The sequence below is a fragment of the Hyla sarda genome, chromosome 7, assembly GCF_029499605.1.
Source record: "Hyla sarda isolate aHylSar1 chromosome 7, aHylSar1.hap1, whole genome shotgun sequence".
Taxonomy (NCBI): Eukaryota; Metazoa; Chordata; class Amphibia; order Anura; family Hylidae; genus Hyla; species Hyla sarda.
Window position 1 is genome coordinate 107,337,185 of NC_079195.1, and position 144,179 is coordinate 107,481,363.

A 144,179-nucleotide genomic window follows, 5' to 3' on the forward strand; every position below is an offset into this window, starting at 1 on the left:
AGACCTGCGTCCTCAGAAGCAGTACAGGGGGAGGTGAGGAGCTGTGTACTATGGCTTCTCATGCAGACCTGTGTCCTCAGAAGCAGTACAGGGGGAGGGGAGGAGCTGTGTACTATGGCTTCTCATGCAGACCTGTGTCCTCAGAAGCAGTACAGGGGGAGGGGAGGAGCTGTGTACTATGGCTTCTCATGCAGACCTGTGTCCTCAGAAGCAGTACAGGGGGAGGGGAGGAGCTGTGTACTATGGCTTCTCATGCAGACCTGTGTCCTCAGAAGCAGTGCAGGGGGAGGTGAAGAGCTGTGTACTATGGCTTCTCATGCAGACCTGTGTCCTCAGAAGCAGTACAGGGGGAGGTGAGGAGCTGTGTACTATGGCTTCTCATGCAGACCTGTGTCCTCAGAAGCAGTACAGGGGGAGGGGAGGAGCAGTGTACTATGGCTTCTCATGCAGACCTGTGTCCTCAGAAGCAGTACAGGGGGAGGTGAGGAGCTGTGTACTATGGCTTCTCATGCAGACCTGTGTCCTCAGAAGCAGTACAGGGGGAGGTGAAGAGCTGTGTACTATGGCTTCTCATGCAGACCTGTGTCCTCAGAAGCAGTACAGGGGGAGGTGAGGAGCTGTGTACTATGGCTTCTCATGCAGACCTGTGTCCTCAGAAGCAGTACAGGGGGAGGGGAGGAGCAGTGTACTATGGCTTCTCATGCAGACCTGCGTCCTCAGAAGCAGTGCAGGGGGAGGTGAGGAGCTGTGTACTATGGCTTCTCATGCAGACCTGCGTCATCAGAAGCAGTACAGGGGGAGGGGAGGAGCTGTGTACTATGGCTTCTCATGCAGACCTGTGTCCTCAGAAGCAGTACAGGGGGAGGTGAGGAGCTGTGTACTATGGCTTCTCATGCAGACCTGCGTCCTCAGAAGCAGTGCAGGGGGAGGTGAGGAGCTGTGTACTATGGCTTCTCATGCAGACCTGTGTCCTCAGAAGCAGTACAGGGGGAGGGGAGGAGCTGTGTACTATGGCTTCTCATGCAGACCTGTGTCCTCAGAAGAAGTACAGGGGGAGGGGAGGAGCTGTGTACTATGGCTTCTCATGCAGACCTCCGGGAGGGGTGAGATGAGGGGGCGTGGCTTATTTATCTTATGCAGACAGAGAGAGAGAAAAAAAGCCCTGACGTGTTGTCCACAGCAGACTCAGAACTGTGGACAACAGTAAAAGAAAACACTCTGAACTACATAACTTCCTGCCCAACAAACAGGTAAGAAAAACACACACATGCTGCCAAAACATATTACATCTATATTGCGAAAGAAACAAAACTTACAAAGAAGATGCAACATAGTAAAAAAAAATTAACCACCGGAGTACCCCTTTAAATATGGACCAATGACTAGTATTATCAAATCTGTTATTCAGAAGCATTTGTTCTTAATACAGAATGACCCCATTCTAGCGCAACATAAATCTATGATAGCTTTTAGACGAGTGAAGAATTTAGGTGGTACATTAACCTGTAGTAAATTTCCCTCAACCAATGAAAAAGAAAAAAAAGTCTAAGGCTCCTTTCACACTACGAGCATTCATCCGTTATTAAACTTCTGTTTTCTGTGTAAAAACGGATGTATAATAACGGATGAAATAACGGTTGCTAACGGATAAATAAATATTCATCCGTTAAGACCCATTATAACATCCTTCATGTATGGCCCACCTCTCCCTACAGATTTCCACAGCCGGGACTACTACTACTCCCATCATGGAACAGACTTGTTTCCATGATGGTAGTAGTAATTCCCTGGCTGCGGGTGGCTGGGGAGGCTACATTAGTGTTTGTACTACTACCCCCCCATCATGGAGTCACCCCCCTTTTCTAACAAAATAAAAAAAAAACTGTGTAAATAAAAATAAAAACATTTGTAGTATCGCCACCTGCGGAAATGTCCAACTATAAAAACATATTGTTAATTAAACCACATGGTTAATGGCATATGCGAAAATTTTTGGTCATTTTTTATATAATGAAAAATTAATAAAAAGTTATCAAAAGGTCCGATCAATATAAAAATGGTACCAATAAAAACTTCAGATCACAGCGCAAAAAATGATCCCTCATACTGACCCGTACACGGAAAATTAAAAAAGTTATAGGAATCAATCAAACCTATATAAGTAGGGTATCATTTTAACCGTATGGACCTACAGAATAAAGATAAGATGTAATTTTTACTGAAATATGCACTGCGTATAAACGGAAGTCCCCAAAATTTACAAAATGGCGTTTTTTCTTCAATTTTGTCGAACAATGAATTTTGTTTCTGCTTCGCTGTGGATATTTTGGTGAAATGACTAATGTCAATGCAAAGTAGAATTGGTGGCGCAAAAACTAAGCCATCATATGGAATTTTAGATGCAAAATTTAAAGCATTATAGTTTTTAGAAGGTGATGAGGAAAACATTTTAATGCAAAAACAGAAAAACCCTAAGGAGTAAAAAGGGCTAACCGAGAAAACATATGTGGAAAATGCACAATGGGGATCCATCGGCCTTGCGCTTTTCCGGCATTGAAAGGGTGTTCAGCCAAGATGAAATTAACGACATAAGGCTCTTCTACAAACAGAGGCTCGCTGGATCATGCGCACTGAAGCACAAGGAAAGCTGGGTTGGAATGAGAAATTGCATCTAAGTATTTTCATTTGGTTTGTATGCATTACCAGTATTTATCCTCAGCGCTGTGTATTGTTTTTAATGCACACTGTTTTTGGTAATACACCTTTTGTAGTCCACGCAGATATTTTACCAGTGGCTATGCCTGGGGCATGTATGGTCTTAAGAAGTACGACACAGCTGTTACCTCCACGCTGAGGTCCTCGGCGTTCATGCCTAGATACCTGCCTGACACTGCACCTATGTCTGCACATTAAAGATTTCATGAAGCTACGATGCTGGCGAGTGCCGTCCAGAATTCTTTCTACATGGCATAATAATATACTGACACTTCTTGTTCTGTAGAGATAACTTTTCTACACGATCACCACAGGGTAGTCAGTTACAGTGACTGGTAACACAACTAGTCTGTACATGCCTAGAACACGCACTCATAGAAGTCAATAGGGTCAGCGTCAGTCCATGGGCCTTACTGCAAAGAATATTTAAAAATGCAGAAAGCTGCCCCTATAAAATGTGCAAAAAAGAAAAGAAACTTGTTCTTTCTGCTGCCACACCTGTCCATGTCAGGAACTGTCCGGAGCAGAAGAGGTTCATTATGGGCATTTGCTCCTGCTCCATATAGTTCCTGACACTGACAGAGTTGGGAGCAGAGAGCACTGTGGTCAGACTGGAAAGAACTACACAAGTTCCTCTGTAGAAAACAGCAGCTGATAAGTACTGGAAGAATTAAAGGGCTACTCCGGTAGAAAACAATTTTTTTTAATCAACTGGTGCCAGAACATTAAAACAGATTTGTAAATTACTTTTATTTAAAAAGCTTAATCCTTCTAGTACTATCAGCTGCTGTATGCTCCACAGGAATTTATTTTCTGTCTATCCACGGTGCTCTCTGCTGACACCTCTGTCCATGTCAAGAACTGTCTAGAGCAGGAGAAGTTTGCTATGGGGATTTGCTCCTACTCTGGACAGTTCCTGACATGGACAGAGTTGCCAGCAGAGAGCACTGTGGTCAGACAGAAAAGAAATTCAAAAAGAAAATAACTTCCTCTGTAGTATATAGCAGCTGATAAGTACTGGAAGGATTGACATTTTTTACATAGAAGTAATTTACTAATTTGTTTAACTTTCAGTCACCAGTTGATTTGAAAACATGTTTTCCTCCCAAGTAAGAAGGGGTTAAATAGTTACTGTGGCCAACCCCCAAAATGAGATTGCATTATCAATAAAAAGCAAGAGTGCCCTGGGTCCCACATCTTTTCACAGTTTCTTGATACACCACCCCCCTTTTTGAGATATGAGGATTTATAGTTTGTCTGACAAATCAGTGAATCAGTCAGATGGGCGTAAACTTAATAATGAGTGACTTTTTTTTTTTTTTTTAACACAGCTGTGTATATATTTATTTATTCACAGTGGTGTGGAAAATGATTGAGGCTTCAGGATACCAACATACAGTCAGTAATAAACTTTTAAATGGAGAAACAGTTATAGGAAAATCTGTTGCGCACATGAGGAGCAGTACATGGGGAGGAAAATTCCAGAGCATGGGAACATGTACACTGTATTAACCCCTTAACAACACAGGACGTAAATGTACGTCCTGCCGAGCTGGTACTTAACGCACCAGGACTTATATTTACGTCCTATTAATAACCTCTGATGCTCGCATCATGCGCAGCAGGTCCCGGCTGCTGATAGCAGCCAGGGACCCGCCCGTAATGGCGGATTGTCCACCATTAACCCCTCAGATGCCATGATCAACACAGATCACGGCATTTGCAGCATCGCGGTCACTAAAAATGGATGATCGGATCGCCTGCAGCGCTGCCGCGGCGATCCGACCATCCAGCATGGCAGCCAGAGGTCCCCTCACCTGCCTCCTCTGCCTTCCATGGGTCTTCTGCTCTAGTCTGCTAGTCTGCAATCGAGCAGACCAGAGCAGAAGATGACCGATAATACTGATCAGTGCTATGTCCTATGCACAGCACTGCACAGTATTAGCAATCAAATGATTGCTATAAATAGACCCCTAGTGGCCAGTTTTCAAATGTAAAATTCACCCTGAAAATGAAAAAATAATGAAAATATATTACAGATATGTTGTAGTACATAAGTACTACAACATATCAAAAAATAAAAGTTGGTGAAAGTGCCCATTTAAGGCCCAAATGGGCTGAGTCCTTAAGGGGTTAAATGGGAAAACACTAGGGACAACTGACATGGAAAAGGACATCAGAGTTAGTTAACAGTAAATTTAGCTGTAGTGATCAGTGTCGGGCAGCTGCTGCCAAAGCAAATAAAATCATGGGGTGCATCAATAGGGGCATAGATGCCCACGACAAGGAAATAATTCCTCTGTACAAATCACTAGTCAGACCACACACAGAATACTGTGTACAGTACTGGGCACCAGTGTACAAGAAACATAGTGGAGCTGGAGAGGGCTCAAAGACGGGCAACCAATGAAATGGGAGGATTACAGTACCCAGAATAAGGGTTATTAAGTTTAGAAAAAATGCCTCAGGGGCGACCTAATAATGTAAAACTATAATAGAAAGCAGTGCAGAGATCTCTCCCATGATCTTTTTATACCCAGGACTGTATCTATAACAAGGGATCAGTGAGACTATGGAACTCTCTCCCAGAGGAAATAGTCACGGTGAACTCAATAAAAGTTCAAAAGGGGCCTGGATGGATTTCTAGAGAGAAATAACATTACAGGTTATTAATACTAGATTCACAGGGATTTATTCCTTTTGCCAGATCTGGAGTTGGGAAGAATTTTTCTCCCTACTATGTGGCAAGTGGCATCAGCCTTATAGGGTTTTTTTGCCTTCCTCAGGATCAACTCAGTTGGGACAAAGTAAGGATATAGGTTGAACTTGATTGAATCTTGTCCTTTTTTCAACCTTATGAGGTATGTAACTATATCTAGCCGTTATATGGTGTTTTCTCCTCCAGTTTACTGCTGCTCTGAAGGCTTCATCTCTCTTCTTCAGTAGTCCCTGAGCACATCCTTACTAGCATGGAGGACATCAAGCAGTACTGAGCAGCATAGGCTGTGAATAGAGCACATGGTTGATAGTGACATTTTGCTCTGATCTTTTGGTGTAAAAAAAAAAATATATATACAAAAAAAAAAGGATCATCAAAGGTGCCTAGTGCATAATTGCTAAAACCCCTGAAAAATAAGAGTAAATCGGCATAAACTGCCCGTAAGAAGTGGCTGATCACTTGGAGCAAGTGTACAACTTGTGTATCAACGCACCAAACTGGGTTACTAAAATTAGGAAACAGCTGTTGAGCCCAGGGTCCAAGGAGAAGACAAACCAGTCCTGATGAGAACAACGATTTAGTGGAGCAAAATTACCCTTGTTATGTGGTGCTGCCAGTTTCCACTGGAAAGGAACAACCAGACCAGAAGTGTGTGTAAACAGAACACTGGACGTGTTTATTAGAAAACAATACATAGGAAGGATAACGCATTTCAGGGTCAGCACCCCCTTCTTCAGATCAATATCTGAATAGTGCGCTAAAGAAGGTGGCACTGACCCCCGCATTATTCTGCCTATTTATTGTTTACTGTTTTCTAATAATCCCGTCCAGTGTTTGATTTACACACATTTCTGGTCTGGTTGTTCTGGCAGAGTCACATACAAGGGTCATTTTTCTCCACTTCATCATTTTTGCTCTGATAGGATACATTACAAAGAGTCTTATATTCAAGGGTGGGGGAGTACTCTCTGGTATACACAGAGATTGCGGTATTAGGTCCTCTTTGCTATAAATGGCTTTAGTCAATGGGACTGGAAGAACTTTATTGTGGTGACAACAATATATCTGGTTTTAAGCTTTACTTTGGATAGTGTGTTTTGCGTTAATCTTGGTTCACCCACACAACATGTGCTATCTATAAAGTTTCAAAACAATTAAATTGTGGTAATAGTACTTACATCCACATAGGCTAAGCATAGCAAGGAGGATCAGCACCGGAAGGTCACCCATCTTCATATTCACTTGTAAAATCTCTACATGAATCTGAATTTTCATACAATTTTGTGTAAATATCTCCAGTAGACGCTCCCCAGACAACTTGAAAGTCAAGTCCTAAGAGTCTTGTTTTTTTTTAAATGTGCACATCACCTATTCTATCTTCTGGACACAAAAGAAATCACTGGAATGAGCGCACACCACCAATATAATGATGAAAATACAAAAATTCTTTATTACACATAACAATCCATGTAGAGGGAAACATTTAAAAACAATTAAAATAGCCCAAAAAAGAGCATAGCACAACCCTGGGGAAGGGCCATGAACCCCCTCCCACAGGTAAGTGACCCCGTCCATAATAACACACAATGCAATGATGACAGATAGTAACACTATGTCCCAGTAAGCTATCCTGCTCAAGCATGGAAAATGAGTCTACCGATAAATAAAATACTGAATAATACTTAGGCGAGAGACAGAGATGGACATCCAGTATCAAGAAGGACGGGGTCACGCGAGAGCCCCACGCGTTCTGTCGCAAAGCGACTTCCTCAGGGGTGTTCTTGATACTGGATGTCCATCTCTGCCTCTCGCCTAAGTATTATTCAGTATTTTATTTATCGGTAGACTCATTTTCCATGCTTGAGCAGGATAGCTTACTGGGGCATAGTGTTACTGTCATCATTGCATTGTGTGTTATAATGGATGGGGTCACTTACCTGTGGGAGGGGATTCATGGCCCTTCCCCAGGGTTGTGCTATGCTCTTTTTTAGGCTATTTTAATTGTTTTTAAATGTTTCCCTCTATATGGATTGTTGATATGTGTAATAAAGAATTTTTGTATTTTCATCATTATATTGGTGGTGTGCGCTCATTCCAGTGATTTCTTGTGTCCAGTTGTCATGCATGTTTTTTCACTGGAGCTGCACCCCCGTACATAAGATATATTCGGTGTATATATGAGTTGAGCCCCCCTTTATCTAATTGTTGCTATTCTATCTTCTAACATAACATGACTGGGTTGTAGTGGTGGGGTTCCCCAATTACATACCCTGTTACTGTTAGCTAGCATTTCTCTAATGCATCTTTTTTGTGGAATTACTGTTTAACAATCCCAATTCTTCATTACAAAGTTCCCAATAGCACTGCCCCAACCACCCATATATCATCACTGGATGCATTTCCCCAGAAAAGACGACAACACTCCATAGTTCTTGTCTTTACTGACAAACTGCAATAATCATTTATTGTTAAATACATTTTCATTTTATTTGGGAGAACATCATACATTATCGCCTGCAAATAGGTTGCATATTGTAGAGGAAGAAGTTTGGCAGTATAGAAGAAACATACATTTTATCATAGAGGGCTTATATACCTAGAGAAGGTTCTTGATGGAGAATTATACTCAGTTCAGTCATTTTCATTGAATCGTGATGTGGCAATTTTTAAGCCATGAGGAAAATTTAATTTTTTTTTTTATTTATTCTATATTCTTATATTAAAAAGCAAAAGGGCAGGAACATACAAAAATTGACACACTGTTCAGAGCAGCGGCCCATGCACAAAATGTATTGTGTGCTACAGTTTATAAAACTCTTAGATAATTCAGAACATGCATAAAATTCTGACCTGGATGAGGAATATGTACAATTTGTAAAGCATGATAATGAAAGGTAGGGGCAGGGAAGGTAACCTTAATGGATTCATGTTTCAAGTGATGTTGCAAAGATGAAAAGGTAAAATGTCAAAATATATACCAAAAATACAATGGAAATCAGTACATTTCATTTGTGGAACAAAGTAGTAAATTGTTGGAATTCAAACTTAGCAGTCCAGCAAATATCAAAAGAAATGAACATGCAGTCTTGGATTTACAGTCACTAATGTTGTAACGGTTGGACAGAGCAACTTCCTTATGTTCAGCAAAGGCTCCGCAAAGCCCGTGCAGAAATAAGTTGAGAAAAAACCCTGCAGTTACGCAGTCATGTGATCAGCCATAGAAGCAACTTTAATACTCACAATAAACTAAAAAGTATCAATAACATCTATGTAACCTATAGATGCAGTTCCTGTGCATCATAGGTTTATATATTAAATATTTGCAAAAAAAGAAAACATGCATACACAAAATACAATGCAAGCTTTACAGACTTGATATGAATCAAAATTTACTTTAACAGAATGTACATTGCTCAATTAAAAGTACCCTAGAATGAACAATCATGACTTTTTTTAAACTTTTTTCTTTTTGAAAATCTTTCTTTAACATTTTAAAGGGAAATTGAAATTAAATATCTGTTTGATCTGTGTTCAAGTAATAAATGTTCCTATGTAGAAATCCATCCGTAATCCTTAAAACTAAAAAATACAGTGAATATATAATACATAATAAATCAGCTACATCTAATGAATACACCTGAGGTCAGCATGCCGGAGAGCCAACGGGTTATTTTGTCCTTGCGCTTTGTAGGTTTGCAAAACGCATCTTGCAGCCTGGGTATATATAAGACAAGTCTTATCTTTAAAGACATTTAATAAACAAATGTCTTAAATAAATAGCGGAATTAAAAGGGATGTACTCAAATTTGGATTGAAAAAGAAAATCTAGCTAGTGAACAAAAACAGATTTCCATTTGTAAACTTAAGTGTCGACAATGATCAGCGTGAGATGCTACACTAGATGTGCTTTCATGAAAAACAGCCCAATGCTTTCCTATGTTTCAAAGACCATTCAACTGGCAAGTTCTGGACTTGTCCTTATAAGAGTTCAGATTATTATTTTTTTACTTGGATTTACAGTTTACACACAGGAATCTGCTGCGTTTTCCAGGACTTTGAGCGGTCAGTTATAGGTCTTCTAGTGCCCCATGGCTATTGAAGCTGTTCTATCACAAAGCATGAATCTAGGACTTCTCAGGCAAGGTGTGAGAGTAAACCTGGACAGGAGCAGTCACTGGGCATTGTTGTTACCAGTCCCATTATTTTCCTTGGCATTTGTGTTTACTGAATTAATACCATCTTGCTGCCTGGCATCTTTCCTGGGAGGCATCCTTTCGTTGATCCTGTCCAATCCCTTAGCTTCTTCAAAGCTGCAGATTTTGTGTTGTGGAGAGAATCCTCGTATTGCTTCAAATGCAAATAGGGAAAATTAGTTTAGAACTTCTAGCAAAATATTGCTAAACAAGCTGAATAGTCCATCACATTTTATTGTAATCCTTCTATACAGTTACAGCTCTATGCTTCACAAAAATCCTGTTACTATAATGTGCTGTGAATGTGTGAACTTTACTGCGGTCACATGTATAACGCTCATGTAATATAAGACCTTATATTCTGTGTACTGGATTCTTTACTACTATTTATTTTGCTTATATAGGATACTCAACAACAGTAAATAAAGATTCTATGATTTCTAGACTAAATTGGTATGTGCTAAAAACTTACTTGTGAAGCTCAATAATACCAGGTCAAGTTCACACACGGCATATTACTATAATGTAACTGCAGAGGAATACTCAATCCACATGCAGAGGGAAATCTGCTGTAGATTATAACATTCCCTATATTTCTCCTGTCAACTTTAACCACTTTGGTGCAGATTTTCAGGGTGTCTACACTTTAAATACTATATGTGAACTTGGCCTTTGACATCTGTATTCTAAAGTAAAGCATATAATAATGTATAAAGGGACAGTAAACATTATAAAAAGGAGCCGATTATAAGGAATGTGGTTAAAGGGGTATTCCAAGATTTTATTTCCTTCAGCCTAATGCCGTGTTATGCTTCTTTCACACTGCTGTTATGACATGGCAGTGCGACATTTGTTGGGAAATCTGGGGAAAATGGGAGAAAAATTACTGCAAGCGCCGTCTTTTTCTCCCACAAAAAATTAAAATAAATAAAAAAACAGTGCCCAACAGACCCCATTGACTATAATAGGATCCATCGGGGCCTGTTATGCTTCATCCAGATAACGGCCGTTAAAGGCAAAAAAAAGAGCTTAACGGCCAATCTCGACAGGGCACAACAGCAGGGTGAAAGTAGCCGTATGTGCTTCTATTACCTCCGTGCACCGCTTTGTCACATTTTCATGCACAGGACCCACACAAGTGCTGTAGTGAATTTTTTTTTTATATTGTTGTTTTTGACTTTTCCCAGCATTCCATGCAGCCAGAGAAAATCAGTCATAGGTCATGTGGTCTTTAGGGGGCGTGGCTATGCTGCAGTGGGTAGGTAAATATCATTACTTCAGTAAATACCTTTTACACCCTGCTATCCACCCATTCACTGCAGCATAGCCACGCCCCCTGGAGACCATGTGACTTATAACTGTCTCTGGCAGCAATAAAATAGTAAGACTGCATTAGCACTTCCAGGTGTATGGGTCCTGTGTATATAAGCGGCACAAAGCGGCACACAGATGCTTTTTACACTGTATTATGAAATGGAATCCTGGAATACCCCTTTTAATATAACTCATTTATATGAATGTAGATGTTCTGGTGGTCTTAGAAGTGGAAATATGAGAAAATAACTAAAAGTAGGGGCATGGATTCTGTCACTAATCTCATAGTGGAAACTTACAAATCTACCAGCATGGTAAGAGAAAAATATATAAGGTCTTATATTTCTATACTAGAATGAACTGAAAGGAACATTGAACATGTGTAATATTAGTTGTGTAGTAATTCAGTCCTCAGAAGAGGGCATATGGACTGCACCCTATATACATCATGCCAAATGACTAGGTCAGTAGAAGTAGTACAGCTAATTGAATGGAGCTTTTTACACAGTTCTAAATGTGGGCAACACACTGCAAAACTTATTTTTTCCTACCAGGACTTCTATAATACTAATATATTTCTGCATAACGCAAAAACAAACAAAAAACTGGCATGGCAATGACTGACTCCAAGCATTAAAGGTCATAGGGGGGAGATTCATCAAAATCTGTACAGAAGTAAAGTTGCTGAGTTGCCCATAGCAACCAAATTGCTTCTTTCATTTTTGAAAGGGACGGTGAAAAATGAAAGAAGCGATCCGATTGGTTGCTAAACAACTTTACCTCTGGACAGGTTTTGATAAATATTCCCCATAGTCTTTACATCTCAAACTATGTTTAAAGAGTTCACCACAGTAGTTGCTTCCACTAGGCTAAAATAGAAAGGTTGTTAAAGAAAAGCAAACAATAATTCCTTGCACCACCAGAACACCTGTACAACCACATAAAAGAGGAATGTACCACAATATTTACGATTTTGAATCATGCATAAATTAAACTTCAAGAAAAGAAACGGATCTAGAAATATCAGATCTTTCCTTCCACCACACGACACAGAACACAAAGTGCACAAAAAAGTTATAGTAAGGTGTAAATAAAGGACCAAGGAAAAGGAGACAGACCCAATTTATTCTACAAAACCATGCCACAAGGAGGAAATAAAACACAGGTAGCTGAGCTTGGGGTACAGAAAGGGGGGACAGATCAGAAGGGAGATCCATCTCTGGTTGTGCAAGTTGAAACTGAGTCAGAACAACACATAACAGTCGACTCCCCAACCCAAAGAAATCTCTGCTGGTAGCAAAGACACTAAGCATACCTTTATCAGCCTCAATTGCCTCAACTGTGGCTGTATAGAAGTGAGCAGATGCATGCAAAATGAATGAAAAAGATGAGAAGTGTAAAAATCGATAACAAAAAAGGCAATGACCAAATTCTATTGTTATAAACTGCCATCCCAAAGCATGTTTCATACATATATTCACTTTCTAATACATAGATGCATTTCAATAAGCAGGTTGGTTAGATTTGCCATATTCAGTTTCATAAGAAAAAATGAAGAAAATAAAAAAAGGAAAATGCACATTACATTAATATATTATGTGAAAGAATGAGTATTTAGTAATGTCTATGTTATGTTTAAACAAAAGATAACCTCAGGTAAAAAATAAAATAGATAAAAAACCTTACTTCAATTGTTACAGTATAAATACAGGAAAACATAGGTGGTCATTCTGCTTTCAAAAAATATATCCCCCAACCCTATAATGACCTACCGATCTTTGTTCATCATTTTCTGTGATATACTGGGATGATCTACCATTCATCTGCCACATATAGTAACTCAGGCAGGGACAAACTGCTAGTTCAATGTGCCATCAATCTTGTCTAGTGCTGCTCTACATCCACAGACGGTATATATAAAACAGGATGGCGTAGGTCAGCAACAATATGGCCACATTTTAAAAGAAACCTGTTGGCAACTTTTTTTTTTTTAACCCCGACAGGTTTTCTAATTTTTTGCTTTTTCCTCCTCAACTTCTAAAAATCATAGCACTTTAAATTTTCCACCAACAGACCCATTTGAGGGCTTGCTTTTTGCCACACAAATTTTACTTTGTAATTATATCAATCATTTTACCACAAAATCTATAGCGAAACCAGAAAAAAATATATATTGGTGAGGCAAAATTGAAAAACAAAACGCCATTTTGTATCTTTTTGGGGCTTCAGATTGTACGCAGTGCACTTTTCAGTAAAAATGGCACCTTATTTTTATTCTGTAGGTCCATATGGTTAGAAGCATAGCCAATTTATGTAGGATTTATTTTATTTTACTACTTCAAAATTACTAAATTTACAGGCACCAAAATTTGTATGTTTAAAATGGTCATTTTCTGACCCGTAACGCACAGGAACACTTAAAATCACCATAGGGTTCTTCCTCGTAGGTCTGATGCCTGTGGCTGTGGTTGCTGCCGTTTGAGAATGGCCTTGTATAAAATAGCACAGGACAACGGAAAGATGGCATTATGAGGCCAGTCAATGGCAAATTCTCTGAGAACATCACAGAAACTGCTAAGCAAGAGAAGGTATGCACTTCTCTCTGCAATATTTAAGTAACAAATTAAAACATTATGGCTGTATCAACATCAACAGGATACATACAGGTTTTCTTCTATTAACACGTAGACAGGCAACAGACATACATGTAATCCCGCAGCAAGAAACACAATAGAAGGTAGAGGATTGTAGAACATAAGAGACTAGAAAGTAAAATGTCACTGCCTGGATTGTCATACGTGCTTGTTAGCTAGCATGGACAGACCACTATTGTTCACTTTTTAAAGGCACATAGCTATTGAATGAATAAAGCAGAAAAACTTAAAATGTTCTTAGAGAAAAAAAAAAAAAAAAAAAAGGATAATTCTATGAAGGTAATGTATTGCTTATTAAGTAGTTGACAATTGGGTGGAAATTTTATATTGTACAGGACAATATGATGAAAATGTGACTAACACTACAGTCCTCACAATCACAAAGAACTGGTGTCCTAGTACATGCAGAGTTAATGTTGGTCCTTGACTGACTGACTGACTTTTGAAATGTACTTTTGATTCCTCAGCAACCACTATGAAACTAAAGTCATCAGTAAAAAAAAGGTAAACAGATGCCGATTTCCAATAAAAACATAAAAATTACAGATTGGTAATCAGTGTCTTCTAAACTAGTCTCAGTTAGGGGGTGTTTCAAGGTGACAAAGTCCCTTTAATGTTGACTAGGTCCGCTAAAGTAACTGTTCAGAATGATGAGCCCAATGGGGAGTCCCAGCGGTCAGACCTCCCGCGATCTGACACTTATCCCCTATCCTTAGGAAAAGGGATGTTTTTAGATCCTTGAGTACTCCTTTAAAACTGCCCTCACCTGAGAGGTGGTTACAATTGTACCTAGTTTAAGTAATGCTCAGTGTGCTATAAACAGCTGTATAATACTTAAGAACAATGTATCTGTCTGGAGTCTGGGCTGTTTAGCAGTTCATTTTTACTGAAGAAAAGACCTATAATATTCCTTTAAAGGAGTTCTGCAGCAATAGCACACCTATCTCCGCTGCATCTAGAGATATATGGAGGGTGCGCGTCTGCCACGGAGTCATGCTGCGGCCGACACGCCTTCTGCATGGGGAGGGCCGGTCGGGCCAACCCGCAATCAGACACTTATCCCCTATCCTGCAGATAGGGGATACGTGTTCCATGGCTGCAAGTACTCCTTTAACAAAGACATCAGTAACAACTCAATTAGAATAATCACACAATTAGACAGGAGATTATTTTGCTGGATCCAGTTTTGGCTTTGTCTCAAAAAACTTCATCAAGTACTGCATGTGTGTTCCTAGCCTTTAAGGGGTTGTCCAACCATAAACATTTACACCCTATACTTAGGATTGTATATACACTGTGCTTCCTGCCCTCTGCTAACTTTATCCCCTGAGAGACCATTCATAATTCCAGTTTGATTGATCAGTGTTATCGGTGCTCTGCTGCTCTAGCCTGCTGAGGCTTCCTGGAGCAGCAGAGGATCGATCGGACAGCAAGGAGGCAGGTAACGGCCCTCCTGCCATCCACTCAGCTTATCGGGGACATCGCAATTTCACTGCGATGGTCCCAATCAGCTGTGTTAAGCTGCCAGGATCGTTAACCCAGCATTTTAGACACCACAAAAAATGTTGATAGAGGTGTCTAAAGGGTTAATAACGGGCAACTGCCCGATCGGTGATGCCCGGCTGATAGCAACCAGGACCCACCGGGTATGAAGCATGCTCAGCTTATGAGCATGATTCAAACACCGGTAACAGGACCAGGGCATAGAACGCCTTTGGTCCTTAAGGTGTTAATCTGAGATTTATTGAACCTAATGCTAAATGACCAAATATTTAATCTTATTTGACAGCCATAATACATGAAACTTTAAGAAAGATTGCAAATAATATAAAATAACACCACAATATGTCCCTTATTTTTAATGGCTGTCCCTGCTTGATCTCCAGTCTCCGGGAGTGTAAGAATTTCTGGATTTCTGTATACTGGACGAAAGGTCCTCACTGTACTTGGATGGTATTCAATACAAAAGATGGCTGCTATTAAACTTTAGGCCTTTATTACAATGCAAAATTTATACCATTAAAGTTACTTTTACACCTATACCCTCCAGGACGTTATTTATAATGTTTGTAATGTGAAAAACATCTAATGGTTAGTCAGACTTTTCTACATATACAGCTGAAATATAAAGAATCAAACGATAAAAGAATCAACAGATCAAAATGATAGAAGATCCCACACCTTAAGAGGAGGAGAGAGAAAAAAAAAAGCAGGAAAAGGTGAGGATATTTAGAGACATTAATTAACAAAGAACACAATGTAACACTTTGACACAACACCAGGGTACAATACTTCTCTATCTACCACTATAGAGCTTTGGTAGCAGGCATTGGGATCTGTCTTGTTTTTAGCCTAATCTTAAATCAATTATCCTTTTTGCAATTTTTGTTGTTGTAATGGGATCAATACATTTATGGGATAAAGGGAATATTGCTAGAAAATTTGTACTCTGGTATGAATGTCTAGATCTTATTGCATAGTACAGCTATGCAATGCACTAGCATTAGCTGCTAAGAAAGTAGGTAAAAAGCATAAAAGTAGGTCAAAAGCATGCATTATGCGCATGGTTGGATAGAGAACAAGTTGTAAACCAATCCATGAGATACAGCAAGCTGTTTGCTATTACCACTTTGTAAAGTCTGCCGTCCTCCAGCAAGCACCCCGCTTGGCAGCATTCCAGTTGGGGTTAAACCCTTCAGTGTCAAAACACTTTCACTTTCCTCCCTAGGAGACAAAAGAAAGGACAACACTTGTCAATAGTGTATGAGCAATGGATCAGAATATGAATGAAGTATATATATAGTCAGATCTAGATAGCAGGCAAAGTGCAAAAAAAAGAGGGGAAACGCATCCTGCCTTTTGAAAACTGGCAGTCACCCCATGCTGTAACAGCTTCAGAATGAAATAAGGTCAACCAAAACACAAAGAAGAAAGATTTACTTGGTTTTGCAAGGCACATGTTACATGGGTAATGGGCAACCTGTTTAACTAATATAGAGGCTAGCAGATTGGAGCTGAAAACAGGTGTGCCCTTTTCAAAATAATATCACGATGTCACCAAAAATACAGACTTTCGTTGCCGCCTTCCCCCAGGGATTCCAAGAGTAGACAGCAATACATGTTAATTGGTTATACAACCTAAATACCCTGTTGTGGAAAGAAAAAATCTGGGGGGAATAATCAATACACCAAAATTGTCCACATGGATTCAATATTGGATAATTCCAAGATGACAAGCCTGATCTTCCTCACACATACACCTATCGGCTGGCTGCAGTCTAAAGCATTTTTTTAACCTGATCAATGCTACTTAAAAGCAGTAAAAGGTATGTCTAAATTCTAATTGTAAACACCTGTGTCACCCTGGGAATAGTTTATGGGGGAGAACAGTTTCATGACAGTTTGTTCTTTGTTATCTCTTTAGTTAGTTTTTATTAATAGTTATGGGTAATGGCTCTAATTTTTTATCAGCATATAGGATATTACATAAACATTACATAACTGTTAGAACCCATTGAATGTTATCAATGTAGTGTAGAAGATAGAAAGACGACCCTTGGAGTGGCGCTGCAAGTATACAGAAGATGAATTAAAAAATCGAACCAGAGTTGCAGGTAATGCAAAAACACTGGAGGATTTTATTGGAGATAAAACAATAAAACAGATGGTGCGTTTCGGGGGTGCCACACCCTTCTTCAGATCAGTATGAAAACAGTGTACAAGCAAGGTATATATAGGAACAAATGAACAAGCGCTCATTGAGGTGGGATGGACACCTGACAGTGACATCACATCCTGCCACCTGACAATGACATCACATCCTGTAAACAGTACACAATACTAAATAATCACAAAATGATATAAAAAATGTGTTAAAATATAAAGGGATGCAATAGCTTTCCATACACACTTATAATGCTTGTGTCTTTCAGATATGATTTTAAGTTAATGCCATGTTTTTGTAACAGTAAGTCAAGATAGTGGGACAGATTGGTTGAAAGTGAACTGATGCCCGAGATGATGGGGGCTACCAAGGGGATTGGTGGAATTTTTGTGAACTTTAGGGATAGTAGAAAGTTGGAAGCGCTGGTTCTGTAACTAGGATGTAATCTTTCTCTGCTTTAGAAATAATCCCCTGGGAAAAAGCATTATTAATGAGGTGAAGAAGTTCATCTTGGAACTGTTTAGTGGGATTAAATATGATGGGTTTGTAATAGGTGGTATCAGAGAAAAAGTCTTAGAGCTTCTGTGACATAATTGGTCTTATCTAGTACCACAATCCCTTCCCTTATCTGCAGAACTAATTATAATGAAATTATCAATAGATAGTGATTTAAGAGCCATCCTTTTCACAGAGGATAAATTGGATGAATATCTTTTTTGGTTGCCATTCTCAGTTAAAGGAGATCTGTAGTGCTCTGAACTTTATCCCCTATCTGAATGATAGGGGATAAGTTTTAGATCACGGGGGGGTCCGAGCGCTGGGGCCCCCCGCGATCTCCTGTACGGGGCCGCGGCAATGTCCAGGAAAGGGCGCCCCTCCATTAACCCCATAGATAGGTAGCGAGAAGAAAGTGGATTTGGGACTTAACCAGCAGAGATGGGGGGAAGGTTGCAGTGTAGAAGGTGCAGGGTCAGAGACATCATTATGACCACTGCTATCCTTAATGGAAAAAAATCTTAATGGTAAGCTTACGTATGAAATGGTTAAGATCCAAGAATAGGTCAACATTGTTGGTTTGACAATAAGAGAGGCCCTTTTTCAAAACCTGTATCTCTCGCAAGATCTAAACCAGTACAGTCATCCTCCACCCACTTTCTTTCTACTACAGGTAATTTCAAATGCGGTATGTGGTTCAAATGCTGCCCCTTAATCACTCATAAAAGTAAGGAGTTTACATTGGCAGCCACTGGAACGACAACCAATCAGATCCCGTCTAAATTGTGGTTCACAGTATGTTGTGCATTTATTACAGTGTCCATATGGACCACAGTAACACTGTTCATGGGTTTCTCCTGCACAGCGTTCAACAGCACCTAATGGAAGTTCATGCTGGGTGTTTTGATTGCATCCATGCTACACTTATTGAAGGTATAGGTAAAGATGTATCCCAGAGGTTCAATATCCTTAGAAGGCGGGAGAACTTCTGGATACACACTCTCCAAACTCTGTCACCTCGAGGTCTTAACCACATAATCGAGTGCAATCTGTAAAACCAGGCGCAATTTAGCTTCCACTGTGGGTCAACTGTTCTTTTTATTCCATATGGGGTACTTAGCTGTTGGTACGGTTTGCCCCAGTTTTAATACATGGGTGCCCACATGTATACTTTGTTGTACATATCGCATATACATACATTATATATAATATATATATATATATATATATATACACACACACATACATACACACACACACACACACACACAGTGGGGATCAAAAGTTTGAGCACCCCAGGTAAAAATTTGTATTAATGTGCATAAAGAAGCCAAGGAAAGATGGAAAAAATCTCCAAAAGGCATAAAATTACAGATTAGACATTCTTATAATATGTCAACAAAAGTTAGATTTTAATTCCATCATTTACACTTTCAAAATAACAGTAAACAAAAAAAAAAAAAAAAAAAGGTGTCTGCAAAAGTTTGGGCACCCTGCAGAATTTATAGCATGCACTGCCCCCTTTGCAAAGCTGAGACCTGCCAGTGTCATGGATTGTTCTCAATCATCATCTGGGAAGACCAGGTGATGTCAATCTCAAAGGTTTTAAATGCCCAGACTCATGAGTTCTTCTAAGCAGTTGTCTAGAAATCTGACACTGAAAATAGTTGACGCTCACAAAGCACGAGAAGGCTATAAGAAAATAGCAAAACGTTTTCAGATGTCAATATCCTCTGATCGGAATGTAATTAAGAAATGGCAGTCATCAGGAACAGTGGAAGTTAAAGCAAGATCTGGAAGACCAAGAAAAATATCAGACAGAACAGCTTGCAGGATTGTGAGAAAAACAATTCAGAACCCACATTTGACTGCACAATCCCTCAAGAAAGATCTGGCAGACACTGGAGTTGTGGTACACTATTCCACTATAAAGAGATACTTGTACAAACATGGTCTTCATGGAAGAGCCATCAGAAGAAAACCTCTTCTAAGTCCTCACCACAAAAATTAGCATTTGAACTTTGCAAATGAACATATAGAAAGGCCTGATGCATTTTGGAAACAAGTTCTGTGGACCGATGAGGTTAACATTGAACTTTTTGGCCGGAATGAGCAAAGGTACTTTTGGAGAAGAAGGGGAACAGAATTTAATGAAAAGAACCTCTGTCCAACTGTTAAGCATGGGGGTGGATCAATCATGCTTTGGGGTTGTATTGCAACCAGTGGCACAGGGAACATCTCACCAGTAGAAGGAAAAATGGATTCAATAACATTTCAGAAAATTTTGGATGCTAACTTTATGCCATCTGTGAAAAAGCTGAAGCTAAAGAGAGGCATGGCTTCTACAAATGGATAATGATCCCAAACACACCTCGAAATCCATGGGGGATTACATCAAGAGGCATAAACTGAAGGTTTTGCCATGGCCTTCACAATCTCCTGACCTCAACATAATTGAAAATCTATGGATAGACCTTAAAAGAGCAGTGCGTGAGACAGCCCAGAAATCTCAAAGAACTGGAAGACTTTTGTAAGAAAGAATGGGCAAAGATACCTCAAACAAGAATTGAAAGACTCTTGGCTGGCTACAAAAAAAAGTTTACAAGCTGTGATACTTGCCAAAGCGGGCAGAACAAGATATTAACTCAAACTTTGCCCAAACTTTTGCAGACGCCATTTGTTTGTTTTCTGTTACTTTGAAAGTGTAAATGATAATCTGTAATTTGATGCCTTTTGGAGATTTTTTCCATCTTTCCTTGGCTTCTTTATGCACATTAATACAAATATTTACCTGGGGTGCCCACATTTTTGATCCCCACTGTACTTCTTAGATATATAGAAAGCTATATGTTGGGAATATGTAAGATTTTTTTTTATTTTATTATATAGCTCTTATATACATCAATTAGATTGTACAAACAGCTCATATATGGCACCTCGTTTACATTACTACGTTCAACCTGTCACATGTACACTATTATATTTTAACCCTTCTTTGAGTTCTATCCACAGGCATTATAAGTGTGTATGGAAAGCTATTGCATCCCTTTATATTTCAACTACATTTTTATATGATTTTGTGATGTTTTGGTATTATGCACAGTTTACAGGATGCGACGTCACCGTCGGGCGCCCGGATGTGACCTCACCGTCGGGCGCCCGGATGTGACCTCACCGTCGGGCGCCCGGATGTGACCTCACCATTACCTTTTTATGTCCTTAAAAAAAATCTGACAGCTGTTCATCCCACTCATCTTGGGTATGTGAGTGAAACGGAAGTCACCTTCTCTATGCAAGTCTATAAAACTTTGAAAATAAAAAATAAAAAATTAAAAAAGAAGGCTAATTTCCTTTTTTTTGTTTTTTTTTGTGATGGAAATTCAGACGGGCAATACCCTTCTGTCTTATGTAGACAATGCGATGTGTCTCAATAGATGCCATTTATAGTGTATTAATAAAATAGTTGTAAAAGATGTTGTGCCAAATAGTCTGAAGAGAGAGGCACACAGCACAGTAAATGTAGGAAATAAAATATATAAAACAAAACAAGAGTGAGCATGCAGAGCAAAGTGTCAGGATGTGCTTCAATTCACAACCTGGAGGCAATCCTGAATGATGCGATGTACCCACCCATAAGCTGCATGGCTGTAAAATTATCCATTCAGAGCTTATTGTGCAGCTATTACAGGCAGTGGAATGTTGTCTATAGTATTCCCTCGACGGATGTCTGCAAAAGCTCCAATCCCAACACATTCCAAGGTAGGTAACCAAGGAAAAATATATCAATGCTGGGGGTTAGCAGTTCCCATAAAAAGTTTTTATGCTTTCTTATATATAAGCTTTAATTGTATTTACCTTTTCTTAGAACAATCTGAGTAAAGAATGTAACCCTTCTTAAAATATAATAGCAGAAACAACATTTGCAATATATCTTGGATTATATGTGACTGCGTTAAAGTCTATGTTTTGCCAGCCATTTTTGTGCCATAAGATCACCACACAAAGCAGATCTGCTGCAGATTTGATCTTGTGGATCCACAATTGCTGATTTTGCAGGGCAATCACTTGACATGGCATTCAAAAATACATAAGAATTGCCTTGTAAATTCTAAAAAATTAAAACTTTGAATCTTCAATCTGCAAGTAAAACTATGGAAACATCTGGATAGCCAACCCTTCACTTCAAAAAATCATCTGCTTTCTGGAGGTGCTGGGAGCTCGGAATATAACACTTTTAAATATAAACATTATATTTGATCCTAAAGCTGTTTCATTGAACCTCTATAAATCAGTTCTTGGTAAACCTTTGCTTGTGACAGCTGTCTGCTTAAAGGGGTACTCCGCCCCTAGACATCTTATCCCCTATCCAAAGGATAGGGGATAAGATGTCAGATCGCAGGGGTCCCCCTGCTGGGGACCCACGTGATCTCGACTGCAGCACCCACCTCAACGGCTTCCGGCAACGCTGGAGGCTTCGGATCCCGACCACGCGAGCGAAAGAGCTTGATGACTCCGCCCATGTGTGATGTCACACCCCCTCCCATAGACTTGCGTTGAGGGGCGGGGCGTGACGTCACGCTCTTTCGCTCGCATGGTCGGGATCCAAAGCCTCCAGCGTTGCCGGAAGCCGTTGAGGTGGGTGCTGCAGCCAAGATCCCGGGGGTCCCCAGCAGAGTGACCCCCGTGATCTGACATCTTATCCCCTCTCCTTTGGATAGGGGATAAGATGTCTAGGGGCGGAGTACCCCTTTAAGGTCAAAAGTAGCAACCAAGGTGTTGTGTCATTTTAAAAACTTACTTACGTAAGGGAACTGCTTGTTTCCATCTTTAGTTGTTGCATATCCTCAGCAACTCATGGTAACCTGATTACAAAGAGTTGCCAAGGATTTCTCCCAACAAAACATGACATATATAAAAATTGCAGATGCTGTTCAATGCTGCCACAAGCGATTCCCTCATGTGGCACTTGCATTGTGAAAGATCAATCACATTATGGTAATATTTGCACCACATTGAAAAGACATTACTACTTACCTGAGTACAGAGAAGACTCTTGCCATCTTTCCAATCGCCCGTATTTTGTTCCTGATGATTTCTTTACGAGCTGCAGCTGTACCTACTTTCAATGTAATAAGAAAAATCTCAAGCTCAGGAATAGACATTTCTAAGAATATTAAAACAAATCCTACACAAATTGCAACACACCACCACACGCTTTTTAAAGTTTGCTTTCACAAACTTACAATCATTTTGGTTAAGTACACTGATAAAAGCAAAATATAAAACAAACCAGAGCAAAAAAAAGACTGCTAAATTGTGGGGAAAGGGGGGATCCATTCTTGCTGTTAAAGAGCATCAGTTGTAGATTGTAAATGTGAACAAGTGACAAGGTTGGAGCGTTAAACATTGCATGATCCTTGAGAAGCACAGAAATGTATGTGAAGAGGACTACATGGAACATACAGCTATGAGCCACTGTGTTTTGGAAAAAAAAAATCATCTTTCTATTCTACTCACCCATTCTGAGGACTAAAAGCACCACATACTCTTATCAGATTTAGTATTAAGTAGAATAAAAATAATGCCCCAGAAAGCTTCAAAAGTTTGCTCACTTTCATTCATAGAGATGAATATTTGTGCACGCAAAAATCATAATAGGGGTCATGTACATGGCTGAATCACAGCTTTGTACAGAATACCTATATGGTACCCACACAAGCGTTTGGGTCCTTACTTTACCGAGGCTTGCCCCCAATGGCTCTCTAGGAACATTGCTTCCAAGGGTGAACAGCTCAGCAAATACAGATAGCCAAACCTACATCTACAAAAATGAAAAGGGCTTCAAATCCATCCATGCTACTATACAACATCTGTAATAATATAGACTCTCACAACATCCAAACAATGTTGCAGGTGCCAAATGTAACAGGGAGAATTGGGAAAACTAATGTATTAATTTAACAATTCAAGGAGGACTAACAGATAAACAATACTGCAATCTAAGAAAAGATGCTACAGTATTAATCCATGGGAACACAAGAATGTACTAAAACCGACATGTTAGGACAGCAGACAGCTTCTCTTACTAATATTAAGGTGACCTATATACCTTACACTAAAGTCGTCTGAACCCACCGCTAGTAGGTTCTGCTGACTGTTTCTCCATGGACAGACAATGGTATTGGAAAGAGGGGTTGGGAATATTGGATTTTCCCAAATCCTTTTCTTTGTAAAAGGCACCAGAGGAGTCTGGCTGCAACTTTTTCTCATTCCTCAGAGGAGAAACATGAATGTTTGCCAAGTGTATGGGAAGGTCAGGAAAGTTATTGAACATGTATGGCCCCATTACTCTGCTTTAATATTTTCTTAAAAGGTTTTAGGTTATGAACCTTACCAACAACCAAATAACCACAGCCTTGCAGAGCTATATCTCTGAATCATCATAAGGGCATGTTCACATGGCATCAGCATTTGGATGCTCCAGTTGTGCCTTTGCAGCAACCATGTTATGCTCGCCCACCTCTGGTCCCTTGCAGTGCAGACATTTCTGGTCCCCCTCTAGTCTCCACTTCTTTCGGGTTTTGTGCCGCCCCCACCCCACCAGACATGCCTGTTCAGCATTAGTGGCTGCAGTGGTATCCTGCCTCAGTCACTGATCAGCTGCCACAGGAACCCGTAAGAAGCAGAGAAGAAAGAAGACCAAATGCTTGACAGCTGTGAGGGGACCTAGGTAGATGAGTAGATCAAATTTTTATTTATTTTTTTACCCCCAGCCGGGAGCATATTTTTGCTTTTGCCAGACAACCCCTTACAGCTATAAGATTCACTTATATGGCTTTTAATACAGATCTGCAAGAATCAAATCAAAAGTACATCTAGAATTGGAAACCACATGAAAAAATGTGGATTTCTTAAAGCGTACCTCTCATCAAATAAACCTTTGATATATTTTAGATTAATGAATGCTGAATAACTTTCCAATAGCATGTTAATGAAAAATATGCTTCTTTCCATTGTATTTTCCCGATCAGTCCTGTCAGCAAGCATTTCTGACTTATGCTGGAGTCCTAAACACTCAGAGCTGCCAGCCTGCTTTGTTCACAGCCAAACAGGCTGTGAACAAAGCAGGCTGGCAGCTCTGAGTGTTCTCCTTTGTGAACAAAGCAGACTGGCAGCTCGTAGTGTTTAGGACTCCAGCATGAGTCTGAAATGCTTGCTGCCAGGACTGGGAGGGAGACCCCTAGTGGTCATTTCTTCAAAGTGGAAAATGAAATAGAAAGAAGCATATTTTTTAATAACATGCAATTGTGAAGTTATTCTGCATACATTAATCTATAATATATCAAAAGTTTTTTTGATGAGGTACCCTTTAAGTGGATTCTTTTTTTTGCCATGTGAATAAACACTTACTGATAACATTGGGAATACCTTTTTTATGACTACTTGCCAAGTGTTCCCAAAATGACAAGAAAAACTTTCATAAGAAGGAAAAACCCTACCAACAAGGAATTAATACAATATGCATGGCAAAACAGACCCATATTTTTTTCTAAACGTAGGTCATCCTTCTTTTGAAAAACAAAAACTAAGTGGGGAAAAAAATGTAAAGCATGAAAAGCCTAATACTGAAAAAAAAAATTGTAGGTCTTAATTTACTACTAGAATAGAAAAAAAAACCTTAACAAAATAAAGAAAATCTTGATAAATGCAAAGAAAAAAAATAAAAAATAAACAATGCATTTGGCTATAGGCACCTAAATTATATCTTCACATACTATACAAATGCAATTACATCACTCATTGTAGACTAACACAGAGGCAACACATCCAGTCTCCCTCCCCAGAAACTCTCACACACCAATCTGAAAGTGATAGTATTGTTTGAAATCACATCACATGCAGAAATGTAAAAAGGAAAATAGAACGGCAAGTACTACAACCATAAAAGCATAAACACACAAATGAAAATGTCCCCCGATCATGCAGGGCCCACAATACGAAATGTTAGATACTGACAAGGGGATGGACTCTACGAATGGAAGGAGTGGAAAGAAACAAAGAAAATGCCATGCACAGAAAGACAGATGTCTAGGAATATGACTTCTGACAATGCAATGCAAATTATACCCAATTGCTCGCAGTAAAAAGTGTGAGCGATAAAGTAAAAAAATGCTTTGAAAGGAAGAAAAGGAAACCAAAAACGCTACACTTAATAACTGACACGTGACACCATTTAAAATGTGTCGTGTAGCAACTTAAAAAAAAATAAAAAAATAAAAACTGGGAAGTCATATTTCAAAACAATGGTGCTCTGTCTGGTCTGTACCTTTTCTATTGCCATATATGAGTCGTTCTTCAGATGGAGAGTCCAGAAAAAAAGGAAGTGAACGATGGAGAAATAGGTGAGTGAGACAAATAAAAAAAATAAAAAAGATATTTTACTTGGCAGCTGCAAGAATGAGGGTGGACTGGCAAAAAAAGGAAGAAAAAAAAAGGAAAAAAAGAGGAAAGCTGCAACTCTGGGACTCTTGATAAAGATGGCAATAAACACAGATATTGAGTTTGATGCAGGGCACAAGTATTTTACAGGTTAACCCCTTTATGGCGGCAGAGTCATCAACGTGCTGTTATAAGTGTTGCTAGACTTCAGCAGTGGAGAAAATCTAATAAAGTACAGATATCTAGACAGTATAAGGTTAGGAATTTAACATGCCATCAGCAGCGCAAGATTTCGGATCACGGGATAATATTTCCAAAAACCGTACCCAATGCGTTTCTATAAAACATCTTGACAGCCTGCGTCACTTGCCTGCTATTGTAAATATGGAAAAGTAGAGGGCAGACTGCATAAAAAATATATACAAAGACAGGTCGAATGGAAATGGGGACACAGGAATGAAAAGGTCCTGGTTCAATTCTGTGCAGTGATGAAATGGTTACTATTCTAGCAATGCAAATACTTCTTGAATAGCATAACATGGTAAATAAGATAACAGTACAATGATCATGAAGCAGATCAGAAATGTGGTAGCACAAAGGAATAGAATAAGTATAATACTCCAGCACAGCAAGTCAAGCAGGCATTTGTGGATTACAATATCGCACCAAAAAAAAGTATGAAAGTATTACAGAGCGAGTGGTGCATTGTACAAGGAATGGCTGAACGGTCTATTTCATTTCTGCCACTGGTTCGTCAAACAAAACAAATTCCATCAGAAATAATACTAGATTTTTTTTTTTTTTTTACGCTTCACACAGCATTAAATTACTATGGGCACATTGATTTATACTGTGATCCGAAGGTTTAGACAGAGATGTTATGCTAGTAACAGTAGCTAGATAAACAGGAACATCCTAGTGATCACATTCTCCCATACTTTCTAAGAAAAAGTACTGATGGCAAAAAGAATACAATAAAAAAAAATTAAAATTAAAATAAACATTTCTTGGAACATAATATGGCTTTAACCCAGTGCTTCCCAACCAGGGTGCCTCCAGCTGTTGCAAAACTACAACTCCCAGCGTGCCCGGACAGCCAAAGGCTGTCCGGGCATGCTGGGAGTTGTAGTTTTGCAACAGCTGGAGGAACACTGATTTAACCAGTCACAGATCTGTACATTTTGTGGTGGCTGCGAATGGTAGTGCAGCTCTCTGCAGCTCAGTCCCATTTGAGTCAATGGGACTGAGCTGCCATACCAGAAAAAGCCCCTACAAAATGTACAGTGTTTACAGTGTAAACAAAGAAGCTGTAGTGTTGCGGCCCATTCAATCAGGTGCAGTAAAGTTTCCATCAATATGAAATTGAGGATAAACCAATCATAGGCAATCATATTACAGCACCTGAAAATCCCTTTAATTGATCAATTATACCATTCTGTAATCAGAAAAAAAAAAAAACATTTTTGGGAAAAATATCCAACAAATAAGAAAATGACGGTTAATTGTCTTCTACTAATAAAAATGTAACAAGTTGGTGACACTAGTGGGAAAACGTACATCTTCCTCTTTATTTTGGAGCAACTAAACATTATGTTCACAGTCTCTGTTGCAAATTCTGCCACATTGACCGGATAAATCGTGCTGCATACTGTACTATTCTTCCAGTCAGAACCATGGACAGCACAGTGGAACCGGTCGATACCATTTTAAGTTAAACGGGGTCCAACTGGGTGCTGTTCATGTCCGTCGCATGACTTCTCTGGTAAGCCACCATTTCATTTTTCCCCTACTACGACAGAAGAGAAAAATTGAAATGACAACACAAACGTGATCTTCTGGTCTTGCTGCTCTAAATTAGGTCTAGGGCAGGGGTCTCAAACTGGTGGCCCTCCAGATGTTGCAAACCTTCAAATCCCAGCATGCCTGGACATTCCCAGACAGCCATTTGCTGCAGCTAACGGCTGTCGGGAACGCTGGGATTTGAAGTTTTGCAACATCTGGAGGGCCACCAGTTTGAGACCCCTGATCTAGAGAAAGAAGAGTTTGGTAAAGCTATACAGTAGGGGATACGGACTTTATAAGGCAAATAAATCATTACAGAATGCCGGTTTTTTTTTATAATTCTTTCTACTGATGCCTTTTTTTTCTTTTGCATTTTTCTAGAAGGTCATTTCTAGTTTTATAGGTTACTGTGAGAGCAGCATGGGGAATTCTGTACAAAACTTCTTCATCTACAGCAGTCTTTCCCAACCAGGGCGCCTCCAGCTGTTGCAAAACCACAACTCCCAGCATGCCCGGACAGCCTTTGGCTGTCCGGGCATGCTGGGAGTTGTATTTTTGCAACAGCTGGAGGCACCCGGGTTGACAAACAGTGGTCTACAGAATTTCTGATAGTCCTATAGACTTGCACAGGATTCCAACAATTCTGTAGACTGCTCACTTTAGCAGTTGACTATAAAGCATGGCTGGAGCCAAAGCAGTGAAAAGACGCTCTTGCTCAGAAAACTTGCAGATCTTGTTAATGGATCTAAACAGAAATAAAAACTAAAGCAAAAAACTAAAGCATGCCTCTGATGTGACTACATTATAATAGAAAGCCAGTGAGGGCTAAACTGCAATAAAGAATTCTGATTTCACTAGAATTTTCTGAAAATATATTGCAGCTCTGCAATGTACTCACAAGAAGTTTCATCTTACATTACAAAGTAATTTCACAAGATTCCACAGAGGTAGTTCCATGAGCTGGAATGCTCAGTTACCATGGTCAGATATGCCATAGCTCACTGATCAGTAGTGATCAGACCAATGGAACACACAGATCATTAGAGTTAGTCCCTTTCCCTCCTGACCAGATGCTGAACAGAAATTTACAAAAACCACCCCATTTAAGTGAATGAGAATAAACCGAAGTACCTGAACAGTGTCAGTTTCTAGTCAGAAATTACACTTTCATGGTCTATTCACACGTACAGTATTCTGCGCGCAGATTTTCTGCTGCAGATTTCTATGTAAACTGAATGACTGAACACAGCTTAAAATCCTGCGCATCAAATCTGCACAGAATACTGTACGTGTGACTAGACCCTCAAGAGGAAAAACAACATTTAGAAGTGTTTGGCCAACACCAAACCTGGCAGCCCAACCCTTTTCCATAACAACCCCCAGCGTCAATTATCAGTAGATATGCCATCACATTATAAGATGGGAAACACCTTGGCTCTATCGCTGGGGTATGACATTCATTTATAATTAACTGGGGTCTGACCTCTGGGACCCTAACAGATTTAGAGAATGTAAAGGGACAAAGTGAAAGTGTAACACAGAATTTCCTTACAGGTTCTCTCTATACAGTGATGTTTCCAGACACACAGCCAAGAAAAAACTCCAGCCAGCACCATTAACTTCATCACTTGAATGGAGCCGTGCTGCACTTTCCCTGCACAGTGGGTGGCCAGGCAGCCAATGTGCAGCCTCTTTATACTTAGGACTGGTGTTTCCCACAGGTTGAAAAAGAGATGGCATATGCTAGCAATATGACATCACTTTAGAAGATGGGAATGATGGGAATAATGGGAAGAAGTCTGCTCATTTACAATGCGAAGAAAATGCAAAAAAAAAAAAAATACAAAAAAGGATTAAAGCTTTTCACATTCATAGATTATAAAAATGCAATGAAAATCATTGTCTGGGTATTTACATTTTAGATTTGAAGAAACAGGTTGCCATTTTCATATTAAAATGCTTACTGGTAATTTAAGAGCTTATGGGACATCCCTTTGTTTTACAGTTTTCTATTGTGAGAACTTGCAATACATGCAGAATGGCTCTATAAAAATGATAGACAACTAGGAATATTACAAAGTTCCTACCGTCAAACTGGTCTTCTCCTTCAGTCATTAACTCATCGTCTGAACAAATACTCAGAACATTCACCAGCATCTCTGTTACTGTTTTAAGGAGGGGGGGAAAAACAAAACAGTGAGATGGCAAAGCAGTAGTAATGCCTCTTACAAGTACTGTTAACTCATTACGATCATTACACAATGAAAACAGGGGCGTGACTGTTTGCTACACGAAACAACAAGAGACATGTTTGCATCAAACTAACGATGAAGTGTTATACTCCCTTTTACCAGTCTCTGGAAGCTGCTCCACTGATGCCCTCATGGTCTTTTCTTTTTGCGGTTTGTTGTTCTTACCCCATAGTAACTGTTCAGCTCAGCCTATCAGTGACTTAGGCAGGACACTGCTGTGGCCACTGATTGGCTGAGGTCCTATGGGGTCGGGCATCACAAGAACCCAGAAGAAACAGAAGTCCAGTGAAGGACTGGAAGCATCAGCAGAGCAGCTATTGGGGACTGTAATAGCGAGTATAGCATGTTTATTAATTTACACCACCTTAAGCTGTGCAGCTAATTTTAGTTTTCCCCTTTAAATGCAGAAATCAGGAGGTATACCTTTTTCACCAACAAATGGCAAGGACCAAGTAAAGACGTCCATAAAGTTTGGCAGCCAGTACGGGTGTGGTGAGCAATTGAACTGTCGGATATTCATCACATTATTTTCATATTTTAATACAGCAGCTGTAATGTGAGTTAGGGAAATCATTAGAGGCCGTAACTCCCTAAAAATGAACCATAAAAAAAAGCAATTTTTTTAGAGTTTTTATAGTTAACTGATCAGGAAGGAGCCAGCATTAGAAGAAAGTTGTATTTGGAGAAAATACCACTTGATATGTCTATGGTGATGGTTCTGGGTGAACAACTGGTTTTGAAGCCTATTACACCTAGAACAAATAGTTACTGGTATGCTGATAAGGTTGATGCTTTCTCTTTCTGTCATTTTGCACATTTAATAAATTCTACACATCACTGAAAATAACAGAAAAATATAGGCATACCTTTATTATTATAGACATCTAAGTAGTTAGGAGCTGAAAATATTGTTATTAAAGAAGGAAACCCCGTTGTTTGACTTTTTCTGTACATTCGATATCTAAAGTACCAAAAAAAAAAATATATATAAAAAATGATATCCCACAAAAGTGACAAACCTAGCAGTATAAGAAAAAACCAAACAATAAGACAGTCTTACCCAGCATCTTGTGCTTCATGCGCTCTGATGATGGACAGCAGGTTATTAGTCATCAAAAACTCACAAACAGCTGGGTAACTGGAAGCAATAAGAAATAATTCAATGTGAAAATCAGGCCAAGTTATGGTGGCATTAGTTATTTTAAAGGGCTCACCTACCTATAAAAGTAAGAGCATCCCCTGACCGTGTTATGACTGAAGTGTTCTTGTGACTTCTCATTACCAAAATCTTCTGAAGGGTCTGACCACAACAAGTCACACATAGGGCCAAAGGCGGGAGGTTCTTTGAACCTGTCTAACTACAACCAGAACAGAATGCGTGCCGGTTACAAAACTATTGGCATCGGAGTTAACAAGGATTATGCAATTACACTTTTATTGACCAATTACAGGGTTAATATAAATAGAGTGAAGCCACTTTAAAAGGACTACCCAAACTGCATTTAAAAGTGGTCTTCTGTGGGGATGTTACTGTCAAAGACTAGAGTCAGGACGCATACTGTATGGTGGGACTGAAAACTGGTCATAGGGATTCTGATCTGGCGGCAGTATTTTGGAGATGTTTCCCTGTAGTAGTATACTATTCGTTTTTAAATAAAACAAAACACTGCTGTTACATACAGGTTATGGCATTCCCTGATGTTCTTGTGTTTTCTTCTTAGAATGTCTACATAATGGCCCTCATTTACTATTGCAAACCCGACATGTTTTGTCGGGTTGTGCGCCAGATTCGAAAAAGGGGCGTGGTCTCTGAAAAGGGGCGTGTTCCCAACCCCACAGATCAGAGCATGTGTAAAAAAGCAAAATGTAGGGAAAGTGGAAAATGTAGGGAAACCTTAGTTAATACTGTGGAAAATAAATTGTAGGGAATTAAAACCCACAAAAAAACCTACACAACACTCTTAGTAAATGAGGGCCAATATGTCCAGCCCTGAAGTGAATAAGTAATTTCTAGAGAACTGATTCTTATTGGCTGCCCAATCTTTTGCAGGAATCACTCCACCACCAATGCGAATAGGAATCCAGTCAGTCTGATTGAGCACGTGACTAGCTGAAGAGGACATTTACCATAACTAGCAAGTATGGCAAATATCTAGACATAGGATCATTGTTATTAATCATATGAAACTTGTACTGTCTCGTGTGATCAGATAACATTTTTTTTATTTATGAATCAACCCATTAAAGACTGTGCCCAGCAAATAAGACCCATATAAAATCAATATCTTTTTTGCATACTGGAGAAAAAGGCAGCTCACTGACTCCCAAAGCCACGTGAACCTGCTCCGATGTCAACTTATCCACTGGACCAGAAGAATAGTTGAAAGTTCAAATAGAAAAAAAAAAAAAAAAAATTAAAAATAAAAAGTAGAAAAATGTCTAAAACAGTAATTGTAATTTAAACCTAAAAACTGTATGTTCTACAGTAGTGCATAGGGCTCTATATACTTACATTTTGTTGGACGTCACAGGAGTAGACATACAAGTTCACTTAATGGGAAACTTACAGCAGGGTCACCCACAGTAACCTGAATATACAGGTAGATCGAGTGGGTGAAAGGCAAATGTCGGTGGAGCCATCCTGTTACTGATCTGGTAATTTTATGTTCTGCACAATGGAGACAGGCTGCTGTTGTACAAGCAACTTTCTCCCACTTGCGGTGGCCGATAGCACCGCCTCCATCATGCTGGGAGGGTGAAGCACAGATGAATATTTATGATGGGGGCGGGAATATGGGCCAGAGCGTGTGGAAGAAAGCATTGCTCATACAGCAGCAGGCTGCATCTATAACACATAAGTAGTTCTCACCATATTAGACGAGATAGATTTCTCCTGAGCCGCTGCACTGATTTACACCAGTTAAGGCTGGGTCCACACCCATACGGGAGCGCATACGGCAGGGGGAGCTAAAAGCTCGCGCTCCCGTATGTGACCGTATGCGCTCCCGTATGCCATTCACTTCAATGAGCCGACCGGAGTGAAACGTTCGGTCCGGTCGGCTCATTTTTGCGCCGTATGCGCTTTTACAACCGGACCTAAAACCGTGGTTGACCACAGTTTTAGGTCCGGTTGTAAAAGCGCATACGGCGCAAAAATGAGCCGACCGGACCGAACGTTTCACTCCGGTCGGCTCATTGAAGTGAATGGCATACGGGAGCGCATACGGTCACATACGGGAGCGCGAGCTTTTAGCTCCCCCCTGCCGTATGCGCTCCCGTATGGGACAAAACGTAGTGTGGACCCAGCCTAAGCATTAGAAAAAGGGTCACCCGCATGTATATTCAGGTTAGTGGTAGGGAGCCTGCTGTCAGTATCCCTTTAACCCATTAAGGACACAGCCCATTTTGGCCTTGAAGACGCAGCTCATTTTTAATTTTTTTATTTTAATATCTTCCTCCCCATTTCCAGTAAATGATCATGGTATTCACTACTGCAGACAGGTTAGATATGCATAACGCCCATAATGATGCTCAGACATTTCCATAACAACCTTTTCCTTATTCATGTATCTTCATATCATAATATTCTCAGACATGGCCGTGCTGGTAATCATACAGATGCAAGATGTAAAACGACATACCTCGGGTACTAACCTGCCGTATGTCTGAGAATATTATGCTATGAAGATACATGAATAAATAAGGAATACAACGTTATGTAAGTGTCAAAGTATCATTATGGATGTTATGCATATCTAACCAGTAGTGAATACCGTGATCATTTAATTGGAAGCAAGTGTGATCTGGGTTCGTAGAGCGTGTGTATCAGAGGTATTCGTTCATATTTCAGTGGAATTTAGGTGCATTTGTGATGACTATATTGAATTAACATTTCTTCCTCATCTTTTAAGAGCCAGTCTTATTTTCCCAAATGAGGGCTTGTTTTGTGCACGACCAATTGTACTTTGCAATGATATCACTCAGATCACTATATTTACCATAAAATGTTCATTGCAACAAAAGGTTTTTTATCTCTATTCTGTGGGTCAATACAATTAGAATGATACCCATGATTATATGCTTTTCTATGTTTGTACTGCCTAAAATATATTTTGATTAAAAAAAAAATGTTTAAAACCTCCTCTTTCTGCGATATGATGAACATGATGTGAAAAGGGGTTATGTGAAATGGGGGTTGTATAAATAATCTGGACATTTATCTAAATAAAAAAGGACCTACAATTCAATTAATGATACCACAGGTTTTTTATTTTTTTCAAACACCCTGGAAAATATACTGGTGCAATATAAAATGTAGATTTAAAACTCTTGTGACATCCATCCAATAGTGGACATACAGGATCATGTGTAGAAACTGTTTGTTTGAACCAAAATTACTATTCTAAACATCTAATTTGCCCACAGCAACCAATCACAGCTCAGCTTATATGTTACCAAAGCTTAGTAAGATATAAAAGCTGAGATGTGATTGTTTGTTATGGGTAAATCACTCTAGTTTTTGATAAATTGATTTACCTACCTGCAGTCCAGAGCCCCGAGATTTAAATATTCATACTGAGCGCTCACGTGACTGGTGCTTATGAACATTTAAATTCAGCCGACAGGCCTGCCTCAAAGCGCAAGTCAGTGCTGGAAGAAGGGGAACTTTGGGGGGGGGGGGGGGGGGGATCGGGGCTCTGGACTGCAGGTAGGTATAGCAGTCTGAGACCCTGCATCGGTCTCCTGTTCACCCGCACTATAACTCGGTGTATCTGGATATAGTACGGGTGAATGGGTGACTGTTTTCCTTTAACATGTATGCATTATTCTTTAGAAGTGAAGTACATTTACTATATTGTGGAATAGTTTACTGTAATTTTCATTACTCAATATTAATAAAGTGTATGCCCAACACCTTTTCAGCATTGCTATTATTCTTTTGGGTCACTCTGCATGATTACAAAAATAAAAATAATACAAAGGTCATATTCTTAGTGCTGACTGACTGTAAAAGTAAAAATTTATATTAAAAAACAAGACCATCCATCTGTAGCTAGGCAGCTAATAGCAGTTATCAGCGGACTGGAACTGCATTGGTGGCTGCTAAATATGTACTGTTTATATATTAGTTGCCTGCTAATCTCACATTGAGACCTGCACACTACACTGTAGTAGCTCCTATCTGCAACGAATACATGATAGCAGCAGTCTACCAAAACACAAAAGGCAGTGTATATTTAAAATTTAAAAAGTACCACCTGCCACCAAGTAAAGAGGGATTATGTTCTTCATTGTCTGTTCCCCTCTTCACCCTGAGTCCCCTGCACTTTTTCTTTTTTATTTTGCCCATTATTTCTCGAGTTATGCCTTTATAAATTCTGCTCACTGCCTGTGAGCTTTTTCTGCTGCACATCGCTCCCTGCCGCCTGCATGACTGACAGGCAGGGAGCGAGAGATATGCAGAGCCGCGCTCATGTCCCACCCCACCAGCACTTCCGGAGTTTGGACTTGTGCCGGTCCGGCACAAGTCCAAGGGCTATGCAGGGCCTGCTGAACGCTACAGAACAGAGACCCCTAGTGGCCACTTTTTGAAAGGTAAAAAACTGATGGAAAGATTGATTTTTTTTTTTTATGAAGAAATATGGCAAATAGGCATACATTACATAATGAATAACATAGCAAAAGTTTTACTTGATGACAGGTACTCTTTAAACACAAAGAGGGGCATTTATCAAATGTAAACTTGCTTTCTGCTCCCTTTAGAGCAAAGAAAAGTTGCCAGGAAAGTGGAATTGGTGACATTGATGAATGCAAACTGAGCTGTTCTGGTTAAATTTTGCAGAACAGTGGAGGGCCATGCAACAATTGTATTAAAAGTTGCACAGACCTTAATACAATTGTTGCATGCCATGATATAGGGCAGGGTTGAAAGGCCCTGTGATTTCTTATATATCTGGTCCGTGCGACTTTTCTGTGACTTTTTGCAGAAAAGTTGCACATGATAAATTAGTGACCACTGCATAAAGTAATCTTAATGGCCCAGATTTATCAAACTGTGTGAGAGAAAAAATGGAGGGATTTTCCCACAGCAACCAATCACAGCTCAGCTTTCACTTTACCTCAGCTAGTTAGCTGAGCTGTGATTGGTTGTTGTGGAATAATCCCTTCATTTTTTCTCTCACACAGTTTGATAAATCTGGGCTAATAAGATCACTTTGTGGTCATAAAAATTAAACAGGACCAGCCTGCGACTTTTCCTGTGACAAATTTAGACAAAAAAAAAAAAACATTCTAAATTGTTTGTTGTTAAATTCCCCACAAAGGCCCCAAACTCCAAGAAGTGTCCTCAGGTGTCTAAGGACTACCGACCATTAAAATATCCCACAAATAAATTATGCAGCAGGGAAGGACAAAAAAATTAAATAAAAGTGCCAGCATACACATATTGATAAAATCGGGGCCAATCTGCCTGAACGCAAAAATATTCGATTTTGCTCACGGCTCATTAACATGCTGAGCTGTAAGACCGTTTTGATATCAAGCAGATTGATACATCTGGGCCATTCACTTGAGTCTAGAAATATATTTTTAAGATACTCACTCTTTTAATGTCATCTAATGTGTGTATTTCTGGAGACAGTCCTCCATGGACACAAAGAAATTGTTGATTTAAAAGTGCAGCTAATGGAAGACAATCAAATGCTTCCATACAGGCTTCATAAACCCTTTCTGAATATTTTATTTTACCTAAGAAAAAATAAAAATAAAACTTTAGTGCTTTGACACAAATTAATAATTTTGACAACAATAGCAAAATATTATGATTCTTAAGCTTTAACACAGTATAGGCTTCCACACTTTCAGTTACTTTTATCTCCATCTACCAATGACTGTGTATTGCTATGCATCAATAGAAGGCGGCAGAAGTGTTCCATCACATAGCGCCCTTCTGGGAATCTTAAAACCATGCTGTTTTAAAAACAGGTACATTTTTTATTAGATTAACCCTTCTTAGTGGTTACAAAGTTATTTTAGTGCGCTCACTGCTATTATTGAGGTCTTTATGACTGCTGTTGTCACCCATGGTGCATAGTTTCTTATTCTCTCCATTCAAAGGGGTAGGATGGAAGTTGGACTGTTTGCCAGCAGAACTCCTGTAATGTAACACAATGGGTAGGCCTGGGTTGTGGATGAACGCTTACATTTTATGCCAACATAATATTTATGTATTTGATTTATTGTGTGCGCCCAATAATGCTGATGCTGCAAGGTAAACACAAGGGTGATATATAACTAAATACACAAATTTTTGGTCCTGTACACGGCCCTATTATGAACCTCCCAGCAATATAATAAACAACAAACATCAGCTGAACATGCTAGTGTGAGGGGGTGCTTAACCCCTTAACGACAATGGATTAAAAATGTACGTCATGGTGCCGTGTTTAACACACCATGACGTACATTTACGCGACGCCATGACTGCGCGTCATGCGCAGCAGGTCCCGGCTGCTATCAGCAGCCAGGGACCCGCCGGTAATGGCGAACATCCGCGATCGTGCGGATGTCCGCCATTAACCCCTCAGATGCCGTGATCAATACAGATCACGGCATCTGCAGCAGTGCGGTACTTTGAATGGATGATCGGATCGCCCGCAGCGCTGCCGCGACGATCCGATCATCCAGCATGGCGGCCGGAGGTCCCCTCACCTGGCTCCGGCCGCCTCCTGAGGTCTTCTGCTCTGGTCTTCTGCTCTGAGATCGAGCAGACCAGAGCAGAAGATCACAGATAATACTGATCAGTGCTGTGTCCTATGCATAGCACTGAACAGTATTAGCAATCCATACCGACTAAAAGTTTAAAAATGCAAGTAAAAGTTGCAATGAAAAAAAAAAAATGTAAAAAAAATTAGAAAAATCCCCTCCCCCAATAAAAATGTAAAATGTCCCTTTTTCCCATTTTAAAGTGTAAAAAAAATTATTAATACACATATTTGGTATCACCGCGTGCGTAAATGTCCGAACTATTAAAATATAATGCTATTGATCCCGTACAATGAACGGCGTGAACGTAAAAATAAAAAAGCACAAAATTGCTACTTTGTCACATTTCATTAAAAAAAATTATAATAAAAAAATTTAAGTTTTATAAACACAAATGTAGTATCACTAAAAAATTTTAAAGTTATAGGTCTTCAAAATAGAAGGATTTTAAACATACTAATTTGGTTAAAAAGTTTGCGATTTTTTTTTTTAAGCGCAACAATAATAGTATATAATCATGGGTATCATTTTAATCGTATTGACCCACAGAATAAAGAACACATGTCATTTTTACCGTGAAAACGAAACCTTCCAAATTTTGCTAAATTGCTGTTTTCTTTTTAATTTCCCCACACACATAGTATTTTTTTGGTTGCAAAAAACAAGCCCTCATAGTAGTCTGTAGATGAAAATATAAAAAAAAAAAAAGTGTCACGATTTATAGAAGACAAGGAGGAAAAAAACGAAAATGCAAAAATAAAATTGGCCTGGTCCTTAAGGGGTTAAAATATAACTATTTGGGGGCGTTGCCTGGCTGTTGAAGCAGATAATCGCAAGTTAGAGGAGCTCTGCCCGCTAAGCGACTTGTTTCCCAGCAAAATGCCGTCTGATTTTACCTAGCCCGGTTCCTAAAAACCTGCTCACTATGCCGATGAAGCGGCGAAAGCCTGTACGCCATGGATTTCTGAAAAAAATTCAGCTGTTGCAAAACACTGAGTTAGGACACAAACTCTGTTTCACAGCCAATGTGTCTCCAGCTGTTGCAAAACTGCAACAATCAGCATGCATTCAGTTGAAGGGCATGCTGAGAGTTGTAGTTTTGCAACAGGTGTAGGCACACTGCTACAACTCCCAGCATGTCCTTTGGTAGTATGTGCATGCTGGGAGTTGTAGTTATGCAACAGCTGGATGCACACCACTTCATAGAAAAAAAAAAAAAAAAAAAAAAAAAAAAAGGTGCCTCCACCTGTTGCATAACTACACCCCCCCCAGCATGCACAGACTACCAAAGGGCATTCTGGTAGTTGTAGTTGGAACTTCAGCTGTTGCAAAACTACAACTGCCAGCATGCCCTTTGGCTGTGCATGCTGAGGGTTGTAGCTAAGCAACAGCAGGAGATGAACAGGCCTCACCTCCTGCTGTTTCCTGCCGCTGGGACCGCCGCCGATGCTGCCACCGATCCTGCTGCTCCTGTCGCTGCCGTACCAGTGGGGACCTCCGCCGGACCAGGGAAAGGCAAGAGACCCCCGCCGGCCCCGATCGCCGCCATGATCACCACCTAGCAGGATCGTGATTGGTTGGTCGTTCCAACCGATCAATCAATCACGTGATTGTGGAGGTGGCACCCGTGCCACCTCATTCCTGCTGGGTAAGGGTGAATGGAGCTGTCTCGGACAGCCCCATTCACCCTTTTTTCCGGGTCACCAGAGACCAGATGGACCAGTAATCACTGCAAGTCGCCAGTCTGAATTGACAGCCGATTTGCGGTGATCGCCGACATGAGGGGGTGTCAGGAACCCCCCCAGGGGTTTGCACAGGGGGTCCCTGCTGATAGATATCAGGACTAAAATTCCCACGGGGGTACAGGTACATCCTGTGTCCTTAAGTACCAGGACGTCAGGGCATACCTGTACGCCCTATGTCCTTAAGGGGTTAGAGATGTTCTTACTTCCCAAATTTCTCTCTCTCTTCCGCACTCTTCCTATCTACCTTCCACCTTTTTCTCAAAAGCTCATTCCCTACTTTCCTCCTTTATATGGGCACATTAGAGGAAATTTAATGGTGGCCTGGGTTCCCCCAATATCCATTTTTACTACATTGCTACACTGGCCTTTATGCTACGCACGTTGGTGGAGCAGCTCTCCCGACCTCCCCTGGGTAGAAATAGAAAATCTCTCTGTAGCCCCTTACTCGACTAAAGACCTCCTATACCTCCCATTCTGAACTATCCCAGCCCCACACATGCATACAAACCTACAAACAAACAAACATACAAACCTCTTACGCAGATTGGGTCACCCATGTCAAAAATACACTCGGGAGTCGCCCTTAGTGTAGACCTCACACTAGGGATCGACCGGTATCGTTTTTTTAGGGCCGATTCCGATAATCTGTGGAGGTTAGGGCCGATAGCCGATAACTTATACCGATATTCCGGTATAAATTATCGGCTATTTATCCCCCCCGCGCGCGACACCGCTGCAGATCATTGATTTAAAGCGGGCGCTTTAAATCAATGAACTGCAGCGGCTTTTGCAGTGCCGCCGCCACCCGCTTCTCTCCCCCTGCCTGTCCAGGGGTCCAGAGTCCTATCACCGCCACCGCCCCGTACCGCGTCGCAACCTCACCGCACCGCCCCAATTGCCTCCCCCATCCCCGGTTTTATAATTACCTGTTCCCAGGGTCCACTCTACATCTGGCTTCGGTGTTTGTCCTCCGGAGGGGTCACTGTGCGCACTGACGGTGACGTTGCGTCACATCACTCGTCATTGCGCACAGCATAACGCAGGAAGCAGCAGGAGCCAGAGGTAGCGTTGACCCCGGTCTCCGGGAACAGGTAATTATAAAACCGGGGATTGGGGAGGCAATGGGGCCGGGGCGGTGCAGTGGGGGGTGAAACGCGGTCATGGGGGGGGGGGGGGGCGTTCGCGGTGCGTTATCGGATTATCGACAAGGTAATTGCCGATACCGATAATGCCCAAAAACGTGATTATCGGCCGATAATATCGGCCAAACCGATAATCTGTCGATCCCTACCTCACACTATCCTTACAGGCTTCGATACCTGACCTATACATATGATTTTGGATCTCACAGGGAGCTACAAAAGTTGGTGACATATATACCGGGCATACCCTCAACACGTTTGAAGCATTAACACTTATCACCTCCCCTCCACAGATTTCTATAAATACTTGCAAATCTGCCATTTCCTACATAATTTGCATTTGACTAATGACCGTATGAACTATTCAGCTATATGCCTGCTAGCCTCCCCACTCAAAGGTCTAAAACCTTGGTACGATAACCCGTTGCGATCTAACGATCTAACTCCTTTTCTAAAGCTTATCGGCTTAAGACATTGGGAGAGAGAGTTAAATTTGGAATTTTCTACAGATGACTGGCGAATAGCATTTAAAACTGTACATGTCTCATTCCAATGCTCCTCACCTATAGAATCAGCATTTAAGACACTCTTGTACTGGTATTACCCCCTGACAAGTTATCTGTCATATACCCTGCTACCTCCCACCTGTGCTGGCAAGGTTGTGGCCCACGTGGCTCTCTCCACCATATTTTATGGACCTGTCAGGGGATTAGCCCCTTCTGGACTTCCTGCCAGACCCTACTACGCGGCCTCTAGGGTTGCAACCCCTCCTGGTCGCCTCATTCCGTTTTACTGTTTCTCAAACTGCATACAATCCCACGCCAAGAGACTTCTATTGCATAGTGTGCATCTTGGCAAAAATAGCTATAGTCAGCAACTGGAAAACCAATACTGTACCGACCCTAGACCACTTAATAGCAAAAATCAACACTACCTATTCCTTTGAAAAAATTATAGCACTGGGAGACTGTCATCATCTTTGAGAAACGCTGGCAGTGTTCAATATTTAACCATGATTGCTTTTTGCTCTACCCTGGTTTATATCTGCAATCACTACACCCCCCCCTCTTAGTTCCCCAATCGCCTCCATTCACCTTCTACGGGGTTATGTTTAATGACTACACATTTGAGCTATCCAGTACATGTGGATTTTGCACCCTTTATTCTTACAGTTTAATCACAGGCTGGAGAAAGGTCTATTCTGATTGTTTCACGTATAGGGCTAATAACGTATGCTGACCACTGGAAGTTTTTGTATTGTTACGTGTTATTTTGTTGTTTGTTTACTTCAGGATACCAGAATTGGAAGTAGGGGTGTGAATCGGCAAGAATTTGGCGATAAGATTTGAATCGCGATACCAGTGTGGCGATTCGATATATCCCGATATATCGCGATACCGTCTAGGTGACGATACATCACGATATATCCCGATACATCGCCAACCTGGGAGCATTCATAGATCCCAATAGACGCCGCTGTCAGCTTTGACAGCGGCGATCTAGTAGTCCGATGCTCACTTTTCTCATTTTATCCCATCCGGGCTGCAAAATAAAAGAAAATGCACTTTCTCTTACCTGCCAACGAGCCCTCGGAGCTCCGGTACAGGTGTTCGGTCCCCGGGCTGTATTCTTCTTACTTCCTGTTAGCCCGGCACGTCACGCGGAGCTTCAGCCTATCACCAGCTGAGGCGGGACATCGCTGCGGCCGGTGATAGGTTGAAGCTCCGTGTGACGTGCCGGGCTAACAGGAAGTAAGAAGAATACAGCCCGGGGACCGAACACCTGTACCGGAGCTCCGAGGGCTCGTTGGCAGGTAAGAGAAAGTTCATTTTCTTTTATTTTGCAGCCCGGAAGGGATAAAATGAGAAAAGTGTGCGCCGGACTACTCCTTTAATAGCCAGCCGCATGCTGGCTATTAGCGGCAGCCCCCGGCTACTGAGAACAGCCGGGGGCTGCAGAGTATGGGGCGGGCACGAGTCCGGAGCCCGCTCCATACACAATGCAGAGCACCACATGCTGGATACTAGCGGTGGTGATGCATCAGCGGCCCCTGGCTACTGAAATCAGCCGGGGGTCGCAGAGTACAGAGCGGGCACACGTCGGAGCCCGCTCCATACACCCAGAGCGCCACCGTGTCAGATCCGGCCTGCCCGGCTCCACAAATGTGGAACTTTTATCTCCTGATGCCCGGGACATGCTGTTCCGGGCGTCAGGAGATAAAAATTCCACATCTCTAAAAGAATCGATTCAAAAATATTTTGAATCGATTCTGTATCGGCAAATGAAAAAAATCGCGATAATCGCGCAAATCGAGTTTTTCTTACATCCCTAATTGGAAGTGAATGCCAATATTACTGAATTATTTGCCAATGACCTTGTAATATTTCTTACCAGTATCCATGTTCAAATTTTGAAAAACTTTAATAAAAACTATTTTCGAAAAAATAAAAAAACACTATTTAATCCTCTAAAAACACACAAAAAGAATAAAAAGTGTTTCAGTATTGTGCCGAGAATTATATTTTTGTCAAGCAAACCTTAACATTCACTGCTAAAATGCCACAATTTTTCTCAACCGGAGTGCAATAGTTAGATTATGCACCTCACGGATACCCCAAAGATTATTGCTCATCATCAAAGGTCCTCCCACAAAGATGAACTACACCACACACTTGATGCAGAGGTCACTCTAGAGTTAGGTCCCCTTTAAGGGCCAATATCACATGTCAGGTATAGAAGGAAAGACCATATAAGGCCCTGGTCCCCTGTCCTTAGCCGAGTTGGAGTCCAAGTTGAGTACAAGTAAAGAATGCAAAGAAAACTTCAGAGAAAGGAACCAAGTACTACTCCTGGCCTTTTACTTTTGATGACAGTGTGTCCAGTGCTTACAGCTTACAAAAAGGGGGATTTAAGGAGTGCTAGACTCAAGTGCTGAATCCAAAACACCTTAAAGGGGTATTCCGCCCCTAGACATCTTATCCCCTATCCAAAGGATAGGGGATAAGATGTCAGATTGGCGTGGTCCCGCTGCTGGGGACCCCTGGGATCCCCGCTGCGGCACCGCACTATCATTACAGCACAGAGCGAGTTCGCTCTGTGCGTAATGACGGGCGATACGGGGGGCGGAGCATTGTGACATCATGGCGCCGCCCCTCGTGACATCACGGCCCGTCCCCTTAATGCAAGTCTATGGGAGGGGGCGTGACGACCGCCACGCCCCCTCCCATAGACTTGTATTGAAAGGGGCGGGCCGTGACATCACGAGGGGCGGAGCCGTGACGTAACGATGCTCCGGCCCCTGTACCGCCCATCATTACGTGCAGAGCGAACTCTCTCTGTGCTGTAATGATCCCCAGGGGTCCCCAGCAGCGGGACCGCGGCGATCTGACATCTTATCCTCTATCCTTTGGATAGGGGATAAGATGTCTAGGGGAGGAATATCCCTTTAACAAGTCAATCCATATTCAAAGCAAAGTTTTCCTAGTCACAAAAACATTGAAACAAACACCATTTCTCTGCACACTACAGTAACCCTGGCAGGGATTACAGCCTGGAACTTTGCAAAACAAACTGAATGCTGTTAAGACCTGAAAGTAAATAAAAAAATTAAATTGTGTTGCCCCTTCTCTTCGTCTTCCTGGATAACTGCACACAACACAACACCAAGGGCGTCCCAACTAACATCACCAGTACACAGTATATACATGGACGCTTCCTGTAGAATTTTCACAAACACATGCAGCTTTCCATTGACAAAGATGTGCACTTGTAGGGCTGGGTTACATGGGACTGCCATGCCAGTCACAGCACCGTTGACATACTAGTTGTCCCAGCATACAACCTTATGGGTTGCCACACTCACATCTGGACTTTATTTCCCCAACTTCTCTGGCCAATCACAGGAAAGCACCTACTCTTTTTTTCTATGCCATGACATAAAGCTGTTAAAAGTGCTCTAGAATGAACAGAATTGTACTGTGCTAAAGAATGATTTACAGTAAGCTAATATAGATTGTGTGTGGAGCGGAGAGAAGGGGGTTACTGATGCCCTAGGTTTTCAAGGTGATATGTGAGCTAAAGAAATAACAACAGCTTAGCAAGAAAACAGTAACACTAAAAACTGAACTTCTGATTACAATTATTATGACAAGACTGTAGACTAAAGGGAGGCTAAGATTACATTCAGGAGGCAGCAGTGTGTACATAAAGTAGTAAAAGAGGAACAGCTGCCTTGAACATTATGGGGTGTGAGAGCCTTGGCAGCCTGGACCCTCTGGAGGAGACAGACTGTCTCACAGAATGCAGGAACACAGCCCAGGCGCTCTCCCTCACTCCTTTGCATAGCACTAGCTAGGTCACATCTTTAGTTCCTGTGTGTTATTACATGGGCTAACAGAGAGAAAAGATAATTTAGGAACAGGACAGTAAGCTACTCATCTATGATGGTGCGAGTTCAGGTGGGTAAACCTGCATTTGGGCCACACTTTTGTTTTGATTCACTAACACTTTTACCAAGATCTATAAAGATTTATATAGACTCCCTGGAGGTTCGGGTAAAGCCTGGAGTTGAATGGCAATGTGAAATGCAATCCTGGAGCAAAGGGATACTATATCTTGTCCATTTTTATTGAGTAATAGCAGAATCATCCAGCAAGCTATTTCAGAATCATATGCCATATGCTCAGCCAGCCCAGTGGAGTGGAAGGAAAAATTTGCATTGACAAATTTTTAAAGAATACATCATTAATAAATTGTGTAGTAGGAAGGGACAGTCACAACACGTTACACTGAAAAGCCTGTCTGTTACAGGTGATAACTATATGACTGAAGGGTTTTTGTTAGAAAGTTGGCAAAATCGACTTACATTCTTGTTTAAAAGTGAAATATTCTGTAAGGTGCCTGCATTCATGATTGCCTCTCAAAAGAAAGAGAGTAGTGGGATACAGAATCTTCAAAACCCATAAATATAAGACACACTGTTAGGAAGAGAAAGAAGAAGAAATTAAGTAACCTTTCTTTTTTCATCAAATATAAACAGAATCCCCTTCAGACCATTTGACATCCACCTCTGATTGTTATCAGGAACAGAACTTTCTACATCCAACATATACAATATTTTGCTACAATTCTACCTAGTCTAGGCAATTTCCAGAATAGCTAAACAGCTTGGATCCCAGGCTGCAAGATAATAAAACGGAAAGAAATTTGCAATGCTGATGCATTTGCCTCAAAGGATCGCATTGTAGCAAACTTTTAAAGTGGCCATACAGCTTAGTTATCTGTCAGACAAATGCTTTTAACCAAGAGCCATTACTGTCCCCATCCTACCATACACATGAACACTCGCACATATATGGGGGAGATTGCCCATAGCAACCAATCAGCACTCACCTTTCATATGCCATCACATGCCATACAATAATATGGCTGAATTTCTTCAGTGTGAACATATAAATCCCCTAGATGCTCAGCCAGCCCAGCTAATGATCATGTAACATTTATGGCCATATGGCTATCTTTAGAGTGTAATGTCACTAGGAGTTTTCAGGCCCTGGGTGTTTAACTGTCCACATTCCCCAAATGCTATCAGAGATCTTGAAAATGGCGAAGAACTGAAGCATATATTAGAAAGCTGAATACATTTTAACTGCATTATGGTTATAGTGTGTGTTCACCTCTGAACAGAACGTACAGTTTACAAAAAAAAATTGTTATTATAAAAAAGTTACATTATCTTATAGTTATTCCGAATTATGTTCTGTATTATAACCCAGAGCTTCATTCCCAGTTCTGCAGGTTAAAACCAGGGCAATCCCTACAAGCTCAGCATCTGCATTGCACATTCTAGCAAGTGTAGTCATTAATCCCTTGAAGACAAAAAAATTTGTTGTCAAAGCTTTATTATTTTTTAAACATTCAACTGGACAAGCTCATATAAATGTCCTTACTTGGAACATTAAAGGGGCTATCCAGGAAAAAAAAAATAAAAAAAAAAATATATATATATATATATATATATATATATATATATATATATATATATATATATATACACACATACATACATACATACATATATATATATATATATATACACACACACTGGCTCCAGAAGGTTAAACAGATTTGTAAATTACTTCTATTAAAAAAAATAATCCTTTCAGTACTTATGAGCTGCTGAAGTTGAGTTCTTCTTTGTTCTTTTCTGTCTAAGTGCTCTCTGATGACACCTGTCTCGGGAACTGTTCAGAGTAGAAGCAAATCCCCATAGCAAACCTGTTCTACTCTGTGCAGTTCCCGAGACAAGCAGAGATGTCAGCAAAGAACAACTCAACTTCAGCAGCTGATAATTATTGGAAGGGTTAAGATTTTTTTTAACCCTTTAAGGACCAAGCCCATTTTCACCTTAAGGATCAGGCCAATTTTATTTTTGCATTCTCGTCTTTTCCACCTAGCCTTCTAAAATCCATAACTCTTATATTTCCATCTACAGACCCATATACGGGCTTGTTTTTTGCGTGACCAATTGTACTTTGTAATGAAACCACTCATTTCATCATAAAATGTATGGCGAACGCAAAAATTTTTATTTTTTTTTTTTAGGGAGGAAATTTTTATGAAAACCACAATTTTGCACATATTGGAGGGTTTTGTTTTCACACTGTACAATTTACAGTAAAAATGACATGTTCTTTATTCTGTGTGTCAATACGAATAAAATGATACCCATGGCTAGATACTATTATATTTTTGTACCGCTTAAAAAAAAAAATCTAAAACTTTTTGTACAAAATCAGTAATCTAAAAATCGCCATATTTTGACCACCTATAACTTTTTCATTTTTCCGTATATAGGTCGGTATGAGGGCTCATTTTTTGCGCCGTCATTTGTACTTTTTATCGATACCACATTTGTATATATAAAACATATAATTTTTTAAATACATTTTTTAAATAAAATGTGACAAAAAAAAGCTGCATTTTTGGAAATGTTTTACGTTTACGCAATTCACCGTACGGGATCATTAACATTATATTTTGATAGTTCGGACATTTAAGCACATGGCGATATCAAATATGAGGGGATTTTTCACCTTTTGATTTTTACATTTCTCAAAGTTTTTTTTTTTCACTTTTCCTGTCCCCATAGGGGACTATCTATAGCAATCATTTGATTGCTAATACTGTTCAGTGCTATGCATAGGACATAGCACTGATCAGTATTATCGGCTATCTCCTGCTCTGGTCTGCTCGATCTCAGACCAGGGCAGGAGATGTTGGAAGACGGACGGAGGCAGGTGAGAGGACCTCTGTCCGCCATTACAGATGATCAGATCACAGCAGCAGCGATGCGGGCGATCCGATCATCTATTTTATCATGCGCATTGCCGCAGATGCCATGATCTGTACAGATCACAGCATCTGAGGGGTTAATGGCAGACATCCACGCGATCGCGGATGTCGGCTATTACCGGAGGATCCCCGGCTGCTAATAGCCGGAACCTGCCGTGTATGCCCGCGGTCATACACAGGACGTAAATGTACATCCTGGTGCGCGAAGTACTGCCAAACCAGGACATACATTTACATCCGTGGTCGTTAAGGGGTTAATAGAAGTAATTTACAAATCTGTTTAACTTTCGGGAGCCAGTTTATGTAAAAAAAAAAAAAAAAATGTTTTTCCTGGAATACCCCTTTAATGATTCATTTATATTTAAAGAGGTATTCCAGACCCTAAAAACATATCCCCTCTCCACAGGAGAGGCGATAGATGTCTGATTACTGAGAGTTTGGCCTCAGGGACTCCACACAAGCTCTAGAAGGGCCATGACTCTCTCTGTTGAATGGAGTGGTGGACAACATGTCTATGGGAGCGCTGGGGATACCAGAGTGCTGTACTCTAGTATCTTCGGCATTCCCATAGACAATAAATGGAGTAATACTGCATGTACATGCTTTTCATGTTGCATTTGCAAATTATTTGATTGTTTGACCATGTGATTCTAAACATTGAAGTATGTGAAAAAACATCACAACAAATCAAAAAATAAATAAATAAATAAATAAAAAAAGCAACAAAAAGGTAGTAGTAAAATGTGTGCAATGTCGGCCCAGAAAACTCGGGTGGACAATATTACTCTTATATTGTCAAAAAAGCTGGCAGTCCTTAAAACTAATGTAGGAATTAGAGCTGGAATGGAACATTCATTTCATCATAATACATGTAGTCAAAACTGACTTTTCCAAAACCCCATTATCAGATAAAAACATATTTTACCTCTATGCTAAAATACCCTCTATCTACATAGTCGCCCAAAAAGAGGTATCTTGTGTTGGCTGGCGATCCTCCTACTTCAAACAACTTCATCAAGTCAAAGAACTGACCGTGAATATCACCGCAAACTGCAAAAATAAAAATAAAAACAGAAAATTAAAAAATATGATTATGAAAAAAAGCAGTAGAAGATAATGTATGGAAATCCCTCATCAATATAGACAGGAGACGAAGATCACACAACATACATACATCATATGTTACTTATATCTATTACATAAATATACACTGATCAGCCATACCTGTCATTAAACCATATTTTCTAAACTAACTCAGATTATATTCCCTAACTACTCCTAACACCCCCTTCTGCTCTTAAAACCTTTTTCTGAGCTTTAAAAAGCTCTTTATCATACCTTTCCCCCATTTCACATTGTGTGAGCCCCCGGAAGGAGAAAGTGGGTGTTCCCCAGCAGGCACAACGTCACTGAAGCCTGCGAGAGTTGTGCCTCACCATGCCCCACCCGCACTTCCTGAGTTTGGTCTCCTGCCAGGCCAGGAGTAGACCAAACTAACTGTTTGACTTGCGGCAGGGAATAGAACAGAGCCACCTAGTGGCCGTTTTTTTCAATCACATTATAAACATATAAAAAGGTTGAGAATTTTAACAGGAAGTAAATAGCAAAGTGTCTTATAATTACATAAGGAACAAAATATTAAAAGTTTAGTTTGATGACAGGTACACTTTAAAACCAGTTTAAGTGATGATTTTACAAATTCCTGACATGTCATAGTCACGTGTCAGAAATTTTGACAGGTGGGCGTCCGGGGCTTGAAATCACAACAAATTTATGATACTTTCTACAGATCCATACAATGTACACTTTGGGGGAGATTTATCAAAACCTGTGCAGAGGTAAAGTTGCCCAGTTTCCCATAGCAACCAATCAGATCGCTTCTTTCATTTTACAGAGGCCTTTTCAAAAATATAAGAAGGGATCTGATTAGTTGCTATGGGCAACTTTTCGTCTGCACAGGTTTTGATAAAATCTCCTTTTTTGTTTCCTGAGCAGAGCCAAGCAAAAATAAAAAAAGGGTTTTTTGGGTCTTCAAACACCAAATCAAAGGACTGCATGAAAATGATCTAAAACCACCCTTAGGTACCTCTAGTTCATGCAAAAGTTAAACATATTTTACCTGTTATAGGTGCTTCAACTTCTATCATTGTCTTCTCTCTTCGTAAAATTGCAGCTCCCTCATTGATGATCCGAAGTGCAATTTCTTCATCTACCCGGCCTTCTTTTATTAGGTGGTTTTTTAAAATATCCACTCTGGGTTTTCCATCAATATCAAATACCTCCTCAGATGTTAATCGGTGTGTTGGGGGGAAAGGGACAGCTGCAAAAAAATAATGATAATTATATATATTATTCAAATTAACACACACACAAAAGCACAGGACTATGCCTAACTTACCAACAGAAGACACATGTAAAACAATAACTACAATATGGCAAGGAGAACACAAAGTTTGGCCTGAACCTTAGGCAGATGGGAGTATTACTGGTGTATATAACTAGAGGTGGTAAATGTCACATACCAATGTTAAAAAAAAATTGTTTACCAAGCTTGTATTGTATAATGCCTCTGCATGGGAAAGCATCACTACATCCATTGTAGATATAGATGCACTGGGTTTAAAAGGTGTAAGAAGTAAGGAAACAAACAGCAGCAGGATCACAGAAATTCAGAAGTTTCATCAACAAAAAAAAAAAAAAAAAGAATTACAATAAGACGGCTGATAGACATTCGGCCCATCTAGTCTGCCGAATATTCTAAATGCTATCAACAGTCCCAGGCCCTATCTTATATTAAGGATTGCCTTATGCCTATGCCATGCATGCTAGTGCTGGGCGGTATACTGGTTCATACAGAATATCAAAAAAAAATCCTGTACGATATGAATTTTTCCCATACCGCAATACCGGTTGGGCCCCTCCCCCCCTCAAATGAATGAATTATCAACTGCAGAGCGCTGTCGCCACATCGGGGAACTAATCATATGTCACCCACAAGTGCCGCTCTCTTTGTCCTCTTGTAAGTTGTGGGCCGCCGGCGCTGGAACTCTGTACTGTACTACATATTCCTTGTGCAAAAATAAACAAATTAAACTTTAACCCCTTAACGACCATGGACGTGTATACTCGTCCAATGGGCGTTAAGGTGGTATGGCGCGGGCTCCCAACTGGAACCTGCGTCATACCGGCCGGCCCCCAGCTGATTCTTGTAGCTGGGGGCCGGCGTTAATAGCCGACATGCGGCGATCGCCATGGCCGGCTATTAACCATTTGGATAGCCGCTGTCAAAGCTGACAGCGGCGTCTAAAGGTGCCTTTATTCCATCCCTGGTGGTCCAGTGGGGTGGATGGCCCCCCCCCCCGAAGCGCCATCACAGGGGGGGATCCACTGCTGAGGTAGCCTGAGGGCTTACATCTCCTCTGGTGTCGGCTCCGGCACTCAGAATGAGAAAGCCTGGCAGGGCTCTATGAAACCACATTGATCTGTATGAGGAATCTAATGATTCCTCCTAAAAGTCCCCTAAGGGGACTAAGCGTGTAAAAAAAAAAAAAAAAGTTCAAAAGTTAAAAAAATATTTAAAAACACATTAACCCCTCTCTTATTAAAAGTTTAAAATCACCCCTCTTTTCCCAAATGCCATATAAAAAATATATAAACATAAAAATATACATATGTGGTATCGCCGCGTGCGTAAATGTCCAAAATATAAAAATATATTGTTAATTAAACCGTACGGTCAATGGCATATGCGCAAAAAAATTCCAAAATCCAAAATAGCGTCAAAATTGTATTTTTGGTCAATTTTTATACCATAAAAAAGGGAATAGAAAGTCCGATCAAAACAAAAATGGTACCGATAAAAACTTCAGGTCACGGCGCCAAAATGAGCCCTCTTACCAACCTGTATTCGGAAAAATAAAAAAGTTATAGGGGTCAGAATAGGACAATTTTAAATATATTATTTTTATTTAAGTTCTGATTTTTTCCAAAAGTACCACAAAATCAAACCTATATAAGTAGGGTATCATTTTAATCGTATGGACCTACAGAATAAAGACAAAGTTTCATTTTTATAGAAAAATGTACTGCGCAGAAAGGGAAGCCCCCAAAATTTACAAAATGGTGTTTTTTCTTAAATTGTCACACAATGATTTTTTTTTTCCCGTTTCACCGTAGATTTTTGGGTAAAATGACTGATGTCATTACAAAGTTGAATTGGTGGCGCAAAAAATAAGCCATCATATGGATTTATAGGTGCAAAATTAAACGGGTTATGATTTTTAAAAGGGGAGGAGGAAAAAACGAAAGTATAAAAACAGAAAAATGCTTGGTCCTTAAAGGGGTTCTCCACTGCTTTAACCTTCTTTGTCCAGTTAGTTAGAACTATGGCTATATGTCATTAACGCTTTCTTTCCTGTTGCTAACTCTACTATATGTGTTTTTTTTATTTTTTTTACCTTTTTTAACAAACCCGGAAGCTGGTTAATTCCTTAGTTTGCTGGCTTGCCTCGACCACTTTTTTTTTTCTCCCGCCGCCATCTTGCCATCGATACGTCACCCTGCAGGGTGTTGTGTGGGAGGCTGGCCTGCCCCTCGCTCCGTTCATGCCCGCCTCCCACGCTAATGAATATTCTGCCATCATAAGCGCGCACCTCCTTACTTTCAGCTTCTTCTAAACTGAATGCTGATTGGGCTGCTTGCGGCGAATCTGCTCCGGTGATTGGCGAATGCGCAGTTCATCCTCGATCGTGAGGGTCATCTGCGCATGTGCCATTGTGATGTCAGCTTCGGGCCTGACGCGCTGGGGGCTTGTTAACCCTAACCTAGGTTTAGGAGCTTTACATAAAACAGAAAACCCAGGCCGAGGATACTGCGTTGCACCCACCCAATGTGCCAAAAAATGCTACAAATACCTAAATAAATGGAGCAGTCCTGCCAGGCTAGGGGTATAAGATGAAGAATAGAATACTAAAAAGATAGTAGATGAAGAGTTGTGTCAAATATTAAACATTTATTAGATTACAATAGTTTCATAGTGAGGTCCTCGGCATGGCCCTTGCTTCAGACGACACACAAATAATATTAACCATATATTAAAAAATTAGTAAAATACAATTGGGGCTAATATTGCACTAGATGGATATATGGGACAGAAGGTGTCAAGCAATAGTCCAGGGGATGACTGTGACCTCTGTGGATGATAGGTAATGAAATAGTCTTGTAATAGTCCCATAGCATACATAACGCTGATAGGGTTAATCCACAGTAGTTTTGGCGCTCAGCGGCGCTATAGGCTTTCAGAAATTGGACCACTTTCCCTGTCTGCGCAGGGTTTGCTTTAAATAGATGCGCGTAATAGCGCTGCAGGCGTATCAGGTTATATACAGTTGTGCAAGATGCGCTCTTTACCCCGGCGGCACGGGGGAAAAAATACAAGAAGAAGTCAATGAAGAACGGGCACTATGTGCCTCTTACCGGCTCCTCTGAATTCGAATGCGCAAGTCAGCGCTGGAGGTCCTCCGGTGCCTGCCCTCTGTGACCCGGCAGCATGGGGAAACAGAAGCAGGAGAGGGATGGAGGTCCGGTGTGAGATGCCGTTGCTGGCTGTAGCGCTGGGAGCCGGTGCTGTCTGCGGCTGACCAGCGGTGACTGTTCCGAACTCTGCTGTGGTAATAGAATGCTCTGATGTGTCCCAGTCTCTGTGTAAGTAAGCAGTCTGTACCAGACGCGTTTTGGGGAGCTACGTCCCCTTTTTCAATGGTAGGGATTAAAGTCTTTTATCCCTACCATTGAAAAAGGGGACGTGGCTCCCCGAAACTCGAGGGCAGGCACTGGAGGACCTCCAGCGCTGACACGCGCATTCGAATTCAGAGGAGCCAGTAAGAGGCACATAGTGCCCGTTCTTCATTGACCTCTTCTTGTATTTTGTCCCCGTGCCGCCGGGGTATAGAAGAGCGCATCTTGCACAACTGTATATAACCGGATTCACCGGCTATTACGCGCATCTATTTAAAGAAAACCCTGCGCAGAAAGGGAAAGTGGTCCAATTTCTGAAAGCCTACAGCATCGCCGAGCGCCAAAACTACTATGGATTAACCCTATCAGCGTTATGTATGCTATGTGACTATTACAAGACTATTACTTTAATTGCCACAGAGATAGGTCACCGTCATCCCCTGGACTATTGATTGACACCTTCTGTCCCATATATCCCTCTGGTGCAATATTAGCCCCAATTGTATTTTACTCATTTTTTAATATATGGTTAATATTATTTGTGTATCGTCTGAAGCAAGGGCCCTGCCAAGGACCTCACTATGAAACTATTGTAATTAATGTAATCTAATAAATGTTTAATATTTGACACAACTCTTCATCTACTATCTCTTTAGTATTCTATTCTTCATCTTCTACCCCTAGCCTGGCAGGACTGCTCCATTTATTTATTTGTAGATTTGTAAATTACTTCTATTCAAAAATCTTAATCCTTCCAGTACTTTTTAGGGGCTATATACAACAGAGGAAATGCTTATCTTTTTAGATTTCTCTGATGTCATGACCACAGTGCTCTCTGCTGACCTCTGCTGTCTATTTTAGGTACTGTCCGGAGCGGCATATGTTTGCTATGAGGATTTTCTCCTGTTCCTCAAATGGAAAGCAGAGGTCAGTAGAGAGCACTGTGGTCATGACATCAGAGAAATCTAAAAAGATAAGCATTTCCTCTTTAGTAACAGCCCCTAAAAAGTACTGGAAGGATTAAGATTTTTAATAGAAGTAATTTACAAATCTGTTTAACTTTCTGGCACCAGTTGATTTAAAAAAAATAAGCTTTTCACAGTAGTAAAAAAAAAAAAAAAAAAGATAGCGTATAAATGAAATTCCGTAATGTATAAACCAATGATTGCTTTTCGGTACATACTTTACTACATTAGCAAACACATTTGTCTAGATATGTTAAAATAAATCCCATGATTTATTCACTTTGATTTTTATCTTTTGCTAGTTCTATAAATAGATTGTAATTAATTCTTGAGGCTGTGTCTAGGTAAAATCAATGTGGGGAATTTATCAAGGGTTGTGTAGGTGAACGCTTTTTCTACACCTTTAATTTGTGTGATAGTAATGTGGACGTGCGCCAAATTATTTTAAATGGTTGCACGACATGCTAAATATGGTGCAAGTAGGCTTTTTTTTTCCCCCCACACCTTTTTGTGCACCACCTTGTATGGGTCCTTCCATTGTTCCAAAATGTGCGATTTTTCAATTACTGTCCACTTTAAGCCTCCTTTCACACTACGAGCATTCATCCGTTATTAAACATTAGTTTTCTGTGTAAAAACGGATGTATAATAATGGATGAAATAACGGGTGCTAACGGCTGAATAAATATTAATATTAATTAAGACCCATTATAACATCCCTCATGTACAGCCGTTTTAACACCTCTGCCTACACACTCCCACAGCCGGGAATACTACTACTCCCATCATGGAACAGACTTGTTTCCATGATGGGAGTAGTAGTTTCCCATCTGCGGGAGTCTGCCGGTGGCTGGGGAGGCTACATTAATGTTTTTACTACTACCCCATCATGGAACAGACTCAGTCACATGATAGAAGCGCTGCAGTGGGGAAAGATATATAGAATAGCTGCGGAGGGGGGGGGCGCTTCTATATATCTTTCCCCCTGCAGCGCATTTAAATATGTTGCCACCGCAGCAGTTATATATGTTCTCTCCGCAGCACAGTTATATATGTTACCCCGCAGCGCAGTTATATATATGTTCCCCCCGCAGAGCTATGAATGACAAGTATTCTTTCAGCAGCACATCACGCCGGCCAGATGCGCTGCTGTAGAATACTTTTCATTCATAGCGCTGCCGGGGGCTTATGATAGCACTGCGGGGGAACATATATAAATGCGCTGTGGGGGGCAAGATATATACCCTCCCAGCGATTCTATATATCTTTCCCCACCGCAGCGCTTCTATTTGAAAACCCAGCCAGGAGCCCTGAGTGGCTCCTCAGTACCGACCATTCAGGGCTCCGGGCGGGGAATTTAAAAATGTATTTACTTTCATCGTACATCGCAGGGGAGTGGAGCATGCCACCCGCTCCCCTGTTTAATAACTTCTAATCGCATCAGGTCTCAGAAGTGAGACAAGGTGCGATCAATCCCTCAGCCCCTGAACTACAACCCCCATCATGGAAAAGAGTCTGTTCCATGATGGGGGTTGTAGTACAAACACAAATGTAGCCTCCCGAGCCACCGGCAGACTCCTGCAGCCAGGGAACTACTACACCCATCATGGAAACAAGTCTGTTCCATGATGGGAGTAGTAGTCCCTCAGCACTGCAGGAGTCTGCTGATGTCACCTCTTCTGAGCATGCTCAGAAGTGATAACTGATATTATAAACCAGGTGTAAAAGGATGACTTCTCATCCGTTTGCCATAGACTTCAATGTTAAAAATAAGGGCCGTTCATTTACCCGTTTCTTGTGATGGAAGAAAAATTATTGCATGTGCCGTTTTTTCTTCAGTCACAATTAAAGTCCGTTATTCATGACAGGCCATAACGGATAATCAAAAAATCCCATAGACTTGAAAGGGATTTTGTAACGGACGTTTAACATCAGTTTTTAAAGCTTTTCTAATGGGCGTTTATTACAGATCTTTTAATGGATTAATTTTATAGTGTGAAAGCAGCCTAACAATCCACCTGTCTAATTTACGCATGATAAATTCATGACCACTGCAAAATTTAACCAGGCTATGGTGTAGCTACACAATTTTAATAAAAAGCATATCTAACTAAAGTGGCAATAAAAAGTCTCTAAACAGTAATTGTGACAAATCAACATCACAAAAACAGGGTAAAACCAATGATCAATTCCTCCCAATGTGTACACAAATAAATAATAATAGCAATACTTAGTGGTCTATTTAAAATTGCAACAACAGATTAACTTTTACGAGTAACAGGAGCTAATGAACCAATTGCTTTATTGTCACCAAAATACAGCATGTGAATTTTCGGTTGAATAAGATAGATGCACTGCGACTCTGCAGCAAACCATGTGAAGTGCGACCAAACAAAAAGATAATACAAAAAGATAATACAGACACATAAGTGTATGTCCAAAACTGACCAAATCCAGCAATTTCCATTCTAGGCTCGGGGCGACCTGGTCATTAGGTCAGAACATTACCTTCAGGCGCTTCTCTCATCCTGCCGCTACCACAGTGATCAATGTTTCCCAACCAGGGCTTCTCCAGCTGTTGCAAAACTACATCTCCCAGCATGCCCAGACAGCCTTCTGGTTGGGAAACACTGATCTAGATATTAGTAAGTGGAATAGTTACACTGTACAGCCATGGTCAAAAGTTTGCTTCTTCAGTGTTTATAGATCTTTTATCCAGATGTTTCTATAGTATACTGAAGGATAAAGCATTTTCATGAGATTTTACGCTTTTATTATGTTTATGCAAATACCTGAAGGGGGTTGTCTGGTAAAACACAACTGATCTCCCCACAAGATAGGGCATAAGTGTCCAGGAAATAATTGTTTGCCTCATACGTTGGTAACACAAAAGACACAAGTACAATTCTCATTCTGTTGCCGAACAGAAATAAATAGTAGAATCAAGAGTAAATATTTACCACTACTATATTCCGTACAGCATGAGTACAGAAATTATTATGAACTACACACACACCTTCCGAATATGTACAGTGTTGCCGAGTATGACATTCGCCATCCTTATGTACCAAGAAGCCACAGCTGTTAAAATTTGTCGGAGAACAAAAATGCTATTTTAAGAAGCTACAAGGTATAAATAGAGTTACAATTTGAGAAGATCCAGACAGGAGAGTTATTTAAAAGAAAGCAAAAAATAAAAAATAAAAAGGTTTTGATATTTGATAGCTATTGCTGAATGGGGAGATGAGTGTGTTTGGCCTTTACTGTCACCTGCAGCCATCTCCTGTCCTCACTCATGATATATGGCAACATGACCCAAAAGCCAAGAAATCAACATTTAGCAAATCTATCCTAAAGAAATACAACTTTAGGTCATAGTCAACAGTGTTAGAACAATAGCAAGCAGTCAATGTTATCTATTGTTTTTACTGCTTTGATATGACATATAAAGCTGGCTTATGATACCTTTATATCAAAATATTTTATTTTTTATTTTCTTAGGGGGAACAAAAATGTAACTTCTACTAGTGACAGAGGATTTGTTTGTGCAAACTTATGTATTTAACTATATTTTTACATAATATTTTCCTATGAAGGTTGATCATCTTTTTTCTATTTAGCAGTTTTGTAATATCTGGAGCATCCATAGGAGCCTTAGGCTATGTTCACAGAACATTACATTTTGTGGTAGATTTCATTTTACGTGAGCATTTTTGTCCATAATCCACAAAACTTTTACTGCAAAATAAAGCAAAAATAAAATAAACACACACTTTTTGTGGTGCAATATTTTTTTTTGCAGTTGCTGTTTTGGTGCAAACATACCTGCATCAATTTTTCTAGTATTTAATGATGTTTTTTTGCCCCAAGGATATTTTCAATACATGTTTTCATTGGCATTTTAAGTTTAATGTGACTAAGGCCTCTTTCACACTATGAAATTGTTCCGTTTAGGAACTTCCGTCACCAGTTCCGTCACTATATCGGCGAAATCCGGCCATTACAAACCCCCTGACGGCCGTGACTAAATTGCATTGCAGCCTATGGGGTTTTGTAACTGCCCGTTTGCACCCGTATATGCCCGTAATTCATTACGGGCGTTAAACAGTGACGAGACATCGTGGCGGAAAAATTACTGCAGCAAAAAACACACACTTTCTTTAAGCAGAATAAAAATCTAGAAAGGTCTGTGGGAAAAGTACATGACAAACTAGATTGCAGAAGTTAAGCTGTACATTTACAATATTTATTTTTCTTCAAAAAGAAACACCATGGCTTATTTTCAGGGGATGTCTTATGTTTATTCCTCCTGATATGCCCATTCCCCCCTCCCTCCCCTTATTTTATGTTCCCAGTATTAGGCCACCACAGGGAATTGGGAGCCACCGCATCCCCACACTGATCAGCTGGGACACGGGGCGCGCCGCCGCACTGAAGCGCTGCACAGGATTGGGACATCCCTAAGCTGCCCTGCCTGTCAGTTGCTGTCTTCATTCTCTTAAAATTCTACACCAAACTTAACAATTAAAACCACATATAACAGATATGTGGATTTCATATTGAATTTTTGGTACAGATTTTACCTATCCTTAAAAGGGAATCTGTCATCATCAAAGAAAGACCCCTTAAAATGCATTGAAGACTGAGTGGCACAAGTGGCTACTTCTACATCACAGTGCACATATGTATATACATATGTATGTTCACTTTGATGTAGAAGTGGCCACTTCATTGCTGTGACAGCTATCTCACCTGATCCATCCATACACATGAGCGTTCAGGTCAGCAAAGCATTCATGTCTTCTCAACAGAGAGAATTGACACATTAGTATGGTGTAAATAACCTTTTTATAGGCTATATACTAGTATGGTGTATATAACTGCTCTGGAGGAGATCCAGTAGGATAGTGTATATAACTGCTCTGGAAGAGATCCAGTAGGATAGTGTATATAACTGCTCTGGAGGAGATCCAGTAGTATAGTGTATATAACTGCTCTGGAGGAGATCCAGTAGGATAGTGTATATAACTGTTCTGGAGGAGATCCAGTAGTATAGTGTATATAACTGTTCTGGAGGAGATCCAGTAGGATAGTGTATATAACTGTTCTGGAGGAGATCCAGTAGTATAATGTATATAACTGCTCTGGAGGAGATCCAGTAGGATAGTGTATATAACTGTTCTGGAGGAGATCCAGTAGTATAATGTATATAACTGCTCTGGAGGAGATCCAGTAGGATAGTGTATATAACTGTTCTGGAGGAGATCCAGTAGGATAGTGTATATAACTGTTCTGGAGGAGATCCAGTAGGATAGTGTATATAACTGCTCTGGAGGAGATCCAGTAGTATAGTGTATATAACTGCTCTGGAGGAGATCCAGTAGGATAGTGTATATAACTGTTCTGGAGGAGATCCAGTAGGATAGTGTATATAACTGTTCTGGAGGAGATCCAGTAGGATAGTGTATATAACTGTTCTGGAGGAGATCCAGTAGTATAGTGTATATAACTGTTCTGGAGGAGATCCAGTAGTATAGTGTATATAACTGTTCTGAAGGAGATCCAGTAGTATAGTGTATATAACTGCTCTGGAGGAGATCCAGTAGTATAAAGTATATAACTGTTCTGGAGGAGATCCAGTAGTATAGTGTATATAACTGTTCTGAAGGAGATCCAGTAGTATAGTGTATATAACTGCTCTGGAGGAGATCCAGTAGTATAAAGTATATAACTGCTCTGGAGGAGATCCAGTAGGATAGTGTATATAACTGCTCTGGAGGAGATCCAGTAGTATAGTGTATATAACTGCTCTGGAGGAGATCCAGTAGTATAGTGTATATAACTGCTCTGGAGGAGATCCAGTAGGATAGTGTATATAACTGCTCTGGAGGAGATCCAGTAGGATAGTGTATATAACTGTTCTGGAGGAGATCCAGTAGGATAGTGTATATAACTGTTCTGGAGGAGATCCAGTAGGAGTGTATATAACTGTTCTGGAGGAGATCCAGTATGATAGTGTATATAACTGTTCTGGAGGAGATCCAGTAGTATAGTGTATATAACTGTACTGGAGGAGATCCAGTAGTATAGTGTATATAACTGTACTGGAGGAGATCCAGTAGTATAGTGTATATAACTGCTCTGGAGGAGATCCAGTAGTATAGTGTATATAACTGCTCTGGAGGAGATCCAGTAGTATAGTGTATATAACTGTACTGGAGGAGATCCAGTAGTATAGTGTATATAACTGTACTGGAGGAGATCCAGTAGTATAGTGTATATAACTGTACTGGAGGAGATCCAGTAGTATAGTGTATATAACTGCTCTGGAGGAGATCCAGTAGGATAGTGTATATAACTGTTCTGGAGGAGATCCAGTAGGATAGTGTATATAACTGTTCTGGAGGAGATCCAGTATGATAGTGTATATAACTGTTCTGGAGGAGATCCAGTAGTATAGTGTATATAACTGTACTGGAGGAGATCCAGTAGTATAGTGTATATAACTGCTCTGGAGGAGATCCAGTAGGATAGTGTATATAACTGTTCTGGAGGAGATCCAGCAGGATAGTGTATATAACTGTTCTGGAGGAGATCCAGTATGATAGTGTATATAACTGTTCTGGAGGAGATCCAGTAGTATAGTGTATATAACTGTACTGGAGGAGATCCAGTAGTATAGTGTATATAACTGTACTGGAGGAGATCCAGTAGTATAGTGTATATAACTGCTCTGGAGGAGATCCAGTAGGATAGTGTATATAACTGTACTGGAGGAGATCCAGTAGTATAGTGTATATAACTGTACTGGAGGAGATCCAGTAGTATAGTGTATATAACTGTTCTGGAGGAGATCCAGTAGGATAGTGTATATAACTGTTCTGGATGCACACTACATGGTGTGTAAATGCACCCTACTACCGACTCCCCTCCAGAGCAGTTATACACCCCCTACTACTAAATCGCCTATATACAGTTATATACACCACACTATTCCTGACAGGTTTTGATAAGTCTCCCCCTATAACTGTATATCTTATAGAACAGTTGTATACCCTACTACTGTATCCCCTATAGAGCAGTTATATACACCATACTTCTGTAACTCCTCCAGGGCAGTTATATACATCCTACTACTGTATCCCCTATAGATCAATTATATACACCCTAATATTGTATAGTATACAAGCCCAGGGATTAGACAATTTACTTTTACCCAGCTACTGTTAAGGACGAAGGTCTACCACTATATCAGGCCGGAGGTTCCGAGCATGTGGCGCTAGGACCATTTGAACATTGCTGTTCCTATACGGATTCTGCATAAAGAATGACCAAGATTATTCTTTTGCCAGCTGAACTCCGCCACTGAAAACCCGTGGTGTGGACTGTACAGCGCAATACCATTGACAGGAGTAGGATTCTGCTGCTTCTAAGAAGAATTACTCACAGAAATTCTGCAGAGTGAACCTAGCCATATATGCCATACTACTGTATACCATATAGGGCAGTTATACACGCACCAGCCTACTGTTTATCTAAAGAGCAGTTATTTACACAATAGTACTGTATATCCTCCAGAGCATTTATATATACCATACCACTGTATCTCCTATAGAGCAGTTATGAACATACCGTATATACTCCAGTATAAGCCGAGTTTTTCAGCACGATTTTTCGTGCTGAAAACACCCCCCTCGGTTAATACTCGAGTGAACTCTCCACCCGCAGTGGTCTTCAACCTGCGGACCTCCAGAGGTTTCAAAACTACAACTCCCAGCAAGCCCGGGCAGCCATCGGCTGTCCGGGCTTGCTGGGAGTTGTAGTTTTGAAATCTCCGGAGGTCCGCAGGTTGAAGACCACTGCGGCCTTCGACATCATCCAGCCCCCTCTCACCCCCTTTAGTTCTGTACAGTACTCACCTCCGCTCGGCGCTGGTCCGGTCCTGCAGGACTGTCCGGTGGGGAGGTCGTCCGGTGGGATAGTGGTTCCGGGCTGCTATCTTCACCGGGGAGGCCTCTTCTAAGCGCTTCAGGCCCGGCCCCAGAATAGTCACGTTGCCTTGACAACGACGCAGAGGTACGTTCATTGCCAACGTACTTCTGCGTCATTGTCAAGGCAACGCCTCTATTCTGGGCGCGGAGAAGAGGCGCCCCCAGTGAAGATAGCAGCCCGGAACCACTATCCCACCGGACCACCTCCTCACCGAACAGTCCTGCAGGACCGGACCAGCGCCGAGCGGAGGTGAGTACTGTACAGAACTAAAGGGGGGCGAGAGGGGGCTGGATGATGTCGAAGGCCGCAGTGGTCTTCAACCTGCGGACCTCCGGAGATTTCAAAACTACAACTCCCAGCAAGCCCGGACAGCCGATGGCTGCCCGGGCTTGCTGGGAGTTGTAGTTTTGAAACCTCTGGAGGTCCGCAGGTTGAAGACCACTGCGGGCGGATGATGACAAGAGGATGATGATGGGGGGGGGGGGGGGGGTGGTGATGACAAGGGGATGATGAAGGGGGGGTGTGGGATGATTACAAGGGGATGATGAAGGGGGTGGGGATGAGGATGATGACAAGGGGATGATGAAGGGGGGGGGTGGGATGATTACAAGGGGATGATGAAGGGGGTGGGGATGAGGATGATGACAAGGGGATGATGAAGGGGGGTGTGTGGGATGATGAAGGGGGGTGTGTGGGATGATGACAAGGGGATGATGAAGGGGGGGTGTGGGATGATGACAGGTGATGATGATGAGGGTCTGGATGATGACAGGGGGGGATGATGATGTATTTCCCACCCTAGGCTTATACTCGAGTCAATAACTTTTTCCTGGGATTTTGGGTTGAAATTAGGGGTCTCGGCTTATACTCGGGTCGGCTTATACTCGAGTATATACGGTAATACTACTGTAAATCTATAGAGCATTTTTACACACCATACTATTGTATACCTGTAGAACAGATATACATTACTGTGTACACTAAAGTGCAGTTATATACACACTACACTAGTGTAGACTCTATAGAGCAGTTACATATATCCCAGTAGCGTATATCCTATACAGAAGTTATACACACCACACTACTATATCCCCAATAGAGAAGTTATATGAACCACAATACTTTATAAGCGCAGTTATGTACCCCATACTAGTGTAGGCCCTATAGAAAAGTTATACACCACACTAATGTATACCCTATAGAAATGTTATATACACTATTACTACTATATACCCTCTAGACCAGTCACCATACTACTGTATACCCTACTATAATTTCAGAGAGGTTATACACACCACCCTACTGTATACCCTATAGAGAGGTTATACACCCCCCCTACTGTATACCCTATAGAGAGGTTGTACACACCACCCTACTGTATACCCTATAGAGAGGTTATACACCCCCCCTACTGTATACCCTATAGAGAGGTTGTACACACCACCCTACTGTATACCCTATAGAGAGGTTATACACACCCCCTACTGTATAACATAGAGAGGTTATACACACCCCCCTACTGTATATAATTTCAGAGAGGTTATACACACCCCCCTACTGTATATAATTTCAGAGAGGTTATACACCCCCCCTACTGTATACCCTATAGAGAGGTTATACACCCCCCCCCTACTGTATACCCAATAGAGAGGTTATACACACCCCCCTACTGTATACCCTATAGAGAGGTTATACACCCCCCCTACTGTATACCCTATAGAGAGGTTATACACCCCCCCCCCCTACTGTATACCCTATAGAGAGGTTATACACCCCCCCCCTACTGTATACCCTATAGAGAGGTTATACACACCCCCCTACTGTATACCCTATAGAGAGGTTATACACACCCCCCTACTGTATACCCTATAGAGAGGTTGTACACACCCCCTATTGTATACCCTATAGAGAGGTTGTACACACCCCCCTACTGTATACCCTATAGAGAGGTTATACACCCCCCCTACTGTATACCCTATAGAGAGGTTGTACACACCACCCTACTGTATACCCTATAGAGAGGTTATATACACCCCCCTACTGTATAACATAGAGAGGTTATACACACCCCACTACTGTATATAATTTCAGAGAGGTTATACACACCCCCCTACTGTATATAATTTCAGAGAGGTTATACACCCCCCCCCCCCCTACTGTATACCCTATAGAGAGGTTATACACCCCCCCTACTGTATACCCTATAGAGAGGTTATACACACACCCCTACTGTATACCCTATAGAGAGGTTATACACACCCCCTACTGTATACCCTATAGAGAGGTTATACACACCCCCTACTGTATACCCTATGAGAGGTTATACACCCCCCCCTACTGTATATAATTTCAGAGAGGTTATACACCCCCCCCCTACTGTATACCCTATAGAGAGGTTATACACCCCCCCCCTACTGTATACCCTATAGAGAGGTTATACACCCCCCCTACTGTATACCCTATAGAGAGGTTATACACCCCCCCCCTACTGTATACCCTATAGAGAGGTTATACACCCCCCCCCTACTGTATACCCTATAGAGAGGTTATACACACCCCCTACTGTATACCCTATAGAGAGGTTATACACACCCCCCTACTGTATACCCTATAGAGAGGTTATACACCCCCCCCCTACTGTATACCCTATAGAGAGGTTATACACACCCCCCTACTGTATACCCTATAGAGAGGTTATACACACCCCCCTACTGTATACCCTATAGAGAGGTTATACACACCCCCCTACTGTATACCCTATAGAGAGGTTATACACACCCCCCTACTGTATACCCTATAGAGAGGTTATACACACCCCCCTACTGTATACCCTATAGAGAGGTTATACACACCCCCCTACTGTATACCCTATAGAGAGGTTATACACACCCCCCTACTGTATACCCTATAGAGAGGTTATACACCCCCCCTACTGTATACCCTATAGAGAGGTTATACACCCCCCCTACTGTATACCCTATAGAGAGGTTATACACACACCCCTACTGTATACCCTATAGAGAGGTTATACACACCCCCTACTGTATACCCTATAGAGAGGTTATACACACCCCCTACTGTATACCCTATAGAGAGGTTATACACACCACCCTACTGTATACCCTATAGAGAGGTTATACACACCCCCCTACTGTATATAATTTCAGAGAGGTTATACACCCCCCCCCTACTGTATACCCTATAGAGAGGTTATACACCCCCCCTACTGTATACCCTATAGAGAGGTTATACACCCCCCTACTGTATACCCTATAGAGAGGTTATACACCCCCCCCCTACTGTATACCCTATAGAGAGGTTATACACACCCCCTACTGTATACCCTATAGAGAGGTTATACACACCCCCCTACTGTATACCCTATAGAGAGGTTATACACACCCCCCTACTGTATACCCTATAGAGAGGTTATACACACCCCCCTACTGTATACCCTATAGAGAGGTTATACACACCCCCCTACTGTATACCCTATAGAGAGGTTATACACACCCCCCTACTGTATACCCTATAGAGAGGTTATACACACCCCCCTACTGTATACCCTATAGAGAGGTTATACACACCCCCCTACTGTATACCCTATAGAGAGGTTATACACACCCCCCTACTGTATACCCTATAGAGAGGTTATACACACCCCCCTACTGTATACCCTATAGAGAGGTTATACACACCCCCCTACTGTATACCCTATAGAGAGGTTATACACACCCCCCTACTGTATACCCTATAGAGAGGTTATACACACCCCCCTACTGTATACCCTATAGAGAGGTTATACACACCCCCCTACTGTATACCCTATAGAGAGGTTATACACACCCCCCTACTGTATACCCTATAGAGAGGTTATACACCCCCCCCTACTGTATACCCTATAGAGAGGTTATACACCCCCCCCCCTACTGTATACCCTATAGAGAGGTTATACACCCCCCCCCCCTACTGTATACCCTATAGAGAGGTTATACACCCCCCCCCCCACTGTATACCCTATAGAGAGGTTATACACCCCCCCCCCACTGTATACCCTATAGAGAGGTTATACACCCCCCCCCCCCCCCACTGTATACCCTATAGAGAGGTTATACACCCCCCCCCTACTGTATACCCTATAGAGAGGTTATACACCCCCCCCCTTACTGTATACCCTATAGAGAGGTTATACACCCCCCCCTACTGTATACCCTATAGAGAGGTTATACACCCCCCCCCTACTGTATACCCTATAGAGAGGTTATACACACACCCCCCTACTGTATACCCTATAGAGAGGTTATACACACCCCCCCTACTGTATACCCTATAGAGAGGTTATACACACCCCCCCTACTGTATACCCTATAGAGAGGTTATACACACCCCCCCTACTGTATACCCTATAGAGGTTATACACACCCCCCTACTGTATACCCTATAGAGAGGTTATACACCCCCCCCCTACTGTATACCCTATAGAGAGGTTATATACACCCCCCTACTGTATACCCTATAGAGAGGTTATATACACCCCCCTACTGTATACCCTATAGAGAGGTTATATACACCCCCCTACTGTATACCCTATAGAGAGGTTATATACACCCCCCTACTGTATACCCTATAGAGAGGTTATATACACCCCCCCTACTGTATACCCTATAGAGAGGTTATATACACCCCCCACTGTATACCCTATAGAGAGGTTATATACACCCCCCACTGTATACCCTATAGAGAGGTTATACACACCCCCCTACTGTATACCCTATAGAGAGGTTATACACACCCCCCCTACTGTATACCCTATAGAGAGGTTATACACACCCCCCTACTGTATACCCTATAGAGAGGTTATACACCCCCCCCCCTACTGTATACCCTATAGAGAGGTTATACACCCCCCCCCTACTGTATACCCTATAGAGAGGTTATACACACCCCCCTACTGTATACCCTATAGAGAGGTTATACACCCCCCCCCCCTACTGTATACCCTATAGAGAGGTTATACACCCCCCTACTGTATACCCTATAGAGAGGTTATACACACCCCCCTACTGTATACCCTATAGAGAGGTTATATACACCCCCCTACTGTATACCCTATAGAGAGGTTATATACACCCCCCTACTGTATACCCTATAGAGAGGTTATATACACCCCCCTACTGTATACCCTATAGAGAGGTTATATACACCCCCCTACTGTATACCCTATAGAGAGGTTATATACACCCCCCTACTGTATACCCTATAGAGAGGTTATATACACCCCCCCTACTGTATACCCTATAGAGAGGTTATATACACCCCCCCTACTGTATACCCTATAGAGAGGTTATATACAATACTCTATACAGTTGACAGTAGTATGGTGTATAGAAGTTCTCTATGGAGACCTGTAGCAGCTCCGCTCCCCCATGGGATCCCAGCATTAGAGTCCGCAGGCCCCACACACACAGACAGCTCGTAAATCAATGCAGTGATGTCCCCGCACAGGAGAGCAGCTCCCAGACATCCGTCAATATCCTATTTCCCCTGTAGGATTCCGCCAGTAATAACACAGATACATGGAGGAATCCCCCGGCCGGGAATCACCGGGGCCGCATAGCGCTACAGGGGCAGCATCCTCCTCTGTTCACACGGGAGGACTGGCGCGTCTCCGGAGCGCTGGTTGTCATGGCTATCACACAGGACACCGGAGGCTCCAGTGACAGGCCACTCCGGGGATCCCCAGCGCTCCAGGCCGCCGGCCCCGGTTACCGCTCTGTCGGCCGCCATCTTTATTATCGCTGACGAGGGAGAGCTGTCAACCGGGCGGGAGGACATGACACGGTGACACCGACACAAACGAGACTCACATTTAACCGCCCGCTCGGTGGTGGAGTGTTTACCGTCCTTGGTGGACATGGTGCGGGCTGCGGGGCCTCTCCCTGCTCTAGTCACTCCGCGGCGGCCTCCTCCTCCTGGCGGCTCGGGGTGTTTTCAGGGAGGGAGGGGGAAGGAGGACAGAAGCGGGGCACAGCTAGAGCCTGACGGTAGCGGCTGCTGGCAACATGGCGGCGGCAGCGCAGACTGTGCGGCTCACACGGCGGCGCGGGAAGGGGGATGTCCCGGCCCAGCATGCATCACGGCGGCTCTCCCTCACAGGAGAGGAGGGGGAGGCGGCTGAGCCGGGAGGTGAGGGGTGATGTCTGCGCGGTGTTCATACATGAACTTTCTGTGCAGATTCCTGTATTATCACCAGGGCTCTCACACACGGGAGGTGTTTCCCATAGCAACCAACCACCTATCAGCTCTCTATATTTCCCCAGGTTACTGAATGTAAACACTTTTCTGATTGGTTGCTATGGACCACTGCTCTCCCTGGCCGGATCCCCTGTACTGTAAAGTCTTGTAGTCTTATGATTGGTTGCTATGGACGACTGCTTTGTCTGCCAGGACAACCTGTTCTGTAAACAGTCTTCTGATTGGTTGTTATGGATGACTGCTGTGTCTGCCAGGACAACCTGTACTGTAAACAGTCTTCTGATTGGTTGTTATAGATGACTGCTCTGTCTGCCAGGACCACCTGTTCTGTAAACAGTCTTCTGATTGGTTGTTATGGATGACTGCTGTATCTGCCCGGACAACCTGTACTGTAAACAGTCTTCTGATTGGTTGTTATGGATGACTGCTCTGTCTTCCAGGACCACCTGTACTGTAAACAGTGTTCTGATTGGTTGCTTTGGACGACTGCTCTGCCTTGCTGGACCACCTGTACTGTAAATAAGAAGGAAACATCTATGGTCAAGGGTGGGAATCTGTTCTCCAGAGCTGGTTGTTAACTCCTTAGTAAACACCAATACACCTTTTTATGGTGGCCACTAAGGGTACATTCACACGTGCAGATTACTTGCAGAATTTCCACAGCGTATTTGCGCCGGAAAATCTGCAGCAGATAATCTGCTACCATTGAATTCAATGGGTCCGAAGGAAAATCTGCAAAACTGCCTCTATTGCGGATTTTCTGATGACCCATTGAAGTCAATGGTAGCAAAATTTGCTGCGGATTTTCTGCAGCAAATACGCTGCGGAAATTCCGCAGGTAATCCGCCCGTGTGAATGTACCCTAAGGTAGTGTTTTCCAAACAGTGTGGCTCCAGTTGTTGCAAACTACATGGTGGGCCATTTATATGGATACACCTTAATATAATGGGAATGGTTGGTGATATTAACTTCCTGTTTGTGGCACATTAGTATATGTGAGGGGGGGAAATTTTCAAGATGGGTGGTGACCATGACCGCCATTTTGAAGTTGGCCATTTTGAATCCAACTTTTGTTTTTTCAAAAGGAAGAGGGTCATGTGACACATCAAACTTATTGGGAATTTCACAAGAAAAACAATGATTTCCTTGGTTTTAACATAACTTTATTCATTCATGAGTTATTTACAAGTTTCTGACCACTTATAAAATGTGTTCAATGTGCTGCCCATTGTGTTGGATTGTCAATGCAACCCTCTTCTCCCACTCTTCACACACTGATAGCAACACCGCAGGAGAAATGCTAGCACAGGCTTCCAGTATCTGTATACACTGCTATATACTACTATATACACCGCAGGAGAAATGCTAGCACAGGCTTCCAGTATCCGTAGTTTCAGGTGCTGCACATCTCGTATCTTCACAGCATAGACAATTGCCTTCAGATGACCCCAAAAATAAAAGTCTAAGGGGGTCAGATCGGGAGACCTTGGGGGCCATTCAACTGGCCCATGACGACCAATCCACTTTCCAGGAAACTGTTCATCTAGGAATGCTCGGACCTGACACCCATAATGTGGTGGTCACCATCTTGCTGGAAAAACTCAGGGAACGTGTCCGCTTCAGTGCATAAAGAGGGAAACACATCATCATGTAGCAATTATGCATATCCAGTAGCCTTGAGGTTTCCATTGATGAAGAATGGCCCCACTATTTTTGTACCCCATATACCACACAATACCATCAATTTTTGTGTTCCAACAGTCTTGGAGGGACCTATCCAATGTGGGTTACAGTCAGACCAATAGCGATGGTTTTGTTTGTTGACTTCACCATTCACATAAAAGTTTGCATCATCACTGAACAAAATCTTCTGCGTAAACTGAGGGTCCTGTTCCAATTTTTGTTTTGCCCATTTTGCAGCACCTGAAACTACGGATACTGAAAGCCTGTGCTAGCATTTCTCCTGCGGTGTTGCTATCAGTGTGTGAAGAGTGGGAGAAGAGGGTTGCATTGACAATCCAACACAATGGGCAGCACATTGAAGACATTTTATAAGTGGTCAGAAACTTGTAAATAACTCATGAAAGAATAAAGTTACAAAACCAAGCACAGTGAAATTCCCAATAAGATTGATGTGTCACATGACCTTCCTCCTATTGAAAAAAAAAAGTTGGATTCAAAATTGGCGACTTCAAAATGGCCGCCATGGTCACCACTAGAGATGAGCTAACTTACAGTAAATTCGATTCGTCACGAACTGCTCGGCAGTTTATGACTTTTCCTGCGTAAATTAGTTCAGCTTTCAGGTGCTCCCGTGGGCTGGAAAAGGTGGATACATTCCTAGGAAAGAGTCTCCTAGGACTGTATCCACCTTTTCCAGCCCACGGGAGCACCTGAAAGCTGAACTAATTTATGCAGGAAAAGTCATCAACTGCCAAGCCAAGAAGTTCGTGACGAATCGAATTTACTGTAAGTTCGCTCATCTCTAGTCACCACCCATCTTGAAAAGTTTCCCCCCTCACATATACTAATGTGCCACAAACAGGAAGTTAATATCACCAACCATTCCCATTTTATTAAGATGTATCCATATAAATGGCCCACCATGTACAACTCCCAGCATTCCTGGACCGCCAACAACTAGAGACACACTGCTGCTTTGTTCACACGTTCTGTAGCAGAACTTCCCTGGAGGAATTGGATTCCACTGGAAGGCTGGGTTCACACTACGATTTGACGATACGGTCATCGGATCCAGCTTGGGGGAGTGAAAACCCAGCGATCCCGTATCCCAGCCGGACCCGCCCCATATCTCATTTATTTGAATATGAGCCAACTGGGGTCATATAGTGACTACGGTCGGCTCATTTTTGCCCCATATACAGTTTTCTGACCGGACCTAAAACCATGTTATGCCACGGTTTTATGTCCGGTCACAAAACCGGATATGGGGAAAAAATAAGCCGATTAGAGTCACTATATGACTGCAGTCGGCTATCATACAAAGTAATCCTTTGTCCACAGATAATCATTGGGGGTCTGACTGCTGGGACCTCCACTGATCATGAGAACAGAGTTCAAGTGTCCCCCAAGTGAATGGAGCAGTGGGCATACTCCACCACCATTCTAGTCACTGTCTATGGGACTTCTGTACTTAGCTGAGCACTGCATCCAGTTCTGCTCAGATGTCCCATAAATAGTGAATACAGGAGATTTCTACACTAATTAAAGTGCAGATTATAGGGATGCACAAAAAGTGCTGCCACGGAAATGGTGTAAGAATTAAATAAAGTGCAAATTTATTATAGACATGTAACGCGTTTCAGGGACGATCCACCCCTTTCATCAGATTTATAATCTGCACTTTAATTAGTGTAAAAATCTCCTATATACTGCTGACTCCACATGAATATGTGAGTGAAGGGTTAAATGTGCAGCCAAGTACGGATCCTCTATCACTACCCTCCGAGCCTGAAGGACATGAGTGTCTATTGAACCCTCTGAGCATTGTGTCTCGTTAATTCCACAACAAAAAAACGGTGAGTTTTAGCCTACCTGTGGATCTTGCCATTTATTTGGGAACCATTGCACATTGGAGCACTCGTCTGATTTTGTCTCATAAACAGTGAATGGAGCAGTACAGTGGTCCCTCAAGTTACAATATTAATTGGTTCCAGGACAACCATTGTATGTTGAGACCATAACTCTATGGAAACCTGGTAATTGGTTCTAAAGCCACCAAAATATCATCCAAAAATAGGAAAAAGTGAGGATTAAAAAAAAAAAAAAAAAAGTAGATAACTAATACAGTAGTCCCTCAACATATGATGGTAATTGGTTCCGAGAGGACCATCATATGTTGAAACTATCATATGTTGAGTACATATGTCTATGGAAAACTGGCAATTGGTTCCGGAGCCCCGAGACCATCATATGTTGAGTACATATGTCTATGGAAAACTGGTAATTGGTTCCTGAGACCATGAAATTTCAACCCAAAGTAAGTAAAAATAACCACACAAAGTACAGATGGGGGGCTTTGTGCCCAGGCCTGGGGTGGGGGGATTTGTGCCTAGGCCTGGGGTGCTTTGTGCCCAGGCTTGGGGTGGGGGAGATTTGTGCCCAGGCCTGGCGTGGGGGGCTTTGTGCCCAGGCCTAGGGGGATTTGTGCCCAGGCCTGGGGTGGGGGAGATTTGTGCCCAGGCCTGGGGTGGGGGAGATTTGTGCCCAGGCCTGGGGTGGGGGAGATTTGTGCCCAGGCCTGGGGGGCTTTGTGCCCAGGCCTGGGGTGGGGGGCTTTGTGCCCAGGCCTGGGGTGGGGGGCTTTGTGCCCAGGCCTGGGGTGGGGGGAATTTGTGCCCAGGCCTGGGGGTCCTTTGCCCAGGCCTGGGGAGTTTTGGCCCAGGCCTGGGGTGGGGGACTTTGTGCCCAGGCCCGGGGGTCTTTTGGCCAGGCCTGGGGGTCTTTTGGCCAGGCCTTGCTGTTATGTCCTGGGGAGAGGGGGTTATCACTGCCGCTGCCATTGGGTGAGGGGTTAAGTTAACCCCTCACCCCATGGTAGCGTTAACCCCTCACCCAGCGGCAGCATTAACGCTGCCGCGGGGTGAGGGGTTAACGACTCCGCCACGTGAGTGAGCTACTAAGCCAGTGGTCTTCAACCTGCGGACCTCCAGATGTTGCAAAAACACAACTCCCAGCATGCCCGGACAGCCGTTGGCGGTCCGGGCATTCTGGGAGTTGTAGTTTTGCAACATCTGGAGGTCCGCAGGTTGAAGACCACTGTTAGAGAAAGTTGTACCTGTCCCCGCCGCTCCGGACCGTCACCGCTGCCGTCCCAGGGGCTCCCGATGTTGTCCCGCTGCTCCGGGTCCACTTCGCAATCCTCCGGCGTCTTCTGCATGTTCTACGGTGTCCGGGTCTCGCTTTCTGGTGACGTTATTACGTGCGCAGGACGTAATAACGACGCCGGAAAAGATACAGAAGACGCCAGAGGATCGCGAAGTGGACCCGGAGCAGCGGGGATAGGTAAGTGAACCTGTCCGGGATGCTTAAACTGCTATCCGACAGCAGCTTAAGCATTTTGGGCTGTCGGATAGCAATTAATGCGATGGCCCCGACATATAAAAGCATCGTATGTCGATGCTGACATCGACATGCGATGGCCTCTGAGAGGCCATCGTATGTCGATTTGATCATATGTCGGGGCCATCGCATGTCAGGGGGTTACTGTACAGATAAAGCAAGTCCTTACATATAAAAGTAAGAGAGATCTGCTGGAAGCTGTAATCGCTGTCTATGTCAGTGTTTCCCAACCAGGGTGCCTCCAGCTGTTGCAAAACTACAACTCCCAGCATGCCCGGACAGCCGTTGGCTGTCCGAGCATGCTGGGAGTTGTAGTTTTTCAACAGCTGGAGGCACACTGGTTGGGAAACAATGGTTTATGTAGAGGACAGGAGCTTCTTCAGGATCCTATACAGTACACGCATTGTCCCAAATGGAGCCACCCTTACTTGGTGTCCAAAGGAGCAGCTAACCCTGACACAGGTAAGGAGTACAGAACTGGTAGTTCCTCCCTGTACTGTAGGGGGCGCTACCAGACAGCCAGTCAGTGCTTGCACTTCAGTAATAGAGGGGATTCACCAGTAAAATGCCCATTCTGATTGGTCAGTTCCTCCAGTTGTGACACGTTTCACAGATCTGGACTGTCTGTACATTGTATGTTGAGTCTGGTTTCAAGTTACGATGGTCCAGAAAAAAAACATTGTATGTTGAAACTATTGTATGTTGAGGCCATTGTAAGTTGAGGGATCTCTGTATTCAAGCATGTGCGCTGCCACTCAATTTACTTGGGAACTCATTTTCTCATGATCTCTTGGGGTCCCAGTAGTCGGACCCCTGTCACTCAGTTAGTTATCCTCTATCCCTTTGGATTGGAGAGAACTTTTAATCTTGGGTTAACTCTTTAAATCCCTTAAATGTTTTGCACATTTTTGTGGATTAAATAAAGAGGCATCTCTCTCTAAAATCCCATTGGCTCCCCTGCAGTACCATTGCATGCTGTCAATGCATTACCATGGTAGCTAAGAAGGCATAGTGAAGGCCCCAGGTTTACCATCTTTGCATACCACTTAGGGCCTGCCAAAGGCATGATGGTTTTAGGCCACTTTCAGATGAGTGTTTTTTTTATTTTTTTTATACATTTGTTTACAGACCAATCTCTGTGATATGACAGGAACACTTTAATAGAAGTATTGCAGCATATTTTACAGTAGAAGCAGTCGCATAGTAAAGTTCCATAGTTGCATATGGAATGCCTTACTCAAGAAAACATACTACACGTTTCTGGTCTCACCACATTCATAATAACCTGAACAATAAAATCATCACGTTATTCTTATTGTACAGAGAATACCAAGAAATGAAAAAAAAAAAACAATTGACAGCGTTGCTCACAGTGAGGCACTGTGCCGACTACTTACTACAACACAGCTGCATTCAAATATATATATATATATCTCGATAGGTCTATACTGCATTTCCCTGGAAGCAGCACTGTGTAGAACTGCTTAAAAGGAGTACTCTGCCACTAGGCATGTTATCCCCTATCTAAAGGCTGTGTATTAGCCCCCTCCCATAGACATGAATGAAGGGGGCGTGGCGTAACATCACAATCATGGAAGCCCAAGGCTTCCATCACCATAACGCCGCAGCGCCGGCCTGAAGATTACGGGGGGGCCCCAGCGGCCAGACCTCTATGCTTTGGGTATCGAATAACTTGTCTAGGGGAGAAGTACCCCTTTAAGGCCAGCTTCCTACAAGCGCAAGGCCAAAAATGTGCAGAATGTCTGCCCAGAAAACATGGGTGGACATTCCACACATTTGAGTGATCCGGCGAGCGCTAGGACCATTTATAAATGTGCAGTCTCATAGATGGCAATGCACTGAGCAGAAGTCTATTCTTTCTGCATATGCCGGAATCAGGACTTTTGTGGCACAAACATCTCTGCTGCAGAAATTCCCCCATGTGCACAGTGCAGAGTCTCATTAAAATCAATGGGACTCTCCTGCAGCAGAATGTCTGTGCAGAGTATTCCTGCGGAATTCCAACATGTCCAAAAGTACTTTTCCCTAACATTGGCGATGAGAGAATTGGCAGACCCTTATGCACATTAGACGGCTTGTGAACATTTCTCTGTGTATGTCAGCCGAGAAGTTTTGATAAGGGTGCATTAACATTACAATTTTGCTATACAGTTCCTGTAGACTGTTTTGTATAGGAAAACAGTATACAACCGTATGGAAAACCGTATACATAGACCTCCCATGCAAAAACGTATGCAACAAGATGCATCCGGTTGTGTACGTTTTTGGTCATGTACGGTTTTGTGTTTCTTTTTTCTACAGTACACAAAACTGCATTCTACAACAGCTTTGTGTCCTGTTTAACCCCTTCCCGACCTATGACATACCTGTACGTCATGGGGGGCAAGGTGTTCCCGACCCATGACATACAGGTACGTCATGAACATTACTGCCGCTACTCGCGGCATCCCGCAGCGCCCGGAAAGATGGTGGCTATCACTGATAGCCAGCCATCTTACCATGCGACCACGGGGGGTTTCATCCCCCCCCCCCCCCCCAGCGAACGCTGCTATCAGCTGGTCAAATCTGACCAGCTGATAGCAGCGTTTCGCTATGAAAATACTTAGCAGCGCGGTGTGTGAGTCCCGATCACGGGGATCGGGACACACACACCGCTCTGCTTAGTGTCCCTGACCCGTCCCCCGGCGTCACTTACCCGTCCGAGCGGTGTCCCGGCGGTCCCGGTGTCCTCCATGCGGTCCCGGCTGCGCTGCGTCCCGGAGGTGAGTTTGCAGCAGCAGTGCGGCATCTTCATTGGCAGCAGTGAGATCGCCGTAAAGTGATCTCACTGCTGCCTCTGAGAGTTTCAAAACTGCAACTCCCAGCATGCCCAGACAGCCTTTGGCTTTCTGGGCATGCTGGGAGTTGTAGTTTTGCAACATCTGGAGGCCCACAGTTTGGAGACCACTGTATAATGGTCTCCAATCTGTGCTCTTCCAGATGTTGCAAAACTACAAATCTCAGCATGCTCAGTCTGTCCAGGCATGCTGGGAGTTGTAGTTCTCTAACATCTGGAAGAGCACAGATTGGAGACCATTATACAGTGGTCTCCAAACTGTGGACCTCCAGATGTTGCAAAACTACAACTCCTAGCATGCCCAGACTGCCCAAGCATGCTGGAAGTTGTAGTTCGGCAACATCTGATCCTTCAGATATTGCCGAACTACAACTTCCAGCATGCCTGGGCAGTCTGGGCATGCTGGGAGTTGTAGTTTTGCAACAACTGGAGGCACACTAGTTGGGAAACATTGTCCGTTTCCTACCTCAGTGCCTCCAGCTGTTGCAATTGTTGCAAAACTATAACTCCCAGCATGCACTGACAGACCATGCATGCTGGGAGTTGTAGTTTTGCAACAGCTGGAGGCACACTGGTTTGGAAACACTAAGTTTGGTTGCAAAACACTTGAAAGTTTATTACTTAACTTAGTGTTTCCAAACCAGTGTTCCTCCAGCTGTTGCAAAACTACAACTCCCAGCATGCACGGACAGCCAAAGGGCATGCTCGGAGTTTGCAACAGCTGGATGTTTGCCCCCTGCCCCCAATGTGAATGTACAGGGTACACTCACATGGGCGGAGGTTTACAGTGAGTGCTGCAAGTTTGAGATGGCGCAAATTTTGCGCTGCAGCTCAAACTTCCAGCGGCAAACTTGCTGTGAACCTCTGCCCATGTGACTGTACCCTAAAAACACTACACTACACTAACACTAACCTAAAATAAAAAGTAAAAAACACTACATATACACATATCCCTACACAGCCCCCCCCTCCCCAAAAAAAATTAAAAACGTCTGGTACGCTACTGTTTCCAAAACGGAGCCTCCAGCTGTTGCAAAATAACAACTCCCAGTATTGCCGGACAGCCATTGACTGTCCAGGCATGCTGGGAGTTTTGCAACAGCTGGAGGCACCCTGTTTGGGAATCATTGACATAGAATACCCCTATGTCCACCCCTATGCAAATCCTTAATTCAGGCCTCAAATGTGCATAGCGCTCTCTCACTTTGGAGCCCTGTCGTATTTCAGGGCAACAGTATAGGGCGACATATGGGGTATCGCCGTACTCGGGAGAAATTGCCTTACAAATTTTGGGGGGCTTTTTCTTCTTTAATCCCTTATGAAAAGGTGAAGTTGGGGTCTACACCAGCATGTTAGTGTAAAAAAATAAATTTTTTACACTGACATGCTGGTGTTGCCCTATACTTTTCATTTTCACAAGAGGTAAAAGGGAAAAAAAAAACTCTAAATTTGTAAGGCAATTTCTCCTGAGTACGGAGATACCCCATATGTGGACGCAAAGTGCTCTGGGGGCGCACAACAAGGCTCAGAAGGGAGAGTGCACCATGTACATTTGAGGCGATTTGCACAGGGGTGGCTGATTGTTACAGCAGTTCTGATAAACGCAAAACAATAAATATCCATATGTGACCCCATTTTGGAAACTACACCCCTCACGGAATGTAATAAGGGGTGCAGTGAGCATTTACACCCCACTGGTGTATGACAGATTTTTGGAACAGTGGTCTGTGAAAATTAAAAATAAAATTTTTGATTTGCACAGTCCACTGTTTCGAATATCTGTCAAACGCCAGTGGGGTGTAAATGCTCACTGCACCCTTTATTAAATTCCATGAGGGGTATAGTTTCCAAAATGGGGTCACATGTGGGGGGGTCCACTGTTCTGGCACCATAGGGGCTTCCTAAATGGGACATGCCCCCCAAAAACCCTTTCAGAAAAACTCACTCTCCAAAATCCCATTGTCGCTCCTTCCCTTCTGAGCCCTCTACTGCGCCCGCCGAACACTTTACATACGCATATGAGGTATTTCCTTACTCGAGAGAAATTGGGTTACAAATTTTAGGGTGATTTCTCTCCTTTTACCCCTTGTAAAAATTCTAAAATTGGGTCTACAAGAAAATGCGAGTGTAAAAAATGAAGATTTAGAATTTTCTCCTTCACTTTGCTGCTATTCCTGTGAAACACCTAAAGGGTTAAAACACTTACTGAATGTCATTTTAAATACTTTGGGGGGTGCAGTTTTTATAATGGGGTCATTTATGGGGTATTTCTAATATGAAGACCCTTAAAATCCACTTCCAACCTGAACTGGGCCCTGAAAAATTACGATTTTGAAAATCTTGAGAAAAATTGGAAAATTGCTGCAGAACTTTGAAGCCCTCTGGTGTCTTCCAAAAGTAAAAACTTGTCAATTTTTTTATGCAAACATAAAATAGACATATTGTATATGTGAATCAATATGTAATTTATTTGGAATATCCATTTTCCTTTCAAGCAGAGACTTTCAAAGTTAGAAAAATGCTAAATTTTCAAAATTTTCATGACATTTTAAGATTTTTTACCAAGAAAGGATGCAAATATCAGTGAAATTTTACCAATAACATAAAGTAGAATATGTCACGAAAAAACAGTCTCGGAATCAGAATGATAAGTAAAAGCATTCCAGAGTTATTAATGTTTAAAGTGACAGTGGTCAGATTTTCAAAAAATGCCCAGGTCATGAAGGTGAAAATGGGCTGGGTCATGAAGGGGTTAAAAACCGTATACGAGCCGTATACATTTTTTTTTAACATTGAAGTAAATTAAAAACGGATGTGTCTACAGTGCCATACCATACGGTTTTTGGGATATGTTTTTTTTTTTTCTTGTACATGGCAAACCACACCTACTTTCCTTGGAATTTCAATAAAACAATTGGAACTTTATTGCACTAAAGTGTTAACAAAAAAAGGTATACATTTTTTTATTACGAAAACTGATGCAACAGGACCTCTAAATTCAAACTGCATACAGTTTAAAACCATATGCAGTTTAATTTCAGAGCACATGTTTGCATACAGTTTTGTCAGTTTTTAGGGCATACGTTCTGAGAAAAAAAACCTGATGCAAAACAGTGTGGCAAAATCGTGATGTGAATGCACTCCTAAGGCTGGGTTCACACTACGTTTTGTCCCATACGGGAGCGCATACGGCAGGGGGGAGCTAAAAGCTCGCGCTCCCGTATGTCATTCATTTCAATGAGCCGACCGGAGTGAAACGTTCGGTCCGGTCGGCTCATTTTTGCGCCGTATGCGCTTTTACAACCGGACCTAAAACTGTGGTCAACCACGGTTTTAGGTCCGGTTGTAAAAGCGCATACGGCGCAAAAATGAGCCGACCGGACCAAACGTTTCACTCCGGTCGGCTCATTGAAATGAATGACATACGGGAGCGCATACGGTCACATACGGGAGCGCGAGCTTTTAGCTCCCCCCTGCCGTATGCGCTCCCGTATGGGACAAAACGTAGTGTGAACCCAGCCTAAGCCAGTCAGCTCTAGGAAAATTCACCACTTTGTTTTCTCTCCATCAGCTCTGAACAAGGTTTCCCAGGACTGGCCTGTGATAATGTAATGTACAAGCAGTTGGAAGTAGATTTTTTTTATGGACAGGCAATAACAAATGGAAATGCACTGATAAGCCAACACATTATACAGGACCTGTGACCAACCTCCAAAAAATAGATTGCTTTATTATTTAACAGGGTGCCCTGATCACACACCTTTTTTTTTTACAGTTTCTCGATATGCCTCCTACATTATCAAACGCTAGGGTACCCCTTTAAAAATAGAAGTGAGGGTCAAGTGATGGCTAGGATTATACAGTCAGAGGAAGGGTATTAGATATACATGTTACTTTAATGTAAAACCAGGGGTGTGGAAATTTAACAAAAAACTACTTGTCGACGGGACTAAAATAGAGCAAAATCTACTTGTCCCTCATGACGATCCACTTGTCTGGACCAATTTTCACTTTTACACTCTTGTTTTTTCCTCCTCGCCCTATAATGGCCATAACTACCTATTATAATGATACCTTTTAATTTTTCAATAACATATTCTCTGAACCAAAAAAAAAAAAAAAATATATATATATAATTGGTGAAGTGAAATTGAAATAGTAAAAGATAATTTTGCAAATTTATTGGTTTTCTTTTCTACACCATTTATCTTGTGGTGGAGCTAACATGTTGTTTTGATACTTTAGGCCATCCTGATTACAGCAATACCAGATTTGTATCGTTTCTGTCATGTTTTCCTAATTTTTTAAAAAATGCAAAACTTTTTAGAATTTTTTTTAATTGCCATTTTTTACCCCTGTAGCTTTAAAAAAAAAAAAATGTTTTTTCACATACCAGCCTGTATGAGGGCTCATTTGTTGTGCCATAATCTGTTTTTTGGATCGGTACCATTTTGGGATATTTTTTTTCTGAGGTATTATAAAAATTGCAATTCTTTGGTTTGGTATTTTTTTACGTCATTTACCATATGGGATACATAATGTTATATTTTAATAGTTCGTACAATTACACACGCAGCAATACTAAATATGTTTATTTTTATTATGTTTACATGTTTTATATAGGAAAAGGGGGTGATTTGAACTTTTAACATGGAAGGGTTAATGAGTGTCTTTTAAACTTTTAGTAAAACTTTTTTTGTTTTTTGTTTTACACTTTATTAGACTTTTAGGAGGAATCATTAGATTCCTCATACAGATCAATAGAGGTCTATTGAACTCCATTGATCTGTGTGCTCTGCAATCCATTGTTAAAGCCAGGCTCTATCAATAACAGAGCCACAGTCACCAGGGAAGCAGAGGTAAGCCCTCCGGCTTCCACTATAGTGGATCGCCCCCCCCCCCTGTGATCATGCTGCGGGGGGGGGGGGGGGCAATCCACCCCACTAGCCCACCAGGGAGTATTCAGCAGCGATCTAAAGGGTTAATAGCCAGCCGCGGTGATTGCCGCATGCTGGCTATTAGCGGCGGCCCCTGGCTACTGAGAAAAGCCAGTGGGCTGCAGAGTATGGAGTGGGCAGGAGTCCGGAGCCCGCTCCATACAGACTGCTGAGCGCCATCGCGCTTGTCAGGTCCGGCCCTACTTGCCCGAAGAAGAACTAAGGAGTGGAAAAATTCACCTGCCCGGCGCCTGGAACTGCATGTCCCGGGCGTCGGGCGATAGGAATTCCACATCCCTGAAAACATACACACCTATGACTGTGTAATCCCACCCATCACCTAAAATTCACTCCCTGTTGAATTGCAAAGCACTTGTGAAGGCCAGGATCACAAATGTTGCTATTTTTTTTTTTGCAGTATTTTACTAGACCGACTAGAGGTTATATTATAGTGATCAGGATTTTGCATTCAAGCACTGAATCACCAAGTGAATTCTGGGCCTATCACAGTGTACCTTCTTTTAAGAGTTTTTGCAGAGCTTTATATGGATTTTTTCTGCTTTTGAGTGTACAAATGTATAGCCTCTGAGATACAGCTAGTGGTATGCACATGGGGGAGCAAATCCATAGTATTCAGCAGAGATTAAATGTACACTGCCTAATAGCTCAACAGACTCCCAGAAGAGCGGCAAATACAATAGTAAGTAATGTACAGGTTCAGGCTGTTGTCGTCACAACATAGGAAGATAAACAGGTTACAGAGTAATACACTGCTCAAAAAAAATAAAGGGAACATTTAAATAACACCAAGTCTATAACTCCAAGTCAATCACACTTCTGTGAAATCACACTGTCCACTAAGGAAGTAACACTGATTTCACATGCTGTTGTGCAAATGGAACAGACAACAGGTGGAAATTATAGGTAATCAGCAAGACACCCCCAATATAGGAGTGGTTCTGCAGGTGGTGACCACAGACCACTTCTCAGTTCCTATGATTCCTGGCTGATGTTTTGGTCACTTTTGAATGCTGCCGGTGCTTTCACTCTAGTGCTAGCATGAAAGTCTACAACCCACACAAGTGGCTCAGGTAGTGCAGCTCATTCAAGATGGCACATCAATGCTTGCTGTGGAAAGAAGGTTTGCTGTGTCTGTCAGCATAGTGTCCAGAGCATGGAGGCGCTACCAGGAGACAGGCCAGTACATCAGGAGACGTGGAGGACAACCCAGCAGCAGGACCACTACCTCCGCCTTTATGCAAGGAGGAGCACTGCCAGAGCTCTGGAAATGACCTCCAGCAGGCCACAAATGTGCATGTGTCCACTCAAATGGTGAGAAACAGACTCAATGAGGGTGGTATGAGAGCCTGACGTCCACAGGTGGGGGTTGTGCTTACAGCCCAACACCGTTCAGGACGTTTGGCATTTGCCAGAGAACACCAAGATTGGACACTTTTGCCCTGTGTTCTTCACAGATGAAAGCAAGTTCACACTGAGCACATGTTACAGAGTCTGAAGATGCCGTGGAGAATGTTCTGCTGCCTGCAACATCCTCCAGCATGACCGGTTTGGCGGGGCAGTAATAGTGTGGGGTGGCATTTCTTTGGGGGGGCCGCACAGCCCTCCATGTACTTGCCAGAGGTAGCCTGACTGCCATTAGGTACAGAGATGAGATCCCCCTTGTGAGACCATATGCTGGCGCGGTTGGCCCTGGGTTCCTCCTAATGCAAGACAATGTTAGACCACATGTGGCTGGAGTGTGTCAGCAGTTCCTGCAAGAGGAAGGCATTGATGCTATGGACTGACCCGCCTGTTCCCCAGACCTGAATCCGATTGAGCACATCTGGGACATCATGTCTCGCTCCATCCACCAATGCCACTTTGCACCACAGACTGTCCAGGAGTTGGCGGATGCTTTAGTCCAGGTCTGGGAGGACATCCCTCAGGAGACCATCCGCCACCTCATCAGGAGCATGCCTAGGCATTGTAGGGGGGTCATACGGGCACATGGAATCCACACACACTACTGAGCCTCATTTTGACTTGTTTTAAGGACATTACATCAAAGTTGGATCAGCCTGTAGTGTGGTTTTCCACTTTGATTTTGAGTGTGACTCCATATCCAGACCTCCATGGGTTGATAAATTTGATTTCCATTCATAATTTTTATGTGATTTTGTTGTCAGCACATTCAACTATGTAAAGACGAAAGTATTTCATACGATTAGTTCATTCATTCAGATCTAGGATGTTAGATCTTAGTGTTCCCTTAAATTTTTTAGCATTGTATATTGCCTACAAGCAGGCAGTTATTTTGTTACTTATAAAAAGGAGCTACATATTACCTAATAATAAATGTTCTCATGTTCAACACATAGTTGAAATTATCTTACTGAAAGAATAAGGAGAAGGTTAGACTTTATTTTTTTTAAGTTTTTATGTATCATTTTGCAGAATAACAAAAACAGGAAACACATGAACAATATAAAAAAAGTGCTGCAAGCAGTATGCACTAGACAGTAATGGTAAAGAAAGTCCAGGAATAAAACAGAAGATCAATGTCCAGTTATCATCAGGTGTATGTCTAAGGGCACCCAGTGTTCCTACCAGGGGGCTGAAAGCAGCACAACCGACTGATAGAATAGAAAAAAGGACCATGGTTCCCAGTTACAAAGCCTAAAACACACGTAAAGGGCTACTCCGGTGAAAACCTTTTTTCTTTTAAATCAACTGGTGGCAGAAAGTTAGACATATTTGTAAATTACTTCTATAAAAAAATCTTAATCCTTCCAGTACTTATTAGCTGCTGAATGCTACATGGGAAATTCCTTACTTTTTGGAACACTGATGACATCACGAGCACAGTGCTATCTGCTGACATCTCTGTCCATTTTAGCAACCATGCATAGCAGATGTGTGCTAAGAGCAGCATGGTGGCTCAGTGGTTAGCACTGCTGCCTTGCAGTGCTGGGGACTTGGGTTCAAATCCCACTAAGGACAACAATAAATAAAGTGTTGTTATTATTATTATAATAACGTCAGCAGAGAGAACTGTGCTCGTGATGTCATCAGAGAGCATTCCAAAAAGAAAATAATTTCCTCTGTAGTATTCAGCAGCTAATAAGTACAGGAAGGATTAAGATTTTTTAATAGAAGTAATTTTACAAATATGTTTACCTTTCTGCCACCAGTTGATTTAAAAGAAAAAAGGTTTTCACCTGAGTACCCCTTTAACACTCAACACATCAGCGCTCTTATCAGGGGCGGACATAGACAGCATAGGGCCCCTGTGCAAAGAATGTGCCTGGGCCCCCCCACCAAACAGATGAACATATAAATGCAAATAAATCTATGCTGCCTAAAGGGGGGCTCTAAATCTATGCTGCCTAAAGGGGGGCTCTAAATCTATGCTGTAGATATAGGGCTCCCCTTTAGGCAGCATAGATTTAGATCCCCCTTTAGGCAGCATAGATTTAGAGCCCCCCTTTAGGCAGCATAGATTTAGAACCCCCCTTTAGGCAGAATAGATTTAGATCCCCCTTTAAGCAGCATATATTTAGAGCCCCCCCCCTTTAGGCAGCATAGATTTAGATCCCCCTTTAGGCTCTGCTGCCTAAAGGGGATCTAAATCTGCTGCCTAAAGGGGAGCCCTATATCTACAGCATAGATTTAGAGCCCCCCTTTAGGCAGCATAGTTTTAGAGCCCTCCTTTAGGCAGCATAGATTTAGAGCCCCCCTTTAGGCAGCATAGATTTAGAGCCCCCTTTAGGCAGCATAGATTTAGAGCCCCCCCCCCTTTAAGCTATGCTGCCTAAAGGGGGGGGGCTCTAAATCTATGCTGCCTAAAGGGGGGCTCAAAATCTATGCTGCCTAAAGGGGGGCTCTAAATCTATCTTGTAGATTTAGAGCCCCCCTTTAGGCAGCATAGCTTTAGATCCCCTTTAGGCAGCAGATATTTAGAGCCCCCACGTCAGGCACTGGCAGCATACTTACATCTGCCGGCGGGTCGCGGGATGCGGGGACCTCTTGGAGGTGCGCGCTATAAGTGATGTGTGCACATCATCGCATGTGCCGCGCAGGAATTCGGCGTAGCAGCGCAGCGCTGCGCTTGCAATGACGTCACTACGCGCACCTCCGCCAGGAAGTACCCGCATCCCGTGACCCACAGGCAGATGTAAGTAGCTATTAGCAGAAATCTCCTGTTCTGCGCCCCGGGACTGCATGTCCCAGGCATCGGGACACGAGAGCAGGGCTGCCATCAGAAATTTTGGGGCCCCTTACACAGCTCAGGCCTGGGCCCCCTGGACACCCCACACAGTACCGCCAATTGCACATATCGCGTTGCACGTCCTACGACGTATAACATGATACCAGTATCAGCATTACAAATTGGGCTGCTACCCCCATGCATTCTCCCCCTTGATCAACCTCCTGTGCCATTTCAACCACTCCCCCACTGTGCTATATCATTTGCCACCCCCCTGATCCTCCCCATGCCACTTTATTTCCACTCTCTGATCCCCCCTACCACTTTATTCCCCTCCCTCTGATCCCACCCCCTGCCACTTTATCCCCCTCTGATCCCCCCCTGCCACTTTATCCCCCCTCTGATCCCCCTGCCCCTTTATTCCCCCCCCGATCCCCCCTGACACTTTATTCCCCCCCTGCCACTTTATCCCCCCCCGATCCCTCCCTGCCACTTTATTCCCCCCGACTGATCCCCCCCCCCCCCCCTGCCACTTTATTCAGAGATAATGGGGAAGAATTATCAGATCCTGTGCAGAGGGAAAGTGGAGCAGTTGTAGATCGCTTCTTAAATTTTTCAGATGCCTTTAAAAAAAAAAAAAAAAAAAAGGAACAATCTGGTTGCTATGGGCAACTGCTCCACTTTCCCTCTGCACAGGATTTGATAAATCTCCCCCATTATCTCTGAATTTCATGTGTGTTGTGGCCTCTGTGCTTACTTGTGGTTTTCTCCTGATGCCTCATATACATGTTTTTAATTTGGTTGGTGTTAACAAAATAAACTTTTAGCGATATGTGTACACTTTTTTTGTTTTGTGTAGATACTTTGTTTTGGAGTTTTACCCTTACAGTTACAGTCGCTTGCAGATCAGCCAGATATTGTGGTAGCAGTGGTGGCCGGTCACAGGGGGCTCAGTCATGATTGTGACGGCTGCGACCATGAGATTTATACCACTTGTGTATTACAGCCAGAATACTTTTAATTTTCAACTTTCAGACCTATATGAGGCTTGTTGCTTTTTGTGCCACCAATTTTACTTTGTAATGGCATCAATCATGCTACCATGAAATAAACAGTAAAAAAAACGCCATTTTGCAACTTTTTGGGGCTTCCGTTTATACAAAAAGTAGTATACTTAAAATCCTCCTCTTCTGACCCTTTAGTATTTTCCCATATACTGGGATGTGTGAGGACTCATCTTTTGCGCTTTGATCTGTAGTTTTTACTGGTACAATTTTTGTTTTGATGCGACTTTTCGATCGCTTTTTTTTTATTTATTTTTTATGGTATATGAAATTACTAAAAATTAGCAATTGTGGACTTTGGTATTTTTTAACAATTATGCCATTGACCGTGTGGGATAATTAACGTTATATTGGAATAGTTTGGACATTTATTTATTGATTCTTAAATCAATAAATGTGGTGGGTGTGTTAAATGTAGTGTGTGGGAATTATATAGTGCAGTGTTTTCCAAACAATGTATCTCCAGCTATTGCAAAACTACAACTCCCAGCATGCCCAGACAGCTGTTGGCTTTCTGGGCATACTGGGAGATGTAGTTTTGTAACAGCTGGAGGCACACTGTTTGGAAAACACAGACATAGTAATTTGTGTGTGGGTATGTAGTATAGGTTACCTTCACATGATACACATTCCCCAATACAGGAACTTCTTCCTGGGCCTCCATTGCATAGTACAAAGAAACAAGGAGCCTCCAAGGAGGTGGCAGACATCAGGAGGTGCTGGACACACTCGGAGGGTAAAATCAACTTTAATCACCCATCATGCAACGCGTTTCACAGATTATCTGCTTCATCAGGCATCTGATGAAGCAGATAATCTGTGAAACGCGTTGCATGATGGGTGATTAAAGTTGATTTTACCCTCCAAGTGTGTCCAGCGCATCCTGATGTCCGCCACCTCCTTGGAGGCTCCTTGTTTCTTTGTGCATCTTTCTGAAGGTGCACCGGCTGCCGGCATACTTACACACAAGTTCTTTTCCATTGTTACACTTGGCGAGTGTAACATTCTGGGTGAGCATTGTAATTACCTCTGTTCACCCTGGTTTTTAGTGGTAATGCGCTAGGTAGCGCCCTCTCTATTCCTTTGCTCCATTGCATAGTAGTCAGGCTCCTTCCACCCATGTGACTGATCACATGGTGATGACATCACCAAAGGTACTCTGCCTCCCATACACAGCCCGATGTTCGACAGTTATCGCTCCATTGTGCTGCTGTCGTCTGTAAGAGCCTTATCCAGGGAGGAGAGGACAGATGGCAGGAAGTATTTTGCAGCTGCCAGTGAAAGCAGGAGGCTGCTGCTTAAACAGCAGTATTCTGTGCTGGGGCTGCTGCAGGGGGGTGAAGCAGGGCCCCGGCCCCCCCTGGGAGATGGGGCCCCTTACTGGAGTACTGGCTGTACCCCCCTGATGGCGGCCCTGCACGAGAGATACAAAGGCCACCTGCATCATTCAGGTCCCGTGGTAGGGCCGGCCCAGCATGAGAGGGGGCCTGCTGCCGACGGGCCCCCTCTCACGCTGGGCCCCTGTGCAGTTGAACATGTTGCACATGTGATATGTCCGCCCCTGGCTCTTATCTAGAAGTGCCAAAATAAGGAAAAGGCTTTAATCACATGTCATCTTGGCATGGGGTATTATCAGTTTAGTCTAAGAACAACCATGGCCTTCACACTGTTACTGTCACGTCGTGCAGGGATAAAGTGCAGCCCTGAACTTGCCCACTCCCTCTGTCCCTACCTACTTGTGTACCTGCCCTAGGCAGCGGTCCACAACCACTTCCTAAAAAAGTGATGGACAGGCACCGGTCAAAACAATAAACTACAAAAACTGACAAAGCTCTAGTAACTGCTGGAGACACACAAAACTAACAGAAATAAACCTAAACACACAAACACACATTGAATGCAAAGTCTTCGAGCCGAGTCAAAGCCAGGAGGGAACCGAGTACAATAACAGAGAGCCAAAGGGTAGTCAAAAGCCAAGCCAAAAAGTCACAGAACCAAATTAGACAATATAAGTACAGAGATAGCTAGTAACAGTCACAAGAAATTTCACAGGCAAGGCATGACTGAGAAAGGCACAGAGACGTAGTCCTAGCAACAAAATAACAACAGGGCTAGAAAGCATTAACCCTATGGGTTCTGGCAGAACCAGTCATCACAGTTACATTTTTGAAGATCCTTAGCACTAATGCACAATGCTTGGCACAGCGTTACATATTTGTTGACTAAGCAGATCCACCTTGGCATTGAAGGAGTGTCTGTGCCCTTTCAGGCCATGATCACTACTTTCCTAGCAGTTATACTTTATTTCTACTCATTTATGCAACTTCTGGTTCAAGCAGAATGAGACAGCTTACAGGTTGCTTTTGAGGGTCTATTTACGCATACAGTATCCTGCGCATATTTGATGCACAGGATTTAAAGCTGTAGATTTGATGCTGTGTTCAGTCAATTAGTTTACATTGAGATCTGCAGCATAAAATCTGCAGCTTCAAATCCTGTGCATCAAATATGTGCAGGATATTGTACGTGTGAATACAAGAGTGAGGTCACACAGGCTGTAATATGCTGCATATTTTCTGATGCTGATTTTGCTACCTATTAACTTGTATGGGTAGGTAAACAAGCAGCAGCAAATATGCAGCACGTGTGACCCTACCTTAAGGGTGCATTCACACGTGCATATTTTCTGCTGCAGATTTGCTTTCCAAAGGATAGGGGATAACGTGTCTGATCACAGGGGGTCTGGCCACTGGGACCCTCCACAATCTCCAGGCCAGTGCTAGGGCATTCATGAACATATAAGCCCCCTTTCATAGACATGAATGGAGGGGGCTTGGCGTGACGTCACACACATAGAAGCCCCAGGCTTTCGTGTTCATGAATGCTGCCGCACTCGCCCGAAGATCGCAGGGAGTCTGGCTGCTGGATAGGGGATAACATGTATCGGGGAAGAGTACCCCTTTAGTTACATGTCTTTACTTTAACACCTTAAAGACACAGGGATATTTTATTTTTCCACTTTCCTTTTTTAATCCTCGCCTTCTTATAGCCATAACGCTTTCAATTTTCCCCCTACAAACCCATATGAGGAATTCTTTTTGGCGACACCAAATGTACTTTGTAATTACATCACTCATTTTACAACCAAATGTACGTTAAAACAAAAAAATATATTTGTGGGGCAAAATAAAAAATAAAAAAACTTTTGGGGACTTCCCTTTCTACAGAGTGCACTTTATTGGTGAAAATGACACATTTACTATTCCAAACCCGACATGTTTTGTCGGGTTGTGGCAGAAATTCTGTCTGCGCCCGATTTTGCCCCAGAATTTGCGCCAGAATTGAAAAAACCCGACTAACTCTCCATTTTGCTAAGAAAACCCACGAAAGGGGCATGGCCGCCGGGGAAAGGGGGGCGTGGTCTCTGAAAAGGAGCATGTTCCCGACATTTTCACAAAACCCAACATATTTACTAAGGTTTCCACATAAAATGTGGTGGATTTGAGCTGAGGAAAACCCTACAGATCAGAGCATGTGTAAAAAAAGCAAAGTTTAGGGCAAGTGGAAAATGTAGGGAAACCTTAGTAAATACCGTGGAAAATAAATTGTAGGGAATTAAAACCCACAAAGAAACTCTTAGTAAATGAGGGCCATTATCTTTATTTTGTAGGTCCATACAATTAAAATGATACCCAACTGATATAGGTTTAGTTTAATTTTACTAATTTTAATTAAAATACCGTATATAACTTTTTGTCCTCTTCTGTCCCCTTTAACTCTTATTTTTCTATATATAGGGATGCATGAAGGCTCGTTTTATGCGTTGTAATCTATATTTTTAATGTTGCTATTTTTGTTGTGATGGGACTTTATGATCGCTTTAAAAAAAAATTATTTTCTGATATATAAAGTGATCAAAAATACGCAAATCTGGACTTTGGTATTTTTTTTTTTACGCTTAGGCCATTGACCGTGCTGCTTAATTAACATATTTTAATAGTTATGACATTTACGCATGCGGCAACGCCACAAATGTTTATCTTTGTTTACATTATTTTATTTAAAAAATGGGAAGAGGGGAGATGATTCAAACTTATTATTAGGGAAGGGGTTAATTCACATTTATTAACTTTTTTTGTTTTTCTTCCTACTATCTTTAGATTGCAAACACTGAACATTGCTGCTTCCTAGAACAGCATTGATTAGTGTTATCGACGCTCCATTGCTCTAGATTGGAGCGATGATTGGACAGCGAGGAGGAAATTAAGGGACCTCCCACTGTCCTCTCAGCTGATCAGGACCCCACAGTTTCCTGGTGTCCTGATCAGCTCCACTGAGCTACCGGCAAGTGATTTTTCCTATTTTAGACCCAGCGATTAACTTTAATCTATTTCTATTTTCTCATTGTAATTCGCTTTTTTCATTTTATGTACATTATTTTATGTGCAGGTATGTTGCCTTAGATATGCTTCACAGAAAGCCCCATGAACATAAGCAACAATAAACAGAAACTGTCCAATTCACATGAATGGCAAACGTGTATGGGCATGCTCTGTGACCTTTAAAGAGGTCATTCCAAAGAGAGGGGGACTCTGAGCTCTGAGGTTCAGCTTTGTAAATTATGTCTTAGCTATATAATGAGTCAACTCTCTCTGTAATGCTGTAGAGATCACTTTCCAGCAGCCTCCTCCTTATTACCACAAACAAAACAAAAAGTTTCAGCTTAGTTTTAGGCCTAGTGGCCAAACTGAAAACTGCTAAATGTCAGGATTATTTTAAAATACACATAATAAAATGGAAAATTAGAAAGAAAAATATGTTTAAACTTATCAGACCTTTCCTGTGGATAGGGGATAAGTGTTTGAAGTCCGACTGCTAGGAACACCCCAATCTCCTGTATGGGGCCCTGTCTATTTATTCGTCCTCTGTGCGCTCCGGACCCGCAAGTGACTGCCCACTCACAAATCACTGGCCTCAGCAATATCTTGCCGCAGCTGATCATTGGCTGAAGGGGGCTTTCATTTGCACTCATCCAGGAAGGTGGGGGCTCCAAGGACTGGTAAGTAGACGGGGCCTCATACAAAAGATCTTAGGTGGTCCTGTGGTCGGACTGCCTGCAATCAGACACTTGTGTGTCTCATAAGTTTAGTTCCCTGGACTACTTCTTGAACATAAAAACTTGATTTAAATGGGCACTGTCAGATATAAAAACTTTTAATATGTTGTAAAGCATGCAAAACCATGCAATTGCTTTCATTAAAACATTTTCAGTATTTCATACTGAAAAAAACTGTCAAAAATCTGCCTCCTTGTCTCCTGGGATACATACCAGCCTGGCTGTGTCCACTCGTCATCACCTATGTCATGGACCCACTTCATGATTGACAAGTCTGCAGATCTAAAGCTGCTGTGGTCAGCTCCCTGACTGTCTGTGTTTACTTCACAGTCTCCTGTGTGAGGAGAAGAGGGGAGAGGCGGGAGTACACTGCTGCCTGTGAGCAGATGGTGAAGAAGCTGGTGCCTGAAAATGGGGACTGAATGGAGGATTTTTTGTTTAAAAAGTAAGTATCCCTGCATGTATATATGTATGTGTGGAGATATATGGATGTGGGTAAATCTGTGGTGTCTAGGTAATGTGCATGTGTATGAATAAATTAAGTCAATGTGTGTGTATCTAAAACAGGGGGACTAAAACCATATGCCTCCAGCTGTTGCCAAACTACAACTCCCAGCATGCCTGCACAGCCAAATGATGTGTGGGCATGCTGGGAGTTGTAGTTTTGCAACAGTAGGAGGAACACAGCCTGCAGCAACACTACTGTAAATCTGAGTTTTACCAATCATAGGCTTTCAGCTTTTGCACAACTACAACTCAAAGGATGTTTGGGCATGCTGGGAGCTGTATTTTTGCAAAAGCTGTAAGCGCACAGTGTGATTTATTTACTAACGTGATCCCGACTCTTTTTTCTCGGGTTTTGCGCCCAAATTGTGTTGCACGTTCCATGCGACACAATTTGCGACCATAGAAAAACAAAACCCTCCATTTTACAAGAAAACCCAGAAAAGGGGGCGTGTGCCCGACAAAAGGGGCATGTCCCCAACAGTTTTGAAAAATCCTAACATATTTATTAAGGTTTCCACATAAAATGTGGTGGATTTGAGCTGAGGAAAACCCGACAGATCAGAACAGTTGTAAAAAAAAGCACAACGTAGGGAAAAGTGCAAAATGTAGGGAAACCTTAGTAAATACCTTGGGAAAATACCTGTCGGAAATCAAACCCCACACAGAAAACTCCACTCCACTTTTAGTAAATTAACCCCAGTGTGTGTGTATAGCATAAAATCAGAAAGGAAAGGGTTACAGATGCTCACTCCCCAGACCAGTGATTGAGGAGAGTGAGGGAGGGGGAGTGGTTATCACCTGAGGAGAAGAAAGGGACCCGCCCCCCTGCTTCTGGTCGACAACATTAATGTAATTTAGAAATAAAGCTAATTCTGAGAGAAATATAGGTCATAGACACATAAAAATGACATGTACATGATCAGGATGAGATACTGAGCAACATATAACAGTTATGTTTTGTTTTTGGTGTTCTGACAGGTATGCCTTAAACTATAGGTAATTTCTGATGACATATTCCCATTAACGACGCAGGACGTATATTTACGTCCTGCGCCGGCTCCCGCGATATGAAGCGGGGTCGCGCTGCGACCCCGCATCACATCTCGTCGGTCCCGGCGCTCATCAACGGCCGGGACCCGCGGCTAATACCACACATCGCCGATCGCGGCCATGTGCGGTATTAACCCTTTAGCTTTGACCGCCGCTTCTAAAGCAAAAGTGAAAGTATCCCGGCTAGTCAGTCGGGCTGTTCGGGACCGCTGCAGTGAAATCGCGGTGTCCTGAACAGGTTGCAGGACACCGGGAGGGCCCTTACCTGCCTCCTCGGTGTCCGATCGACGAATGACAGCTCCGTGCCTGAGATCCAGGCAGGAGCAGTCAAGCGCCGATCACAGGCGTGTTAATACACGCCAGTGATCAGCATAGGAGATCAGTGTGTGCAGTGTTATAGGTCCCTATGGGACCTATAACACTGCAAAAAAAAAGTGTTAATAAAGGTCATTTAACCCCTTCCCTAATAAAAGTTTGAATCACCCCCGTTTTCCCATAAAAAAATAAAACAGTGTAAATAAAAATAAACATATGTGGTATCGCCGCGTGCGTAAATGTCCGAACTATAAAAATATATTGTTAATTAAACCGCACAGTCAATGGCGTACGCGCAAAAAAATTCCAAAGTCCAAAAAAGCGTATTCTGGTCACTTTTTATACCATTAAAAAATGAATAAAAAGTGATCAAAAAGTCCGATCAAAACAAAAATTGTACCGATAAAAACTTCAGATCACAGCGCAAAAAATGAGCCTCATACCGCCCTGTACGTGGAAAAATAAAAAAGTTATAGGGTCAGAAGAGGACATTTTTAAACGTATAAATTTTCCTGCATGTAGTTATGATTTTTTCCAGAAGTACGACAAAATCAAACCTATATAAGTAGGATATCATTTTAACCGTATGGACCTAAAGAATAATGATAAGGTGTCATTTTTACCGAAATATGCACTGCGTAGAAACGGAAGCCCCCAAAATTTACAAAATGGCGTTTTTTCTTCGATTTTGTCGCACAATGATTTTTTTTGCCGTTTCGTCGTGAATTTTCGGGTAAAATGACTGATGTCACTGCAAATTAGAATTAGTAACGCAAAAAATAAGCCATAATATGGATTTGTAGGTGGAAAATTTAAAGGGTTATGATTTTTAAAAGGTAAGGAGGAAAAAACGAAAGTGCAAAAACGGAAAAACCCTGAATCCTTAAGGGGTTAAAAAAGGTTTCTTGGGTTTTACATGCAAATTCCCAGGTGCAGGAATTAGGAGGGTAATAAAAAAGCGTTATACTCACCCCTTCAGTTGCACTTGTTGCATGTGACCGCTGAGGCCACTGACATTACCGGGGTCGGTTTTAAATGGGTGCAACTCGAATGATGAAGATTAGATTTAATATGTTCATCTTTTTTCCCTTAAAGCAGCACAATGATGGGGTATCTTACCCAAGTTTGCGTGCAGGACACTAGGGATATTTTAACGTGACGTGTAAATTAACAATTCCAAGCTGTGCCCCCTGCCAGGTGTATATATGAGTGTCAGACCCTAAAGACCATGATTGAATAAAAATCACTTTTGGGGGAATTTATTAAAGGATTTGGAAGGGTTTTCTTGCATGTGTTTATTACATAATTTTGTTGCAGTGTGTTTTTGCACACAAGTTGTGTGACATTTCATTTGGAGGACTTATCACAATTGCATATCTTAGAGGATTTCCTAGGTTGATTTGAGCAGTGGTAAGGGTTTTATGATGTGTCACTTTGCCAAATGTCGCAATACCTGGGAGTGCACCCCTGTTTTAAAAGTTGCATCTCATGCAAACAACTACCACACATTTAGAAAATCTTCCTGGAAAAATTTGATGCTGCTGTGGAGATTTCTCAGGTGAGTTTGAAAATGCGCTTATTAAATTCATTAACGTTATTGAAGCCTGTGCAACTTTACAGAACTCTGGTGCATCACTGCAACTTTTCATAAATTCACCCATAATGGCATGTTCACAGGGCGGAATGTCCATGCGGAATTCCACAGGAATATTTAGCACGGACATTCTGTTGCAGCAGATTCAGCACAGACATTCCGCTGCAGCAGATTCAGCACAAACATTCCGCTACAGCAGATTCAGCACAGACATTCCGCTACAGCAGATTCAGCACAGACATTCCGCTACAGCAGATTCAGCACAGACATTCCGCTACAGCAGATTCAGCACAAACATTCTGCTACAGCAGATTCAGCACAGACATTCCGCTACAGCAGATTCAGCACAGACATTCCGCTACAGCAGATTCAGCACAGACAGTCCGCTACAGCAGATTCAGCACAGACATTCCGCTACAGCAGATTCAGCACAAACATTCCGTTACAGCAGATTCAGCACAGACATTCCGCTACAGCAGATTCAGCACAAACATTCCGCTACAGCAGATTCAGCACAGACATTCCGTTACAGCAGATTCAGCACAGACATTCCGTTGCAGCAGATTCAGCACAGACATTCCACTACAGCAGATTCAGCACAGACATTCCGCTACAGCAGATTCAGCACAGACATTCCGCTACAGCAGATTTAGCACAGACATTTCATTGCAGCAGATTCAGCACAGACATTCCGCTACAGCAGATTCAGCACAGACATTCCGCTACAGCAGATTCAGCACAAACATTCCGCTACAGCAGATTCAGCACGGACATTCCGTTACAGCAGATTCAGCACAGACATTCCGCTACAGCAGATTCAGCACAGACATTCCGCTACAGCAGATTCAGCACAGACATTCCGCTACAGCAGATTCAGCACAGACATTTCGCTACAGCAGATTCAGCACAGACATTCCGCTACAGCAGATTCAGCACAGACATTCCGCTGCAGCAGATTCCCACTGATTTCAATGGAATTCTGTCGCACTGTTCACACAGTAAAATTTCTGTGGCAGATGTTTCTGCTGCAGAAAGTCCGATTCCGGCACCTGCTAAAAGAATAGACTTGTCTATTCTTTTTGCGGAATTTGCTCGGAAATGCATTGCCATCTATGAGTTGGTGCATTTTCGTGCACTCCTAGTGCCTGCCGGATTATTTAAATGTTTTTCTATGTGGACATTCCGTACATTTTACGCTATGTGAGCATGGCCTTAGAGTAAATAGGAGGTAAACCTTTGCAAATTGAACAGACCACAGCTCCTTCTGCATTTTCTCTGTGCAGCATGCTAACATTTAATGGAGCTTTGTTGAAGAATCTGCAATCTGAGAAATGCTGCTTTATAGGAAAGTAATCCATAGGGGCAACTGGGCGTTACAAGCCCTGTCCCTCCCTGCCTTAACTCCTTTTCTCAAGGAGGGGGCTGGATAAATCGGGCACTGAGAGTCTTCTGGTAAGAACAGTTTTGTATTTGTTCTACTTGGGTTGTACAACATTACCTGGTAAGTGCACATTGTACTTTGCGTTTATCGATTATGCAAAGATAAGACATCACAGAGCGCTTTCTGTGTTTCTATTTTAATTGAAAGGGGTTCTCTATAAGATAGAAAATCCCCGTGTGATTGGTAGGGGTCCCTTATCATTGTCTTACAGCTAACCTCTCGTGCTTATCAGTGGGGGCCCTGTCCTAAGGATAGGCCATCAGTTTTAAGTAGGAAAAATATTTTTATCCAAACTGATAAAGAAAAAGAAACTTGTGATGTCTAGAATTTTGTTACTTATATTGATGAGAGTGAAGATGTATTGGGAAAAATGCTACTGGTAATTAATGGGTGGGCAATTATCTTTAATAAAGAAAGTATAAAAATAGCAAATATAATAATTTAACACAGCAAAATGTGATATGACAACCACGTAAATACATAACCTGAATTCTTGACCTCCAAAATTGGCTGAACCAAAGAAGAAATATCAATATACAGTTTATAAATAGCAATCGCACTAAAGGAGAGGGAAGCCCTGAGCTGGAATGCTCATGACATACAGACTGTCAGTGTATGGAATGCTGTGTCTTCCAGAAGTCTTGCTGAGAAAGAAATGCCCTAGGACATTCCATTAAAGGGCTTGTCTAGGATTCTTGTATTTTAAAACAATCTAGAAAACGTATAGAAAAATAGTAAGTTCAAATAAACATGCCATCTAAAGTCTCATTCTGTCATACAAGAGACATTAGACAAGGCAGTCATTTGTACAGTAAATATATTTGAAAATTTTTGTTTTAATACTCCTCATGGCCCCGAATTCTTTTACAATATACTGTAGAATCAGAGTGTTTAAGACCTGATACTTAGATGTGATGGAAAAGGGGGTTTTGGATTTACAATGCACTTTTAAATACTTCATTGGGATACTTTGAGCTAATAAATGGGGGTCATGATTCAAAAGAGCTTGGCATGTTCAATCATTACCCAGGCGGCCAATTTAATGAGAGATGTGTAATGAATTACTATCCCAGCTGTCAGGATCTGGGCTGGCGGATGTTGAGGACACTGGAGGTGGATCCTCTGTGCCAGAGAAGTGATGACATGGGCTGTACCAGGGGAACGGAGTCTAAGGGGTTACTGGTATTCACCAGAGCCCGCCGCAAAGCGGGTTGGACTTGCTGCGGCGGTAACCCCCAGGTCGTTCCACCCGGTAGCGACTCAACCCCTCTGGCAGCTGAGATGGCGCGGTACAAAAGGCAGACGTAGCAGAAGGTCAGGGCAGGTGGCAAGGTTCGTAGTCAGGGGCAACAGCAAAGGTTCTGGGAACAAAGGCAATGAACACTCAGAAAATGCTTTCACTAGGCACTAGGCAACAAGATCCGGCAAGGACAGGAAGGGGAAGTGGTGTTTTATACGTTTTAAAGTGATTGGGCCAGGCACCAATTAATGGTGCACTGGCCCTTTAAATTTAAGAGAGCCGACGCGCGTGCGCCCTAGAGAACGGGGCCGCGCGCTCTGGGAGGACACAGCAGGCAGGGAGAGGTAAGTGGAACGGGATGCGACCCGCGGGTGGACTTGTGCCGCCATGCGGATCGCATCCCCGCCAGCAGCACTGAAGCAGCGCTCCCGGTCAGAGGGACAGACCGGGGCGCTGCAGGGAGGCACACGCCATGAGCGCTCCGGGATGGATGCTGGACCCGGAGCACTCGGCGTTACACCAGCAAACTACAGATGCACAATGCTGCAAAACCTCACATCATATGTAAAGCAATACATTCTTCACACTGATAAAAAGGTTGAGGATGCAAGTGTCTCTTGTGCCTAGTGAAGCTATAATGGGTTAAAATCCATAGAAGGCACTGCCAGATCAAAGAAAAAGCCCCACCAAATAGCATAGCCTTATGTCTTTTAAATAAACAGTAAGGCCAACCCTTTCTTGCAGCATATAGCAAAAGGGTTTGAGGACTTCCTAATTCCCAGTTGTCATGTGACAGATAAACTTTTTGGTGTTAGCAGGTTCAGTACAACTCAAGATGCAGGTTAGAAAAACTTGTTAAAGGGGTGGAAAACACATTTTTTGTAATCAACTGGTGCCAGAAAGTTAAACAGATTTGTTAATTACTTCTATATTTAAATCTTAATCCTTCCAGTTCAACTTCAAGAGGAAGTTGCATAGTTCTTTTCTGCCTCACCACAGTGTTCTTTGCTGACACCTCTGTCCATGTCAGGAATTGTCTGGAGCAGGAGAGGTTTGCTATAGGGATTTCTTACTGCTCTGGACAGTCCCTGACATGGACAGAGCTGTTGGCAGAGAGCACTGTGGTCAAACAGAAAATAACTACACAACTTGCTCTGGAACATACAGCAGCTGTTAAGTACTGGAAGGATCACGATTTTTAAATAGAAGTAACTTACAAATCTTTTAAACTTTTTTTGCACCAGTTGATTTAAAAAAATTTGTTTTTCACCGGAGTACCCCTTTAAGGTCCACTCCAGTAGGCAAAGAATCAGGGAGGCCTCAGCCTAAGGCCCTATTCACATGGCAGAATTTCTGTTCATCTGCCCCAATTCCGCTTCTGCTTTTGAGGATTTTGTGCTGAATTGGTGTGGAATTCAAGCGGAAATTCTGCAGGAATGTGAATGGGAGTGCGGAATCCCATAGAATTTTGCAAGCGGAAATTCTGCTGTGTGAATAGACCCTAAGGCCCATTTTAGATAGTGATCCATTATTATTCTGCTGCCTACTGCTCTACCTCCTTGCCAGCAGAATTCACTGCTGCTTTTGTGTTTAGGTGATGCCCTGGCTTGTATAATAATGAGAATCTACCATTCCTAAAACTATGATTCAGGGTGCGTTCACACGCTATTACTACCAGCGGGTGGCCCACTGCGGGAATCCCGCTGCGAGTTACGCTACCATAGATTTAAATGGGTCCACAGACAGTCCGCAATAGTGTTAGATTTGCGGACTGTCCGCAGACCCATGCAAATGAATGGTAGCGTAACTCGCAGCGGGTTTCCTGCAGCGGGAAACCCGTTGCTAGTTACTAGCGTGTGAACGCACCCTTACTCTGGTAGCGTTATATTTCACTCTGATCTATAGCATAGTGTTTCCAGAGAATTATCCTATGGAAAACCACATGATACTAAAGTCCAGGGCCAACAGAGAATGCTTAATCTGCCCAGACATTTTTAGGAAAAAGTAAATACACTTAAGTTCTGTCTGGCAGGTATGTAAATGAGTACAGATGTGGTGGTCTGATTACACCCTGAATTTTTCCACAGGGGGCATAAAAGTGTTTTTCCCTCTGCCCTATAAAACAGCTTTCAGAGGCTACTTTTGGCTAGTGTACCTCTTGGTGAGAGATCATTGACTGCTAGATATGCTAGAGAAGCAGGATGGTAATTTAGATGGATTTCTCACTATCTAGACTGTTCCGACTTCCGACCAAGCTGTTAGCAATAATTATGTGAGGACATGCAATACAGCGAACAGGCTCTGGATGGCCCCGGCAAACCACCAGTATAGGGGATTATTTGATCCACCAACAAGCATGAGCAGCATCCAGTGTTTCCTTGTTCACCATGCAGACACAGGGGGAATCATCATAAAGCAAGGTTTCCACGCAACTTTTTTTCTGGCATTTTTGGGGGAAACTGCCTCTGCAGCTTGTGAGCCAAAGTCAGAAATGTATCCACTGCAGTGGCAGTTTAAAAAAATAAATAAATATATATATATATATATATATATATATAGATATCAGACAAAATCTGTGTGGAAACCTTGCCTTACACCTCTCTATCTCTGCCATTTTTAGGTGCTCAGCAGAAGGAAATATAGTGCAACAATTATGTGTCCTTCTATTGACATGCAGCCACCATCAGTTTGATTTTCATTCAGTGATGTTATAAATAAAAAACCTGGATTGCTACAGACAGAACCAGGGTTTGTCATTAGGACAATACGGTTCCAGTTTGGGATCTGACGACAATGGGATTTGAGTATGGCAGCGTCGTGATGAGCACTTTTGCTGTGGGGTGAGACACACTACTCCAACTACTGCGGTTATGATCTGGGAAAGCATCACGTATGACATATGTCTGTCACCCCTGAAATTGATACCAAGGACACTAACAGCTCTGAGATATGTGCAAGACATTCTTCAGCCACTGTTTCTCATGTCAGGGCCTCCAACTGGCATTTTTCAGGAGGATAATGCTCACCCACACATAGCAAGGGTTTCCCAGGAATGTGTCTGCATGAATCCCAATCAAGCTTTTCTGGTGAGCTAGCATCAATAACTTACAAGTGCGCAGGATCTACAGACCCAGTAACAACACATGTGGACAAATATGCCTCAGAATGACATATGAAACCTGTTTACCTCCACAGCCAACCATATCTCATCTTCTATACAGGCTAGAGGTGGCCCAAAAGAGGACTAGAGCCAATTGTACAGTTTTTTCCCCCGGTAAACATATCCTTTCAATCTACTTATATCATGAAAACATTCACACATATAAAATGTTATTTGATTCCAACAACTCCTTTTTGTCAATGAGTATATATTTAAGAAAAATTATATTCAACCCTTAGAGGATGCAGGGCATACATGGACCTGCTCCTGGTCTATAAAGCCAGCTCAAGAACTGGGTGATGTTTGACATTAACCCTTTTGATGCCGCGCTTAAAGTTAACTAAGTGCTAAAATTGAGTTGCTTATAGTTCAGTGAATCTGGTTACAACCACTGCAGCAAAATTATGTGGTCCCAATCAGCTGAGAGGATGGGCGGAGGTCCCTTGAAAAGCTCTGTCCTGCTCTATTCACACTCCATATGTACAGGCCTTAGCATCCTGTACAAATAGAGAGCCGATAACACTGATCAATGGCACAGCTATGGCACAGCATTGTTCAGTGTATGAAGTCAGTGTATGAAGTCAAAAGATTGCAGGTTAAAATCCCATATGGAGACTAAAAAAGTAAAAGAAAAAATCCGCCTCTACACATCTTATCCCCTATCCAAAGGATTCCCACCACTGGGAACCCCGCCATCTCCTGCATGCCACACTGGCATTCTGAACTTTTTGTTCCGAACACTGGGTTCGGGGCTGTGGTCATGATGTCATACCAAGCCCCCTTGTGACATCACGCCACGCCCCCTCCATTTATGTCTATGGGAAGGGGTGTGGCATCACACCCCTCCCATAGACATGAATAGAGGGGGCGTGGCGTGCTGTCATGACCACAGCCCTAAACCCATCATTTGGAATGAAAAGTTCAGAATGCTGGGGTGGCGTTCAGGAGATCGCAGGGGTTCCTCTACCCCTTTAATAAATGTGAATAAGCCCCTTCCCTTGAAAAGTTTAAATCACCCCTCTTTTTCCATTTTTCAAATAAAATAATGTAAACAAAAATAAACACATTTGGTATCACTGCATGCATAAATATCTGAACTATTAAAATGTCACATTAATAAAGCTGCACAGGAAACTGTATAATTGAAAAAAATACAAAAGTCCAAAATTTCCGATTCTTGGTCACTTCATATACCAGAAGAAAATGTATAAAAACTAACCAAAAAGTCCCTTAAAAATGGTACAGTTAAACTTTAGATCATGGCGCAAAAAATGAGCCCTCATATATATCCCTCTATTCAGTAAAAAAAAAAAATAATTAGTGTTATGGGGGTCAGAAGAGGACAATTTTAAGCATACTCATTTTCTTACAAAAAGTTATAATTTTATTATAATTTTAAGTTATAAGTTTTAAAAAGTAGTAAAATAAAGCTAAACATTTATAGATTAGGAATCAGTGTCATTGCAAGGACCTACAAAATAAAGATAATATATCATTTTTACTGGAAAGTGAACTGTGTAGAATGAAAAAAAAACCTAAAGTTGTAAAATGGCAGTTATTTTTATTTTTATTTTGCCATACAAATATTTTTTTTTTTTGCTGTAGATTTAATAATGTCATTACAAAGTACAAATGGTGGCGCAAAAAATAAGCCATATGGGTCTGAGGGTGAAAAATTTAAAGCTTTATGGCTATAAGAAAGCGAGGAAAAAATGAAAAAGCAAAAACTAAGATGCCGGTTGCCGTTTCGCGCTGTACATGCACTTCAACTGTGCTAGTTGAAGCGCTCGTACAGCACGAAATGGCAACCATCGCCTGATGGAGCGATCCCTGTGAATGTGGTTGTCTGCACGTATTCCATTATGCACTGATGTTTTATCCATGATGTGAATAAAGAAGATTAAAGCTTATTTGGTGAGTGCTCTGGTATTCTTTTCTTTATGGCTTGGATAACTTACAAATAAGTTGTGATGTTTGTACAACTACACCACAAACAAAACAACGAAAAAAAAAACATAGACTTGATATGGGATTTACAAATATGCCTATGTGTATGAGGTCTTGGTGGTAAATGTTAGAAAAAGAGAGATTGGGCATCTTGGATACTGTGTTCCTGTCTGAGCCCCTGCCAGACCTCTCATATTCCCAGTTTCCCACAGAAATAACTGCACGCTGGGCTAAGGCAAGTCTGCTTCTTTATGATGTAGGTGGAAGAAATGCAGTAGCTGTAGGTGGAACAAGCTTTAGCTGGCAACTATCTTGTATATATTGCCAGCTTTATTGTCAGCAAAAGCAGCAAAGCTTTGGTAAGTTGGTCAATTTACAAGGCACAAGCTATGGTACAGATACATATTTTCATATGATATTTGCCTTTTTAAGAGAGAGGACGCAAAATCAGAAAACCACAGACTGATATTGCTTTATAAAGAGTGTGTTCATGTAGAACATAAAATTTAAATTGCAAATATTAGACAAAATTAATGTATAGAATGTGTTACATTGCTGCTTCGAATATACTCTTAAACAGAAATACACAATAGAGTTGCCAAGGCAGCCATGCAACACCCACCAAGTATTGAGCACAGGTCCAATGAATAGAATAAGAGTTGTGCACCATACTTGCCAGGCAATTGGTGCCCCAGGAACTTTACCACCCGGTGTGCAGTTGTGTCTTTTTTGTTATGAATGTAATACTTAGACACACACACACCCTTTCCCAGTTTTACTAAACCAAAATTATTGGGCTTTGGGAAGTATAAACTGTCTTCTATCTAACAAAACCTTTTCTCTGAATCCTCAGAAAATTGATTTAACATGTATTTAGCATTGCATGGACAAGAGGAGACAGATACTGGCAAACCACTCCCGTTCTGAAGTGTTGTAACTTTTCCTTCCTCTGCCAAGGTTGTGCTGACATCAAAAGAATTACATGGAGTAAAAGAGTTTCCAGTCACAATCTTCTCTTTGTCCAAAAAACAAATCTCTTACTCATGTGAGATGCTCTCATGTTCCAAATTTCCAAATTCTTTGTTCCATAATGTCTACATAGTCCATAGAAAAAAGTCCCTGTATGTAAAATAGTGATCCAAAGGTGAAGGAAAGTTTGGGAAGATTAATGTGGAAAAACTGAATTTTCCCATTTTGTACATCAGTAGACTGTGCAAACTTTTGTTTGGTTTTGCCCAGAGTAACCAATCCCAGCTTAGCTTTTATATCCTAACTAGCTGAGTACCTGGCATTGCCCGGTTTTTCCTTCCTAATCCTTGTTGTGGAGGAAAATCAACAGAGGAAGCTTTTGACTTCATATCCCGTCCTCATATATTGTCATATCCCGACCTCCTATCCCGTCCTCCTATCTCGACCTCCTATTCCGACTTCATATCCCGTCCTCCTATCCGTCCTCATGTCCCATCCTCCTATACCGTCCTCCTATCTTGACCTTCTATCCCGCCCTCCTATGCCGTCCTCCTATCCCGTCCTCCTATTCCGTCCTCCTATCCCATCCTCCTATCTCGACCTCCTATCTCGATCTCCTATCCCGTCCTCCTATCCCACCCTCCTATCTCAACCTCCTTTCCTGACCTCCTATCCCGTCCTCCTATCCCATCCTCCTATCTCGACCTCCTATCCCGACCTCCTATCCCGTCCTCGTATCCCGTCCTCCTAACTCGACCTCCTATCCCGACCTCCTATGCCGTTCTCCTTTCCTGTCGTCATATCTCGACCTCCTATCCGTGATCTTGCACGCAGCACCCCGTTAGAATCAGTCCCCGGAGCACGTTCGCTCCGGGTCTGATTACTGGCGATCACGGGGGCTGGAGCGTTGTGACATCACGGCCCCGCCCCTGTGTGACGACACACTCTGCCCCCTCAATGCAAGCCTATGGTAGGGGGCGTGGCAGCTGTCACTTCTCAGGAATTCTGCCACTGCATCGTTTGTTCGTCCTATCTATTATTAAACAAGGTCTGCGCTCCGTTTCATGTTCCGCCTTTATGTGATCAAGTCTAATCCAAATTCCCATTGATGCACTGGATCTCCTAGCTGAAGCTCCAGAGGAACCAGGACGCTGCAACCTTTATTCCAAGCAACATTAGGTGTTATCCTCTTAGCATAACATGCCAAGGTAAGGGTCCAACCTGCTGGCCCGTTGTTCCCTCTTTTTTCTTATACCTATCAAATTTACTCCTGGTTTACCTGCACAAGGTGCGCACCAGTTTTTCCTTTTTGTTTTTGTGTATTTACTAAATAAATTATATATTGATTCACATATACAATATGTATACTTTATGTTTGCATCATAAAGTTGACATGTTTTTACTTTCGGAAGACATCAGAGAGCTTCAAAGTTCAGCAGCAATTTTCCAATTTTTCATAACATTTTCTAAATTGGAATTTTTCAGGGACCAGTTCAGTTTTGAAGTGCATTTGAGGGGCCTTCATATTAGAAATACCCCATAAATGATCCCATTATAAAAACAGCACCCCCCAAAGTATTCAAAATGACATTCAGAAAGTGTGTTAACCCTTTAGGTGTTTCAAAGGAGTAGCAGCAAAGTGAAGGAGAAAATTCTAAATCTTCATTTTTTACACTCTCATGTTCTTGTAGACCCAGTTTTTGAAATTTTACAAGGGGTAAAAGGAGAAAAAGCCCCTCAAAATTGTAACCCAATTTATCTCGAGTGAGGAAATACCTCATAGGTGGATGTCAAGTGCTTTGTGGGTGCACTACAAGGCTCGGAAGGGAAGGAGCGACAATGGAATTTTGGAGAGTAAGTCTTTCTGAAATGGTTTTTGGGGGACATGTCACATTTAGGAAGCCCCTATGGTGCCAGAACAGCAAAAAAATAAATAAAAAAACAAACAAAAAAAAAACACATGGCATATTATTTTGGAAACTACACCCCTCAAGGAACGTAACAAGGGGTACAGTGAGCCTTAATACCCCACAGGTGTTTGACAAATTTCCACTAAAGTTGGACAGGAAAATGAAATTTTTTTTTTTCCCACTAAAATGCTGATGTTACCCAAATTTTTCATTTTCACAAGGGGTGTTAGAGAAAAAGCCTCCCAAATGTGAAACCCCATTTCTTCTGACTATGGAAATACCCCATATGTGGATGTAAAGTGCTCTGCAGGTGAACTACAATGCTCAGAAGAGAAGGAGTGCCATTGAGCGTTTGGTGAGAGAATTTGGTTGGAATAGAAGTCGGGGGCCATGTGCTTTTACAAAGCCCCCCATGGTGCCAGAACAGTGTACTCCCGCCCCACATGTGACCCCATTTTGGAAACTAAACCCCTTACAGAATTTAATAAGGGGTGCAGTGCACATTTGCACCCCACTGGAATTTGACAGATCTTTGGAACAGTGGGCTGTGCAAATGAAAAATGAAATTTTTCATTTTCACAGACCAATGTTCCAAAGATGTTCCAAAGATCTGACAACACCTGACAACACCTGTGGGGCGTAAATGCTCACTGTACCACTAATTACATTACGTGAGAGGTGTCGTTTCCAAAATGGGGTCACATGTGGGGGTGGGGTCCACTGTTCTGGCACTGTGGGGGCTTTTTAAACACACATGGCCTTCAATTTCGGACACATTCTCTCTCCAAAATCCCAATGGTGCTCCTTCTCTTCTGAGCATTGTAGTTCGCTTGCAGAGCACTTTACATCCATATATGGGAATGTTCTTACTTAGAAGAAATGGGGCTACAAATTTTGGGGGGCTTTTTTCCTATTCTCCCTTGTGAAAATGAAAAATGTAGGGTAACACCAGCATTTTAGTGACATTTTTTTTTTCATTTTCACATCCAACTTTAACGAAAATTTGTTAAACACCTGTGGGGTGTTAAAGCTCACTATACCCCTTGTTACATTCCATGAGGGGTATAGTTTCCAAAATGTGGTCACATCTGGGTATTTATTTTTTGCGTTTATGTCAGAACCGCTGTAAAATCAGCCACCCCTGTGCAAATCACCAATTTAGACCTCAAATGTACATGGTGCGCTCTCACTCCTGAGCCTGTACATCTGCAGAGCATTTTACGCCCACATATGATGTATTCCCGTATTCAGGAGAAATTGCGTTACAAATTTTGGGGGTCTTTTTTTTTTTCCTTTTACCGCTTGTGAAAATTAAAAGTATGGGGCAACACCAGCATGTTAGTGTAAAAATATATATTTTTTTTTACACTATCATGCTGGTGTAGACCCCAACTTTACTTTTTCATAAGGGGTAAAAGGAGAAAAAGCTCCTAAAAATTTGTATCGCAATTTCTCCCGAGTACGGAGATACCCCATATGTGGCCCTAAACTTTTTCCTTGAAATACGACAGGGCTGCAAAGCGAGAGAGCGCCATGCGCATTTGAGGCATAACTTGGGGATTTGAATCCGCCACAAAAATACCTCACGGCAGTGTTTCCCAAACAGGGTGTCTCCAGCTGTTGCAAAACTCCCAGCATGCCTTTGGCTGTCCAGCAATGCTAGGAGTTGTTGTTTTTCAACAGTTGGAGGCTCTGTTTTGGAAACAGTGCCGTACAAGACGTTTTTTTTTCTTTTCTTTTTTTATTGGTGGGGGGGGGGACTGTGTAAGGGTATGTGTATAAGTAGTGTTTTACTTTGTATTTTGTGTTGTGTAGTGTAGTGCTTTTAGGGAACATTCACGCGGTTGGGTTTACAGTGAGTTTGAGCGGGGAGTTTGAGCTGCGGCTGAAAATTTGCCGCATCTCAAACTCGCAGCAGAAAACTTGCTGTAAACCCACCCGTGTGTATGTACCCTGTACATTCACATGGGGGGGGGGGGCAAACCTCCAGCTGTTGCAAAACTACAACTCCCAGCATGCACTGACAGACCATACATGCTGGGAGTTGTAGTTATGCAACAGCTGGAGGCACACTGGTTGCGAAACACTGAGCGTTTGTTACTTAACTCAGTGTTTGCAACCAGTGTGCCTCCAGCTGTTGCAAAACTACAACTCCCAGCATGTACAGTCTCTCAGTGCATGCTGGGAGTTGTATTTTTGCAACAGCTGGATGCACACTGGTTGCCAAACACTGAGTTAGGTAACAAACTTGGTTTCACAACCAGAACTGCAACAATCAGCATGCATTGACAGTCGAAGGGCATACTGAGAGTTGTAGTTTTGCAATAGCTGCAGGAACCTACCCTTTGGTAGGCTGTGCATGCTGGGAGTTGTAGTTATGCAAAGAAATAGAAAAAAATGTGCCTCCAGCTGTTGCATAACTACAACCCCCAACATGCATAGACTACCAAAGGGCATGCTGGGAGTTGTAGTTGGAACTCCAGCTATTTCAAAACTACAACTCCCAGCATGCCCTTTGGCTTTGCATGCTGCAAGTTATTGTAAGCAACAGTAGGAGGTGAACAGGCCTCACCTCCTGTTGTATCCTGCCGCCGGGACCGCCGCTGTTGTATCCTGCGGCCGGGACCGATCCTGCTGCTCCTGTCGCCGCCACCACACACGAGGGAACCCCCCCGGACCAGGGCAAGTTAGGAGACCCCCGCCGGCCCCGATCGCCACCATGATCGCCGCCCCAATCACCGCCCAGCAGGGTCGTGATTGGTCGGTTGTTCGGACCGATCAATCACGTGAACATGAGGCGTCACCCGTGCCACCTCACTCCTGCTGGGTAAGGGTGAATGGGGCTGTCTTGGACAGCCCCATTCACCCTTTTTTTCCGGGTCACCAGAGACCCGATTGATCCGAAATAGCAGCAAATCGCCGGTCTGAATTGGCCATTTGCCGCGATCGCCGACGTGAGAGGGTCTCAGGACCTCCATGGGCGATATGCGGGGATGGCTGCTTATAGATATCAGCAGTCATCTCGTTCCGATCACCGTGTCTGGAGACGCGGTGATCCAGGAAATCTGCGCAGTAAATGTACGGCGCTGTGCGCTAAGTTCTTCTTAGCAGCGCCGTACATAAGGGGTTAATATGTGTACAAGGTATTGAAATATCTCCAGCCGTACAGAAGTTATGTTCTCCGGCGCTTAGACATCTTATCCCCTATCCAAAGGATAGGGGATAAGATGCTTGATCGCGGGAGTCCCACTCCTGGGGACCCCCAGGATCTTGCACGCGGCACCCCATTTGTAATCAGTCCCCGGAGCGTGTTCGCTCCAGATCTGATTACCGACGACCACAGGGCCGGCAGCGTGTGACGTCACGCCTCCGCCCCGTGTGACGTCACGCTCCGCCCCTCAATGTAAGCCTATGGGAGGGGGCATGACAGCTCCCAGCTGCCTGCCCTGTGGTCGTCAGTAATCAGACCTGGAGCGAACACGCTCCAGGGACTGATTACAAACGGGGTGCCGTGTGCAAGATCCTGGGGGTCCCCAGCGGCGGGACTCCCGCGATCAGGCATCTTATCCCCTATCCTTTGGATAGGGGATAAGATGTGTAAGCACCGGAGAACCCCTTTAAGGGTTAAATTAACTATCCTATATTTTAAGTGGACATATGAGTAACATGTGACCAAGTATTATCGAAATATCTCCAGCCGTTTGGAAGTTATGCAGTAACATGTATTTCCCCATAGACTTGTATGGGACTTTAAATAAAAACCCTGAACCTGGAAAGTGGGGGTGAGTAAGGGTTAAATTACCTATCCTATGTTTGTTGTTGACATATAAGTAACATGTGTGCCAAGTTTCATGTTAATATCTTTAGCCGTTTTGGCGTGATGCTGGAACATACACACATTGGGGGACATGTATCATTATTTGTGTACGGTAGAAGCACTTTACCCCTTTCTCTGTATTGTAAATAATCCGCAGATGCGCTAAATTTATCATTCTTGCGCAAGGACTTTCATAAATTGCGTTCAAATATAGGTTTCTCCTCAGACGTCCACCGTACACCATTGCTCTATTTACTTTCAGTTTAGACTGCAGCGTATCTGGTCAGATATTGATTTAGTTTAAAGGGTACCTCTCATCAAAAAAACTTTTGATATATTATAGATTAATGTATGCAGAATAACTTTACAATTGCATGTTATTAAAAATTATGCTTCTTTCTATTTAATTTTCCACTTTGAAGAAATGACCACTAGGGGTCTCCCTACCAGTCCTGGCAGCAAGCATTTCAGACTCATGCTGGAGTCCTGAACACTACGAGCTGCCAGTCTGCTTTGTTCACAAAGGAGAACACTCAGAGCTGCCAGCCTGCTTTGTTCACAGCCTGTTTGGCTGTGAACAAAGCAGGCTGGCAGCTCTGAGTGTTTAGGACTCCAGCATGAGTCAGAAATGCTTGTTGACAGGACTGATCGGGAAAAATACAATAGAAAGAAGCATATTTTTCATTAACATACTATTGGAAAGTTATTCAACATTTATTAATCTAAAATATATCAAAAGTTTATTTGATGAGAGGTACCCTTTAAAGAGGCACTGTCATTGTTAAAAACTTTTCATATATTGCAGGACTCATTATAATATGACATTTCACAATATACACCTGTTAAAAAAAAATTAAAATTTTCACCTGAAATTCAAGCTCAAATTAGCCACCACTAGGGGTTTCCTGTCTTTTAGCCAGACAGACTAGTCTAGATTTTACAGCATACTGGATACCGGCCGTAAAGCATACCGGTATCCAGTATAGGAGATTTCTATTGTGTATGCAAAACTACAGATAAAGGATGTGTGGACATGCTGGGAGCTGTCGTTTTAAAACAGCTGGAGGCAACACTGCTCTAACACAGTTATTTACAAACATTGCAGCTTCAGCTACAACTCCCAGCATGCTGAAATAGTCAAAGCTTTTTCAGACTCCTGAATGACAAAGAAGTTGATCAGACATTCAGGAGTCTGTGAAAGATGAATGACACACATAGTGACAGCTATGCTGATTAGCATTCAGCTTTACTAGGAGAAGATAAAACAGATAGAACATGTATTCATAAAAATGCTGTACTTTTATCTAAAAAAATTCTGCACAATGAAAAAGTAACTCACCAGCAGATAAATGCTTATATCTCTGGATATATAGGTCCCAGACACATAAAAATTATATGCACATGATCAGTAACATATCACTTTTTTCTTTTTTTTGCACTATGACAGGTACGCTTTAACCTGTTGGGGACGGAGGGCGTACAGGCTGAAGCATCAGAGCGCCGATAACACTAATCAAGGCTATGCTATGGCATAGCATTGAATAGTGTATGCAATCAGAAGATGGCATGTAATAGTCCTCTATGGGGACTGCAAATGGTGTTAAAAAGAAAAACAAAAAGTTAATAAATGTGATTTAACCCCTTCCCTAATAAAAGTTTGAATCACCCCCCCCTTTTCTTATTTAAAAAAACAAAATGTAAACAAAAATAAACCTAAACATATGTGGTATCGCAGCGTGTGTAAATGGTCAAACTATGATAACATAATGTTAATTAAACCGTACGGTCAATGGTGTATACATACAAAGAAATTCCAAAGTCCAAAATTGCCTATTTTTTGGTATACCCTAAAAAAATGTATAAAAAGCGATCAAAAAGTCACATTAAAAAAATAGTGCCAATAAAAACTTCGGACCATTTCGAATGAATATGTAGTATTTGTTTTATTCAGGATGATATCAAAATAGGGGACCAATGGAGTTTTCCAGTTACTCAGTAATGTGTTTTTAGCAATTATCGTGATAATACAAAATAATTCACTTAGTGGAGGGGGTATAGTTTGTAAACCTATATAAAGAAGGGCTAGTTGGGGATTCCACGGAATGGAACAGTTAAATATAGATGTCAAGAGATTTTTGCTCTCTGACCAGAATATTTGGATTATTGGGTAGTTCCATAGTATGTGAAGGAGAGTCTACCTATATACAGTAAACAAATGTTCGCTGTGTTTGTTGTCGTAAAATAATAAGTTGACAGCTGCGTCTGTCCTTTATATATGTTTATGTTTTTCTATTATGTTAAAATTAAATAAAAAACTACCAGGCTTTATAAATCGAGCGCAGAGCGCACAGATCAATGCGGTTCTATGAAACCGCATGAATCTATGAATCTAAAAAGTTTTAAAAAACAACCATTAACCTCTTCCTTATTAAAAGTTTAAATCACCTCCCCCTTTCCCAAATGCTATATAAAAAATATATAACCATAAAAAATAAACATATTTGGTATTGCCGCGTGCGTAAATGTTCGAACTATAAAAATATATAATTAATTAAACCGCAGGGTCAATGACATATGTGCAAATAGCGTATTTTTAGTCATTTTTTATATCATGAAAAAATTAATAAAAAGCTATCAAAAAGTCTGATCAATACAAAAATGATAGAGCTTAAAACTCCAGATCATGACGCAAAAAATGAGCCCTCATATCACCCCGTACGCAGAAAAATAAATAAGTTATAGGGGTCAGACGATGACAATTTTAAACGTATAAATTTTCCTGCATGTAGTTATGATTTTTTCCAGAAGTAAGACAAAATCAAACCTATATAAGTAGGGTATCATTTTAATCATATGGACCTACAGAATAAAGAGATGTCATTTTTAACGAAAAATGTACTCCGTAGAAACGGAAGCCCCCAAAAGTTAAAAAATTGTGTTTTTTCTTCAATTTTGTCACACAAAGATTTTCATTTTTGGTTTCACCGTAGATTTTTGGGTAAAATGACTGATGTCATTACAAAGTAGAATTGGTGGCGCAAAAAATAAGCTATCATACGGATTTTTTGGTGCAAAATTGAAAGGGTTATGATTTTTAAAAGGTAAGGAGAAAAATGAAAGTGCAAAAACGGAAAAATTCTCAGTCCTTAACCCCTTAAGGAACCAGCCAATTTTCACCTTAACCCAGCCCAAATATACCTTAAGGACCCGGCCATTTTTTGAACATCTGACTACTGTCACTTTAAGCATTAATAACTTTGGGATGCTTTTACCTTTCATTCTGATTCCGAGATAGTTTTTTCGTGACATATTCTAGTTTATGTTACTGGTAAAATTTTGTCGATACTTGCATCATTTCTTTTTTTTCTACTTTGAAGCTCTCTGCTTATAAGGAAAATGGACATTCCAAATAAATTATATATTGAGTCACATATACAATATGCCTACTTTATGTTTGCATCATAAAGTTGACATGTTTTTACTTTTGGAAGACACCAGAGGGCTTCAAAATATAGTAGGAATTTTCCAATTTTTGGCAAAATTTTTCAGGGACCACTTCAGTTTTGAAGTGGATTTCAAGGGCTTTCTTATTAAAAAAATACCCCATAAATGATCCCATTATAAAAACTGCACCCCTCAAAGTATTCAAAATTACATTCAGAAAGTTTTTTTTAACCCTGTAGGTGTTTCACAGGAATAGCAGCAAAGTAAAGGAGAAAATTCAAAATCTTCATTTTTTACACTCATATGTTCTTGTTTTTGAATTTTTACAAGGGGTAATAGATGTAAAATCCCCCCAAAATTTGTCTCGAGTAAGGAAATACCTCATATGTGGATGTCAAGTGTTCGGCGGGCGCAGTAGAGGGCTCAAAAGGGAAGGAGCGATAATAGGATTTTGGAGAGTGAATTTTGCAGAAAACCCCCACATGGCATACCATTTTGGAAACTACACCCCTCAAGGCACGTAATAAGGGGTCCAGTGAGCCTTTATACCCCACAGGTGTTTGACGACTTTTTGTTAAAGTCGGATGTGTAAATGAAAAAAAAAGATTTTTTCACAAAAATGCTGTGTTTTCCCCAAATTTTACATTTTTACAAGGGGTAATAGGAGAAAATGACCACCAAAATTTGTAACCCCATTTCTTCTGAGTATGGAAATACCCCATGTTTGGACGTCAAGTGCTCTTCTGGCACAATACAATGCTCAGAAGAGGAGGAGCGCCATTGAGCTTTTTGAAAGAGAATTTGTTTGGAATGGAAGTCGGGAGTGTCACGATGCCGGCTGGCGGGTAGTGGATCCTCTGTGCCAGAGAGGGATTGGCGTGGACCGTGCTAGTGGATCGGTTCTAAGTCACTACTGGTTTTCACCAGAGCCCGCCGCAAAGCGGGATGGTCTTGCTGCGGCGGTAGTGACCAGGTCGTATCCACTAGCAACGGCTCAACCTCTCTGGCTGCTGAAGATAGGCGCGGTACAAGGGAGTAGACAGAAGCAAGGTCGGACGTAGCAGAAGGTCGGGGCAGGCAGCAAGGATCGTAGTCAGGGGCAACGGCAGGAGGTCTGGAACACAGGCTAGGAACATACAAGGAACGCTTTCACTGGCACAATGGCAACAAGATCCGGCAGGGAAGTGCAGGGGAAGTGAGGTGATATAGGGAAGTGCACAGGTGAAGACACTAATTGGAATCACTGCGCCAATCAGCGGCGCAGTGGCCCTTTAAATCGCAAAGACCCGGCGCGCGCGCGCCCTAGGGAGCGGGGCCGCGCGCGCCGGGACAGGACCGAGGGAGAGCGAGTCAGGTACGGGAGCCGGGGTGCGCATCGCGAGCGGGCGCTACCCGCATCGCGAATCGCATCCCGGCTGGAAGCAGAATCGCAGCGCCCCGGGTCAGTGGATCTGACCGGAGCGCTGCAGCGGAGAGAGTGTAGCGAGCGCTCCGGGGAGGAGCGGGGACCCGGAGCGCTCGGCGTAACAGTACCCCCCCCCTTGGGTCTCCCCCTCTTTTTAGGGCCTGAGAACCTGAGGAGCAGACTTTTATCTAGGATGTTGTCCTCAGGTTCCCAGGATCTCTCTTCAGGACCACAACCCTCCCAGTCCACTAGAAAAAAAGTTTTCCCTCTGACCTTTTTAGAGGCTAAGATCTCTTTGACAGAGAAGATGTCCGAGGAGCCGGAAACAGGAGTGGGAGGAACAGATTTGGGAGAAAAACGGTTGAGGATGAGTGGTTTAAGAAGAGAGACGTGAAAGGCATTAGGGATACGAAGAGAAGGAGGAAGAAGAAGTTTGTAAGAGACAGGATTAATTTGACACAAAATCTTGAAAGGACCAAGATAGCGTGGTCCCAACTTGTAGCTAGGGACACGGAAGCGGACATATTTAGCGGAGAGCCATACCTTGTCTCCAGGGGAAAAAACGGGAGGAGCTCTTCTTTTCTTATCCGCGAACCTCTTCATGCGTGATGAAGCCTGTAGGAGAGAATTTTGGGTCTCTCTCCATATAATGGAAAGGTCACGAGAAATTTCATCCACAGCGGGCAGACCAGAGGGCAAGGGGGTAGGGAGGGGGGGAAGAGGGTGACGGCCGTACACCACGAAAAATGGGGATTTGGAGGAAGATTCAGAGACTCTGAAGTTATACGAGAATTCGGCCCATGGAAGGAGATCTGCCCAGTCATCCTGGCGGGAGGAAACAAAATGTCGCAAATAATCACCCAAGACTTGGTTAATTCTTTCTACTTGTCCATTGGACTGGGGATGATATGCAGAAGAAAAATTTAATTTAATCTTGAGTTGTTTACAGAGAGCCCTCCAGAATTTAGACACGAATTGGACGCCTCTATCCGAGACGATCTGCGTAGGCAATCCGTGAAGACGAAAAATGTGTACAAAAAATTGTTTAGCCAACTGAGGCGCTGAAGGAAGACCAGGAAGAGGGATGAAATGTGCCATTTTGGAGAATCGATCAACGACCACCCAAATAACAGTGTTGCCACGGGAAGGGGGTAAATCAGTAATAAAATCCATACCAATCAGAGACCAAGGCTGTTCGGGGACAGGCAGGGGATGAAGAAAACCAGCGGGCTTCTGGCGAGGAGTCTTATCCCGGGCACAGATAGTGCAGGCTCGCACAAAGTCCACAACATCCGTCTCCAGAGTCGGCCACCAATAGAAGCGGGAGATGAGTTGCACAGATTTCTTGATGCCCACATGACCAGCGAGATGGGAGGAGTGACCCCATTTGAGGATTCCGAGGCGTTGGCGTGGAGAAACAAAGGTCTTTCCTGGAGGAGTTTGCCTGATGGAGGCTGGAGAAGTGGAGATCAGGCAGTCAGGTGGAATGATGTGTTGCGGAGAGAGTTCAACTTCTGAGGCATCCGAGGAACGAGAAAGAGCATCGGCCCTAATGTTCTTATCGGCAGGACGAAAGTGAATCTCAAAATTAAATCGGGCAAAGAACAGAGACCACCGGGCCTGGCGAGGATTCAGCCGTTGGGCAGACTGGAGGTAGGAGAGGTTCTTGTGGTCGGTGTAAATAATAACTGGAAATCTTGATCCCTCCAGCAGATGCCTCCATTCCTCAAGTGCTAATTTAATGGCTAGAAGCTCTCGATCCCCGATGGAGTAGTTCCTCTCCGCCGGAGAGAAGGTCCTAGAAAAAAAACCACAAGTGACAGCATGCCCGGAAGAATTTTTTTGTAAAAGAACAGCTCCAGCTCCCACTGAGGAGGCATCAACCTCCAATAGGAAGGGTTTGGAAGGGTCAGGTCTGGAGAGCACGGGAGCCGAAGAAAAGGCAGACTTGAGTCGTTTAAAGGCGTCTTCCGCTTGAGGAGGCCACGACTTGGGATCGGCATTTTTTTTGGTTAAAGCCACGATAGGAGCCACAACGGTAGAAAAATGTGGAATAAATTGCCTGTAATAATTGGCGAACCCCAAAAAGCGTTGGATAGCACGGAGTCCGGAGGGGCGTGGCCAATCTAAGACGGCAGAGAGTTTGTCTGGATCCATTTGTAGTCCCTGGCCAGAGACCAAATATCCTAGAAAAGGAAGAGATTGGCATTCAAACAGACATTTCTCAATTTTGGCATAGAGTTGATTGTCACGAAGTCTCTGAAGAACCATACGGACATGCTGGCGGTGTTCTTCTAGATTGGCAGAAAAAATTAGGATATCGTCCAGATATACAACAACACAGGAGTATAGCAGATCACGAAAAATTTCATTGACAAAGTCTTGGAAGACAGCAGGGGCGTTGCACAGGCCAAAGGGCATGACCAGATACTCAAAGTGTCCATCTCTGGTGTTAAACGCCGTTTTCCACTCATCCCCCTCTCTGATGCGGATGAGGTTATAGGCGCCTCTTAAGTCCAATTTAGTAAAGATGTGGGCACCTTGGAGGCGATCAAAGAGTTCAGAGATGAGGGGTAGGGGGTAGCGGTTCTTAACCGTGATTTTATTAAGACCGCGGTAGTCAATGCAAGGACGTAGGGAGCCATCTTTTTTGGACACAAAGAAAAATCCAGCTCCGGCAGGAGAGGAGGATTTACGGATAAAGCCCTTTTTTAAATTTTCCTGGACATACTCAGACATGGCAAGAGTCTCTGGGGCAGAGAGAGGATAAATTCTGCCCCGGGGTGGAGTAGTACCCGGGAGGAGGTCGATAGGGCAATCATAAGGCCTGTGAGGAGGTAGAGTCTCAGCTTGTTTTTTGCAGAAAACATCCGCGAAGTCCATATAGGCCTTAGGGAGACCGGTTACTGAGGGAACCACAGAGTCACGGCAAGGGTTACTGGGAACCGGTCTTAGACAGTCCTTGGAACAAGAGGGCCCCCAACTCTTGATCTCCCCAGTGGACCAATCCAGGGTTGGGGAATGAAGTTGAAGCCAGGGAAGTCCAAGGAGAATTTCCGAGGTGCAATTGGGGAGGACCAAAAGTTCAATCCTCTCGTGATGAGATCCGATGCTCATTAGAAGGGGCTCCGTGCGGAAGCGTATGGTACAGTCCAATCTTTCATTGTTTACACAATTGATGTAAAGGGGTCTGGCGAGACTGGTCACTGGAATGTTGAACCTGTTGACGAGAGAGGCCAAAATAAAATTTCCTGCAGATCCAGAGTCCAAGAAGGCCACGGTAGAGAAGGAGAAGGCAGAGGCAGACATCCGCACAGGCACAGTAAGACGTGGAGAAGCAGAGTAGACATCAAGGACTGTCTCACCTTTGTGCGGAGTCAGCGTACGTCTTTCCAGGCGGGGAGGACGGATAGGACAATCCCTCAGGAAGTGTTCGGTACTAGCACAGTACAGGCAGAGGTTCTCCATGCGGCGTCGTGTCCTCTCTTGAGGTGTCAGGCGAGACCGGTCGACCTGCATAGCCTCCACGGCGGGAGGCACAGGAACAGATTGCAGGGGACCAGAGGAGAGAGGAGCCGAGGAGAAGAAACGCCTCGTGCGAACAGAGTCCATATCTTGGCGGAGCTCCTGACGCCTTTCGGAAAAACGCATGTCAATGCGAGTGGCTAGGTGAATAAGTTCATGTAGATTAGCAGGAATTTCTCGTGCGGCCAGAACATCTTTAATGTTGCTGGATAGGCCTTTTTTAAAGGTCGCGCAGAGGGCCTCATTATTCCAGGACAATTCTGAAGCAAGAGTACGGAATTGTACGGCATACTCGCCAACGGAAGAATTACCCTGGACCAGGTTCAACAGGGCAGTCTCAGCAGAAGAGGCTCGGGCAGGTTCCTCAAAGACACTTCGGATTTCCGAGAAGAAGGAGTGTACAGAGGCAGTGACGGGGTCATTGCGGTCCCAGAGCGGTGTGGCCCATGACAGGGCTTTTCCGGACAGAAGGCTGACTACGAAAGCCACCTTAGACCTTTCAGTGGGAAACAGGTCCGACATCATCTCCAGATGCAGGGAACATTGGGAAAGAAAGCCACGGCAAAACTTAGAGTCCCCATCAAATTTATCCGGCAAGGATAGGCGTAGCCCAGGAGCGGCCACTCGCTGCGGAGGAGGTGCAGGAGCTGGCGGAGGAGATGACTGCTGAAGCTGTGGTAGTAACTGTTGTAGCATAACGGTCAGTTGAGACAGCTGTTGGCCTTGTTGCGCTATCTGTTGTGACTGCTGGGCGACCACCGTGGTGAGGTCAGCGACAACTGGCAGAGGAACTTCAGCGGGATCCATGGCCGGATCTACTGTCACGATGCCGGCTGGCGGGTAGTGGATCCTCTGTGCCAGAGAGGGATTGGCGTGGACCGTGCTAGTGGATTGGTTCTAAGTCACTACTGGTTTTCACCAGAGCCCGCCGCAAAGCGGGATGGTCTTGCTGCGGCGGTAGTGACCAGGTCGTATCCACTAGCAACGGCTCAACCTCTCTGGCTGCTGAAGATAGGCGCGGTACAAGGGAGTAGACAGAAGCAAGGTCGGACGTAGCAGAAGGTCGGGGCAGGCAGCAAGGATCGTAGTCAGGGGCAACGGCAGGAGGTCTGGAACACAGGCTAGGAACATACAAGGAACGCTTTCACTGGCACAATGGCAACAAGATCCGGCAGGGAAGTGCAGGGGAAGTGAGGTGATATAGGGAAGTGCACAGGTGAAGACACTAATTGGAATCACTGCGCCAATCAGCGGCGCAGTGGCCCTTTAAATCGCAAAGACCCGGCGCGCGCGCGCCCTAGGGAGCGGGGCCGCGCGCGCCGGGACAGGACCGAGGGAGAGCGAGTCAAGTACGGGAGCCGGGGTGCGCATCGCGAGCGGGCGCTACCCGCATCGCGAATCGCATCCCGGCTGGAAGCAGAATCGCAGCGCCCCGGGTAAGTGGATCTGACCGGAGCGCTGCAGCGGAGAGAGTGTAGCGAGCGCTCCGGGGAGGAGCGGGGACCCGGAGCGCTCGGCGTAACAGGGAGGCATGTGCATTTACAAAGCCTCCTGTGGTGCCAGAACAGTCGACCCCCGCACATGTGACCCCATTTTGGAAACTACACTCCTCACAGAATTTAATAAGTGGTGCAGTGAGTATTTATACCCCACTGGCATTTGACAGATCTTTGGAACAGGGGGCTGTGCAAATGAAAAATGTAATTTTATTTTTCACGGATCACTGTTCCAAAAATCTGTCAGACATCTGTGGGGCGTAAATGCTCACTGTACCCCTTATTACATTACGTGAGGGATGTAGTTTCCAAAATGGGGCCACATGTGGGGGGGTCCATTGTTCTGGCACTATGGGGGCTTTGTAAACACACGTGGCCTTCAATTCCGGACAAATTTTCTCTTCAAAATCCCAATGGCTTTCCCTCTCTTCTGAGCACTGTAGTTCGCCCGTAGAGCACTTTACATGCACATATGGGATATGTTCTTACTCAGAAGAAATGGGGTTACAAATTTTGGGGGGCTTTTTTCCTATTTTCCCTTGTGAAAATGAAAAATTTAGGGTAACACCAGCATTTTAGCAAAAACATTTTTTTTTCTCATCTTCCCATCCAACTATTTTGTCAAACACCTGTTGGGTGTTAAGGCGCACTATACCCCATGTTAAATTCCGTGAGGGGTGTAGTTTCCAAAATGGGGTCACATGTGGGTATACTTTTTTTGTGTTTATGTCAGAACTGCTGTAAAATCATCCACCCCTGTGCAAATCACCAATTTAGGCCTCACAGTGCGCTCTCACTCCTGAGCCTTGTGTGTCCGTAGAACATTTTACGCCCACATCTGGGGTATTTCCGTACTCAGGAGAAATTGCGTTACAAATTTTGGGGGTCTTTTTTTGCTTTTACCGCTTGTGAAAATAAAAAGTATGGGGCAACACCAGCATGTTAGTTTAAAAAAATAAAAAAAATGTTACACTAACAGGCTGGTGTAGAGCCCAACTTTTCCTTTTCATAAGGGGTAAAAGGAAAAAAGCCCCCCCAAATTTGTAGTGCAATTACTCCCGAGTACGGAAATACCCCATATGTGACCCTAAACTGTTTCCTTGAAATACGACAGGGCTCTGAAGTGAGAGAGTGTCATGGGCATTTGAGGACTAAATTAGGGATTGCATAGGGGTGGACATAGGGGTATTCTACGCCAGTGATTCCCAAACAGGGTGCCTCCAGCTGTTGCTAAACTCCAAGCATGCCTGGAAACACTGCCGTACGATACATTTTTCATTTTTATTGGAGAGGGGGGGGGGGGCAGTGTAAGGGGATGTATATGTTAGTGTTTTACCCTTTATTTTGTGTTAGTGTGGTGTAGTGTAGTGTTTTTAGGGTACATTCACACTGGCGGACGTTTACAGTGAGTTTACCGCTAGGAGTTTGTGTTGCGGCGAAAAATTTGCCGCAGCCCAAACTTGAAGCAGAAAACTAACTGTAAACCTGCCTGTGTGAATGTACCCTGTACATTCACATGGGGGGACATACCTCCAGCTCTTTCAAAACTACAACTCCCAGCATGTACTGACAGACCGTGCATGCTGGGAGTTGTACTTTTGCAACAGCTGGAGGCACACTGGTTGGAAAACCTTCAGTTACCTAACTCAGTATTTTCCAACCAGTGTGCCTCCAGCTTTTGCAAAACTACAACTCCCAGCATGTACTGATCGCCGAAGGGCATGCTGGGAGATGTAGTTATGCAACAGCTGGAGGTACACAACTACAACTCCCAGCATGCCCACATAGCAGTTTGCTGTCTGAGCATGCTGGGATTTGCAGTTTTGCAACATATGGAGAGCTATAGTTTAGAGACCACTGCACAGTGATCTCCAAACTGTGGACCTCCAGATGTTGCACAACTACAAATCACAGCATGCTCAGACAGCAAACTGCTATGTGAGTATGCTGGGAGTTGTAGTTTTGCAAGATCTGGAGAGTGACAGTATAGAGATCATTGTGCAGTGGTCTCATACTGTAGCTCTCCAGCTGTTGCAAAACTATAAATCCCAGAATGCCTAAACAGCTCTCTGGGCATGCTGGGAGTTGTAGTTTTTCAACATCTGGAGGGCTACAGTTTAGAGACCACTCTATAGTGGTCTCAGACTGTATTCCTCCAGATGTTGCTAGGCAACTCACCGGCTTCCGTAGGATCCACGGAGCTGCATCGCTGTCCTCTTCTTCCGTCGATCATAAAGTTGACATGCTTTTACTTTTGGAAGATAGCAGAGGGCTTCAGCAGCAATTTTCCAATTTTTCACAAAATTTTCAAAATGGAGACCCAGTTTTAGAATTTTAACAAGGGGTAAAAGGAGAGAAATCTTCCTAAAATGTGTAACCCAATTTCTCTCGAGTAAGGAAGTACCTCGTATGTGTATGTCAAGTGCTCTGTGGGTGCAATAGAGGGCTCAGAAGGGAAGGAGCGACAGTGGGATTTTGGAGAGTGAGTTTTTCTGAAATGATTTTTTTTTTTGGGGGGGGAGGCATGTCACATTTAAGAAGCCCCTATGGTGCCAAAAACAGCAACCCCCCCCCCCCCACACACACACACATGGCCTACTTTTTTGGAAACTACACCCCTCAAGGAATGTAACAAGGGGTACAGTGAGACTTAACACCCCACAGGTGTTTGAAGACTTTTCGTTAAAGTTGGATGTGTAAATTATTATTATTTTTTTCACTAAAATGCTAGTTTTCCCACAAATTTTTAATTTTTACAAGTGGTAATAGGAGAAAATGCCACCCAAAATTTGTAACCCCATCTCTTCTGAGTATGGAAATACCCCATGTGTGAACGTCAAAAGCTCTGCTGGTGCACTACAATGCTCAGAAGAGAAGGAGTCACATTTGGCTTTTGGAAAGCAAATTTTGCTGAAATGGTTTTTGGGGGGCATGTCGCTTTTAGGAAGCCCCTTTGGTGCCAGAACAGCAAAAAAAAAAAAAACACATGGCATACTTTTTTGGAAACTACACCCCTAAAGGAATGTAACAAGGGGTACAGTGAGCCTTAATACTCCACAGGTGTTTAACAAATTTCCCCTAAAGTTGGACGGGAAAATTAAACATTACATTTTTTTCACTAAAATGCTGGTGTTACCCCAAATTTTTCATTTTCACAAGGAGTAATAGGAGAAAAACCCTCACAAAATTTGTAACCCCATTTCATAGAGAATTACTCCATATGTGGATGTAAAGTGCTCTGTGGGTGAACTACAATGCTCAGAAGAGAAGGAGTGCCATTGAACTTTTGGAGAGAAAATTTGATTGGAATAGAAGTCAGGGGCCATGTGCGTTTACAAAGCCCCCGTGGTGCCAGAACAGTGGACCCCTCCCCCACATGTGACCCCATTTTGGAAACTACACCCCTCACAGAATTTAATAAGGGGTGCAGTGAGCATTTACACCCCACTGGCGTTTGACAGATCTTTGGAACAGTGGGCTGTGCAAATGAAAAATGTTATTTTTTATTTTCACAGACCACTGTTCCAAAAATCTGTGGGGTGTAAAGGCTCACTGTACCCCTTATTAAATTCTGTGAGGGGTGTAGTTTCCAAAATGGGGTCACATGTGGGGGGGGGGGGGTCACATGTGGGGGGTTCTGGCACTATGGGGGGCTTTGTAAAGGCACATGGCCCCAGGCAAAACATTAACCTTTCTAATATACTTTAAAAGTAAATTTTATTTCCTTTTTATAGAAATCATGGCTTTTAAAATCAAGGCTGAAGCACAGGCATGGACAAAGTCCAGTAAGTGAGGGTGGGCTGACACTTCTCTGTGCTGTCTCCTGTCTGATAGGACTCCTCTGTGCTGTCTCCTGTCTGATAGCACTCCTCTGTGCTCTCTCCTGTCTGATAGGACTCCTCTGTGCTCTCTCCTGTCTGATAGGACTCCTCTGTGCTCTCTCCTGTCTGATAGGACTCCTCAGTTCTCTCTCCTGTCTGATACGACTCCTCTGTGCTCTCTCCTGTCTGATAGTACTCCTCTGTGCTCTCTCCTGTCTGATAGGACTCCTCTGTGCTCTCTCCTGTCTGATAGTACTCCTCTGTGCTCCCTCCATTCTGATAGTGCTCCTCTGTGCTCTCTCCTGTCTGATAGTACTCCTCTGTGCTCTTTCCTGATAGGACTCCTCTATGCTCTCTCCTGTCTGATAGCACTCCTCAGTGCTCTCTCCTGTCTGATAGTACTCCTCTGTGCTCTCTCCTGTCTGATAGTACTCCTTTGTGTTCTCTCCTGTCTGATAGGACTCCTCTGTGCTCTCTCCTGTCTGATAGTACTCCTCTGTGCTCTCTCCTGTCTGACAGTACTCCTCTGTGCTTTCTCCTGTCTGATAATACTCATCTGTGCTCTCTCCTGTCTGATAGTACTCCTCTGTGCTCTCTCCTGTCTGATAGCACTCCTCTGTGCTCTCTCCTGTTTGATAGTACTCTTTTGTACTCTATCCTGTCTGATAGCACTCCTCTGTGCTCTCTCCTGTCTGATAGTACTCCTCTTTGCTCTCTCCTGTCTGATAGTACTCCTCTGTGCTCTCTCCTGTCTGATAGTACTTCTCTGGGCACTCTCCTGTATGATAGCACTCCTCTGTGCTCTGTCCTGCCTGATAGCACTCCTCTGTGCTCTCTCCTGTCTGATAGTACTCCTCTGTGCTCTCTCCTGTCTGATAGCACTCCTCTGTGCTCTCTCCTGTCTGATAGCACTTCTCTGTGCTCTCTCCTGTCTGATAGTACTCCTCTGTGCTCTCTCTTGTCTGATAGTACTCCTTTGTGCTCTCTCCTATCTGATAGTACTCCTCTGCACTCTCTCCTGTCTTATAGTACTCTTCTGTGCTCTCTCCTGTCTGATACGACTCCTCTGTGCTCTCTCCTGTCTGATAGCACTCCTCTGTGCCCTCTCCTGTCTGATAGTACTCCTCTGTGCCCTCTCCTGTCTGATAGTACTCCTCTGTGCCCTCTTCTGTCTGATAGTACTCCTCTGTGTTCTGTCCTGTCTGATAGTACTCATCTGTGCTCCTCTGTGCTCTCTCCTGTCTGATAGCACTCCTCTGTGCTATCTCCTGTCTGATAGCACTCCTCTGTGCTCTCTCCTGTCTGATAGTACTCCTCTGTGCTCTCTCCTGTCTGATAGTACTCCTCTGTGCTCTCTCCTGTCTGATAGTACTTCTCTGGGCACTCTCCTGTATGATAGTACTCCTCTGTGCTCTCTCCTGTCTGACAGTACTCCTCTGCACTCACTCCTGTCTGATAGCACTCCTCTGTGCTCTCTCCTGTCTGATAGCACTCCTCTGTGCTCTCTCTTGTCTGATAGTACTCCTTTGTGCTCTCTCCTATCTGATAGTACTCCTCTGCACTCTCTCCTGTCTTATAGTACTCTTCTGTGCTCTCTTCTGTCTGATACGACTCCTCTGTGCTCTCTCCTGTCTGATAGTACTCCTCTGTGCCCTCTCCTGTCTGATAGTACTCCTCTGTGCCCTCTTCTGTCTGATAGTACTCCTCTGTGTTCTTTCCTGTCTGATAGTACTCATCTGTGCTCCTCTGTGCTCTCTCCTGTCTGATAGCACTCCTCTGTGCTATCTCCTGTCTGATTGCAGTCCTCTGTGATCTCAGGGCAGGCGGCAAGGTTCAGTGGTCAGGAAACGTAGCAAACAGTACTGGTACACGGTATGGCAGAACACAGTAAGGTAACGCTTTATCTAAGGCAAGTATGCACAAAGATGTGGCAGGGAACAAGTGGAAGTGCTGGCACTTTATAGAGTCAGTGCCCAGCAATAACCAATTACCGGTGCGCTGGCCCTTCAAATTTCAGAGAGCCGGCACGCGCGTGCCCTAGGAAGCAGGCACACGCACACCGACTGTCAGGGAGGACAGAAGAGTCAGGAGTGCGGCGTCAGGGAGGACAGAAGAGTCAGGAGTGCGGCGTCAGGGGGGACAGAAGACTCAGGAGTGCAGCGGGGTAAGTATATATTAGGGGACTGAGTGCGCATGCAGCCCGGCTGCCGGGACGCGGCACTGCCCGTTCCCGGAACGGTACAGGGGATTGGGCTAGGAGTGCACCCGCAGCCAGCATGCCGGGCTGCGGCGCAACTCCTAACAAACTGTTTACTCAACAAACCATAAACAGTTTTCACAGGAAGGTCATAGAGCAGGCCAGGTCAGTACTGGATAAGAATTTGTAGCCCAGGAACAAAGCAAACCGGATTGTTTAGGCTACTTTCACACTGCCGCTGAGCTCTGCCATTACAAAATGACAGGAGTTGAGCAGAAAGAAAAAATTACTGTATGTCCCGTATTTTTCTCTGCTCAACTAGTGCAGAATACTGAACACCCTTCAGACCCCATGCAAAGTCAATGGGATCTGTCAGGATCCAACCTGTTCAGAGTCTATTAAGCACACAAAAAGAGCCTAAACGGGACAGACCTTAGCGGTAATGTGAAGGTAGCCTTACTTGTGTCTTAAACCTGAAAGTACAAGAAACCACTGACCAGCACACCAGAGCTTCCTGTGCATTGCTCCTTAGAAACAGAACACTGCAGTAGGCCAAGGAGAGACAATTTCTGCAACAAATGTGCTGAGTGTGAACATACACTTAAAGTAGAACTGTCATTATACCAACTGTTCTGTAGAACTGTTCTCATAGGAGGAATATTCCAATAACTAAACAGGGAAGCTGTGTACATGTGTCTGCATTCACAACAGCTTGTCAAGAAAGAAGTCATGGACTCCCGACTAAAAAATAAGGAGGGTCACATAATTCACATACAGGTCACTGGTATGGTAGGAGACAAGTGACAGCCACCTGTCAGGCTATCGAACTCTTGGCTCTTATTGATGATGCACCACTACTATTTCCATAGCCCGAATTTTAAGGAATTAGGACAAGTAAAGGCCAGCAGGAGACATTTGGTCTGTGATGCAAAAATATCAAACTGTCAGTGACCTTGCAAATGAGTTACCCTTCATTATAGTATTGTCTTTTGGGATGTAAACCAACATTTTACAGCTCCAAAAATCAGCAAAAGACGGTCTTTTTTCTCATAAAGTTTTATGTGTTTCAGCTGCAAAAAATAATAATAATAGCAGTTACAGTTTGTGTTAGGTCCTTTTCTTTGTCGTTTAGATGGAAAATATAGCTGCAAATACAACCGTATTTTGGCACCTATTGTAGGTTATTATTTTGAACCTAAAACATTCCAATATATGTTCCAGTCATGAGCAGACATTATTGGGGCTATAGGGGTGAATTCATCATTTATGGCCATGGAGAATGCAGGTTTAGAATACAAATGTTGTGATGGATTTGACATGCGTGTGACAAATTCATCAAATGTCACACAGCACTTGATAAATTTATCGCACAGTCAAATCACCTCAGCATGGTGCCAGTTTAAATGCTTTCATAGTGCTGGTGGAAGATATTCTGAGTTAGTGTGTAAAAAAGGTCATGGGTGACAAATTTGTAACTTTTTCCAAAAAGTTGCACTTGATAAATCACTAACCACTGCAAAAACTCTTCTAAAGCTATCCACAATGGGGTTATGGTTTTAAAATGCTCAACATGAAAAGTCCCACGAAGACAGGCTGCAACAATTGTTTGTTGCTGCAACAATTTATGTGACAAATTTAGATAGGATAAAGGTTTGATGAATTCCCGACATAGTATAGTAAACTATAGCCCGGTAAACTGCAAAGAGTTCTTCAAGAAAAAACATACTAAAAGGAAAAACAAAAACAGCTTTTTTTGACACATAGCCTTAGAATTCATGTACATGGCAGTGTTAAAGCCATTAAAGCTTTGTTTGTATAACACCATAATAGGGCTTCTAAAGACCTGTGCATAACCGCTTTAGAGTACCTACAAATTTCATACATAATGGGCCTCATTTACTAAGAGTTTCGGGTTTTTTACTAGTGGGAAAAGTTGTTTCAGACATGCAGGATTCCTCTCTATTCACTATTCACTATTGGGAAAAGTCTGGAACATTTTCTGACCAACTTTTTCTATGTCGATATTTCCATCCATTTACCCACAGGATTTTCTGTGAATTCCATAGTAAATCGGTCGGGTTGTGAAATCACACCCCTTTTTGTCTGACCACGCACCCTTTTGCAATAGACCACGCCCCTTTTTCGGGTTTGTCGGATTTTTCAGGCGCACACTGGCGCAGACATGTCTCGGACAAAATAAACAGACAAAAACTGGTCGGTTTCAGCTTAGTAAATGAGTCCCAATGTACGTTCCCATGTTGCGTATGCACAGCCTATTTTGCTGCGTGTCTGTGACTGTATTGTTTCTACCCATTGAAATCAATGGGTAGCAAAATCAGCTGCAGAGAATACGCAGCAAAATACACTGCGGATATGCCAGGTGGGACCGCACCCTACAGCGATTTCTGCTGTGTGAACATAGCCTAAGGCATACAGAGGTTTTTCTGTCTGATTTTGAACAGAAAAATTTCTTCTTGGCGAGAATATCACAGCACACAAAAGAGTCTGACAAAGCTTGTGCAGTACAGCTCTGTACTAAAGAGGCCATACAGTCTCTATGCACTGCCATACAAGCTTTCTGACAGTGTGCATAAGGTTCCATGGAATGATTCCTAAATTAGGCAGCTGTGAGCTGTTCACCACCAAGTAAAATAGCCAAGATTCAAGGAAAGTCCTTACAATCACTTGTATTGCCAGGCAATTAATCTTTTAGGGTACACTCACCTATACTGCATTCACTGCGGGAAATCTGCAGCAGATTTTGAAACCCATTGACTATGTAAGCTCCTGGACTGTTTCCAGCTGGCCTTTATAAAAACTGTCTTTAACGAAGCTTGTTTTTATGACTGTAGTTATGTATTTTCATGTAATACTGGCAAGAGTTGTTACGCCTAGCGCTCCGGGTCCCCGCTCCTCCCCGGAGCGCTCACGGCGTCTCTCTCCCCGCAGCGCCCCGGTCAGTCCCGCTGACCGGGAGCGCTGCACTGTCATGGCCGTCGGGGATGCGATTCGCACAGCGGGACGCGCCCGCTCGCGAATCGCATCCCAGGTCACTTACCCGTCCCGGTCCCCTGCTGTCATGTGCTGGCGCGCGCGGCTCCGCTCTCTAGGGCGCGCGCGCGCCAGCTCTCTGCGGCTTAAAGGGCCAGCGCACCAATGATTGGTGCCTGGCCCAATTAGCTTAATTGGCTCCCATCTGCTCCCTGCCTTTATCTGACCTCCTCCCATGCACTCCCTTGCCGGATCTTGTTGCCTTGTGTGAGGGAACTATCTTGTTGCCTTGTGTGAGGGAAAGTTTTATGTGTTTCAGCTGCAAAAAATAATAATAATAGCAGTTACAGTTTGTGTTAGGTCCTTTTCTTTGTCGTTTAGATGGAAAATATAGCTGCAAATACAACCGTATTTTGGCACCTATTGTAGGTTATTATTTTGAACCTAAAACATTCCAATATATGTTCCAGTCATGAGCAGACATTATTGGGGCTATAGGGGTGAATTCATCATTTATGGCCATGGAGAATGCAGGTTTAGAATACAAATGTTGTGATGGATTTGACATGCGTGTGACAAATTCATCAAATGTCACACAGCACTTGATAAATTTATCGCACAGTCAAATCACCTCAGCATGGTGCCAGTTTAAATGCTTTCATAGTGCTGGTGGAAGATATTCTGAGTTAGTGTGTAAAAAAGGTCATGGGTGACAAATTTGTAACTTTTTCCAAAAAGTTGCACTTGATAAATCACTAACCACTGCAAAAACTCTTCTAAAGCTATCCACAATGGGGTTATGGTTTTAAAATGCTCAACATGAAAAGTCCCACGAAGACAGGCTGCAACAATTGTTTGTTGCTGCAACAATTTATGTGACAAATTTAGATAGGATAAAGGTTTGATGAATTCCCGACATAGTATAGTAAACTATAGCCCGGTAAACTGCAAAGAGTTCTTCAAGAAAAAACATACTAAAAGGAAAAACAAAAACAGCTTTTTTTGACACATAGCCTTAGAATTCATGTACATGGCAGTGTTAAAGCCATTAAAGCTTTGTTTGTATAACACCATAATAGGGCTTCTAAAGACCTGTGCATAACCGCTTTAGAGTACCTACAAATTTCATACATAATGGGCCTCATTTACTAAGAGTTTCGGGTTTTTTACTAGTGGGAAAAGTTGTTTCAGACATGCAGGATTCCTCTCTATTCACTATTCACTATTGGGAAAAGTCTGGAACATTTTCTGACCAACTTTTTCTATGTCGATATTTCCATCCATTTACCCACAGGATTTTCTGTGAATTCCATAGTAAATCGGTCGGGTTGTGAAATCACACCCCTTTTTGTCTGACCACGCACCCTTTTGCAATAGACCACGCCCCTTTTTCGGGTTTGTCGGATTTTTCAGGCGCACACTGGCGCAGACATGTCTCGGACAAAATAAACAGACAAAAACTGGTCGGTTTCAGCTTAGTAAATGAGTCCCAATGTACGTTCCCATGTTGCGTATGCACAGCCTATTTTGCTGCGTGTCTGTGACTGTATTGTTTCTACCCATTGAAATCAATGGGTAGCAAAATCAGCTGCAGAGAATACGCAGCAAAATACACTGCGGATATGCCAGGTGGGACCGCACCCTACAGCGATTTCTGCTGTGTGAACATAGCCTAAGGCATACAGAGGTTTTTCTGTCTGATTTTGAACAGAAAAATTTCTTCTTGGCGAGAATATCACAGCACACAAAAGAGTCTGACAAAGCTTGTGCAGTACAGCTCTGTACTAAAGAGGCCATACAGTCTCTATGCACTGCCATACAAGCTTTCTGACAGTGTGCATAAGGTTCCATGGAATGATTCCTAAATTAGGCAGCTGTGAGCTGTTCACCACCAAGTAAAATAGCCAAGATTCAAGGAAAGTCCTTACAATCACTTGTATTGCCAGGCAATTAATCTTTTAGGGTACACTCACCTATACTGCATTCACTGCGGGAAATCTGCAGCAGATTTTGAAACCCATTGACTATGTAAGCTCCTGGACTGTTTCCAGCTGGCCTTTATAAAAACTGTCTTTAACGAAGCTTGTTTTTATGACTGTAGTTATGTATTTTCATGTAATACTGGCAAGAGTTGTTACGCCTAGCGCTCCGGGTCCCCGCTCCTCCCCGGAGCGCTCACGGCGTCTCTCTCCCCGCAGCGCCCCGGTCAGTCCCGCTGACCGGGAGCGCTGCACTGTCATGGCCGTCGGGGATGCGATTCGCACAGCGGGACGCGCCCGCTCGCGAATCGCATCCCAGGTCACTTACCCGTCCCGGTCCCCTGCTGTCATGTGCTGGCGCGCGCGGCTCCGCTCTCTAGGGCGCGCGCGCGCCAGCTCTCTGCGGCTTAAAGGGCCAGCGCACCAATGATTGGTGCCTGGCCCAATTAGCTTAATTGGCTCCCATCTGCTCCCTGCCTTTATCTGACCTCCTCCCATGCACTCCCTTGCCGGATCTTGTTGCCTTGTGCCAGTGAAAGCGTTTAGTGTGTCCAAAGCCTGTGTACCTGAACTTCTGCTACCCATCCTGACTACGAACCTTGCCGCCTGCCCCCGACCTTCTGCTACGTCTGACCTTGCCTCTGCCTAGTCCTTCTGTCCCACGCCTTCTCAGCAGTCAGCGAGGTAGAGCCGTTGCTAGTGGATACGACCTGGTTGCTACTGCCGCAGCAAGACCATCCCGCTTTGCGGCGGGCTCTGGTGAAAACCAGTAGCCGCTTAGAACCGGTCCACTAGCACGGTCCACGCCAATCCCTCGCTGACACAGAGGATCCACTACCTGGAAGCCGAATCGTGACAGTAGATCCGGCCATGGATCCCGCTGAGGTGCCGCTGCCAAGTCTCGCTGATCTTCCCACGGTGGTCGCTCAGCAATCGCAGCAGATTGCCCAACAAGGACAGCAGCTGTCGCAGTTGACTGCCATGTTACAGCAACTTCTGCCTCTGCTACAGCAGCAACCATCTCCTCCGCCAGCTCCTGCACCTCCTCCGCAGCGAGTGGCCGCTCCTAACCTCCGCTTGTCCCTGCCGGACAAATTTGATGGGGACTCTAAACTCTGCCGTGGATTTTTGTCTCAGTGTTCCCTGCATATGGAGATGTTGTCGGACTTGTTTCCTTCAGAACGGTCTAAGGTGGCGTTCGTAGTAAGCCTTCTTTCAGGAAAGGCCTTGTCTTGGGCCACACCGCTCTGGGACCGCAATGATCCTGCCACAGCCACAGTCCAGGCCTTCTTCGCTGAACTCCGGAGTGTCTTCGAGGAGCCAGCCCGAGCTTCTTCTGCCGAGACTGCCCTGTTGAACCTGGTCCAGGGTAATTCTTCAGTGGGCGAGTACGCCATCCAATTTCGTACTCTTGCCTCCGAGTTATCATGGAATAACGAGGCTCTCTGCGCGACCTTTAAAAAAGGCCTATCCAGTCGCATCAAGGATGTGCTGGCCGCACGAGAGATTCCTGCCAACCTCCAAGAACTCATCCATTTGGCTACCCGCATTGACATGCGTTTTTCTGAGCGACACCAAGAGCACCGCCAGGAAAAAGACTTAGATCTCTGGGCACCTCTCCCACAGTATCCGTTGCAATCTACGCCTGGGCCTCCCGCCGAGGAGGCCATGCAAGTGGATAAGTCTCGCCTGACCCAGGAAGAGAGGAATCGCCGTAGGGAAGAAAATCTCTGTCTGTACTGTGCCAGTACCGAGCATTTCTTGGTGGATTGCCCTATCCGTCCTCCACGCCTGGGAAACGCACGCACGCACCCAGCTCACGTGGGTGTGGCATCTCTTGGTTCTAAGTCTTCTTCTCCACGTCTCACGGTGCCCGTGCGGATTTCTCCTACAGCCAACTCCTCCCTCTCAGCCGTGGCCTGCTTGGACTCTGGTGCCTCCGGGAATTTTATTTTGGAGTCCTTTGTTAATAAATTCAGCATCCCGGTGACCCGTCTCGCCAAACCGCTCTACATTTCCGCGGTCAACGGAGCCAGATTGGACTGCACCGTGCGTTACCGCACAGAACCCCTCCTGATGTCTATCGGACCCCACCACGAAAGGATTGAGTTCTTCATTCTCCCCAGCTGTACCTCTGAGGTCCTCCTCGGTCTGCCATGGCTCCGGCTTCATTCCCCCACCCTTGATTGGACCACCGGGGAGATAAAGAACTGGGACTCTGCCTGCCATAGGAAGTGCCTCTCCCCCCCTCCCAGTCCCGTCAGGCAAACCTCTGTGCCTCCTCATGGCCCCCGTCCTGGTGTCACACTGCCCCGTGCCAGGCTTCGCCCTCTGCCCTCCCTCCCCATTCCCACTCCTGCTGTACTGCCTGCCGTTGAGGAAACCCTCCATTCTTTCCCGGTGTCCTCATCCCAGGGGAGGCAGTTACCGGTCAAAGAAAAGGGGAGACCTAAGGGGGGGGGGGTACTGTTACGCCTAGCGCTCCGGGTCCCCGCTCCTCCCCGGAGCGCTCACGGCGTCTCTCTCCCCGCAGCGCCCCGGTCAGTCCCGCTGACCGGGAGCGCTGCACTGTCATGGCCGTCGGGGATGCGATTCGCACAGCGGGACGCGCCCGCTCGCGAATCGCATCCCAGGTCACTTACCCGTCCCGGTCCCCTGCTGTCATGTGCTGGCGCGCGCGGCTCCGCTCTCTAGGGCGCGCGCGCGCCAGCTCTCTGCGGCTTAAAGGGCCAGCGCACCAATGATTGGTGCCTGGCCCAATTAGCTTAATTGGCTCCCATCTGCTCCCTGCCTTTATCTGACCTCCTCCCATGCACTCCCTTGCCGGATCTTGTTGCCTTGTGCCAGTGAAAGCGTTTAGTGTGTCCAAAGCCTGTGTACCTGAACTTCTGCTACCCATCCTGACTACGAACCTTGCCGCCTGCCCCCGACCTTCTGCTACGTCTGACCTTGCCTCTGCCTAGTCCTTCTGTCCCACGCCTTCTCAGCAGTCAGCGAGGTAGAGCCGTTGCTAGTGGATACGACCTGGTTGCTACTGCCGCAGCAAGACCATCCCGCTTTGCGGCGGGCTCTGGTGAAAACCAGTAGCCGCTTAGAACCGGTCCACTAGCACGGTCCACGCCAATCCCTCGCTGACACAGAGGATCCACTACCTGGAAGCCGAATCGTGACAAGAGTTTTAACATTAGTAAGGTGATGTAACCATATAAGCCTAAAAAGTGTTTATTCAAGGCATCTATCCAAATTCATAAAGCCTTTTACTGTATGTCTTTAACATTGTTGAATATTAGCAAAAATTACATTGTTTTTCCAGGCTGGAGAACATTTATTATAGGTATTAAATACACTCATGTGGCAAATGTACTACTGTAAAAAGCTGTATAAGAACTTTTATTTTTCTTTTAATACTCACAACATTTTCTGTTTTGCTGGGACTCTGAAAATAAACTCTGGATGTCATAAAGTTGCAAAAAGATTTTATCATAAAATGATAAAAATGATAAAAAGGGGTGCCTAAAACTTAACTTTTAATACCTATCAATAAGATACACCAAAATGATATAGTGCACAAAAGACCACAACCATATCAATACAAACATAGCCGGTTAAAAAACAAGTGTAATTCAGCATATTAGTAGAAGTTTGCAGCCAACTACAAATCCCAGCAATTTACAAATCCCAACGTGTCTCTGCCAATTTTGATTGGCTTCCTCAGGGGATAATAAAATACAGTTGTGAATACTAATGGATTTAACAGTCCACCAGTAGGTTATTATAATGCTTATAAATATGCCAAACAGTATAAAGCAACTCCCAGGTTAAGCAGAGCTTTATCTATATGCATACATTATTTAGAAAAGATTTATAAATGTGGTCTGGAGTACGGTACCCTTGGAGTATGGCAACATCTATGTATACCCCTCTATACAGCAGTGACAATGGTCTCCGGCACCTATAAATAAAGAACACACAAGAATAGAGGGCTTTAAGTAACATATATCACCAGATCCCTTCCTATATGTATGGTGCATCTTGTCACACTTAAGGCCATAAAAGATCCAATACCTGTTAAAAGAAAAATGCCTGTTACGCCGAGCGCTCCGGGTCCCCGCTCCTCCCCGGAGCGCTCGCTACACTCTCTCCGCTGCAGCGCTCCGGTCAGATCCACTGACCCGGGGCGCTGCGATTCTGCTGCCAGCCGGGATGCGATTCACGATGCGGGTAGCGCCCGCTCGCGATGCGCACCCCGGCTCCCGTACCTGACTCGCTCTCCCTCGGTCCTGTCCCGGCGCGCGCGGCCCCGCTCCCTAGGGCGCGCGCGCGCCGGGTCTTTGCGATTTAAAGGGCCACTGCGCCGCTGATTGGCGCAGTGATTCCAATTAGTGTCTTCACCTGTGCACTTCCCTATATCACCTCACTTCCCCTGCACTTCCCTGCCGGATCTTGTTGCCATTGTGCCAGTGAAAGCGTTCCTTGTATGTTCCTAGCCTGTGTTCCAGACCTCCTGCCATTGCCCCTGACTACGATCCTTGCTGCCTGCCCCGACCTTCTGCTACGTCCGACCTTGCTTCTGTCTACTCCCTTGTACCGCGCCTATCTTCAGCAGCCAGAGAGGTTGAGCCGTTGCTAGTGGATACGACCTGGTCACTACCGCCGCAGCAAGACCATCCCGCTTTGCGGCGGGCTCTGGTGAAAACCAGTAGTGACTTAGAACCGATCCACTAGCACGGTCCACGCCAATCCCTCTCTGGCACAGAGGATCCACTACCTGCCAGCCGGCATCGTGACAATGCCCCATCACTTTGATTGTTCCAAGGTACCTAAAAAAGAAAAGACTACCGCACATAGAGCAGCTTGGTGGCTTACTCACAGTTAAACTGCTGGTCAGAAGTTCTCCACAGTGGAGCACCTACCCACAGTGACGGGGAGCTGTATGTTACTGACAGCTACTCGGCGCTCACACTCGTGGAGCCGGCGTCTGATGTCATATCCTGTTTCCGGTCCACTACGTCAGCATACCACGCCCCCATTGTGACGTTGCAGCAGTGCGAAGGAATTCGCTGTGTGTAGTGTGAAAGTTCCGTCCAGATTACTGCGCGTGCGCGGAGAAGTAGATTGATCTCAATGCAACCAGATATATAAGATGTTATATCATTAAGTTCCCGTAAAGTGGAGCTCATGACGAAATCCACATATAGGGTTTACAAGTATACACCATGGCACTGAACGAATACCCCAAGCATCCCACCCCAATCAAAGGAATGCACAATTTTCAGCTAAGGTAGGTATCAAAGTCAGTGCCAGCCTCCTACTTGGCCTAACCAGTGCTAGACTAGACAGTGGGTCTATCTCAAGGTCTCCACTGCCTTCCTAAAATACCACTGTATAGGGGAGCCACATCCCTACAATCAGCATCAACTTAAAAATGAAAATTGAAATAACAGTTGGGAATTATGTTAGAGAAAGCAGGAGAAATTTAGTTGGTCATTGAGTCCTTTAGGGGACATGGTACCCATCTCATGTATCCAACGACATTCTTTTTGCAACAATAACCAATCAAAATCTCCTTCTCTCGCTGATGGATAAAGTCTCTCAAGACCAAAAAATTGCACTTCCCTTACATTCCCAGCATGTCTATCATTGATGTGCTAGCCAGTGATGTGTCACATTTGTTTCTTATGTCTCCTAAATGTTCACGTACTTGTTTCTGAAAGATTCTAAGGGTGCGTTCACACTACGGAATTCCCACGGAATTCCATGAGCGGAACTCTGCGGTGTGAACTTAACATTAGTGTGAATGGGTCCCGGCGACGGACAATTCCACTCCTGAAATTGTTCTGCGCAAAGAAAGAACATGTTCATTCTTTGCACGGATTCCGCGAGCACTGCATAGCCGTCAATGGTGTCAGCTCAGTGCCCCGCGGCCCTAGCGCCAAAGTATCTTCGGTGGCGACCGCCAGGCGGAATTCAGCGAGCGGATATTCCGCAGTGTGAACGCACCCTAAGAGTTTTACCAATATAGTGCATACCACATTAACACTCCATATAAATAACAGATGGTTTGCCACAGTTGATAAAGTCCCTTATAACAAATCTTTTCCCTGTTGTTTTGTTCATGAAGCATTTCGTTTTTTTTTTCACATTGGGACATGCCTTACACCTCCCACAGGGAAAGCTCCCCTTCGGTAAAGGGAACCTTTCCAACCAGGTCCGACCTACTGTTTTGTCTGATGTCAAGTGACTGTAGGTAAGTATGTCTCCAATGTTGCATCCTCTCCTATAAATAATCTGTGGATAATCAGGGACAATGTCACTAATATCCTGATCCATTTTTAAGATACTCCAGTGCTTATTCAGTATCTCCCTCATGGCTGATCAAACTTAGCTATAATAAGTGCCATATTATTGGTCTCTTCTTTTTTTGGGGGGGATAAGTAAAGACTCCCTGGGTGTGCTCACAGCTTGTCTATATGCTGATGTTAACACATATCCTGGATACCCCCTTTCCATAAACCGGCTCCTTAAATCGTTAGCCTCTCGTACAAAGTCATGATGATCAGAGCAGTTCCTCCTGAAGCAGAGATACTGCCTCCTCGGGATACCCCGTTTAAGGGGTCCCGGGTGTCAGCTCTCCCACCTCAGGAGACTATTGGTGGCAGTTACAAGACAAAAACCTCTAAGGAAAGTGGACTTCAGGCGCTAAAGGACCAGACAACGAGGAGACAGTAAAACATTTATTCCCAGTATGCAACACGTTTCGCGCATGTGCGCTTCATCAGGCATGTGGACAGGGGAACAGGAAGCACTTATATACACACCAAACATAAAAGACAAAAGATTAACCCCTCATTGTCAGGACAATCATCCAATGGGGGAATAACAGATAATAACAAAGATTAACCCTGTGCTGTCCTAGGTTAACCAATGGCTAAAACCACAACAGTAAAAAAAAGTGCACCTTATAAAGGTGCTAAAGTGCACTAGCTGTAAAACTCAAAAATTGCACTGTCCAATAAAGTGCATACAGTAAATTAAAAAACACACACAAAATGAATAAAAACCAAAAAGACAATATCAATAAAATACATAAAATTGTTAAAAAAATTATTAAATCAGCGGGTGTTCTCAATGGTTTTGTTTAGTCTGTTCGTAAATAAAGTGCATAATTTGAAGATCCAAAATGATTCCCGGTTGATAAGTTTTCGATATCTATTAGGTACATCGCCGGGAATCATTTCCAAAATTTGGACCTTCAAACAATCAGTCTTGCTTTGCACTGTCATAAAATGGCGTGACACACTGTGTAATAAATACCCATTTCTTATATTGGAACGATGCTTATTCATACGGGCGCGAATGGGCTGGATAGTCCGGCCAACATATTGTAAAAGACAGTCACAGGATAATAAATAAATAACGAAGGAACTATCACAACAGTAAGAACCCTTAATATAAAATATATCGTTAGTAACCGCTGGTTTAAAGGAGCAATCCCACAGCAAAGACACCTTGGTTTATTGCACTTGTACATCCCACGGTCCTTTGGAGGGACAGTGGAAATAGGTGTAGATCTAAGTCTGCTGGGGGCCACTAGATTTCGTAAATTCATTGATCTTCTAAACGTGACCCCAGGATGTACCGGAATGACATTTCTTAAAACCGGGTCGTCACATACAATTGGCCAGTGTTTGTTTAAAATATCTTTGATGGTATTTGCAGCACAATGAAAATTAGTAATAAAATTATACTTAAAATCAAAAGATACAAAATGTTTTACTGTTCTCGCTGGTCCTATTAGCACTGACTGACACTAATTCTTTTTGTGGTAAATGTTTAACTTTATTGTAGGCTTTAGAAAGTAATGTTGTAGGGTACCCCTTACTCTTGAATCGTTCCTTCAGAGTGCGAGCTTGTCTAAAAAAATCAGAATCCAAAGTGCAATTTTTACGAATGCGTAGATACTGGCCGTATGGAACATTTCTAAGCCATTTAGGGTACTGTGCACTTGAAAAATCTAAAAAACTATTCACATCTACGCTCTTAAAATAGGTTTCTGTAAAAATCACTCCATCCTCATTTTTCTTAATTAGAAGATCTTAAAACTCAATTTGGGTATCAGAAAAATGGGGAGTGAATTTCAAGCCCCAAGTATTGCTATTAAGGTAAGTGACAAATGAGTCGGCTTGTTCAGGGGACCCCAACCAGATAAAAAACAGATCATCAATGTATCTCCTATAAAAGGCGATACATTGTTTAAAATCAAGGGACTGTGCAATGTAATGGCACTCGAATCGCCCCATTAACAAATTAGCATAACTTGGGGCAAAACGAGTCCCCATTGTACAGCCCCTTGTCTGCCTATATAACGTGCCGTCAAAGGAAAATACATTATGTTTCAAAATAAAGTGCATTGCATCGATCAAAAAGGTAGACTGTACCTTATCAAGACCATCATCTAACAAAAAGGTATCCTCCATTGCTCTTAGACCCAGATCGGTAGAGATATTAGAATAAAGTGAACAGACATCTAGGGTGAGAAAAGAAAAATGTGAAGGAAAAGAAATAGAATGTAACTCATTAATGAGTTGGGTAGAATCCCTTAAATAAGATGGAAGACTAAGTACATAGTTTTGTAAAAATATATCAATAAAATGAGAAAGAATGCAAGTAATAGACCCAATAGATATTGTCTTTGGTTTTTATTCATTTTGTGTGTGTTTTTTAATTTACTGTATGCACTTTATTGGACAGTGCAATTTTTGAGGTTTACAGCTAGTGCACTTTTGCACCTTTATAAGGTGCACTTTTTTTTTGCTGTTGTGGGGTTAGCCATTGGTTAACCTAGGACAGCGCAGGGTTAATCTTTGTTATTTCCTGTTATTCCCCCATTGGATGATTGTCCTGACAAAGAGGGGTTAATCTTTTGTCTTTTATGTTTGGTGTGTATATAAGTGCTTCCTGTTCCCCTGTCCACATGCCTGATGAAGCACACATGTGCGAAACGCGTTGCATACTGGGAATAAATGTTTTACTGTCTCCACGTTGTCTGGTCCTTTAGCGCCTGAAGTCCACTTTCCTTGGAGGTTTGGTCTTGTAATTGCTACACCGGTGGCACGGCAGCAGTGGAACATTGTTACATACCTTCACCCAAGTTGTGCTGGCCCATGCACAACTTGTTCTGGTAAGTGCTACTATCATCTAGTGTCTTACTTTGATTTGGCAATATTACACCATGGAGCGCTCCTTTTTCTATTGGTGGCAGTAGCTTTCCTAAATATTGACATATTTAGACTACCATCTTAATTTTTTTGGATGCCGATATCCAAAAACAAAAGAGCTTCCACTTTTACTTCAAAGGTAAAGAATAAACCCAACTGATTAGAATTGAGAGATGCCAAATATTCCTTCGGTAGGGCATCGAAGGTGGGGACAATTGTTTCTTTCGGAAGAAGGAATTCTTTTTCTTGGTCACTACCGTATTTATCGGGGTATACCACGCACCCTCATTTTTCGAAGGAAATTTGGGTAAAAAATTTTTTTTTTTACCCAAATATCCTTGTTAAAATGAGGATGCGTGTGTGAGTGGGTATACCTCAATAAAACAGTTTCTGGCCCTGCAGAAGCCACTTTAGTTCAATTATTTAAATCATTGAACTGAGGCGGACTGTGGCCTTAGTCCTGCCGCCTGATTCTGTCCCCTATCCCCCGTTTTATAGTCACATGTCACTATCACTGTCCCACTGCTGCCCGATTCCCTCACCGTCCTCGGGTTGCATGTCCCGCCGATGCCGATTCCATCCTGGTGACCGCGCTCTTTATGGTCCTGCAGCGTCCTTATCTGTCACTGTGCGCTGCGCACAAGTGACGTCCTCAATGCGACATCACTCATCAGTCAGTGGATGACGCACAGTGACAGATAAGGATGCTGCAGGACCATAATAAGCGCGGTCACCAGGATGGAATCGGGCATCGGCAGGACATGCAACCCGAGGACGGTAAGGGAATCGGGCATTGGCGGGACATGCAACCCGAGGACGGTGAGGGAATCGGGCATCGGCGGGACATGCAACCCGAGTACGGGGAGGGAATCGGGCAGCGACAGGGACAGGACTTGGCTTGTGTTAGTATTTCCATTAGTTTGTGTCTATACGCTTGAGTGGGGTCATGAGGTAACACCTTATATGTATTTTTATCATCCAGTAATCTCTGACATATCTTAATATATTGCTGATGATTCATCACCACCATGTTTCCCTCCTTGTCGGCCTTTTTAATAATAAGATTGTTATTATTCTGTAATTTCTTAAGTTCTCTTCTCTCAGTACTGGAAAGATTAGTCCTTATCTCAGTTAACGGTGGCAAAGACAGTGAGCTCACATCTGTGGTCGTCAAACACCTGTGGGGTGTTAAGGCTCACTGTACCCCTTGTTACGGTCCCTGAGGGATGTAGTTTCCAAAATAGTATGCCATGTGGGGAGTTTTTTTTACTGTCCTGACACCATAGGGCTTCCTAAATGGGACATGCCCCCCAAAAACCAATACAGCAAAATTTGCTTTCCAAAAGCCAAATGTAACTCCTTCTCTTCTGAGCATTGTAGTGCGCCCGCAGTGCACTTGACGTCCATACATGGGGTATTTTCATACTCAGAAGAGATGGAGTTACAAATTTTGTGGGGCATTGTCTCCTATTGCCCCTTGTAAAAAAAAAAAATTTGGGGAAAACCAGCATTTTAGTGTAAAAAAAAATATTATTTACACATCCAACTTTAACGAAAAGTCGTCAAACACTTGTGGGGTGTTAAGGTTCCCTGTACCCCTTGTTACATTCCTTGAGGGGTGTAGTTTGCATAATAGTATGCCATGTTGTTTTTTTTTATTTTTATTTGCTGTCCTTGCACCATAGGGGCTTCCTAAATGGGACATGCACCCCAAAAACCATTTCAGCAAAATTTGCTTTCCAAAAGCCATTGTGAGCATTGTAGTGCGCCCGCAGTGCGCTTGACGTCCATAAATGGGGTGTTTTCATACTCAGAAGAGGCGGGGTTGCAAATTTTGGGGGGGCATTTTCTCCTGTTACCCCTTGTAAAAATTTAAAATTTGGGGGAAAACCAGCACTTCAGTGAAAAAAATAATAATTCACACATCCAACTTTAACGAAATGTTGTCAAATACCTGTGGGGTGTTAAGGCTCACTGTACCCCTTGTTACATTCCTTGAGGGGTGTAGTTTCCAAAGTAGCATGCAATGTGTTTATTTTTATTTATTTTTTTGCTGTTCTGGCACCATAGATGCTTCCTAAATGTGACATGCCCCCCCAAAAACCATTTTAGAAAAACTCACTCTCCAAAATACCATTGTTGCTTCTTCCCTTCTGAGCCATGTAGTGTACACACAGAGCACTTGACATACACATATGAGATATTTCCTTATTCAAGAGAAATTGGGTTAAAAATTTTAGGAAGATTTCTCTCATTTTAACCCTTGTAAAAATTCTAAAACGGGGTCTACAAGAACATGCAAGTGTAAAAAATGAAGATTTAGAATTTTCTCCTTCATTTTTCGGCTATTCCTGTGAAACACATAAAGGGTTAACACACTTACTAAATGTCATTTTGAATACTTTGAGGGGTGCATTTTTTTTAATAATGGGGTCATTTGTGGGATATTTCCAATATGAAGGCCCTTCAAATCAACTTCAAAACTGAACTGGTCCCTGAAAAATTCCGATTTTGAAAATGTGAAAAATTGGAAATTGCTGCTAAACTTTGAAGCCCTCTGATGTCTTCCGAAAGTAAAAACATGTCAACTTTATGATGCAAACATTTTTTTTAAGTGGTCATAACTTTATGTTGACAACTCGCTAAGCATTCAATTTCTTGCAAATCTACACCAGCCCTGACCTGAAGTGAAATTGTTTAACTACACTACCAATGATAAATTCCCCCATCGTATCTGCCAAAATATAGTGACATAGATAATAACTGTGAGACAATGGACAATAGATTTACTGTGTATCTTCACTTGATGAATTTTACTCTAATGAAGTGTTTAACCCCTTAAGGACGTAGGACGTAAATGTACGTCCTGGTGAGGTGTTACTTAACGCACCAGGACGTACATTTACGTCCTAAGCATAACCGCGGGCATCGGAGCGATGCCCGTGTCATGCGCGGCTGATCCCGGCTGCTGATCGCAGCCAGGGACCCGCCGGCAATGGCCGACGCCCGCGATCTCGCGGGTGTCCGCCATTAACCCCTCAGGTGCCCGGGATCAATACAGATCCCGGCATCTGCGGCAGTTCGCGATTTAAATGAACGATCGGATCGCCCGCAGCGCTGCTGCGGGGATTCGATCATTCATAACGCCGCACGGAGGTCCCCTCTCCTTCCTCCGTGCAGCTCCCGGCGTCTCCTGCTCTGGTCTGTGATCGAGCAGACCAGAGCAGGAGATGACCGATAATACTGATCTGTTCTATATCCTATACATAGAACAGATCAGTAATAGCAATCATGGTATTGCTATGAAGAGTCCCCTATGGGGACTATTCAAGTGTAAAAAAAAAGTAAAAAAATGTAAAAGTAAAAGTAAAAAAAAAGTGAAAAATCCCCTCCCCCAATAAAAAAAGTAAAACGTCCGTTTTTTCCTATTTTACCCCCAAAAAGCGTAAAAAACATTTTTATAGACATATTTGGTATTGCCGCATGCGTAAATGTCCGAACTTTTAAAATAAAATGTTAATGATCCCGTATGGTGAACGGCGTGAACGAAAAAAAATAAAAAAAGTCCAAAATTCCTACTTTTTTTATACATTTTATTAAAAAAAAATTATAAAAAATGTATTAAAAGTTTTTTATATGCAAATGTGGTATCAAAAAAAAGTACAGATCATGGCGCAAAAAATGAGCCCCCATACCGCCGCTTATACGAAA

General features: G+C 43.0%; 1 protein-coding gene across 7 annotated transcripts; it reads right to left on the minus strand.

The window, feature by feature from the left end:
• Positions 1-7,863: 7,863 nt before the first annotated feature.
• PPP3CB (protein phosphatase 3 catalytic subunit beta) lies at positions 7,864-69,349 on the minus strand. Of its 7 annotated transcripts, none has more exons than XM_056530349.1 (15): positions 68,825-69,295; positions 50,351-50,551; positions 49,157-49,281; positions 45,743-45,854; positions 36,829-36,974; positions 31,446-31,585; positions 31,288-31,365; positions 31,094-31,188; positions 30,651-30,776; positions 30,063-30,140; positions 26,081-26,107; positions 22,789-22,873; positions 16,222-16,319; positions 12,257-12,286; positions 7,864-9,781 (listed from the first exon to the last, which is right to left on the minus strand). In XM_056530349.1, exons 1-15 carry the CDS (start codon positions 68,838-68,840, stop codon positions 9,606-9,608), a joined length of 1,533 nt encoding a protein of 510 aa, XP_056386324.1. In that variant the 5' UTR covers positions 68,841-69,295; the 3' UTR covers positions 7,864-9,605. The 7 variants fall into 7 exon arrangements, with proteins under 7 accessions (XP_056386324.1, XP_056386319.1, XP_056386322.1 ...); XM_056530344.1 differs by having other exon boundaries at positions 68,792-69,295; XM_056530347.1 differs by lacking the exon at positions 12,257-12,286 and having other exon boundaries at positions 68,792-69,349.
• Between the last annotated feature and the right edge of the window lie 74,830 nt (positions 69,350-144,179).

Excerpts from the sequence above, each read along its gene's own strand:
- PPP3CB (XM_056530344.1), bottom strand. The coding sequence starts at position 68,840 with ATGTCCACCAAGGACGGTAAACACTCCACCACCGAGCGGGCGGTTAAA. Across the intron at positions 30,141-30,650 it reads GCCATTTGTTGGTGAAAAAG|TAACAGAGATGCTGGTGAAT; the intron begins GTATACCTCCTG and ends TCCTTAAAACAG. Across the intron at positions 26,108-30,062 it reads AGGAGAAGACCAGTTTGACG|AACGACTCATATATGGCAAT; the intron begins GTAGGAACTTTG and ends CTCCATCTGAAG.